The sequence below is a fragment of the Rhinatrema bivittatum genome, chromosome 7, assembly GCF_901001135.1.
Source record: "Rhinatrema bivittatum chromosome 7, aRhiBiv1.1, whole genome shotgun sequence".
Classification (NCBI taxonomy): domain Eukaryota; kingdom Metazoa; phylum Chordata; class Amphibia; order Gymnophiona; family Rhinatrematidae; genus Rhinatrema; species Rhinatrema bivittatum.
The window spans coordinates 311,257,968-311,402,146 of NC_042621.1; the positions used below are offsets into that span (position 1 = coordinate 311,257,968).

Sequence of the window (144,179 nt, forward strand, 5' to 3'; positions counted from 1 at the left end):
CTTTAGAAGTGGATCTTGGACGTACCCCAACATCGCTACTTCCGCTGACGCCTCAGTAACGTCCATAGCAGCTAAGTATTACTGCTGAATTCTACTTCATCTCTCATCCAGCAACTTTACTGGAGAGTCATCTTTAGAAGTGGGTCTTGGACGTACCCTAACATCAATACTTCCACTAAAACCTTCAGTGACGTCCACAGCAGCTGAACCCATTGCTGCTGATATCATCAATAACACTCAGCAAGATTCTTCCAAATCTCAAGATCCATCTGTCATCAGTACAGAAGATGAATTAGAAATTAAGATCAAAGAGATTCTGGATGTTCATAACAGAGGCAAGACTTTTGAATACCTTCTGATTTGGGAAGGTTTCGGCCCCGATTTAATCTCTTGGGAGCCTCAGACCAATATCTTGGACAAAGAGATGCTTCATCAGTTTCACCTTGCGCATCCTTCTAAACCTAAGCCTGGTACCCGAAGAGAAGATCGCCCTTTGAAGGGGGGTACTGTTGTGACCATCGCTGCTCGACGACCTCACTCCGCCCTCTTTACTTCTGTGGCGACTCCCTCCGGGTGTGATGGACAGCTGGCTGCCGTGGTGTCTTCATGCCGTCTCCCTCCAGTGTCCCCAGATCGGCTTGATGTTGCAGATCCACCATGTTGCCTGGAGACTTAGGGTGCGCACTCTGATTGAAGTACCAGCAAGAGCGCGAACCTCAGGGGTGTCCCCCTTAGATGACGTCATCCGCTTCCAATATTTAAAGGTCTCTGATATCGCTAAGAAACTGAGTTAGCAAGGACTCGCTTCAGCTGTCCAAGCTACTCTACTTCCTTGAACTTACCAGAGGTACCCGCTCCTTGGGGGCCTCGCTCTTTTTCTTTACTTTCAGATTACAGATAGGAACCGGTACTCGCTCCTTGAGGGCCCATGTTCCTGGACACTCTGAAGATTCTCTACTGCCTGGAAGCTATCACTGCTACAAACAATTGTAAGTTACTATCGCTCTCTCAGAGCTTTCCCTGGAAACAGGTACTCGCTCCTCGAGGGCCTAAACCTTTCCAGCTCCTGAGCTTCCTTGAGACCTTACGTGAGTTTTGTCATCTAGTTCTGTTCATGAACTCTGCCTACTCTGCCTACTCACTTTCTACAGTTTCTCAACAGCTCAGCCATCCTGGGATTGCTGTTCCAGTACCTGAGGGACTACAGCCCTGCCGGGCATATCAGCTCACTACTGCCACTTCTGGTGGTTTCAAAAACCTGTTTAATAAAAGAATGAATGTGAGTCTGTCTCCATTCTCAAGCCTAGCCTGTGGTCCCTCTCGGGATATCCTCCCGGGGGCATGATCATCTGCCAACAGCCCAGGGATCCACCCACAACTATATCAGATTGCTAACACCTAGCATCAGAGCTTTCCTAACATATTTCTAACTCCTCCCTCTTTTAGGAGCCAGCAATACAGATTGCTAACTCCCAGCTCTAACACAGAGCTTTTCTAACACAATGTAACCCCAATATATAAAAAGGGCTCCAGAAGTGAAGTGATCTGGGAAAGTATAGACCGGTGAGGCTGACTTCAGTGCTAGGAAAAATCGTGGAAACTATTATAAAAAATAAAATCACAGAACATATAGAAAGACATGGTTTAATGGCACTCAGTCAGCATGGATTTATTTTATTTATTTAATTTATTTAAAGGCTTTTATATACCGATGTTCATGTACTGGTACATATCACGTCGGTTTACATAAAACAAAGTTGGAAATTTACCCAAGGGTAGATTTACCCAAGGGAAATGTTGCCTCACAAATCTGCTACATTTTTTTGAAGGGGTTAATAAACATGTGGATAAAGGTGAACCTGTAGATGTAGTGTATTTGGATTTTCAGAAGGCATTTGACAAAGTTCCTCTTGAGAGGCTTCTAAGAAAGTCATGGGATAGGAGGCTAAAAGACAGGAAACAGAGAGTAGGATTAAATGGTCAGTTTTCACAGTGGAAAAGGGTAAACAATGGAGTGCCTCAAGGATCTGTACTTGGATTGGTGCTTTTTAACACAAGACCCACCGAGTGCATGTTTTTGTGCATTCAAAAACTATAAATGCTTGCACAATCGGTAAAAATTATCACAGCAAGTTGAAACTTCCTAACTTTTAATCATCTTTGCTGTCCTTCAATTTCTGATAATTTACACCCCCCCCCCCCCCCCCCGTGCCTTCAGTTTTCACTCTTTTTCTTGATTCTGTTAACTCCTTAGGCAGCACCTGGTGGGCACTTCTTACTCCTTATGTAAAACATCCCTCAATAGCAAATTCTTGTTACCTTTACATTGTATCTTCTTTGTTTCATCTGGTAGTGCACTTTACTGGGATCCTTTGCTTTAGATGGAATTTATATCACCTCAATATCTTTCTGGATGAAAGACTTCTCTCTTCCAAAAGTTTGGAATGCTGACTCCCAGGTACTATGGGTAATCAGCTCCAAGTGGATAAATATTAGTTGAACCCAAAAGGGGAAAAAAATCAAACAAGAAGCAGGAAGGGTGGGATAAACATTCTTGCCTCCAAAGAAGGTAATTCAAACAGACAGTTAATGCAAAAATATATTTCCTCTGCATTGGGTCACAAGGCAGCTTAAATCCTGTGGAGGAGAGGCAAAAGACTGCCAGAATCTTCCCTTACACATGATCTAACCTTACACAGCAAACATCCCAATCCACTGCAAAGGGGTACCAAGGCTCTCCTGGGGAATTCTCAAAAATGTGCTTATAAGAGTCCAAAACAAGCTTAAAAGCTGGATAGTCGAATCAGTGGAGGCTGGCTCCTGAATGGGAAAATGTTCTTACTTCAAATCCCATAAATGAGGAAAAATTTCACAGCAGGAAGCAGAAAGCTCCTGACTGCTTGACAGTCTAATTAAAAATCCACAACCTGTTAACTCAAGTTCCAAATTAAAAATCCACGAGGATAGCAGATGCGTTGGGATGATGAACAGCTAGGACAAACCATCTGCATGTTCCCACATGGGGAAGCAAAACACAAACCTCTCTCATTTATCTCCTCAGTGAATCTCCCCAGATTAATGGTACATAGAAATATAGAAACATAGAAATGATGGCAGAAGAAGACCAAACGGCCCATCCAGTCTGCCCAGCAAGTTTCGCACTTGCTGGGCAGTGTTGGAGCTGCATTTAAGTGAAATATCTAGCTTAATTAGTTAGGGGTAGTAACCACCACAATAAGCAAGCTACACCCATGCTTATTTGTTTACCCAGACTATGTAATTCAGACCTTGTTGGTTGTCTGTATATAGATCCACTTTTCTTCATTCCCCCTGCCGTTGAAGCAGAGAGTTATGCTGGATATGCTGGATATGCATTGAAAGTGAAGTATCAGTCTTTCTCCCCTGCCATTGAAGCAGAGAGCTATGCTGGATATGCATGAAGTATCAGACTTTCTCCCCTGCCGTTGAAGCAGAGAGCTATGCTGGATATGCGTGAAGTATCAGACTTTCTCCCCTGCTGTTGAAGCAGAGAGCTATGCTGGATATGCATGAAGTATCAGACTTTCTCCCCTGCTGTTGAAGCAGAGAGCTATGCTGGATATGCATGAAGTATCAGACTTTCTCCCCTGTTGTTGAAGCAGAGAGCTATGCTGGATATGCGTGAAGTATCAGACTTTCTCCCCTGTTGTTGAAGCAGACAGCTATGCTGGATATGCATGAAGTATCAGTCTTTGCATGAAGTATCAGTCTTCCTTTAGTAAGGAGAAACCAAAGGTCCCTTACACCAGTATGGCATTTTCCTATCTATTGTGATAATTAGAATATACTGATCCAGTTCATAGGAATCTCGCACAGAAGTATCAGAGAGAATTATAACCATAACATCTTTCACACAGTGAGTTTCAAATCTTTGTATTTTAAAGCCATCAAAAAATCCCCCACCCCCATTCCCACAACCACCTCCTCCAAAAGACTTCCATGTTAACTGGAAAACCATCCCTGATAACCATTATCAGCCTCAATATACAAGCGAACATTAATGCAAAAAATTCCCACCCTCTTTCAATAAGAGTATCAACATTTCTCAAGCTTCTCCTCTTTTCCCCAACCTTCCCCACCTCCCATTGTAGAAACCCAAGCAACAAATGCAATCAGGCTCAGAACTTGCACACTGATATAGAAAGAAGTTTAGTTTGTCAATGAGAAAGTGAAAAATCACTCAAGAAAAATAAAAAGTGCCTTGGCCTTCAAATACCATCATTGGGACTTTGTGTTTGAATGTATGGAAAATCTTACTAATGCGTGTCTTCCAGAAGTTCATATTATTCTCTGCCATTTTCTAGCAGGCCAGAGCAACGATGCACTTAAAAGTTTGCATCACCACCACGACGACAAGCAAATTCAGAGGGTCAGAATGTCTGCAGGTCACGTCCTCACAAATTGGTCCGTTGGACTCCAGTTAGGCTCCTGCAGCTCACTGAAGATCTCATGCAAATTAAAACAGTATCACTTCCATACAAAAACTGTCCATAGCAGTGCAGAGAAAAAGAAAAGAGAATTCCATGAGAGGGCCAGAGCATGCCAGCACGTCTTACTTCTTTCACTGGAATCCCCACGAAATATCCCACTTAGCTCAGGGCCCCACTGACTGCATGTAATCAAATAATAGAGCTGAATCTATACTGAGAAAAGGGTTTCTGCTTTCAGGATTCCTCCCTGCCCTTCTGCAAGAATTTAAGTTCTTTGTCTAGGGAGTTGAAGAAAATAGATTTCCCTTCCTGGCAGGCTAGAGGATGCTAAGTGGTATCCCTATCTCTCTCAGCAGGCATTTCCCTTCCGTAAATGTTGTGAGTCGCAGAGGTGCAGTCGCTTCTCTAGGGGAATTGTGAACCCTTGGGTCATGGCGCAGCTCAGAGAAGAACCCCAAGGCACACCATGAGAGGTGAGCGAGTAGAAGCACGGGCGGAGCAGGAACGAGGCTGGACTGAAGACAAGGCAAGGAATAACTCCAGACGAAGCAGTGGAACTTTGAAGCCAGGACATGATGAAGAATCAGGAGAGGCCTGAACCGGGGCGCGCCCTACACAGCCGCCTGTGGCTGGTCGCGAACCACGCTGAAGTGGAGCAGGTTCTGGCAGAGTCTTGGGCATGGACAGAAGCAGGCACAAGGAACTCCAAAGACCAGGACAGGATTCAAGACTCAGGATTCAGAAGCTGTCATTAAAAACAGGAGTCTTCTGGAGGCTTGCGCTGCTGACAAGAAGAAGGCCTTGTACCACGAGGCGTCCTACACAGCCCCCCATGGGCTGGTCACGGACCATGACGGTGGCACGCCAGGAAAGGTGAACCGAAGAGGGACCTGAGAACTGGAAGAAGAGCTGAAGATGAGACAGACTGAGTCAGGACAGGAACATCAGACATCAGGAACGTGGAACATGGTAGCTCTGGACATGGAACATCAGAACATCTGGAGAACTGGACATCTGGAACATCAGGAACATGAAACAAGCAACAAAGGAGCTCCAACAAGGGACGAGACCAGGAACATCAAGGTGAAGAAGTTCAGGAACACAAAGAACATGGAACAAAGATCCATCAAGGCACAGGAAGACCACGGAGGACCTGGATCGGAACAAAGATCACAGACACTGTGCAGACCAGGTCTGAAGGCCCCGAGGAACTAAAGCAGAGCCCTTTTATAGGCCTGATCCAGGCGAAAACTGATGACATCACTGGTCAGGGCTGTGGAGCTTTTCCCGCCGCTGGACCTTTAAATGGACAGAAGAGGCGTGTGCCCGTGCCTAGAAGTCCGGGGAGCAGGAGCCTGCAGAGGCATCCATGCCGCATGGGAGGCCAGGCAGAAGGCGGCTCCCATAGAAGCACCCCTGCCGCGGAGGAAACAGGCAGAGGCTGAGGCGGCTTCCCTGCCACTTGAGTAAGGACCCCGACAAACAGGAGTGGCAGCAGTCTGAGCAGTGGTGCTAGGGCCGTGGAAGATGAAAGGATGGCGTTGGCGTTGGCATCAGCTTCAGGACTGCGGAGGCACTGGTGGAAGGTGAGGGATTGCCTGCGGATCCTAACAGTAAAGCACTGTCTCTGTTTAATGACAGCCCTTGAGAAGTGTTGAAAAAGAAAGCTAAGACTGAAATTCTACCTGTAGCAAGCAGGGATAATCTTGGACCTTTTCCTAAATTTTTGGTAGAGGTCATGGAGATTGAGCCTGTTGAGTTGGTACAGGACCTGAGAGTACATTTTGATAAGTCCTTTACCTTACAAGTTCAGTTGTGGAGGGTGGTGAGAAATGGTTTTTTTAGAGTAGATAAATTGCATCATCTGAAATTCATTTTAGAAATTTAAGATTTTAAGACTCTAATTCATTCTTTTGTTTTATTGTTTGTGGACTATTGTAACATCCTTTATAATGGGATCCCTAAGGGCCATGTGCATTCCTTACAATTGCCGCAAAACATGGCTGCTCGTTTGGTAGCCGGTGGTGTTTTAAGATCACATTTCGCCAATTTTGAGAGACCTCCACTGGCAAAGAGTTAAATTTAAGATTTTAACCTTGGTGTATCAAAGTATCTATAGGATTAGTCCAGAGTACTTAAAGAGATTTCTACTTTTGAGTGAACCACAGCAGTTGTTGGCTATCTCCTGCAGGCTGCAGCATTCTTGGAGTCGTGTGTAGCTCCCAGCCTTTGGAATAGTCTTCCTTGGAGCTTGCAGCTGCAGGCAGATTACAAGGAAAGATTTAAAAGGTGAGGTGTTTTTGTTCTGATTTTATGAATGTTGATGTTTGTATGATTCTAATGCTGTTGGTTGTATTTTTTAAGATTGTTATCCATCTTGAACAGTATTTGGTAATAAGGGAGGCTATACATTTTTTGTAAATAGATATATAAATACCTTAGTGTTTCCATGTATGAGGGTACCTTTTTTCCTAACAGCTTCCAATATCTTCTTTTTGCCCCAAACTTATGTAGGCAGACAATAATGGCACGTGGTCTCTCACTTGGTCCTGGCATTGGTGCCAAAGCACAGGGCACACAGTCCACCTTGATGTGCCTGTTTTTTAACCACGAGGAGGGACGGAAGCCATGATGAAACAAACAATACTGCATCAGATCATTGGGCCTGCTCGGGGAGACCTACTATGCGTATGGTATTTCTGTGGCCATGATTTTCCAAACCCTATTGTTGGTCCCCCAACTGAGACAGCTTCTTTTCCAGAGTATCCACCCCTAGTTATGTAATACTCATAAAGAGCCAGATTTTCAAAGGGATATGCGCGTACCCCCCAAAAACCTGCCCGAAGTTCCCCCTGCCTGCGCCGAGCCTAGGTTAAGTAGGCTCGGCGGTGCGAGCAAGCCCCAGGACGCGCGTAAGTCCCGGGGCTTTCCTGGGGGGGGGCATTTCGCGGTGGCGAGTCATTTGGGGGCGGGGCCACGGGCGTGGTTCTGGCCCGGGGGCATTTCGAGGGCGTGGCCGAGGCCTCCGAAATGGCTCCCAGGCCTAGGAATCGTGCGCCAGCGGCCGGCCCGGCGTGCGCCAGTTACGCCTGCCTGAGGCAGGCGTAACTTCTGCAACAAAGGTAGGGGGGGTTTAGGTAGGGCTGGGGGTGTGAGTTAGGTAGGGGAAGGGAGGGGAAGGTGCGGGGGGGTGGGGGGTGGAAGGAAAGTTCCCTCCGAGGCTGCTCCGATTTCGGGGGCTAAAAACATACAATAAATAACATTCAATAACAAATAAATAAATTTAAAAAATATAAAAACATAATTCTAAAAAACATATAAAGTGAACACATATAATGGTGACATAAATGTATGTGGTGCGAACATGAAATGAATAACATGAAATGCAATAAATATATAAAAAATATATCAAAGACCACCATGAATGTTTAACAAAAGACATAAAATGTGATATTTCAGTGAAAAATATGTGCCTAAGTTGCATATAAATATACTGCCTATTCCTACAAAGAACATATATATTTGTATAAATATAACTGTGTGAACTAATGTACAAATAAAGATGAAAAGATGAAAATACATTTGACACAAGGAGCTCGCCACGCTGATGTGAGTGAAAATTAACGAAAGAAAGAAAAAGGGAATGTATAACAATAAAATAAATAAAAGAACAATGTATGTATTTTAATTTAAGAGCAAATATAACAACTATGGAGTGTAAAGATGTGACTGTGAATAATATGAAAAAATGCTGGCATGCACTAACCAATTTTGTGTCTTCGTCATCGTATTACATATTCAAAATATGAATGATACCTGAAAAATGATGAATATGGAAGTGAAAATGTGTAGGAGGACAGCTAAAAGTGAGAATATAATCAACAAAAAAAATGATGAACAAAAAAATAATAATAATACAAAGTGTATCAGTGAATGAAATTTCGGCTTACTAATTGTCAATTGAAGACAGTAATGCACACCCCCATACTCAATATGATAAAGTCTGTACAAAAAAATAATAAGAATAGCGCTTATAAATAAAAAACTGCTATAGTAAAATATCAAAAGACAATTAAATTTAGAAAGGGTAATATTATAAAAATTATAAATTTATTTGGCTATAACTACTAACTCGAAGGTGGCAATGTAGAAAACATAATACATAAAGAAACTGAGAACTAGTGAAAAATTAATAAAAAATGTATCGGTCAGTGAATGGAAGGAAGAGCTTTACTGCTGATAATGATAGCGGGCACCCCAAACATTATACAGTATTGTCTGTACAGAAAATTAATTTACTGTGGTATTTAAAAACCGCTACAATTAAATTTCAAACAAATCTTGAAAAAATAGTCACTTAATGAATTATATGCCTATGCCCACTCGCACGCAAAGTGGCAATATAAAAACGAAGGTGCAACAAACAATGAAGCTAAAAGAATCGGGTACCAACGTACCTCGATAAACGATTAACCTACCAATAACTTATGTGACAAAAATTACTCACCCAAAGTTACTCTGCAGAAACTGCTCTGTAAATGATAGCATAAGTCTCTGTCGATTGCAAAAGCGGAATAGCGCCGGTGCCGGCGTTCCTTATTTGAAGGAAGTGAAAATCGCGCCAAAATAGCTGTCAATCAACGGAAGGGGCATGGCAAAGCAACTAAATAAAGCTATTCAAACAAAAAAAGAAAGGGGAGCAAGAAATAGAAACCGTGTTCATTGCAACGATTGCTGCGGTATGCACTCGCTAGCCAATTGGGAATAATTGGGACTTTAGTCCCAATTATTCCCAAAAGTATTATTCCCAATTGGCTAGCACTCGCTAGCCAATTGGGAATAATACTTTTGTTTGCACCTGCTGGGATCAGGGCAGGCGGCAATCCGGAAGTGGATCCTTGGGCCGACCGACACAGAAGGACGGACGGGAGGCAGAACACCCACTGGTCAGACGAGACTTCACCTGGAAACCCGTGACCCCTCCAGAGGAGCTATGGGAGCCCGGGTTGCTAGGACTTAGGAGTCTTCACCCTGGAAGCCCGAGATCCCCCCAGGAGGAGCCCGTAGGGACCCGGACCGCTGGGACTTAGGCGAAGTTTTGAAGAAACCAAGGATAGAAGTACGAACCGGAGTCAGGACAGGCAGCAGGCTGGCAGAAGTCGGAGTCACGGACCGGGGTCAAGGCAGGCGGCAGGCAGGCAGAAGTTGGAGTCACGAACCGGAGTCAAGGCAGGCGGCAGGCAGGCGGAAGTCGGAGTCACGGACTGGGATCAGGGCAGGCGGCAATCAGGCAGAAGTCAGAATTGCAAGACAAGCGGAATCCCAGGAACCAGGCAAGCAGGCGAAATCAGGGTCAGGCAGGCAGAATCTGAAGACAGGCAAGCAGAAGTCAGGAACCAGGCGAGCAGGAAGGCAACTAGCACTCTGAAAGAGAGACTTCGTTGCAAGGCAAGTTGGAAACGCTGAAGCCTTGTTTAAATCCCCTACCCGGCGTCTGACATCATAGGGGGCGTGTCAGCACATCCGGGTGCTGACGGCTCAAAACGCTGGCCTTCGCGCGCGCGCGCGTTCCCCCGTCGAGGGGAGGAGTCTTCGGTGGCGTCTCCCTCATGGAGACGCCGCTGCCATGCGGCCCTGGAGGCCAGGAATCCGGCGTTTCACAGCACGGCAAGGAAAGGTAGGTGCCCGGTCACTAAACTAGTGACCGGGATCGTAACAGACCAAATGTATTCCATGCATTAAGAAAGGTGGAAAGAAGGCAAAACGATTACCTGCATGGTTAAAAGGGGAGGTGAAAGAAGCTATTTTAGCCAAAAGATCTTCATTCAAAAATTGGAAGAAGGATCCAACAGAAGAAAATAGGGTAATGCACCTCCTCTTCTCTCCTAGCCTATTGTTCACGTTGTCGTTAATGTTATTGCACCACTGTTTATTGTAAACCGATACGATATGATTGGTATCATGAGTGTCGGTATAAAAAAGCCCTAAATAAATAAATAAATAAATAAATAAATAAATGTTGGCTAGCTAAATGTAAGACATTGATAAGACAGGCTAAGAGAGAATTTGAAAAGTAGTTGGCCATAGAGGCAAAAACTCACAGTAAAAACTTTGTTAAATATATCCGAAGCAGAAAGCCTGTGAGGGAGTCAGTTGGACAGTTAGATGATCGAGGGGTTAAAGGGGCACTTAGAGAAGATAAGGCCATCGCGGAAAGATTAAATGATTTCTTTGCTTCGGTGTTTACTGAAGAGGATGTTGTGGAGGTACCCGTACTGGAGAAGGTTTTCATGGGTAATGATTCAGATGGACTGAACCAAATCACGGTGAACCTAGAAGATGTGGTAGGCCTGATTGACAAACTTAAGAGTTGTAAATCACCTGGACTGGATGGTATACACCCCAGAGTTCTGAAGGAACTAAAAAATGAAATTTCAGACCTATTAGTAAAAATTTGTAAACTATCATTAAAATCATCCATTCTACCTGAAGACTGGAGGATAGCAAATGTAACCCCAATATTTAAAAAGGGCTCCAGGGGCGATCCGGGAAACTACAGACCGGTTAGCTTGACTTCAGTGCCAGGAAAAATAGTGGAAAGTGTTCTAAACATCAAAATCACAGAACATATAGAAAGACATGGTTTAATGGAACAAAGTCAGCATGGCTTTACCCAGGGCAAGTCTTGCCTCACAAATCTGCTTCACTTTTTTGAAGGAGTTTATAAACATGTGGATAAAGGTGAACCTGTAGATGTAGCATACTTGGATTTTCAGAAGGCATTTGACAAAGTTCCTCATGAGAGGCTTCTAGGAAAAGTAAAAAGTCATGGGATAGGAGGCGATGTCCTTTCGTGGATTACAAACTGGCTAAAAGACAGGAAACAGATAGTATGACATAGTGAGTGCAAAGGTAGCGCCGGCGTCATTTTGAAGATTGGCAATACGGCCTGCGTGCAGGAAGTCGCTCCCGGACCCCCGCTGGACTTTTGGCAAGTCTTGTGGGGGTCAGGAGTCCCCCCCAAGCTGGCCAAAAGTCCCTGGGGGTCCAGCGGGGGTCCGGGGGCGATCTCCTGGACGCGTGACGTCGGGAACCAGGAACCAAAATGGCGCCGGCGCTACCTTTGCCCTGTCACATGATAAGGGCAAAGGGCCACCGGCGCCATTTCTCTCAATGCAGTCATGGCCAGAGAGAGGGAGATCGCGTCAGGACCCCCCCACTGGACCCCAGGTAATTTAAAACATTTTGGGGGGGTTCGGGAGGGTGGGGGATTTGTTTTAAAGGTTCGGGGTGGGTTTTAGGGTTTTTTGGTGTGCTGGTTTTCCCGCCCTCCCCCGATTTACGATTTTTAACGATTTTTTTTTTTTTTTTAAAAACACAACGATAAGATTTCCCTCCCCCCCCAGCCAAAATCGATCGTTAAGACGATCGATCACACGATTCACACCCCTAACAGAGAGTAGGATTAAATGGACAATTTTCTCAGTGGAAGGGAGTGGACAGTGGAGTGCCTCAGGGATCTGTATTGGTATCCTTACTTTTCAATATATTTATAAATGATCTGGAAAGAAATAAAAGTGAGGTAATCAAATTTGCAGATGATATAAAATTATTCAGAGTAGTAAAATCACAAGCAGATTGTGATAAATTGCAGGAGGATCTTGTGAGACTGAAAGATTGGGCATACAAATGACAGATGATATTTAATGGAGACAAGTGCAAGGTGATGCATATAGGGAAAAATAATCCTTGCTGTAGTTACACGATGTTAAGTTCCATATTAGGAGCTACCACCCAGGAAAAAGATCTAGGCATCATAGTGGATAATACTTTGAAATTGCCGGCTCAGTAAAAAGCAAACAGAATGTTAGGAATTATTAGGAAGGGAATGGTTAATAAAACAGAAAATGTCATAATGCCTCTGTATCGCTCCATGGTGAGGACGCACCTTGAATACTGTGTACAATTCTGGTCGCCACATCTCAAAAAAGATATAATTGCGATGGAGAAGGTACAGAGAAGGGCGACCAAAATGATAAAGGGGATGGAACAACTCCCCTATGAGGAAAGGCTGAAGAGGTTAGGACTTTTCAGCTTGGAGAAGAGACGGCTGAGGGGGGATATGATAGAGATCTTTAAAATCATGAGAGGTCTTGAATGAGTAGATGTAAATCGGTTATTTACACTTTTGGATAATAGAAGGACTAGGGGGCACTCCATGATGTTAGTAAATAGCACATTTAAGACTAGTTGGAGAAAATTCTTTTTCACTCAATGCATAATTAAGGTCTGGTATTTGTTGCCAGAGGATGTGGTGGAAGCTATTAGTATAACTGCGTTTAGAAAAAGGTTTGGACAAGTTCCTGGTGGAAAAGTCCATTAACCATTATGAAGGTGGATTTGGCGAAATCCACTCTTTATCCCTGGAATAAGCACCTTGGAATCTCTCTACCCCTTTCTGATCCTGCCAGATACCTGTGATCTGGTTTGGCCACTGTTGGAAACAGGATACTGGGTTTTATGGACCTTTGCTCTGATCCAGTATGGCAAGCCTTATGTTCTTAAATAATAACACAAATCAACTTTATTTGCAATTCACTTTGCTTTGCTTTATTTTATTATGTGTCTTCATCTTGGAATGTGAAAGTATTGCTGTACTGAATTGTTTACCAGTTTTATTGTTATATCTGTTATCAAAAGAGAAAAATAGCTTTTCCCTTTACTTGCAACAAAAACACTGCTAAGGAATAATAAAGATCAGTTCAGCTTGTTAAAAGATGTTTAGGGGAATTGCTGCCATAACAAGAGACTGAGTACAGCCCATAAATGCTGTTAAATCTCCATAGTCCTGATAATTAATCACAGGCCCCCTAATTTTAAATTATGTTGAGAAAACAAAGTGAAAAACATGTTTCAAATAAAATCCTTATGAAAATTCATCAAATGTCTGTCATAACAGGTGGTGTGTAAATGCACAGTGAACTTAGTGAACAAAACAATTTAAATTGTATAATGTTCAATATCTTCCATGTTGAACAAGACCATATTTGTCATGGACTATGTTTTAAGATTGTCCAAATCTCTGCTTCAGGGAAAACTTCCACGCAGCAGTATAAACAAAACTTCAGGCTCACAACAGCATTGACATCCGCGGCATCCTGTCCTGCACTCCTCGTGTATGAAGAGACGTGCTCTTGCAATGACATTCCATTGCATTCCACATGTACAGAAAGATGCACTCCACATATTTGGATAAATGTGTTCCTGAAGCAGCATCCCATCTTGTGCTTCGCGTGTATGGATGGATGTGCTACTCCAGCGGCATCCCATCTTGCACTCCTCATGTATGGATGGATGTGCTACTCCAGCGGCATCCTATCTTGCACTCCTCGTGTATGGATGGATGTGCTCTTGCATTGGTATCCCATCTTGCACTCCTCGTGTATGGATGGATGTGCTACTCCAGCGGCATCCCGTCTTGCACTGCTCGTGTATGGATGGATGTGCTCTTGCATTGGTATCCCATCTTGTACTCCTCGTGTATGGATGGATGTGCTACTCCAGCGGCATCCTGTCTTGCACTCCTCATGTATGGATGGATGTGCTACTCCAGTGGCATCCCATCTTGCACTTCTCGTGGATGGATGTGCTCTTGCATTGGTATCCTATCTTGCACTCTGCATGTATGGATGGATGTGCTACTCCAGTGGCATCCCATCTTGCACTTCTCGTGTATGGATGGATGTGCTCCTGCATTGGTATCCCATCTTGTTCTTCTCGTGTATGGATGGATGTGCTCTTGCATTGGTATCTCATCTTGCGCACCACATTTAGGGATAGACACACTCCTGCAGCGGCATCCCATCTTGCGTTCCACAGATATCCACTGTTTATTCTAGAGATAAGCAGCTTTGAATCTATCTGTTCCTTGGGATCCTGCCAGGTACCTTGAGACCTGGATTGGCCATTGTTGGAGACAGGATGCTGGGCTTGATGGACCCTTGGTCTGACCCAGTATGGCATGTTCTTATGTTATTTATGGAGGAGGATGTCGGGAACATTTCCATAAGAACATAAGAAATTGCCATGCTGGGTCCGACCAAGGGTCCATCAAGCCCAGCATCCTGTCTCCAACAGTGGTCAATCCAGGCCATAAGTACCTGGCAAGTACCCAAAAGCTAAGAAGATCCCATGCCACTGATGCAATTAATAGCAGTGGCTATTCCCTAAGTAAATTTGATTAATAGCCGTTAATGGACTTCTCCAAGAACGTATCCAAACCTTTTTTGAACCCAGCTACACTAACTGCACTAACCACATCCTCTGGCAACAAATTCCAGAGCTTTATTGTGCGTTGAGTGAAAAAGAATTTTCTCCAATTAGTCTTAAATGTGCTACTTGCTAACTTCATGGAATGCCCCCTAGTCCTATTATTCAAAAGTGTAAATAACCGAGTCACATCTACTCATTCAAGACCTCTCATGATGTTAAAGACCTCTATCATATCCGCCCTCAGCCGTCTCTTCTCCAAGCTGAACAGCTCTAACCTCTTCAGCCTTTCCTCATAGGGGAGCTGTTCCATCCCCTTTTATCATTTTGCTTGCCCTTCTCTGTACCTTCTCCATCACAACTACATCTTTTTTGAGATGCAGCGACCAGAATTTTACACAGTATTCCAGGTGCGGTCTCACCATGGAGCGATATAGAGGCATTATGACATTTTCCTTTGTATTAACCATTCTCTTCCTAATAATTCCTAACATTCTGTTTGCTTTTTTGACTGCTGCAGCACACTGAGCCGACGATTTCAATGAGTTATCCACTATGACACCTAGATCTTTTTCCTGGGTGGTAGCTCCTAATATGGAACCTAACATCGTGTAATTATAGCATGGGTTATTTTTTCCTATATGCATCACCTTGCACTTATCCACATTAAATTTCATCTGCATTTGGATGCCCAATCTTCCAGTCTAACAAGGTCCTCCTGTAATGTATCACAATCTGCTTGTGATTTAACCTGAAACATTCTTTAAAGGTGGAAATTATAAGCAATTACAACAAATATTTGTGACAATCAAGAACATAATAGATCAGACTGACAAACTAAAGAGTCACTAGGACTGGATGGTATTCACCCCAAAGTCCTAAAAGAAGTAAAACATGAAACTGCTAATCTGTGTGATGTGGGGCATAGTCTCAGGGTCTCTGTGTGGGGTGATTTCTACCATTTGAGTGGTCCAAAGAAACAAACCGGAAACCGATCCAATATTTATTTATTTATTTATTTATTTATTTAATGGCTTTTCTATACCGACATTAGAATGCACATCATATCGGTTTACATCTCAACAGTAGGTGGAAAATACAATGAACAGGGGTGGGAGAGGGACAACAGTAGAAACTCGAGAGCAGGAGGCTCTAGGAGGAGCCTGAAAATTGAACTAGAGAAGTAACAATAACTCGAGAGGTAACATATTTACATGATGCAAATTCCTTGGAGCGAGTCAAAGATAACAGAGAAGCAGGAGAAGAGGGTGAGAGAGGTGCGTTGAGTTAGTCTGGAAATGCCTGGTGGAAGAGCCAAGTCTTTAGCATTTTCCTGAATTTAGTATGGCAAAGCTCCAGGCGGAGGTTTGTGGGTAGGGCATTCCAGTGAGTTGGGCCAGCAATTGAGAGAGCACGGTCCCTTGTTGCTGTGAGACGGGCCTTCTTGAGGGGTGGGACTTGTAGGGTGCCTTTGAGATTTGCTCTAGTGGGGCGGGTGGATTGTGTGGATTGGAGCGGTTTGGAATTATTTATGTGGATGGATTTGTGTATGATAGTGAGAGTTTTGAATAGGATGCGTGATGGGATGGGGAGCCAGTGGAGGTCTTTGAGGATGGGGGTTATGTGATCTGATTTGTGTGTGTTCATGATTAGCCTTGCAGTGGCATTCTGTAGTATTTGGAGGGGTTTGATGGTGGAGTTGGGAAGGCCAAGGTACAAGGAATTGCAGTAATCCAGCTTGGATGATAGGGTGGATTGGATGACGGTTCTGAGATCGTGTGTGTGGAGGAGTGGTTTGAGCTTTTTTATAACATTGAACTTGTAAAAGCCTTCTTTTAGGACAGAGTTAATGTGTTTTTTTAGGTTTAGATGTGGATCAATTAGAACACCAAGGTTTTGTAAGGAGGCTGTGAAGTGAGGGAGGTGGCTGTAGGGTCATTGGGAGGAGAGAGCTTAAGGGTTTGGTGGTTGTGGATGAGGAGAAGCTCAGTTTTTGAGGAATTGAGGGCAAGTTGTATGGAGATGAGTAGTGAGTTTATGGATACAAGGCATTTTTCCCAGAAAATTAGTGTTGTAGATAATGATTCATGGATAGGGATGATGATTTGTACATCATCTGCATAGATGTAGAAATTGAGGCCAAGGTCAGATAGATGATGGCAGAGGGGCAGGAGGTAGATGTTGAAAAGGGTGGATGATAGGGAGGAGCCTTGGGGCACTCCTTGGGTGAGGGCAAAGTGTGTGGATTCTGAGTTGCCAAGTTTAACAGAGAAATGTCTGTTAGCCAGGTAGGATTTGAACCAGAGTAGGGCTATGCCAGAGATACCAATGTCAGCCAAGCAGGAAATGAGGAGGTTGTGGCTATTTATTTATTTATAGCTTTTCTATACCGACTTTCCAATAACAGAATTACTGATCAATTCGGTTTACATTTTAAACTTTAACAGTGACAAGTAATTGTCTTACAATGAACAGGAAGAAATAACTTGGAAATAAATATATGGGGATTATAACATAGATACAATATATAAAGCCTAATGTAGGCATTGGCATAAAACATAGGCGTGGAGTTGGGTATCGAATTTAGGACTGTCGGTAGGGTTGGGTATTGATTTTTTTTTTTTTTTTTTGGACTGCCAAGGATTTGAAATTGAATTGATGAGTTCTTTGGGGTATTATTTGTGTTATTCATTGGGGTATTCTTTGGGGTTCGAGGAATGTTTAGAGTTGAACTTGTCTCTTTCTTATATAGATCTCTTGTCGGTTGTTTGAAAACCTGAAGTTTTTAAGTAGTTCTCTTATAGATTGATTGAAAATGACCTAAAGGGGACCTTGGCAGAGATAAATTCAGCAAGCTGAAATTATGGAAAAGCTAATCGTATCAAAGGCTGCAGAGATGTCAAGGAAGACAATGAGAAAGCTATGACCGTGGTCAAGGCCAGTGAGGAGGGCATCGGTGAGGGATAGTAGAAGGGTTTCTGTGCTCAGGTTCTTACGGAAGCCAAATTGTGAAGAGTGAAGAATGTTGTTGTCTTCAAGATAGTCCATAAGCTGGGTGTTCACCACCTTTTCCATGATTTTGGTGATGAGGGGGAGACTTGAAATGGGACGGTAGTTGGCCGGGTCTTTAGGGTCAAGAGACGGTTTTTTGATCAGGGGTTTGATGACTGCGTGTTTTAGGGAATTGAAAACTGAGCCAGCAGATAGGGAGCTGTTAATGATGTCTGCTAGGGGTTTGGCAATGATGTTGGGGATGGATAGGAGGGTTTTGGTGGGGCTGGTATCGGATGGGTGGGATGCAGGCTTGATTTTTTTGAGAATGACTCAATTTCCTTGGAGGAGGTGAGGTCAATGGTGTGGAGTGAGTTGTTGGGGGAGGTGTGGTGGTTGCTGGGCATGGGAGTGGTTGTGGGAGAGGGAGAGAACCTGAGGAGTATGTTATTTTGTTATGAAAGAATTGAGTGAGTTCTTCACATTTTTTGCTGGCTTCTTCTTCAGTGATGAGAGGGGCGGGGGCTTTGGTGAGGGCGGTGACATATGAGAAGAGGGCTTTGGGGTTATAAATATATTGATGTATTTTGGCAGCGTAGTAGTCACGTTGGGTTTTTTTTAATGGCAAGGCAGTATGTGTGTAAGAATGATTTGTAGGCGGTGGAGTGTTGTTGGGTTGGGTCTTTACGCCAGGCTCTCTCTTTGTTTTTCATATGGTGCAGTTCTGTGGTGTACCATGGTTTGTTGTGTGGGGGTGTAGTGTGTTGCTTGTGGGTGATGAGAGGGCATAAGTTGTTGGCTATGTCGAGGGTGAGGTTATCCCAGGAGCTGAGTGCAGCTTTGGGTGAGGAGCAGTCTAATTTCCTTAGGGATTCGGAGAGTGTGGTGATAATTTCTTCGGACGAACAGGGGTTTACGGAAGGAGAAGGAGTTGTTTTGGGGAGGATTACAAGTGGTGGTGGCGCTTATGGTAAGGTGAGTCTCAATAAGTGAGTGGTCAGACAAAGGGACAGGGGTGCAGGAGGCGGGAGATGGTGTGTGGATGCAAGAGTTGCTACTTGCAATATTGCAAGTAGCAACCAAACAGAGAGAATCGGTAGACACTAAGTGAACTTTATTGAGAAGAAATGCCTGACTAAGGCCGAGTTTTGCTCAATTCTGAGCTGCTTCAGGGTCTAATATAAAAACAAACATAATAAATATAACCAAAAAACCATCTATAACTGATTAAACAAATATAAACACAAATAGACATATATACACCATACAGACATTAATAGTTAAATCATAATAAATGATAGCAGGAGTGATTTAAAGGAAAAGACACAAATACAGAGAAAGTATAGTTTTCCCATAGCTACTAACAGATACCACCGATTTTAACAGACATTTCTTTTAGTCATCGTTTTATTTACATATTTTTGTTTTTAAACATTTTTTATATATTTTTATTTTTTAATTGCCTTAGTTCTTACATTATAATTTATATAATATATATAAGTACCTATTATTTATTCCCATTTATGTTTTATATTTTTTAAGTTTTTACACTATAACCCATTTAATATCTTTATGGTAGCTTAAGGTTACTGATACTAACAATTATTCCTTGAACGGATCAACACTGTATTTTTTTTTATATGTATAGCTATGGGAAAACTATACTTTCTCTGTGTTTGTGTCTTTTCCTTTAAATCACTCCTGCTATCATTTATTATGATTTAACTATTAATGTCTGTATGGTGTATATTTGTCTATTTGTGTTTATATTTGTTTAATCAGTTATAGATGGTTTATTTGGTTATATTTATTATGTTTGTTTTTATATTAGCCCCTGAAGCAGCTCAGAATTGAGCGAAACTCGGCCTGAGTCGGGCATTTCTTCTCAATAAAGTTCACTTGGTATCTACCGATTCTCTCCGTTTGGTCGCTACAGTTAGAGTGGGCAATTTTAAGATATTGGTCATTAGGACTTTAAAGAGGTGGAGTGCCCTCTGTACATCGATGGGTTTTCTATTGCCAGAAGCTTCCCTGCTCATAGGTGGTAAAACCTCTCACAGCAGGGAAGAGGTTCTTATCCCTTGCATGTGGCTACTCCTTAGCGAGGTAAGTCTAACCCCAGTCTCAATCAATAAGTAAGGCTCTATGCAAAAGTCTGAATTCTAATCATTTCAGTTTAACTGTGTCTTTATTTATTTATTTATTTATTTATTTAACACTTTTCTATACCGACCTTCATGAAAAATTTCATATCAGATCGGTTTACATGTAACAAAGGGTATAACTTAAACAAGAACAATTCACTAGAAGCGGAAGTTACATATAACAAGGGTAGATAACTTGGAGGCTAGGCTAGCCAGAGGTAAAGGACAGTGTAACTGAAGAGAACTAGAAAAGGCAATGAAACAAAACAAACGGCAGCTTAATTATAATGTCTAAACATGGCGGGGCGTTAGCCAGTAAAGCAGAGTCCTGTCCGGTTGACAATTAATGGCTTAGAAAGTTAGGGGAAGGCCTGGAGGAAGAGCCAGGTCTTAAGTTTTTTTTCGGAAAGTTCGAAGGCAAGGTTCTAGTCTGAGGTCCGTGGGCATATTGTTCCAGATAGTTAGACCTGCCGTAGAGAATGCTCGTTCTTTGGTGGATGATAGTTGCGTGGCTTTTGTTGGGGGAACTTGCAGGGTACCTTTGTACGCTTCTCTTATAGGTCTTGAGGATGAATATAATTTGAGAGGAATCTGGAGGTCTAGTTGTTGCTGATTGTATATGGATTTATGAATTGTGGTGAGGGCCTTGTGCATTATTCTGTATTTTATTGGCAGCCAGTGAAGGTTCCGTAGTATGGGAGTGATGTGCGAACCTCTGTTGGTGTTGGTTAGGATTCTGGCTGCCGAATTCTGCAGCATCTGTAATGGTTTGATGGAGGAGAAAGGGAGTCCGAGAAGGTGCCCACCCCACCCACCCTTTTGAACCCAAGACAAAAAACCTGGAACTGGACTCCCATCTGTTCCTCCAAAAGCCTTTCACCATTCCAGTCTTTAGTAATGACTGCAAAGCGAGCCACAGTTCAATTCCCGGAATTATTTTTATTCATTGATAACATTCTACCATAGCAGTAACAGTTTGAAAAAGGTAATTAGCAAGGCTTAATACATCTCAAACTCTGAGTTTCCAACCAGTCTTACACATAAGGAGAAAAGTACAACTCCTAGTCCTAATGTTCCTGGGCAGGTTTAAAGATATTAAAAGGATTCCTCTCCAGAGTCTCCAAGTGATTGACAAAAGTAACCCTTACAATCTGAAGCTCCAGACAATTAATGACAGAGTACATTTCAAATGTTCAGGGTTTACTAAACACCACAGTTTTCCCAAAAGCATCCAAGGAAAGAGCTCATCAAGCATGGCTGCAAAGTACTGACCTTTCACTACATGATTTCAGCCTTCCAAACATGAGGGGTTTCCAACCACAAATTAATTAACACATAAACAAACTACCCCAGCACCAGTTAAAGTAACTTCAGCCAAATAATTCTGGGTGTGTATTCCTCAGCCTTCCTGTTGCCCCTAATACTGAGCTTGTCTCTTCCAAACTAAGTTCTAGCCCAGCAATTCCCAACCAGTGTGTCGCAGCTCCTGGTGTCCCCACCTGTGCTTCCCTTCTCCCCAGGAGTGGACTGGCTGATGCAATTGATAGGGAAGTGCCACCGCCGGAGGCTGAAGAGCAGAGGCCAGACTTATTGGACCAAACAATAAGACTCCACGTGAGCATATGGGTGTGTGCCTGTGGTAGAATGGATGCGTGAGTGGCAGCTTTGTGTGTGTGTGGTAGAATGGGTGCGTGAGTGGCAGCTTTGTGTGTGTGTGGTAGAATGGGTGCGTGAGTGGCAGCTTTGTGTGTGTGTGGTAGAATGGGTGCGTGAGTGGCAGCTTTGTGTGTGTGTGGTAGAATGGGTGCGTGAGTGGCAGCTTTGTGTGTGTGTGGTAGAATGGGTGCGTGAGTGGCAGCTTTGTGTGTGTGTGGTAGAATGGGTGAGTGAGTGGCAGCTTTGTGTGTGTGTGGTAGAATGGGTGCGTGAGTGGCAGCTTTGTGTGTGTGTGGTAGAATGGGTGCGTGAGTGGCAGCTTTGTGTGTGTGTGGTAGAATGGGTGCGTGAGTGGCAGCTTTGTGTGTGTGTGGTAGAATGGGTGAGTGAGTGGCAGCTTTGTGTGTGGTAGAATGGGTGCGTGAGTGGCAGCTTTGTGTGTGTGTGGTAGAATGGGTGCATGAGTGGCAGCTTTGTGTGTGTGTGGTAGAATTGGGTGCATGAGTGGCAGCTTTGTGTGTGTGTGTGGTAGAATTGGGTGCCTGGGTGCGTGAGTGGCAGCTTTGTGTGTGTGTGGTAGAATGGGTGCGTGATTGGCAGCTTTGTATGTGTGTGGTAGAATGGGTGAGTGAGTGGCAGCTTTGTGTGTGTGTGGTAGAATGGGTGCTTGGGTGCATGAGTGGCAGCTTTGTGTGTCTGTGGTAGAATGAGTGCCTGGGTGTGCGAGTGGCAGCTTTGTGTGTGTCTGTGGTAGAATGAGTGCCTGGGTGCATGAGTGGCAGCTTTGTGTGTGCCTGTGGTAGAATGAGTGCCTGGGTGTGTGAGTGGCAGCTTTGTGTGTGTCTGTGGTAGAATGGGTGCCTGGGTGCATGAGTGGCAGCTTTGTGTGTGTCTGTGGTAGAAATGGGTGCCTGGGTGCGTGAGTGGCAGCTTTGTGTGTGTGTGTGGTAGAATTGGGTGCCTGGGTGCGTGAGTGGCAGCTTTGTGTGTGTGGTAGAATGGGTGCCTGGGTGCATGAGCGGCAGCTTTGTGAGTGTGTGTGTGGTAGAATTGGGTGCATGAGTGGCAGCTTTGTGTGTGTGTGGTAGAATTGGGTGCATGAGTGGCAGCTTTGTGTGTGTGTGTGGTAGAATTGGGTGCCTGGGTGCATGAGTGGCAGCTTTGTGTGTGTGTGGTAGAATGGGTGCCTGGGTGCATGAGTGGCAGCTTTGTGTGTGTCTGTGGTAGAATGGGTGCCTGGGTGCATGAGTGGCAGCTTTGTGTGTGTCTGCGGTAGAATGAGTGCCTGGGTGTGTGAGTGGCAGCTTTGTTTGTGTCTGTGGTAGAATGGGTGCCTGGGTGCATGAGTGGCAGCTTTGTGTGTCTGTGGTAGAATGAGTGCCTGGGTGTGCGAGTGGCAGCTTTGTGTGTGTCTGTGGTAGAATGAGTGCCTGGGTGCATGAGTGGCAGCTTTGTGTGTGCCTGTGGTAGAATGAGTGCCTGGGTGTGTGAGTGGCAGCTTTGTGTGTGTCTGTGGTAGAATGGGTGCCTGGGTGCATGAGTGGCAGCTTTGTGTGTGTCTGTGGTAGAAATGGGTGCCTGGGTGCATGAGTGGCAGCTTTGTGTGTGTCTGTGGTAGAATGGGTGCCTGGGTGCATGAGTGGCAGCTTTGTGTGTGTCTGTGGTAGAATGGGTGCCTGGGTGCATGAGTTGCAGCTTTGTGTGTGTCTGTGGTAGAATTGGGTGCCTGGGTGCATAAGTGGCAGCTTTGTGTGTGCCTGTGGTAGAATGAGTGCCTGGGTGTGTGAGTGGCAGCTATGGGTGCCTGGGTGCGTGAGTGGCAGCTTTGTGTGTGTGTGGTAGAATGGGTGCCTGGGTGCATGAGTGGCAGCTTTGTGTGTGTGTGGTAGAATGGGTGCCTGGGTGCATGAGTGGCAGCTTTGTGTGTGTGTGGTAGAATGGGTGCCTGGGTGCGTGAGTGGCAGCTTTGTGTGTGTGTGGTAGAATGGGTGCCTGGGTGCATGAGTGGCAGCTTTGTGTGTGTGTGGTAGAATGGGTGCCTGGGTGCATGAGTGGCAGCTTTGTGTATGTCTGTGGTAGAATGGGTGCCTGGGTGCATGAGTGGCAGCTTTGTGTGTCTGTGGTAGAATGGGTGCATGAGTAGCAGCTTTGTGTGTGCCTGTGGTAGAATGGGTGCATGAGTGTGTGAGTGGCAGCTATGGGTGCCTGGGTGCGTGAGTGGCAGCTTTGTGTGTGTGTGGTAGAATTGGGTGCCTGGGTACGTGAGTGGCAGCTTTGTGCGTGTGTGGTAGAATGGGTGAGTGAGTGGCAGCTTTGTGTGTGTGGGTAGAATTGGGTGCCTGGGTGCGTGAGTGGCAGCTTTGTGTATGTCTGTGGTAGAATGGGTGCCTGGGTGCATGAGTGGCAGCTTTGTGTATGTCTGTGGTAGAATGGGTGCCTGGGTGCATGAGTGGCAGCTTTGTGTGTCTGTGGTAGAATGGGTGCCTGGGTGCATGAGTAGCAGCTTTGTGTGTGCCTGTGGTAGAATGGGTGCATGAGTGTGTGAGTGGCAGCTATGGGTGCCTGGGTGCGTGAGTGGCAGCTTTGTGTGTGTGTGGTAGAATTGGGTGCCTGGGTACGTGAGTGGCAGCTTTGTGCGTGTGTGGTAGAATGGGTGAGTGAGTGGCAGCTTTGTGTGTGTGGGTAGAATTGGGTGCCTGGGTGCGTGAGTGGCAGCTTTGTGTGTGTGAGAGACCATGGCTGAAGGTGATGTGTTTCTGTGAGAGAGAGACTGGTCAGGAAGGTGACTGGTGTGGGTGTGTGAGAGACAGACTGGTCAGGGAGATGATTGGGTCTGTGTGTGAGAGACAGAGTCTGGTCAGGGAGGTGACTGGTGAGTGTGTGTGTGTGTGTGAGAGACAGAGACTGATCATAAGAACATAAGAAAAAGCCATACTGGGTCAGACCAAGGGTCCATCAAGCCCAGCATCCTGTTTCCAACAGTGGCCAATCCAGGCCATAAGAACCTGGCAAGTACCCAAAAACTAAGTCTATTCCATGTAACCATTGCTAATGGCAGTGGCTATTCTCTCAGTGAACTTAATAGCAGGGAGGCGACTGGTGTGTGAGAGACTTGTCTGGGAGGTGACTGGTGTGTGTGTGTGTGTATGAGACAGAGACTGGTCAGGGACGTGACTGGTGTCTGTGAGTGAGAGACAGAGACTGGTCAGGGAGGTGACTGGTATGCGTAAGTCAGACTGGTCAGCGAGGTGATTGGTGTCTGTGTGTGTGTGAGACAGAGACTTGTCAGGGAGGTGACTGATGCGTGTATGTGTATGTGAGACAGACTGGTCAGTGAGGTGACTGGTGTCTGTGTGTGAGAGACAGAGATTATTCAAGGAGGTGACTGGTGTCTGTGTGAGAGACAGACTGGTCAGGGAGATGATTGGTTCTGTGTGTGAGAGACACAGACTGGTCAGCAAGGTGACTGGTGTCTGTATGTGAGAGACAGAGACTGGTCAGGGACGTGACTGGTGTGTGTGAGACAGAGACTGGTCAGGGACATGACTGATGTGTGTGAGTCAGACTGGTCAGCAAGGTGACTGGTGTCTGTATGTGAGAGACAGACTGGTTAGGGAGGTGACTGGTGTGTGTGAGACAGAGACTGGTCAGGGAGGTTACTGGTGTGTTTGTATGTGAGACAGAAACTGGGCAGGGAGATGACTGGTGTGTTTGTATGTGAGACAGAGACTGGGCAGGGAGATGACTGGTCTGTGTGAAAGAGACTGAGTATGAGTGACTGGTTGTGGGCTCTAAGGAAGAAGACCTTGAGGACAGAACGTCAGCAGCCACTACTGCTTCTGGTTAGTGCTATTGGCCTGCAAGGGAAAGGAGTAGGAGAGTTGCTGGAGAGGGTAAGTAAAGGTGGCTTTTTAAGTTTATTTTTCTGATTCACTGCCATTTTAATTATTGGGTATTATTTATTTATTTATTTATTTATTTTAGTTTTTTCTATACCGGCATTCGTGAGGATTTCACATCATGCCGGTTTACAATGAACAGTGGAGTGATAAAAGGAACAATGAACGAAATAAATAATAGGTGTTAAACATAAAATAGTTACAGTTACAATAAAACAGGGATAAGTGCAACTGGGAGCAAGAGGAAAAATGAAAGGAACTTTAAAGGAACTTTAACATAGTATATAACCGAGTTACATTGACCGGGGTACCTTACAAGAATTATGTGATGTGTCTGCAGTTTTAAAATATTTAATTGATATTTAGAAAATATTTAATACTTTTTATGATTTTTTAATTGTTGAATGTTTTTCTTTTCATCAGCTGTTTTGTAACATTTATTAGTATAGCTTTACAATTATTTCTGTGTGGGGCTCTGTAGCAGCTTGGCTTATTCTGTTTTCCTAATAGGAAGTGTTTAGGGCCTGGTTAAATATTTGTAGTGTTGCCTTTTCATAGATAGGGTTGTTACTGTTTGAGTGCATGCCATATTACAGGTGTAACTTTGTGCGGGTTAGTTTGTGTGCATTATTGCAGATCCTGGGACTATGTTAGGTGCTATATTTCTCTTTCTATTTATCCAGGTTTGCTCTGCATGCAGAGTGATTGTTTTGGTTTTCCATTCCAGTTTGTCTCCTTATTTATCATTTGTGGTGAAGGACCGGAAGGCTCATCTGCATACTGCTCCCAGGATCCCCTGGGAGAGGAGTCCAGAGGTCACCACAAGCGATCCAGGGACTGACTTCCACAGCCCCAGCTTCCAGAGGCCCCGCACCCTTTGCAGTAGAGGAGGACTGGAAAAGCGTGCCTAAGGGCATGCGAATCTCAAACCCTTCCATTAACTGAGTGAAGATTAATTTAACTGTGGTTAAGGAGGATTGGTAAGTATAGCTTTCAGAAATTTTTGGGCTTATAAAAGTTTGGTGAAAGGTGAAATTAAGGGATATGTTCTTTAGAGTTTGTGTGTGTCTGAGGTAATAAGCAAGCCAGAAATAGTTAATTCTAGTGTCTGTCTTTCCCACCCACTCAACCCTTAATTTTTAAGCACGAGACACTTTCTTATTAAAAATCAATCAGGGTCTTATCTAAATCATACTATTGTACCAGCCCGTTTTGAAAGTTTAATCATCCCCTTGTAGGACACTAGCTGATTAATTAGTAAATTCACCTGTAAATTTAAAGTACTCTCATTCCAAATCCCTTAGTATCCTAAACTTAACTAGGAACTCAATAAAACTAAGATGAAGGCAGCAGTCCAGCAGCAAGAGGAGGGCTTTCTAGTCTTTTGCATTTAGTGTCACATGTATGATTTTTTACCTGCCGGTGAGAGATTGTATGTGTACACTCGGCGCAAAGAGCTCCTGGCTCTCGGGGAACAAGTCCGATCTCTGGAGGCTAGAGTAGCAGACTTGGAGGAGCTGAGGGAGACAGAGAGGTACATTGATGGGACCTTCAGGGACATAGTAGCCAAGTCCCAAATCCAGTCTGGCAGCCCCAGTGCTGCCTTGGATCAGAAAGGTCTCCCAGTAGGAGAACATCACCCTGGTGTAGCAGGAAGTGATCCTGTAGCAAGGACCTCCTCTCCAGGTGATGTATTCTCCTCTTGCACTGAAGACAAGTCTCCCAGGGCTACTGCCCAGGAGGGAAGAGTTAGGCCGACCATCATAGTTGGTGATTCGATTATTAGAAATGTAGATAGCTGGGTGGCTGGTGGACATGAGGACCGCCTGGTAACTTGCCTGCCTGGTGCGAAGGTGGCAGACCTCACACGTCACCTAGATAGGATTATAGACAGTGCTGGAGAGGAGCCAGCTGTCATGGTACATGTGGGCACCAACGACATAGGAAAATGTGGGACAGAGGTTCTGGAAGCCAAATTTAGGATTTTAGGTAGGAAGCTGAAATCCAGTACCTCCAGGGTGGCATTCTCTGAAATGCTTCCTGTTCCACGTGCAGAGCTCCAGAGTCTCAATGCGTGGATGAGACGATGGTGCAGGGAAGAGGGATTCAGCTTTGTAAGGAACTGGAGAAACGTTTGGGGAAAGGGGAGACTTTTCCAAAAGGATGGGCTCCACCTTAACCAGAGTGGAACCAAGCTGCTGGCACTAACTTTCAAAAAGGTGATAGAGCAGCTTTTAAACTAGAACAAGGGGGAAAGCCGACAGTCACTCAGCAGTGCATGGTTCGGAGAAATGTATCCTTGAAGGATACTAATGAAACAGGAGAGTTAGGGCATCACAACAGAGAGGTTCCATTAAAAGCAAACATAGTTCACGTGCCTATATGTAAAATCACCGAAGTTAATGATTTCCGAATTATCCCAAACAACTGAAAAGCAGGTTGTTAATACAAACAAAAAACACACTTTGAAATGTCTGTATGCCAATACCAGAAGTCTAAGAAGTAAGATGGGAGAGTTAGAGTGTATAGTAGCAAATGATGAGATTGACATAATTGGCATCACAGAGACTTGGTGGAAGGAGGATAACCAATGGGACAGTGCTATTTCAGGGTACAAATTATATTGCAATGATAGGGAGGATCAACTTGGTGGGGGTGTGGCACTTTATGTCCAGGAGGGTATAGAGTCCAACAGGATAAAGATCATACAAGAGACTAAATGCTCAGTAGAATCTATATGGGTAGAAACCCCATGTGTGTTGGGTAAGAGTATAGTGATAGGAGTATACTACCATCCACCTGGACAAAATAGTCAGACAGATGATGAAATGCTAAGAGAAATCAGGGAAGCTAACCAATTTGGCAGTGCAATAATAATGGGAGATTTCAATTACCGCAGAATACAAAAAGTGCAGATTTGTAGTCAATCCTGACAAAGTATTCACAGAATGCTTTCAAAAGTCAAAGAGGTTTTTATTCATTCAATCAGGCAACTCCACTGATTTATAAAGCATGAAACTTTACGGCGTCCCCCGACACGGTCCCGTGTTTCGCCTTGGGCTGCATCGGGAGGGCACGCCACCAGGAATTCATATAAGAAGTACTGAAAAGAATAATTAAAAATCAGGAAACAGTACAGGACTTACAACCGAACATGAATACAAGCAAATCAAAAATTAATATTACCTGACAGTTGGTATGCTTAAATTTGACAGGGAGCGCACTTCCCCTTAACACTGACAGGTATTTAAACACTTGCAGAAGGCGCCAAAACTACAGGTGAACCAATCACGTGGATCAAAGGACCCCGTTCATTGGTTCACATTCCTGTAGCGCACCCAAACAGCATTGGACACAGCCAACCCTATTAGTGACAGCTCTAGGTGAACAAAAACCATTCAATCTCCCGATTGAGTCCCTTGGGAGAAACCGTATCTAGAGTAAAAATCCAGCGCTGTTCAATGCGACCAAGCTGTTCAGCATAATGACCACCGCGAACAGGCCGTGGAAACACCTCAATAACACAGTACATGAGATCTGAAAGAGTATGGGATTTTTTTAACCAATGGTCAACCAAAGGTTCATTTTCTCTTGAATGGCGAATTTTTGAACAGTGCTCTATAATGCGTGTTTTGACCATGCGGGAGGTTTTCCCTACATACACTAGGGGGCAAGGGCAAGTGACCACATAAATGACTCCTGATGTGGTACAGTCTGAATGTGAACGAAGCTGAAAAACGTTTTGAGTGACCGGGTGAATAAAAGAGGTAGTAAAAGTTGTGTGGGAGCACATAGTACAATGACCACATGGGTGATGTCCCAATGCACTGGCCGAGCCCCATGACTGGGGAAGGTCCGTATGGACAAGCTTGTCTCGCAAGTTTTTACCCCTACGGTAGGTGAACCGAAGGGGGCCAGGAAATACAGTGTCTAGAGATAAAGCCCGCCAGTGTCTACGGATCATGGTAGTAATCTGTCGACTAAGAGTGGAAAAAGGCAGAATACAGTTAGTAACTGAAGTATCAGAACGAGACGGTGGAAGAAACAGCAAATCCCGATCAGTAAATAACGCGCGTTTCATAGCGTGTCTCACCACCCGCCGGGGATACCCTCTAGATAAAAAACGAGATGACATTGTTTCAGCTTGGTGAATAAATTCACGCCTGGTGGAGCAAAGCCTACGTAATCTAAAAAATTGGCCAGTGGGGATGTTTTCTCTCAAGGTACTAGGATGGCAGCTTTGAAAAGATAACAAGGTGTTTCTATCTGTATTCTTTCGATGGATGGTGGTCAAAAATTGACCATCGTTCGACCATCGTTTTTTTATCTAGAGGGTATCCCCGGCGGGTGGTGAGACACGCTATGAAAGTTCTTTTTCACTCAACGCACAATTAAACTCTAGAATTTGTTGCCAAAGGATTTGGTTAATGCAGTTAGTGTAGCTGTGTTTAAAAAAGGATTGGATAAGTTCTTGGAGGAGAAGTCCATTACCTGCTATAAATTAAGTTGACTTACAGGCCGATTCAGTAAAAGTCGCACGTGATTCAGGGGGGAAGATGCAAATGAGGGCCCGTGCTAAAAAGAGGCGCTAGGGACGCCTTTTTGGCAGGAGTGGCAGCTGTCAGCGGGTTTGACAGCCGAGCCCGCTGACAGCCATGGGTTTGGAAACCGGACGCCGGCTAAATTGAGCGTCCGTCTTCCGACCTGCGGGAAGATTTTTAATATTTTTTTTTACTTTTGGGTCCTCTGCCTTAATATCGCTATGATATTAAGTTGGAGGGTGTACAGAAAAGCAGTTTTTACTGCTTTTCTGTACTTTCCCGGTGCTGTCTAAACTTACCGCCTGCCATTAGGCAGGCATTAATTTCTGAAAGTAAAATGTGCGGCTTGGCTGCACATTTTACTTTCTGTATCGCGCGGGAATAACTAAAAGGGCCATCAACATGCATTTGAAGCTAGCGCATCAAAAACGCGCATCCAAACTGTATCGGCCCGTTAGAAAATAACCACTGCTATTACTAGCAACAGTAGCATGAGATAGACTTAGTTTTTGGGTACTTGCCAGGTTCTTGTGGCCTGGATTGGCCACGGTTGGAAACAGGATGCTGGGCTTGATGGACCCTTGGTCTGACCCAGCATGGCAGGTTCTTATTCTTTTAATAAAATTTCACCGACCAATAAAGATGAGATTCCTAGCCTGGCGATTGGGCTGGATGCAGAAAAGGTCTTTGATAGGCTAAATTGGCCTTACTTGTTTGCCATACTTGAGAGATTTGGTCTGCCCTCACAGTTTTGTTGATGGATTAAAGGTTCGTATGCACAGCTCAAAGCCAGGATTCTTATAAATAGGTGTCTCTTGGTTTGTTTTTTTTTTCCATTCAAAAGGTATGCACGTTATCACCACTACTTTTTGATTTGGCACTAGAAATGCTGGCCCACCAGACAAGATCAGACCCTGCTTTCATGCTGGAGGAGAAGAAACATAATCTCTTTATATGCCAATGATGTATTATTCTTTTTATCTAATCCTAAACCATTAGGCTCCAGCTTTTGGCCATCATTAATGCTTTTGGGAAGGTCACTGGCTACAAATTAATTACCATAAATCGGAATTGTTCCTATTGGCATTTATACTCAAGCAGATATCCCTTCATGTTTTGCTCCTTTTTGGGGGGCTGAGATTGATATCAAAATGCTGGGCATCAGTGTTCCCCACTATATAGGCAATTTATACAACTGCAATTATGCTCCGGTGTTTATTTTATTTTACTTACCAAAATTTTCCAAAATCAAGAAGAGTGAATGTTATTAAAATGAATACTCTGCCTTGCTGGGGAAACAGACCATATGTCATTGGTATGATTGTTCTACAGATTGACTTTATATAAAAGCAATAAATAAATGTCACAGATGCCTTCTAATACCTTGTACTGTCCGTCTTTGGAAATGTATGTGCAAGGCTATGGGGGATATGAAGGGCTGCCCTTCAGCCCTCTCTCCTTTATGGTGGAACCCAGTGTTAATGGTGCATTTGTTCAGAGCTGAAGCCAAGTTGTGGTGAGATGTCAAGCTCAGGTGTTTGGGGCATCTGCATGAGGATGAGTGGGCCAAATCATTTTCTTAGATACAAGAGGAGTTTGGGGTGCCTCACCATATGCAGGCTTATTACGATGTATTGACGAAGCTCAATTCTGAGGGGTGGAGCTAGACTAAACCTAATCTGATTAGTCCTGGGGGAATTCTGTGCTACTGCTGAATGCAGAATTTGCGATTCCCCCCCCCCGTGCAGAATTGTCAAATTCATGTGAGGGTGCTAGCCTGTGTGAAAGGATTGTGTATGTGTGAGACAGAGCCTGTGTGAAGGGGTGCATGAGAGAGAGACATAGGTAGCCTGTGTGAGGATGTATGTGTGAGAGAGAAAGGGAGCTTGTGTGGGTGTGTATGCAAGAGAGAGGGCCTTGCATGAGGGGATGTGTGTGTGTGTGTGCGAGAGAGTGTGGGAGCCTGTATGAGCGTGTGTGTCTGTGTAATAGAGAGAGGGAGCCTGTGTGTGAGAAAGGGAGCTTGTGTGGGTGTGTATGCAAGGGAGAGGGCCCTGTATGAGGGGATGTGTGTGTGTGCGGGAGAATCAGGGACCTTGTATGAGGGTGTGTATATGTGTAATAGAGAGAGGGAGCATGTGTGTGAGAGAGGGAGCCTGTGTGAGGGGCAGTACTGAGTCCAGGGTTAAACTCTGGGACTGGCGATAGAGTGGAAGGAGTTGAGTCTAGAGGTGGAGGGGAGAGATACTGGCAGGTGGAGGAGTTGGGGCCTGAGAGGGCAAAGTGGCCAGGGGAGTAGGGAGAGCGAGAGGAAGGGACACTAGCAGTGAATTTCTAGGGAAATTCTGCTCAAAATAGTTAAAATTCTGCATCTCTAAGTAATAACTTTTTTCTGTATTAATTTAAAATGTAATCACTCATGTAATTATTTAAAGACTGTCATGTAAATTGTTATTTTGCTGAATTCCCCCAGAAGTAATCTGACTGAAGTGTCCCTTATGACAGGCCTCTCCCGGACCCAGCCGCGGCCTGCGGGCAGAGAGGGGGGCGGAGCACCCGCAGCCCGGGACCCAGGCCTCTCCCGGACCCAGCCGCGGCCTGCGGGCAGAGAGGGGGGCGGAGCACCCGCAGCCCGGGGCCCAGGCCTCTCCCGGACCCGGGGATAGAGAGGGGGGCGGAGCACCCGCAGCCCGGGGCCCAGCCGCGGCCTGCGGGCAGAGAGGGGGGCGGAGCACCCGCAGCCCGGGGCCCAGGCCTCTCCCGGACCCGAGGATAGAGAGGGGGGCGGAGCACCCGCAGCCCGGGGCCCAGCCGCGGCCTGCGGGCAGAGAGGGGGGCGGAGCACCCGCAGCCCGGGGCCCAGGCCTCTCCCGGACCCGGGGATAGAGAGGGGGGCGGAGCACCCGCATCCCGGGGCCCAGGCCTCTCCCGGACCCGGGGATAGAGAGGGGGGCGGAGCACCCGCAGCCCGGGGCCCGGACCCAGCCACGGCCTGCGGGCAGAGAGGGGGGCGGAGCACCCGCAGCCCGGGACCCAGCCTTCCTCGAGTGACTGTGACCGCTGCCTCTCAGGGAGTGATTCAGGGTCATAGAACTTTATTGGCAGGACAATCTCGCGCGCGCGGACACTGACGCCACTTCCGTCCGCTCAGTCTGAAGTTTGAATTCCGCACATCCCTGTCATCTCGCGGGACTTACTGACTTCGGGCAGTTCAAACTCGGCAGAGCCACGGATAAGACGCGCCGTTTTCCTGCGCACCGGAGGAGATTATCGTGCCGGGGAGGTGAGGGTGGAAGAGAGAGAGAGAGAGAGAGGTGGGAGGAGGTCCTGGAGCAGCAGCAGCAGCAGCCGCCGCAAGTATTGGGCCCGGCGCTGCTGATTTTCCGGTTTGCAAGCGGTGTGTGGGGCCCGCGCAGGGCCGGAGAGCGCATGCGTGCCAGCGCAGGGCGCGCGCCCCTGTTCTGTCTTTAACTGCCGGCGGGGAAGTAACGCCCGGTGGGAGTGGGGCGCGCGCGGACCGTATGGGCCTGGCCGAGCCCCTCCCCAAACCTATGCAGCGGGGAGGGGATGCACCACTCCCCCCCCCCCCCCTTCATGCTAAGGGGCGTTTTCCCCGGCCGCTAAATCCCGGAGGCGTTTTCCAAAGCCAGGAAACGTGGAGAGCAAAGGTTAACATGCAGGTCCCCCTTCGGGTTAATCAGGGCAGCCCGCCCGCCACATTCAAAGCGTCCCGGTAAAGTACTGCAGACGGCGGCTTAAAAAGCGCTGCTGCTTTCAGCCTGAAGCCTGCGGGCGTTGCGCAGTGCAGGGCCCGCTTTCTTTTATTCCTTGCAGTTTCCTGCAGTCGGGATTCGGGGAGCTTCAGGCGCCTGCCTTTGCTGTGTGAGATGCTGGTAACCGTGCCTGGTATTTAAAGTCTGAAAGTGTGTTACTTGGGAAAGCAGCAGAGGTGCCCGGTTCCCGGACTGCAGCGCTTGTCTTCACTTTATGTTGGGAAGAGCCGCGTTTATCTGCCGCTGCCCCGCAGTCCGGATTACAGGGCGGCAGCACCGGCTGAGAGCTGCTCGCAGGCTCTGCCGGTTCCAGGGCATAGGCCACACTAGGGGCTGCTGAATGTGCCGGGGGGGCTGGAGGGAGAGTAGGTAGAGGAGGATAGGATGTGGGAAAGAGAGGGGAACTTGATGCGAGGGGGGTTGAAAGAAAGGGAAGGTGGTGGTCAGAGCAGGGGTTGAGGAAGGGATGGTGATACTAGGGGAGAAGGTGATGATGCCTGGGGGTGGGGAGGGAAGAAAAAATGAGGGTGGTCTACCATGATTAAGTGAACCCTTTGCTGGATGTGCCACAAGACCAAAAAAGTTGGGAATTACTGATGTAATGAGCCCAAATGCTCCCATTTTGCACTGGTTTCAATAGTATCAGGATGGCCCAGGAATAATGGATTACAGTAGCCTACTAAGGATGTAAAAATAATTCTAAACTCCTCCTTAAGAGAGAAATTCACTGTTCCTCCTAAAAAGTCAGCAACAAAGAACACATGACTATATTTTACACCTGCCTTGTATAGATCTCTATAAAGCAGCGCTCAGACCTGTTAATGGGGCAGTCTGTTCACAAACCAGCATGCTAGATGCCCTATTACAAGTGCTTGCTTCTTACCTACAGTTCTCCAAATACTAACCTCTTTTTTTTTACCAGCTATATTTATTTTTATCTAGATGACTGGATCCAATGAATTTAAATTAAACCAGCCTCCAGAGGATGGAATCTCAGCAGTCAAGTTCAGCCCCAATACTTCTCAGTTTTTGCTGGTTTCCTCTTGGGACACCTCTGTTCGTCTGTATGATGTCCCCACTAACTCCATGCGGCTGAAGTACCAGCATGCAGGCCCAGTATTGGACTGTGCGTTTTATGTAAGTGCCATATAGTAATTAGACACATAGCTTAAGATTTTTCTTGCAGTGCTGCAGAATTATCAAACGGTTTTATTAGAAACATGACAGCTGAAAAACACCTTAGTCTGTCTAGTCTACTCATCAACACCAACTGTCCAGCTGTACAAGCATTACTGCTCCCTCAGAGGTCCCCTGTGCTTGTCACATGCTTTCTTGTCTTTAGTACTGTTCATATGAACTGTATGTTAAAGAGAGCATTGAGTCAAACAGGATAAAAGTTCTGCAGGAAACAATGCAATGTTGAATCTTTATGGGTACAAATTCCAGGTGAAAATGGGAATAAAATAATAGTGGGGGTGTATTACCATCCACTTGGCCAGAATGAACTGACAGACAAAAAATGCTAAAATTAGGGAAGCTAACAAAACCAGCAGTACAGTAATGGGTGGTTTCACTTACCCCAGTACTGACTGGGTGAATGTTACATCAGGACTTGCTAGAGAGGTAAAGTTCCTGGATGTAATAAATGACTGCTTCATAGAGTAGCTGGTACAACAACCAACAAGAGGGGAAACTATTTTAGACCTTGCTGTTAGAGGAACACAGGATTTGGGGCGAGAGGTAAGTGTCGTAGCCACTTGGCAATAGTGATCACAGCATTATCACATTTGATTTAATTGAGAGCACGAAAAAGAAATTACTGCAATAGCATTTAACTTTCCAAAAGATGACTCTGGTAAAATGAGGAAAATGGTTAGGAAAACACTGAAAAGAAGGAACTGCAAAGGTTAGGTGTTTAGCTCAGGCATGGATGTTTAAAAATAGCATCTTGGAAGCCCAGAGCAGATGTTTTCCATGCATTAGAAAAGGTGGAAAGAAGGCTAAATGACTACCAGCATGGTTAAAAGGTGAGGAGTGTGAGGCTATAAAATCTAAACATCTTTCAAGAAATGGAAAAAGGATATGAATGAAGGAAACAGCATAAGCACTGGCAGATCAGATGCAAAGCATTGATAAGGAAGGCAAAGAGTTTATAAAAAAAAAAAAAAAAAAAAAAAAAGCTTATGGAAGCAAAAACTCAGCATACAGATAGGTGAATCCAAAAGCAATGGATTATGCACCTCTACCAGCAGATGGAGATGGAGCAAAGCTGACATCACTATATATATATATATATATATATATATATATATATATATATATATATATATACAGCGCCTATACAGTAAAATGGATTGCGCTTCATGGATGCGCGTTGGACGCAGCTTGCATTTGCATGCCATTTAAATACAGTATCGAGCGGTAGGTGATCTGAACTGTGCGTGCGGCAAACGCGGGTGCGCCGGGCACTAACGCACCTCTTTCTACCGCACCTTACTGTATCGGCCCGTCAATGAGCTAGCAAACAAGCGCAGGCTAAATGCCTGGATGGCGTGATGTCACTCGAGGGGGACGTCCCCGAGGTTCCTACCATGACGTGGGTGACGCACGCGCGTGCACCCTAGGAGGCCCTTAGGAGAAACATGGCATGAGGCTTTGCCATAGCCGTTCCAGGGACGCCGGAGAGAGCGGCTTGCAGATGCAGCGGTAGCCATCTTCCCAAGGCTAGCGGGGAGAGCTGAGAAAAAGGTGAGGCACAAAGGTTGAAGCAATCTGAGACTGGACGCAACAGTGGCTCTCTCTTGACCACCTGTCGAGGGGCATGCCATTGGAGACTCCCCAGTGGATTGTCGTGACGATGGATGCCAGCCTCTCCAGCTGGGGAGCAGTTTGTCATTCTCAATCGACGCAGGGCTCTTGGTCTCCGATCCAATCCAAATGGCACATCAATCGTCTGGAGGCCCAGGCAGTTCGACCATCGCAAAGTGGTGAGTCCTCTCCGACAATGCCACTACGGTAGCTTACATCAATTGCCTGGTAGCCCTGGAGACCAGCCAATTCGCTTGGACGGAGCGCCATTTGGACCACCTGGCAGCTTCCCACATTGCAGGAAAAGAGAATGTTCAAGCAGACTTCCTCAGTCGTCAGCATCTCGACCCCAGAGAGTGGGAGTTGACAGACGAGGCGATGGATCTAGTCCGCAGGTGGGGGGTCCCCCACTTGGACTTGATGGCCACCCTGAAGAATGCGAAGGCTCCTCGATTCTTCAGCCGTAGGAGAGAACACTGCTCGGAGGGCGTGGATGCTCCTTTACGTATTCCCTCCTTGGCCTCTGCTGGGAAAAATTCTCAGAAGGATAGAACTTCACCACGGGCTGGTCATTCTCATAGCGCCGGAATGGCCTCTGAGACCGTGGTTTGCGGACCTTGTGAATCTTGCATCAGACGGTCCTCTTCGTCTCGCTCACCTCCACAACCTCCTACGACAAGGTCCGGTATTTTTAGATGAGGCAGATCGCTTTTGTCTTGTGGCCTGGTTTTTGAGCAGCAGCTGCTGAGGAAGAGGGGGCTACAAGGAGGAAGTGATTTTCATGCTGTTACGGGCCCGTAAAACTTTGACATCTTTCTTATGTTCGGGTTTGGAGCATTTTTGGGGTATTGATGTGCAGGGTCCCAGTCTCTCTGGTTCTTTCCTTCCTTCAGAACAGACTCTCTAAAGGGTTGTCTTTCAACTCCTTGCGGGTTCTGGAATTTGTTGCCAGAGGATGTGGTTAGTGCAGTTAGTATAGCTGTGTTTAAAAAAGGATTGGATAAGTTCTTGGAGGAGAAGTCCATTACCTGCTATTAATTAAGTTGACTTAGGTAATAACCACCGCTATTACTAGCAACGGTAACATGAAATAGACTTAGTTTTTGGGTACTTGCCAGGTTCTTATGGCCTGGATTGGCCACTGTTGGAAACAGGATGCTGGGCTTGATGGAAACTTGTTCTGACCCGATATGGCATGTTCTTATGTTCAGGTTTCGGCGCTCTGCTCCCTCTTGGGCAGGCTGGACGGTTAATCGGTGGCTGCCCATCCGGATGTCTGATTTCTTAAGGGGCTTAACATTTGAATCCGCCGGTCACAGCTACTTGCCAGTCTTGGAATCTTAACCTGGTCTTACGGGTTCTCTGTGTGGCACCTTTTGAATCTCTCCGTCGGGCCACGCTCAAGGACCTCACGCTTAAGACTGTGTTCCTCGTGGCTATTTGCTCAGCCAGGAGGGTTTCTGAGCTGCAGGCTTTTTTTCCTGCCGGGAGCCCTTCCTGCAATTCTCTGATTCGGGCGTTTCTCTAAAGACTGTCCCTTCTCTGCCAAAGGTATTTTTCTCCTTTCATGTCAATCAATCGGTGGAGCTCCCTGCCTTCTCTACGGAGGATATTGCTGGCACGTCGGGTGCTGATCTCAGACGCTTGGATGTTAAGCATGTTCTCTCGGTACTTGCAGGTTACTAATGATTTCAGAGTCTCCAATCTTTGTTTTATGGAGTGGTCCTCATAAAGGTCAGAAGGCCTCTAAAGCCACCGTGCTTGCTGGCTAAAGGAGGTGATCGCATCGGCATATCTTTGTCGGGGCCGGCCAGTTCTGGAGGGACTAAAAGCCCATTCTCTTCGTTCGCAGGCTACGTCTTGGGCAGAGAGCCAGTTGGTTTCTCCTCAGGAAATTTGCGGAGCAGCTACCTGGAAATCCATGCATACTTTTTGCTCTGCATTATTGTCTTGACGTTCAGGTGCCAGTTTTTGGTTCCTTTGGCAGACATGTGCTCCGAGTGGGACTGTGTCTCAGTCCCACCCTACTTAGAGAAGCTTTGGTACATCCCACTGTCTGGACTGATCTGGGAACATACAGGGAAAGGAAAATTGGTTCTTACCTGCTAATTTTCGTTCCTGTAGTACCACGGATCAGTCCAGACTCCCTCCCGTATTTCTTTGGTCAGTCTGCTCGTAGTTTTTTTCCTTTTCAGCTCTGGAGAATGCCTTCTTCCTTGCAGAATTTTGATGTAACATGATGATTTGGCATCGGATGTATCTAACACATAGACAAGAGCTGATTTTTCTTGTACTGTTCCATGTTCTCATATTTTATTTAAAAGTTTTATATACTGCACAATGGGTAGGAACTCTCCGTCTAGGCTGTTTACATAATCACACATACATAATTAAGCAATACATAAATACAAACAAATTAAAATTTTTGGGATAGACAATTATATTGACAAACATAATGATAAACTGTAGTATAAATTGTATGCACGGGTGAAAAGGTGAGTTTTTAATAGTTTCTTAAATTCTGTACGGTTAGCTGTCAGTCGGATATGTTCTGGGAGTGAGTTCCACAGTATTGGGCCGGCTACAGAGAATGCTCGCTTACGAGTCAAAGCTAAACTGACGGATTTTATTGATGGTACTTCTAAAATGCATTTGTCAAGGGAACGGAGTTGTCTAGTCGGTCTGTAGATTCTTAATAATGAACATAGCCAGATAGAGTTAGTATTGTAGAGTAGGTTGTGTATTGTAGACAAAATTTTATACATTATACGATATGAAATTGGAAGCCAGTGCAGGTGTTGTAAAATAGGGGTGATGTGGTCTCTCCGGGATACATTACATAACATTCCTGCAGTTGCGTTTTGTATTAACTGTAGAGGTTGTATAGTGGATTGAGGTAAGCCAAGGTACAGTGAATTACAATAGTCTCGTGAGGATAGGATTGGAGCCTGGGTGATTATTCGGAAGAAGTGGTTTCAGCTTTTTTAACATGTAAATTTTGTAGAAAGATGTTTTTACAATTTTGGATATGTGGTCAGTCAGAATCTATTACTATACCCAGGTTTTTTGCATGAGGTTTTATGTGAATGGTTTGATTCTGGAAAGTGAAAGTTGCTGGGTTGAGTCAGGTACAGTTGATAAGTAAATTAATTCTGGTTTGTTGTGTTTAATTTCAACCTGTTGTGGGAAAGCCATGTTTTTATTGTTGATAGATATAGATGTAATAGGGACAAGGTTTTAGTTCAGGAATCTGTAAAAGGTATGGTAAACTGTATATCATCTGCGTAAATTTTAAAGTTCAGGTCTAATCCAGCAAGGAGACGGCAAAGGGGTAGTAAATAGAGCTGGTTTTGTTACTTGCTTGATCTTATTCTGGTTGGATTTGCGTTTGTTTTTTCTGCTTTGATAACGCTTATACTGAGGGGTGCAGGGTGAGCACTGTCCTTATATGGGATGCCCTTTCAGTTTTTCTCTGGCTCCATCTGCTGGACAGGAGGCGCAACCCACTGTCTGGACTGATCCGTGGTACTACAGGAACAAAAATTAGCAGGTAAGAACCAATTTTCCTATGTGTTAGTGAATGTGGGAGTTGGGAAGATGCTTATGGGACAAATGTGGTTGGATTTTTTGCCTTTCCAATTTTAGCTTGAGGTGGTTTATAAAAATTTTCAGATACAAGTTCCTGCCTCAGAGCATATAGTCTAAATAGGTTTGAGGCAACTAGAATTCCCTTATGTACCTGGATCAGTCCAGACGCCTGGGTTCATTTCCCCCTGCCAGCAGGTGGAGATAGAGGAAAAAGCTTCGCTGACACCGTATATAAGCAACAGTGCCCCCTGCAGTTGCTCAGTATTTCTCTGCCTCCAGCAGGTGGCAGAGGGTGTGAATCCTGCAGTTTGATAATTTTTTCAGCTAATTTTTTTTCTTTTGAGCCTTCCGGGGGTTTACTTAAATTTTTTTTTTTTTTTTTTAGAATCTTTGAACTGCCCTGTCTGGCTGAGGCGGCCGAGCTGGGGTTTGGGGCCCTTCTATGTGCTTGGTCTGTGTGCCTGTGAGGTGTAAATCTGGTTGTCCAGAATCCCTCCCTTCACGAGGCCACTGAGGCAGCTGCAGGCTTCTTTACTCTGTTACATCTTTTGCCTATATTTCAGGGCAGATTATTTTTTTTGTTTCAGTAAAGCTAATTTAAAAAAAAAAAAGTGTTTTGCACCGGAGCACAGCTCTACAGGCGGGTGGCTTCTTCCCCTTAGGAGCTTTTTCGGGGGCTCTGGTAGTTTTTTGGGGGATCCTTGCGACTGTTTCACGGTGAGTATAATTTTTTAGTTTGGGGAAAGTGGTTAATTTCTCTTATGGCTCTTGGCAGGGCATGCGGCTCAGATATGGTCCATCTTAATAGGTCGGGGCTTTGTGCAGACTGTGCCGACGGTGGGGAAGGCTGTTCTATTACTCCTTCTGCCGCTAAGCAGTGACGGGTTTTGGTAGCATTATGGCCTGCTGCGACTGTTTCTTCTACATTTTTACCTCATATGGTCAGTGCGGGAGTGGCGGCCATCTTGGATTTTGCCACCGTAGTTTTCACATTGCCGGGGAGGAGGGTCCTCCATGTTTTGTCTCCAGTCCGTTCCGGGTTGGGGAATGGGCAGGGAGGACTAGAAGGGGAGGAAAATCGGCAGCTCAGAGTTTTTCAGCCAGATGATGCTGGTTTTGGTGCAGGGAGGCTGTTTTCCATAGACGTTTTGTTATTGCATGATGCCTATTTGGTCAGACAAAAGGTGGCTTGGGAACCTCCACAGCCGCAGACTTCGCCAGTCCAGCCCATTGAGGGACCCTCGGGGGGGGGGGGGGGGGGGGCAGGAGGTCTGCGATGCCCTGTAGTACGGTTTCCTCAGTGCAGGGTTTGATTTTTTGGCCCGCTGGGTGATGCGGATGGGGCTGTTGAAACAGAACGGTAACGTAGCTCCTGCAGGTTCTGGTTTGGGGTCTGGCCAAGGCCACTGATAGCTCCGGTTATTCCAGCTACCAAGGATGTGGGTCAAGGGGATGACCCTGTCTCTTCTGTTCAGAGGCGGAGGATTCTAAGGTGCTCCACCTTCTTTAAAAGGGAAGAGTTTGAAGTTTTGCTTCCCTTAGCTTTCCATGTCCTGGGGGTAAAGATGCTTCAGGAGGACCAGGATTTGGAGTTGAAGATCCAGTCCTAGATGGCATGTGGGGCTCTCAGACTTCCTTCCCATACCACAAGTTGGTTAGGAAATTAGTGGAAGCGGAGTGGGGGACTCCTGATTCCGGTTTGAAGGTTGGCAGAGCCATGGGAAAGCTTTGAAATTTTTTTCTCTCCCGAAGATAGACACAATTGTTTCAGCTGTGACTAAGCAAACCACGGTTCTGGTGATTTGTTCGGTTGCGTTAAAAGATGTAGAGGATCATAAGATGAAATTGCATCTTAAACAGATTTTTGAGGTGGCGTCCCTGGGGTTGCGTGCAGAGGTTTGTTCCAGTTTTTTTGCAGCGTGCTTGTCTTCGATGGGTACAGTAGCTTCAAAGTAACTTGTCACAGTCTAGTGCAGACATAGCTGAGCGGGTGGCTTATGGTGCAGATGCCCTTTATGATTTGGTGCGTACCTCTTCCAGGGTGATGGCATCGGCAGTGGCCGCCCAGAGGTTGCTCTGGCTCTGCAGTTGGGCAGCGGATGTTTCCTCTAACGTGCAGCTGGCATACTTGCCTTTTAAGGGTAAGTTCTTGTTTGGCGAGGACCTCGAGCAGTTGATGCAGTCTCTTGGAGAGGACAAAGTCCTCAGGTTACCCGAGGATAAGGCTAAGATTTTTTTCAGGCAAGGTCTCGTTTTCGGTCCGACAGAAGATTGTGCCCTACACGGGGTATGCCAGGGCCGCAGAGACAATATTTTTCACGTGGTCAGGCATGGGGACAATCTTTTCGTGGAGCCAGAAGATCCTTCAGGGGATCTGCTGGTGGCTCCTCGGCAGGAGTCAAGTCTGCCCAATGATGCCAGGCTGGTCCCACTCGGTTGTTCCTGCTGTAGGTCATCGCTTACAACAGTTTTACGACAGTGGGCCAAGATCACTCAGGGCCAGTGGGTTCTCAGCGTGGTGAGAAATGGCTACATTTTAGAATTTACTCATCCCGTGCGAGAGCTTTTTCTAATTTCCCCATGTGGCTATCCGGAGAAACGGTCAGCAGTTCGTGACTCTAGACCCGTTATGTCGTTTAGGAGTGGTGATATGGTTCCCCAGTTGGAGCTCCGTCAGGGGAGATACTCCATTTATTTTCTGGTCCCCAAAAAGGAGGGCTCATTTCGACCGATACTCGATTTAAAGAAAGTCAATGCAAAGCTCAAGGTGCCACACTTCAGGATGGAGACCCTCAGATCAGTCATAGCGGCTGTGCACAAAGAAAGTTCCTGGCTTCCTTGGATATCATGGAGGCTTATCTACATGTTCCCATCCATCAGGACTCTCCGTGTCTTCTCCGCTTCATGATATTGGGACATTTTCAGTTTCAGGTCCTTCCATTTGGTCTCTCCACAGCATCGTGGACTTTCACCAAGGTGATGGTGGTGGCGGCGGCAGCTTTCCTTCGAAAGTAGGGTATTCTGGTACACCCATATTTGGACGATTGGTTAATCAGAGCCAAGTCGGAGATTCTGTGCCGCAAATCTGTTCATCGTGTTCTCGAAGTTCTTCAGTCTCTAGGTTGGGTAGTAAATCACACCAAGAGTCAACTGTCACCAACACAAACTTTGGAATATTTAGGGGCTCGGTTCGACACTCTGATAGGCAGGGTTTTTCTCTCCCAAGATAGTCCTGAAACTTAATGCCCAGATCTGGTTTTTGCAGTTATAAGTGCCCAAGGTCTGGGACTACTTACAGTTTCTCGATTCGATGGCCTCTATGCTGGACTTGGTTCCATGGGTGTTTTCCCATACAAGACCCCTACAGACAGCATTGTTGTCCCGCTGGAAGCCAGTGTCTAAGGAATATCATATCTGATTTTCTCTCTCGGGTTTGGCGAGAGTCTGTCGTGGTGGCTTCAGACTTCCAATCTCATTCGGGGAGTGGATCTCATGGTTCCGAATTGGATAGTGATCACTACTGATGCTAGTCTCTCTGGATGGGGAGCAGTTTCAGCCTCATTCAGGCCAAGGATCCTGGTCCATGAGAGAATCTGCGTGGTCTATAGACCATCTGGAGGCCAGGGCGGTTCACTTGGCATTGAAGGAGGTTGTTCCGCTACTACGGAATTTTCCGGTTCGAGTTCTCTCGTACAACGCGACAATGGCGTGTATAAATCGACAGGGTGGAACCAAGAGCCAGGCTGTGGCTCTGGAGGCGCAGAGGTTGGTGCTCTGGGTGGAGTGACATCTGGAGCTATTAGTGGCATCTCCATAGCAGGAATAGAAAATGTTTAGGCGGACTTTTTGAGTTGGACGCACTTGGATCCAGGCGAATGGGAATTGTCAGCCATGCAGTTATTAGAGATCATTGGGGAGTGCTGCATGTGGACCTAATGGCGACATCTTAGAATGCCAAGACATTCTGGTTCTTCAGTCACCGAAGGCAGTATGGGCCCGAAGGGGTCAACACTCTGGTTCTACCATGGCCTCAGGGGGTTCTTTTGTATGTGTTTCCTCCTTGACCGCTGGTGGGCAAGGTTCTTCACATCGAAAAGCATTGCGGCGAAGTGATTCTGATGGCTCTGGAGTCGTGGTTTGTGGATCTAGTCAACCTGGTGGTGGATGCCCGCTTCGTTTCGGCCACCTAACACGCCTTCTTCAACAGGGTCCCATATTTTTCGACCAGGCTGCTCGCTTTTGTCTAGCAGCATGGCTTTTGAGAGGAGGCGTTTGAAAAGTAAAGGTTACCCGGACTCTTTTGTTACCACGTTGTTAGTCTAGAAGGAAATCTACTAACCTGTCTTATGTTCAGGTATGGAAGGTTTTTGAGTCCCGGTGTAACAGTCAGGGGAGTTCGCCCACTTAAGACCTTAATTCCTGAAATGTTATCTTTTTTTTTTTTGCAGGATGGCTTCGCCAAGGGATTATCTCTCAGTTCTCTTAAGGTGCAGGTAGCTGCTCTGGGCTCTCTGTGGCAAGATTGGCTCCTCCAGTTCCACTCATCTGGATGTGGTTCATTTTCTTAGGGGGACGTTGAATCTTCATTCTCCAGTTCGGAAATCTTGTCTGTCCTGGAATCTTAATCTCGTTCTTAGATCTGTGTGTAGCTCCTTTCGAGCCGCTCCGAAGGGCTACGCTGAAGAATTTGACGCTTAAGATAATTTTTCTGGTGGCCATTTGTTTGGCTAGGATTTCTGAGTTATAGACTTTATCTTGTCGAGATCCTTTCCTTCAAATTTCGGAATCCAGAGTTTCCTTACGGGACAGTATCTTCCTTTTTTTTTTTTTTTTTTTTTTTTACCAAAGGTGGTTTCAGCATTTCATGTCCATCAGTGTGTGGAGCTTCCGGCCTTTCCTGCCTTATTGCCGTCTGATCCTCAGGGGAGGGAGCTCAGACCTTTAGATGTATGGAGAGCCTTATTGCGTTACCTCGAGGTTATGAATGGCTTTAGGTCTGATCGCCTCTTTGTGTTGTGGAGTGGTTCGAGTAAAGGTTCCAAGGCTTCTAAAGCCTCTTTTGCACGATGGTTGAAGGAGGCTATTTCTTCCATGTATATCACAGGGGGTTGTCTAGTTCCGGAGGGGTTGCGTTCTCATTCCACATGTTCGCAAGTGGCCTCAAGGGCAGAATAACTTGTTTTCTCCACAAGAAATTTGCAGGGTGGCGACTTGGAAATCACTGCATACGCTCGCAAGGCACTATCGCTTAGATGTGGGGGCTCCGGCAACCCCTTCCTTTGGCGAGAGTGTTCTGTAAGCGGGACTCTCCAGGTTCCACCCTGACTAGGGAGCTTTGGTACATCCCAGGAGTCTGGACTGATCCGGGTACATACAGGGAAAGGAAAACTGGTTCTTACCTGCTTATTTTCATTCCTGTAATACCACGGATCAGTCTAGAGCCCGCCCAGTCAGAGAAGGGGGAGAGTTGTCCACTCAGCTGTAAGATTGTTCTCTGTTGCATTCCATGCTCTTGTTGACTATAGTTTAATGGCTCGATGTTTGTTTTTTTTTGTGGGGTGTGTGTGGTTTTTTTTGTTTTTTGCTGTTATTTGCTTTGATATAAATATATTGAGGAACTGCAGTTTGGCACTGTTGCTTAGATATGGTGTCAAAGAAGCTTTTTCTCTGTCTCCATCTGCTGGTAGGGGGAAATGAACCCAGAAGTCTGGACTGATCTGTAGTACTATAGGAATGAAAATTAACAGGTAAGAACCAATTTTCCTATGCTTTCCTAGTGATTTTGGTCAAATCATTTTAAGTGGGACAAGCAAGATTTGAATCTGCTGGGAAAATGGAATTTTAGATGTGTAACTTCCTGGTTTGGAGATCTTATGCACATGAATGGTCTGCACGTGTAAATGAAATAGGACGCAGATGCTGGTATATAAAATGTTCTGCAGTACCTTATTGTAAAGAATGCCTAAGAAGGAAATTTAAAAACAAGATGGAGAAAGAGAGAGAAAAAAAATTAGCAGTTTTAAAATGAAAATGTTTGACTGAAAGGTTTGCACTTAGTGTTGAGGGATGGAAAATTATATGCAAATAGGCACAACTTTCTTTAGAATGTCAGATGACTGTCAGGAGCCTTGTGTATGTAAATAACGTTTGCCTGACCTCTACCATACACACAGCTGTACCAAATCATCTCATTCTTTATCAGTACTGAGACCCTCATGCCCTTCTGCTATTTTCATTCCTGTTTCTAAACATGTAATGCAGAACTGTTGGTCTCAATTTACAGGACCCAACCCATGCATGGAGTGGGGGATTAGATCTTCAATTGAAGATGCATGATCTGAACACAGATGCAGGTAATTTTGCTGGAACTAATTGTTTTGCTTTATACATGCACACCTGTTTCCCAATACTGGCAAAGTGGTAGGGTGGGTGGCCAACTCAGTCCTTGAGAGCCACAAACAGGGCAGGTTTTCAGGATATCCACAATGAATATGCATGAGATACATTTGCATGCAATGTTATCTCATTCCAATCCCCATATTAGTGGGGATTGGAATGTTTGTCCGGACCATCTGTGGACAGGCTTCACTCTCTAGGTCTGGTACTGGCTCATCTGTTTTCACTGTGGCATGGCATGAAAAGTAGATTGGACTATTTCATGTGTACGCCAGATTTGGTGTCTCAGGTTCATAATTATGAAATCCTTGTCAAGTACTATTTCTGACCACCACCCCATTAGACTTCTGCTCTCTTGTTACTAGGCCAAGGACTTTTTCATGGAGGCTTTATAGCTCATTTTCAGGGCATAAGGAATTCTTCAAATTAAGGAGGCGGTCATAGACTGTGCCTGTAACCCAGAAGGTGACTAGACACCAGTGTTACGCTGGGAGGGCTTTTGAGGGGGAAGATAATTAGCTATACTACTTCTCTTCAGAGAGTGTAAGAGAGGCTGATACCTTTATGATTAAAACTGGAACTTTGAAATTGTTGGAGGCAGCTAGGAGAGAGCTTCAGTTACTGGAAGTGGGCAAAATAGGAAAGGTCTTAAAGTATACTAGATTGAAGTTTTACCAGCACGGCAATAAGGCAGGGGCCTTTCTTGCTAGGGCAGTGAGGAAGAGGGTGGGCAGGTCTCGTATTTCCGTATCAGGAATCAGTCTAGGGCATGCACATATGACATTGAGGAGATTTGAAAGTTCCTTTATCCACTTCTTAACTGATCTCTGTATAGACTTTCACTGTCACCAAAGCAGATTGAGGAATTCCTAGGGAGGTTAAACTTGCCTCAGCTCCAATTGGATCAGGCTACTCAGTTATTGGCTCCTATTTCCTTGATGGAAATTCAAGCTGCTGTCAAGGTGCTACCAGGTGGTAAATACCCAGGCCCAGGTGGGTACTGTATTAACTTTTTCAAAAAATACCTGTCTGCAGTAGTGCAGTTTGGGTGTCCTATCTTCAACTCTGGACTCCTGGGGTCTTCCCTAAGAGATGGCAGATGTCGTCAACATTTCTCTTATTCACAAAGCACGGATAGGCCCCCTTGGAGTGTGGATTCTACCACCCCCATATCTCTCCTTAAACCCTGATAGAAAAATACTAGCTAAGGTTTTACAGATGAGATTTGAGCTTATCTTGCCCAGCCTGGTCCATTATGACAAGTCTGGATTTGTCAAGGGGAGGTTGGCTATTGTAAATGCAAGGAAACTGTTCAATGTATTCCACTTCACCAAGCAAAATATAGTAACATAGCAATGATGGTAAAAAATGACCAAATGGCCTATCCAGCTTGCCCAGAAAGTTTCCCATGGTAGTAATTACTTCTCTGTGCAGGTTACCCCCAGGCTTTATGTTAAGGGTAGTAATATTTACTGTCCAATTCATAACAATTTGTAGTAACATTTTTACAATTCAGACAATGCTGCTTGAATGTGCTTTGTTTTTGGAGTTTGCTGTAGAAGTGACCTTTGCTTTATTTTAGTATCCTGGACCATAAAAATCAGGGCCCAGTATAAAAAAATTGGTTTGTACCTGCTAATTTTTGTTCCTGTAGCACCACGGGTTAGTCCAGACTCCTGGGTTTTGCCTCCCTTCCAGCAGATGGAGACAGAGAAAGTTTCGCAGGCACTACCTCTTAAGCCACCTGCATCTGTTTTAATCTGTACCCAAGCAGAAAATATTTAACAAATCAAATGTTTAACCAATTAACTACACTATATCCCCTGGAATGATCAGGGACAAGGAAAAATGTACTACTCAAATTAAATCCTTTTGAAAGACCCAGTGGGAAACCTGTGCCATTCTTCAGAAATAAGCAAGAAACAGTAAAGACAGATTGAGTGGAATCTCTAGAATCTCTTCACCACTGGGCGGGTCTCGACTGATCTGTTGTACTACAGGAACGAACATTAGCAGTTAAGAGCCACTTATCCTTTCCCTGAATCTGGATCAGTCCCGACTCCTGGGATGTACCAAAGCTTCCCTAAGAGGGGTGGGATAGAGTCCTGCTCGGAGAACCCTCTCTCCAAAATTTGTCATCCAGGACCTGGACGTCCAACCAGTAATGTCTGGCGAAGGTATGTAAAGATTTCCAAGTAGCCGCCCTGCAAATCTCTTCTGGCGACACGAGTTGACATTTAGCCGAGGAGGCAGCGTGGAACGAGTAGAATGAGCTCTTAACCCCCCTGGAACAGGACGACCGAGACAGATATGTGGTAGCAATAGTTCCTTTCCTAGTGTATAGCAGATGGACTCAGGACCAATGGGTATAGTGTACTCCTGATAGCAGTTGGAGACGGATCAGATTTCAGTCTGTCAGCCCTAGCACATATATCCCTGCAGGAAGTGCAGCTCTTCAGTATTTTCTGTCTTGATGGCAGTTAGGGACTATGCACGCTCTCACAGCGTTAGAGAAAAAATTTAACGGAGAAAACCCAAAATAAGAAAACCTACCTAAACAGCGAGCCCCGCTCTCGTGCGGTGACACACTTGGGTCCCTCCCCCAGTTGAGAATTCCTGAGGTGATTCCGTGGTTCCTCGGAGGTAAGCCTCTGTCCGGCTGCCGATCCTCGGCAGGGACCTAGCCCCCGATCTCGGGCACGGCTGAGAGGCAGCGGGTGCAATGGTACTACAGGAACGAAAATTATCAGGTAAGAACTAATTTTCCTTTCCCTGTACGTACCAGGATCAGTCCAAGCTGCCCTAAATGGGGTGGGATCCGGGGAGTCCCGCCCTCAGCACACTACTTCCGAAAGAGTCTACGTCTGGAGCGCGAACGTTCAAACGATAATGTTTGGCAAAAGTGTGCAAAGATTTCCAAGTTGCTGCTCTACAAACTTCCTGAGGTGAAACACAATGACTCTCTGCCCAAGAAGCCGCCTGAGAGCGTATGAAATACGCCTTTAGACCATCCGGAACTGGGCGTCTGTTACAAATATATGCCGAAGCAATGGCTTCCTTCAACCACCGTGCAATGGTTGCTTTTGAAGCCTGGCAGCCCTTCTTAGGTCCACTCCATAGAACAAAAAGGTGGTCCGAAAGACGAAAAACATTAGTGATTTCTAAGTAACGTAAGAGCACTCGGCGGACATCTAGCCTTTTTAAGTCTCGTGATTGAGGGGAAGATTTACCCAAATCTGGAAAGGCTGGTAATTCAACATAGAAACATAGAAATGACGGCAGAAGAAGACCAAATGGCCCATCTAGTCTGCCCAGCAAGCTTCACACATATTTTCTCTCATACTTATCTGTTTCTCTTAGCTCTTGGTTCTATTTCCCTTCCATCCCCACCTTTAATGTAGAGAGCAGTGATGGAGCTGCATCCAAGTGAAATATCTAGCTTGATTAGTTTGGGGTAGTAGCCGCCGCAATAAGCAAGCTGCACCCATGCTTATTTGTTTTACCCAGACTATGTTATTAGCCCTTATTGGTTGTTTTTCTTCTCCCCTGCCTTTTCATCTCAATCAACAGATTGAGATGAAAAGAGGAAACCACTTTGGGTAAAAAGGACGGTACTGTGCATATTGATATACCTGTATCTGAAATTCTCAAGAAAGGCTCACGGCAAGACAACACCTGAATCTCTGAAATGCGTCTAGCAGAACAGATTGATACGAGAAAACACTGCCTTGAGCGTTAAATCTTTCAAAGTGATTCGCTTAAGAGGTTCAAAAGGAGGAGCACAAAGACTACGAAGATTCAGATTCCACGATGGACAGAGAGCCCGAAATGGTGGTTTTAAATGTTTGGCTCCTTTGAGAAAACGGACAACATCTGGATGCCTAGCGACAGACATACCATTTTCCTTACCTCGTAAACTGCCTATTGCAGCAACTTGGACGCGGAGCGAATTATAAGCCAGACCCTTTTTTAAACAGTCTTGTAAGAAAGCCAAAATGTCCACTTCTGTAGCTTTGCGCAGAGACAAACCGGACTTATTACACCAAGTATTAAATACCTTCCATACTCTAACATAGGTAAGAGAAGTAGATTTTCTCGAACTAAGCATGGTGGTGATGACTGAGTCTGGATAGCCTCTCTTTAATTGCCTCCTTTTATAAGCCAGACCGCTAGACAAAAGTGAACTGCCTGGTCGAAATATACTGGACCCTGTCGAAGGAGGTTGCGAATGTGACCTAAGCGGACAGGACCGTCGACTGCTAAATTGATGAGATCCGCATACCATGGTCTGCGAGGCCATTCCGGAGCTATGAGAATCACCGGACCTTCGTGAGATTCTAAGCATCTGACTACTTTCCCTATTAGTGGCCATGGTGGAAATACATAGAGAAGGATGTCGTTTGGCCAAGGGAGAACCAGGGCATCCACCCCTTCCGCTCCTTGCTCTCTCCTTCAACTGTAGAATCGAGCCGCTTTCGCATTGACTCGGGTAGCCATCAGATCTAGCCTGGGTGTCCCCCCCCACCTTCGGGTGAGTATGCTCATTGCCTCCCAGGAAAGTTCCCATTCTCCGGGATCTAGATACTGGCGACTTAGAAAGTCCGCCTAAACATTGTCTACGCCTGCTATGTGTGATGCCGCTAAATGGTGTAGATGAGATTCTTCCCAGGCCATTAGCATGTCTGCTTCTATGGCTACGGAGTGACTTTTCGTGCCGCCTTGTCTGTTGATGTATGCTACCGTCGTGGCATTGTCAGAGAGAACCCTCACCGACTGATGTTGAATTAGTGGTAGAAATCTGCGGAGTGCTAGTCGTACTGCTCTGGTTTCCAAACGATTGATGGACCACTTGGCTTGCAAAGCCGTCCACTGACCTTGTCGATTGCGACTGGCATACAGCTCCCCAACCGAAAAGGCTGGCATCCATTGTCACTAATATCCACTGAGGAGGCTCCAGGTCCATCCCCTCCTGCAGATGACGTGGTACTAACCACCAATTTAGACTGGACCGAGCTGGCTCCAGAAGTGGTAGAGGAAGATGAAAATCCTCTGACTTGGGGTCCCACCTGGAAAGCAACGCCCTTTGCAAAGGTCTTAGATGTGCAAAAGCCCAGGGGACCATATCCAGAGTAGATGCCATAGAACCAAGAACCTGTAAATAATCCCATACCGTGGGTAAATTTAGATCCAATAGGCGATGAACTTGTGACATCAATTTGAGCATCCGGTCCTGTGGAAGAAAAACCGTTCCCACAGCTGTATCGAATCAATCCCCCAGAAACTAAGACTTGTGTCGGGATTAGATGACTTTTCTTGAAGTTGACTACCCAACCAAGGATATGAAGAAGATGCAGAACCTTCTGGATTGCTAGTCTGCAAAGAGTTTGACTTCGCTCTGATGAGCCAATCGTCGAGATAGGGATGAACTAAAATCCCTTCCCGTCTGAGTGATGCTGCAACTACCACCATCACCTTGGTAAATACTCGAGGCGCAGTTGCTAGACCGAAAGGGAGGGCTCGAAACTGATAGTGTTCACCCAACACCATGAAACGGAGATATCTCTGGTGAGACTCCTGAATAGGGATATGAAGATAAGCTTCGGACAGGTCTAAAGAGGCCAAAAATTCGTTCTTGTGGACGGCCTTCAAGTCCAAGATTGGACGATATGTTCCTTCCTTTTTGGGAGCAATGAAATAAATGGAATAACGACCGGTCTGATATTGGGACTGAGGGACCGGAACAATAGCTTCTAGATCCAGCAAACGTTGTAAGGTTTGACGTACAAGTTGCTGTTTTAGAAGAGAACCGCTTGGAGATCCTAGGAAAAGATCCTGTAACGGGCGAGCAAAATCCAAAGCGTAACCTTGTTTTACAATATTGAGGACCCAATGGACTGAGGTAATTTTGACCCATTCCTTGTGAAAACGAGATGTCCTCCTATCTCTGGCAGCAAGGAATGGGCCAACGCACCTTCATTGCAGAGATTTGGAGGATAGAAAAGGTTGGGAGCTGCTAGTACAGAGAGGCCATCTCCCATGAAAGGAATGGGCCCCATACCTGTGCCCTGGAAGGCTGTTGTTCTGTAGAAAAAAATGGAGTCCTACCAGTTCGGAATCGTCTCTGGCCTCGAAAACGTCCTCTAAAGGTACTGAATGAACGATAGGAACGAGGTTTATCCTCTGGTAATTTATATACTTTATTTTCTCCCAAATCCTTAATGAGCTGCTCCAACTCTTTCCCAAAGAGCAAGGATCCTTTAAAAGGAAAAGAACCCAAGCGAGATTTGGAAGTTGCATCAGCTGCCCAATGGCGGAGCCAAAGAAGTCTTCTCGCCGAAACTGCAGAAGCCATTGTACGAGAAGTACGTAATAGGTCATATAACGCATCAGCCGTATATGCCACCGCCGATTCCAAACGATTGGCTTGCTCAAGTTCTGCCGATGGTAAGTCCTGAGAAGTAACTAACTGTTGGACCCACCGAAGGGTGGCCCTCTGCATTAGACTACTGCACACCGCCGCCCGTACCCCTAAGGGCGGATACCTCAAAGATACGTTTAAGAAGAACCTCAAGTTTTCTATCCTGAAAGTCCTTTAGAGCCGTGCCTCCAGTGACTGGAATTGTGGTGTGTTTAGCAATGGCAGAAACTGCAGAGTCAACTTGAGGGACCTTCAGCAAGTCCAAAAATTCTTGTGGGAGTGGATAGAGTTTATCCATAGCTCTAGTAACCTTAAGACCAGCTTCTGGAACATCCCATTCTCGAGTAAGTAATTGAAAAAGCTTTGGATGAAAAGGGAAAGATTTAGGCGGGGCTCTAAGCCCTGCAAGAACAGGATTCCCCCCGGGAGTGGAATCCGTCACTGGTTGTGGCGCTGGAATTGCCAGCTCCTCTAGGACAAAAGGAATACGAGGATCTAACTCCTCTTTGTGAAACAATCTCAGAACTTGGGGATCATCCCCCTCCACCAGAGCTGATTCCATAACTCCCTCATCCACAGCTGATTCCATAACTCCCTCATCCACAGCGTCACCAGAGGCCACGAGCGAGGCTGTGAAGGTATTTGCCCTCTTCCCCTCGCAGCTGGAGGGAAGCGCCTAGACAAGGTAAGGTAGAAATCGTTTAAAGTCTCCGGTCTCCGAAGCTCGAGGAGTCGCACAGTTTGCCGACCGGGACCAGTGCCACCAGGTTGATCCGCCCTAGCAGGGCTCGGCCCCGGTTAGAACCAAGGGCTCTCCCATGTGGGGACCCGCCGAGGTGGTCGCCATATTGCCCACATGGTCACGGTCGCCATTTTGGCCCTGTTCGCCGCCCTGGCCCGCCGTCGCGAGTCGTGCGCACAACTTTCATTGTGTGCACAAGTTACACGTGCAACTCGCGCGTACTCAGCCAGGCGCATAACTATGACATTTGCGCACACCAGTGCGCACATCCGTCCACACGCACATATTCGCACAAGATATTTCCGTGTCTGTACCTATGGCACCACCAGAAAAGGAGCTCAAGGTTCAGGGCCTCAGCATGTCACATCAGAGCCGCACAACACGAAGAGGCAGATGCCCTGTGTATCCAGTGCAAGGAGGCCCTGGGGGATCAAGTCAAGGGCCAGCCCCATATGGGCCTGAGTTCTAGTTCCTCAATAAGCACCCTGGACCTAGCAAATCCCAGTGGGACCCCCTCAAACGGGGCCCCCCAAGGACACAGTGCCTCTTAGCTTGGACCCAGGAGATCAAAACTGAGGAACCAGTTACAAATCCAGCTGAGCAAACCTAGTCCCACAGCATGGGATTACCTGCAAGTCCTCTGTCTGATGGCATCCACACTGGAGGTAGTGCCATGGGCGTGAGCTCACATAAGACCCCTTCAGCGGTCACTTCTATCGCGATGGAACCCACTGTCTCAGAACTACGCCATACGTCTACCACTCCTGGGCAGAGTTCGGACCCAGCTACGATGGTGGCTGCAGGCCAGCCACCTGAGCCAGGGAACAAGACTATCTTCACCATCCTGGACCCTGCTCACCACAGACGCCAGCCTACGAGGATGGGGAGCACACTGCGAGGAGCTAACCGGCCAAGGGCAGTGGAACGCAGAAGAGTTGGGATAGAACATCAACTGCCTAGAAGCGCAGGCGGTCAGACTAGCCTGCCTATGGTTCGTTCACAGACTCCGAGACAAAGCGGTCAGAGTAATGTCAGACAACGCCACAACAGTGGCCAACATCAACCGTCAGGGGGGAACCAGAAGCCAACAGGTGTCTCTGGAAATAGATCCCCTAATGTCGTGGGCAGAAGTAAATCTTCAGGAGATCTCAGCCGTCCACATCGCCGGGAATGACAACATCACGGTGGACTACCTCAGCAGACAAAGTCTAGACCCAGGAGAATGGAAGCTGTCGACCGCAACATTCCAAATGATAGTGAACTGGTGGGGAACACCAGACATGGACCTTCTGGCAAACCGGTCCAACGCCCAAGTACCCAGGTACTTCAGCCACAGGCGGGAACCTCAGTCCCAGGGGATCGATGCCCTGGTACAGACCTGGCCACGGGATTCTATTATGTCTTGCCGCCGTGGTGGGAAGGCATATAATAGATACAGCTACACAGGGGCTAGTACTTCTGATGGCCCCGGACTGGCCAAGACCCTGGTACACAGACATGAGAAGACTACTGGCAGGGACCCCCCTGCCGCTGCCTCCACACAGAGACCTGCTCCAACAAGGGCCGATCCTCCATAAGGATCCAGCTCGATTCTCTCTTACGGCCTGGCCATTGAGAGGGCTCGCCTGAGAGAGCGGATACTCGGGGGGGCTGTAATCGACACCCTACTCCGAGCACGCAAGTTCTCCACATCTTTAACATACATAAGGATTTGGAGAGTATTCGAAACCTGGTGCGAAGACCACGACATCATACCACGCTCAGTCAAAGTTCCCGCGATCTTGGAATTCCTACAGAATGGGCTACAAAAGGGATTGTCCCTCAACTCCAAGGTACAGGTGGCCGGATTGTAATGCTAAGGCACCAAGAGCGACAGCATAGCCTCTCATCCGGATGTTTCACGCTTCCTGAAAGGAGTCAAACACATCCGCCCATCCCTAAAGTGGCCGGTACTGTTACCGTCAGAAAAGAGGCCCCCCCCGCATCCTCCACCAAGTTGTCTGGGGCCTCTTTTCTGATGGTAGCTACCTCTTTGGAACCTCAACCTGGTCCTAGATTTTCTAGCAGGAGCCTCCTTCAGGCCTCTCCGCAGACTGTCCGACTATTGACTTTGAAGACAGCATTCCTGCTGGCAGTTTGTTCAGCCCGCCGCATTTCAGAACTACAAGCACTGTCCTGCCGCGAGCCGTTCCTCAGGCTCACCCCGGGAACCATCCAGCTACGCACTGTCCCTTCGTTCCTTCCCAAAGTGGTATCACGCTTCCAACTCAACCAAACCATCTCGCTACCATCGCCGGATGAGTTTAAGAATTTGGAAGAAGCTCGAAGTCTACGCCACCTATCCAGATACCTGGAAATGTCGGAACCTGTACGAAAAACGGACCACCTATTCGTCCTTCACAGTGGGAAGAGACAAAGGGAAGCGGCCTCGCGGGCAACCATAGCCCGCTGGATCAAAGAAGTTATCAAGGCAGCCTGCGTAGAAGCAGGCGAGCCGCCGCCTCTACAAGTCAAGGTCCATTCCACTAGAGCCCAGGCAGTGTCCTGGGCAGAAACCAGAATGTCATCCATCGAGATTTGCAGGACGGCGACATTGTCCTCCATCCACACCTTCTCCAGGTTCTACTGCCTGGATGTACAGGCTCAGGAGGACACTGCATTTGCAAGGGCAGTACTAAGTGGGTCACGGGCAGCCTCCCACCCGGTTCGGGAGTAGCTTTTATACATTCCATTGGGCCTGAGTCCATCTGCTACATGCTAGGAAATGGAGAAATTACTTATCTGATAATTTTGTTTTCCTTAGTGTAGACAGATGGTCTCAGCATCCCACCCTTGGCTGCTGTCATGGAATTTCGAATGATTCAAGGGTAATCCATGCTTCCTTCGCTTAGGACACCCATCCTGCCGGGTGTCCGCTTTCCGGTTGAGGGCACTGGCGGTCTCCAGCTATAGCCAATTCAACCAGATCAAGTTATAAAGTTTAACCAAGTTATGAAGTTATTGTTAATCAAATTAGTCAGTCACACATATATCCACAATGCTTTTTGAGGAGAATACTGAAGAGTTGCACTTCCTGCAGGGGTATATGTACTAGGGCTGACGTCAGATTGAAATCTGATCAGTCTCCAACTGCTATCAGGAGTACACTATACCCATTGGTCCTGAGTCCATCTGTCTACACTAAGGAAAACAATTATCAGGTAAGTAATTTCTCCATTAAGCCAACGTGCAATCATGGCGTCTGACGCCTTCTGGCCCTTTTGTACCTCTCCACAGCACAAATAATCTGACAGCCTGAAACTATTGATGACCTCCAGATACCTGAGCAACACCCTCCTGACATCTAAGCATCTCAATTCTTTGGCATGTCTCGGTTCAGATTGTAAATCTGGAAAGGCCAGAAGCTCCACTGCCAGCTCAAGTGAAAGGCTGAAACCAGCTTCGGCAAAAAAAACAGAACAGTCTGCAGGGAAATTCCAAAATCCACAAAAAAGACTCCCGACAGGACAAGGCTTGAAGTTCCAAAACCCTTGTAGCGGAACAAATGGCGACTAAGAATACCACCTTCAGAGTAAAGTCCTTCACTGTGGCTCTCTTGAGAGGCTGAAATGGAGCTGTAAACATGCTCTTAAGAACCAAGTTGAGACTCCAGGAAGGACACAGTTTGCGGATAGGAGGGCACAAATGTTTCACGCTACGCTGCCAAGGTCGCACCACTTACCTTGCCCCTCAAACAACCGAGGGCCTATACCTGCACTCTGAGAGAGCTGAAAGACAAACCTTTCGCTAGGCGCTCCTGCAAGAAAGACAGAATCTGCGCCACAGAGGCTTGTTGAGGATGGAACCCTCGCTCCACACATAGTCTCAAATACTTTCTAGACTTGGATGTGTGCCAAGGAGGTAGAGGTCTTTTTGACTCGCAGCAGAGTAGAAATAACATCCTCTGGATAACCCTTCTTCCTCAACTGCTGCCTTTCAAAAGCCAAGCCGCTGGACAGAAGCGATCTGCTTGATTAGAAAATATAGGGCCTTGACGTAGAAAGTTCTGCAATTGTCCCAGCCTCAGGCCTGTCCACTGGTAGATTGAGATCCGCAAACCACGACTGCTGTGGCCATTCAGGAGCTATGAAAATCACTGTTACTTGGTAGACCTCTATCCTTCTTAGGACCTTGCCTACCAACTGCCATGGAGGGAATACATACAGAAGAACATCTCTAAGGCATCACTAGTGCATAAACTCCCTTCTGTGCCGTACTCCTGTGGCTGAAGAAACATGGCGCTTTTGCATTTCTTGGTGTCACCATGAGGTCTACATGAGGTATGCCCCACCATCGAGAGATGAGGGTCATCCTTTCATCCTAAAGCTCCCATTTTCCCGGCTCTAACTGCTGACGGCCAAGAAAATCTTTTCCGCCCAGGATATCAGCAGCTCCGCTTCTAGAGCAACAGCTCGACTCTTGGTGCCACTCTGGCGGTTGATGTAAGCCACCATTGTCACATTGTCTGAGAGAATGTGGACTGCCTGGTTCTGCAGAAGGGGTAGGAAGGCCTCAAGAGCCAGTCTGACTACCCTGGTCCAGGCGATTGGTGGACCAGATCACTGCTTCTGTTGGCCGTTGAGACTGACACGGTGAGGCCGGCGTTGGTAGTAACTATCACCCATGGCGGCATATCTAGATTCACCCCACGGCATAAGTTGTCTCGGGTAATTGACTAAATGGAATTGATACTCCCTGATAACCTCTGGAAAAGGAGCAGACTGATATGGTTGATTTGGTGATTCTTTCCTTTATTCCTCAAAGCTCTCCCCAAAGCCATAGGTTATGTAGGAATAGTCATATTTTGGCCCATACCCTTCAAATTTGGAGGCAAGTTGACCAGTTCAGGAAAACTATCACCTATTGCTCTGTTGTATGAAAACTGTTATGTGGCTATATTTTCTCTCTAGTATTGAGGGGCTGGTGAAGTAAAGGCCTGACTTTTTATTACCCAGTTCTGGGGCAGTGAAAGATATTTAGACTGTAATGGCCTCATACAGGAATATGATTTAAACCTTAGGTCGTAAGCCCAGTACTTTTAGCTGCGAGAGGCACTGATCGGACATTTTGCACTTCCAGAATCCTTGAGGCCCTTAAATGCCATGGAGACCTTTTTAAGTGACCTAAATATGTCCGCTAAGGGCAGAGCAATAACTTACTGGGAAATATGGCAAGGATTACCTAGGCATACTTGTTAACTGCTTGGAATGAGGACTTGTCTAGATTTATGTTAAAGCATTGAAGGACATTTGGACTTGGTGCACTGTCTTAAAATATGAGCTGGGCAGCTAGAACTCATAGTTAACTGTTGCACAAAATGTATTGTGCCTCTCTGCACTATTCCAGGTTCTTCCTTGATGCAAGTCCTCTATGTTGATGGGGATGTGGTTAGAATGGTACCTATATACACACATGGTGGTACTGCCCAAAGGTTTGTCAATTGTGCTCGCAGGTTATGCAAAAAAATGTGACATTCTTGGAATCCCTGTGCACATTATGCCTGTGCTAAATCTTTTGGGGAGATGTGAGGGTTCCTTTTATCTAGGAAACTTCAAAAACTAGTGGGTCAGTTGTTAGTTGCAGCTAGGCTTACTATTGTAACTTACTATTGGAAACTTAACCCCAGAGTGAACCATTGGAGAGTACAAGTATAAGATGTGGCAGATATCGAAAAACTTACTTAAACCATTCTTCATATTATATTTATGACAGATTTTGGGAAATATACCATCCTCCACCACTTTCTGAATGACTGGTGTTAGATCTGATGTAATTGGCAATGGCCCCTCTCTGCCCCTCTCTTCCTTGGCTCCTAAGCCTTTCCTCTTGTGTGCCATTGTGGTGTTTACTATTTGTGAGTGGAATTTTCTTTCATTTGCTATCTACTGTGAAGTGGAGGAGTAGCCTAGTGGTGGGAGCAGCAGCTACAAATCAGGGAAACTAAGGTTAAAATCCAACTTGTGATCTTGGACAAGTCACTTAACCCTCCATTGCCACAGGTACAAACGTTTAGGTTGAAAGCCTCCTGGGGATAGGGAAATACCAATGTTACCTGAAGGCAGTCTGCTTTGAAATGCTGAAAAGCTGAGTATAAAAATGTAAAATCTAAAAAAAAAAATACTGCTGCATGCCAAACACTTACATAAAGTTATTAAAAAAAAAAATTATCCAAAAGATGTCATTACTCACGTAAGAACATAAGAAATTGCCATTCTGGGTCAGACCAAGGGTCCATCAAGCCCAGCATCCTGTTTCCAACAGAGGCCAATCCAGGCCACAAGAACCTGGCAATTACCCAAACACTAAGAAGATCCCATGCTACTGATGCAATTAATAGCAGTGGCTATTCCCTAAGTAAACTTAATTAATAGATAATGGACTTCTCCAAGAACTTATCCAATCCTTTTTATAAATCCAGCTGCACTAACCACATCCTCTGGCAACAAAATCCAGAGTTTAATTGTGCATTTGAGTGAAAGAATTTTCTCCGATTTAGTTTAAATGTGCCCCATGCTAACTTCATGGAGTGCCCCCTAGTCCTTCTATTATCCAAAAGTGTAAATAACTGATTCATATCTGCTTGTTCAAGACCTCTCATGATTTTAAAGACCTCTATCATATCCCCCCTCAGCCGTCTCTTCTCCAAGCTGAACAGCCCTAACCTCTTCTGCCTTTCCGCATGGGGGAGCTGTTCAATCCCCTTTATTATTTTGGTTGCCCTTCTCTGTACCTTCTCCATCGCAACTATATCTTTTTTGAGATGCGGCGACCAAAATTGAACACAGTATTCAAGGTGCGGTCTCACCATGGTGCGATACAGAGACATTGACATTTTCCTTTTTAAGTTTCCTTCTTAATTCCTAACATTCTATTTGCTTTTTTGACTGCTGCAGCACACTGAGCCGATGATTTCAATGTATTACCCACTAAGATGCCTAGATCTTTTTCCTGGGTGGTAGCTCCTAATATGGAACCTAACATTGTGTAACTACAGCAAGGGTTATTTTTCCCTATTTGCAACACCTTGCACTTGTCCATTAAATTTCATCTGCCATTTGGATGCCCGATCTTCCAGTATTGCAAAATCCTCCTGTAATGTATCACAGTCTGCTTGTGATTTAACTACTCTGAATAATTTTGTATCATCTGCAAATTTGATAACCTCACTCGTCGTATTCCTTTCCAGATCATTTATATATATATTGAAAAGCACCGGTTCAAGTACAGATCCCTGAGGCACTCCACTGTTTACCCTTTTCCACTGAGAAAATTGTCCATTTAATCCTACTCTCTGTTTCCTGTCTTTTAACCAGTTTGTAATCCACGAAAGGACATCGGCGCCTATCCCATGACTTTTTAGTTTTCTTAAAAGCCTCTCATGAGGGTCTTTGTCAAACGCCTTCTGAAAATCCAAATTCACTACATCTATCGGTTCACCTTTATCCACGTGTGTGTTAACCCCTTCAAAAAAAAAAAAAGAAGCAGATTTGTGAGGCAAGACTTCCCTGTGTTCCATTAACCCATGTCTTTCTATATGCTCGATTTTGATCTTTATAATTTCCACTATTTATTTTTTCCAGCACTGAAGACAGGATCACTGGTCTATATTTTCCAGGATTGCCCCTGGAGCCCTTTTTAAAAATTGGGGTTACATTGACCACCCTGCAGTGTTCAGGTACAATCGATTTTAATGATAGGTTACAAATTTTAACTAATAGATCAGTAATTTCATTTTTGAGTTCTTTCAGAACCCTAGGATGCATACCATCCGGTCCAGGTGATTTGCTACTCTTTAGTTTGTCAATCTGGCCTACTACATCTTCCAGGTTCATAGTGATTTCGTTCAGTTCATCTGACTCATCACCCCTGAAAACCATCTCCGGAACCAGTATCTCCCCAACATCCTCATTAGTAAACATGGAAGCAAAGAATTCATTTAGTCTTTCTTCAATGGCCTTATCTTCCCTAAGAGCCCCTTTAACCCCTCTGTCATCTAACAGACTCCCTCACAGCTTTCTTACTTCGGATATATTTTAAAAAGATTTTGAGTTTTTGCCTCTACAGCCAACTTAATTTCAAATTCTCTCTTCGCTTGTCTTATCAGTGTTTTACACTTTTTCCTATTTTCTTCAGATGGATCCTTCTTCCAATTTTTGAAGGATGATTTTTGGCTAAAATAACCTTTCACTTCACCTTTTAACCATGCCAGTAACTGTTTTTACCTTCCTTCCACCTTTCTTAATGCGTGGAACACATATGGACTGTGCCTCTAGGATTGTATTTTTAAACAATGTCCAAGCCTGTTGAACACTTTTAACCTTTGCAGCTGCACCTTTCAGTTTTTTTCTAACTCTTTTTCTCATTTTATCAAAGTTTCCCTTTTGAAAATTTAGTGTTAGAGCTGCAGATTTACTTATTGTCCCCCTTCCAGTTATTAGTTTAAATTGGATCATGTTATGATCACTGTTGCCAAGTGGCCCCACCACCATTACTTCTCTCACCAAATCTTGTGTTCCACTAAGAATTAAATCTAAAATAGCTCCCTCTCTTGTTGGTTCCTGAACCAATTGCTCCATGAAGCAATGATTTATTACATCCAGGAACTTTATGTCTCTAGCAAGTCCTGATGTTACATTTACCCAGTCAATATTGGGGTAATTGAAATCTAAAATATAAACGTTAGGGATGTGCAGACAAAAAGTTTATGTTCATAAGTCCATAAGTCGAAAAGGGGGGTCAATTTCGGTCAATATGGACATATGGAGAATTCCATAAGTTGCGTCTGTCCTTACGTGCACCGGTTCCCTAAATAAAAATTTAAACCCCTCACCCTCCTTAATCCCCCCCCCCAAGACTTACCAAAATTCCCTGGTGGTCCAGCGGGGAGTCAGGAAGCCATTATTCTATTCCTTTGCGAGGAGCACGTGACCTCCGCGTCACGTCGGAGGTCAGGAGGCCCCCCCAAGCTGGCCAAAAGTTCCGTTTGTGTCCAACGAGGGGTCCGGGAGCGGAACCGCGGTGGACCACGTGACGGCCGTGTCACGTGGTCCTCGCAAAGGAATAGAATAATGGCTTCCTGACTCCCCACTGGACCACCAGGGAGTTTTGGTAAGTCTTGGGGGGGATTAAGGAGGGTGAGGGGTTTAAATTTTTATTTAGGATCAACGATCGCGATTTCCAACGTATTCAACATAGCTATGTTGAATAAGTTGGAAATCCGATCGTTTTCGCCTCATCACTTTTTTAAGTTAAAAAAAAAAAAAGTAGCGTTTTACATATAAGTTCAAAACGAATGCACACCCCTAATAAACGTATTAATTTGTCCAATGACCAACAACCAAATGTAACTTATAACAATCACGTTGTGTCAAAAACCTTTTATCTTATATTGTTATATAAAGCACATGTGATACTATTTTTTTAGATGAATTTAAGGACCTTCATACCACCCACCGATAACAAGCATGAACTTGTATTGCTACCGTTACGAGTCTGTCTTAATCATCGGTCCAATCACCATATTTTTATAATTGAATTTTTCCAAATTTTCTTATTGTTTTGAAAACTTTTTCATAACATTTCAAAGAACTGTACTTCCCTTTTACCTGAGCCGATAAAATTCTAGAGTCCAGCTCCGACGTGCACATGTTTTGCTGAGCCACTGCCTCAGGGACTTCTCAAGACGACTTGAGCACTGCTCTGTGAATTCTCTGAATGCTCGTGTTATGGAAGACTTCAGTATTTATATTATTCAGTCTAGGTCCATTTCATTTCAGACCTGCCACCATCTCCTTGCTAGAACGCTGAAAGCAAGGAGACGGTGGCAGGTCTGAAATGAAAAAGTGTGTGTGTGAAATAGACTAGTCATGGGTCCTAAGGAAGAGTGTGAGGACAGAGCTTCAGCAGCCACTGCTGCTTCTGGTGAGTGCTATTGGCCTGCAATGGAAAGGAGTAGGAGAGTTACTGGAGAGGGTAAGTAAAGGTGGCTGCTTAAGGTTTTCTTTCTTGATTGACTGCCATTTTAATTATTAGGTATTATGTAATGTGGCTGCTGTTGGAAATATTTTATTGGTGTTTGGAGAATTTTTAATTTTGAAAAATTTTAATGATTGGATGTTCCATTTCAGTTTTCAAACATTTATTATATTCTAGTTTTAGAATTATTTTATATTTCTCAAGGAATGTATAAATAGAAATGTGGAGACAAAAACTGAACTGGAAACAGCAAGAAGCCAAATTCTGTAGGCAGTAAAACAACGTAAAAACAAAACAATAGATTTAGGGTCACTTTATTCTGTTTTTGGTGAGGGTCTGTGTGTTCTGCATGTGTGACCCAGCTAAGGGTGTTCTGCAAGCTTGTAGTTTCTTGGTAGGGCTCTATAGCAGCCTGGCTTGTTCTGTTTTCCTAATTGGAGGTGTATTGGTGTTTAGGGCCTGGTGTAATTTTTGCAGTGCTGCCTTTTCATAGTTAGGGTTATTACTGTTTGAGTGCCATAATGCAGGTGTAACTTTGTGCACATTAGTTTATGTACATTTTTGCAAATCCTGGAAGTCTGTTAGGTGCTATATTTCTGTTTTGCACAGAATGCAGAGTGGCTTTTTTGGGTTTCCATTCCAGTTTGTTTCCATATTTGTAATTTGTGGTCTTTCTGTACTTGGTGAAGGTCAGTTCTGGGTGTGTGACTGAGGTGAAGTATTTTACTAGCATGGAGGCATTTGTATCAATATTTGTTGTGTTTTCTCAATAGAACATGCATTGGTGGTAAATTACTGTTTTTTCATAAGGAGGGCTATTGCACTTGGTAGGAGAGAGTGTTTATGTTGCTGTTACTGAGATGACACCAGGAATCTCTCTTGTATGGTAAATTGAACGAGGAATGTCCTAGTTCTGTTATGTAGTCATTGTTAGGGGGGTCAGGGTGGATCCTGTAGATAGAGTATATGGTTACGTTTAGCCCCATGACGATCATGTGTTTAGTGTCATGCATGTGATCATTTTTCAGGTGCGTCCCAACAGAAAAAAGGTTGAGAACCACTGCTCCAAACCATGCACTACTGAGTGACTGTCTTCCCCCTTGTTCTAGTTTAAAAGCTGCTCTTTCTTCTTTTTAAAAGTTAGGGCCAGCAGTCTGGTTCCACTCTGGTTAAGGTGGAGCCCATCCTTTCGGAAAAGTCTTCCCCTTCCCCAAAGGTTTCCCCAGTTCCTTACAAAACAGAATCCATCTTCCCTGCACCATCGTCTCATCCACGCATTGAGACTCCGCAGCTCTTCCTGCCTCTGGGGACCTGCACATGGAACAGGGAGCATTTCAGAGAATGCCACCCTGGAGGTTCTGGATTTGTTTTCTACCTAAAATCCTAAATTTGGCTTCCAGAACCTCTTCCACATTTTCCTACATCGTGGTGCCCACATGTACCACGACAGCCGGCTCCTCCCCAGCACTGTCTATATATTGCTATCTAGGTGACGCGTGAGGATTGCCACCTTAGCACCAGGCTGTCCTTACATCCACCCGCCACCCAGCTATCTAAATTTCTTATAATTGAATCAACTATGATGGCCGGCCTAACCCATCCCTCCTGGGCAGTAGCCTTGGGAGACTTGTCCTCCGAGTGAGAGGACAATACTTCACCTGGAGAGCAGGTCCTTGCTACAGGATCACTTTCCTAGCATGTATAAGATGGACTTGGGACCAATGGGTATAGTGTACTCCTGATAGCCGTTGGAGACTGAGTCAGATTTCAATCTGTTGTCAGCACTACATATACCTGGCAGAAAGCTCTGCTCTTCAGTATTTCTCTGTCTCCTTAGCAGTTTGGACTCTACACACGCTTGCACAACGTTAGATGAAATCCAAACCAAAGAAGAGAGAAAATCTTACCTCTACAAGACTAGCCCGCTCTCCTGTGGTGATACCTCAGTCCGGTAGCCAGTTCCCAGCATGGACTTAGCCCCCAGGAATGGGAGTGACTGAGAGGCAGCGGGTGCAATACCGAGAGTGGCGGTGAAGGTATTCCTCTCTCCCCTTGCAGCCGGAGACCACCCGGCAAGAGACTGGGAAGTGCCAAGACAAGGTAAGGTAGAAAACTTTATTTAAGTCTCAGAGGCTCGGTGATCCACACAGATTGCCATCTAGCGTCTGTCCCTGGGGGCTAAGTCTATGCCAGGAACCGGCTACCGGACTGAGGCTTACTTCTGAGGGATCTGGGAAGTCACCTCAGGAATTCTTGACTGGGGGAGGGACCCTTAGGTATCACCGCAGGAGAGCGGGGCTAGTCTTGTAGAGGTAAGATTTTATTTCTTTGGTTTGGATTTCGTTGTGCAAGCGAGTGTAGAGTCCCAAACTGCTAAGGAGACAGAGGGTTGAGCAGCCCTGTTCAGTCTAGGCCCCGATCAGGCACGAGGGTCCTTCCACGTGGAGACCCTCCGGGGGGGGGGGGGGTGCCAACTTGTCTGTGTGATAGTCTGTGCCATTTCCCCCTCCCTTGATCGCAGTCTTGTCTGTACAACTGAGACGTGCACACGGGGGCGCATAATTCAATTTCAATTCAATTTCAAAATTTATTAATCGCCTAACACAAAAAGGCCTAGGCGATATACAAAATAAACATACATAATAAATTCTGAACATACATAATAATAAAAACAGAACATAAAAATGACACTCATAAATATAGGTTTCATAGAAACCATCATTGATTATTTCAAACTGACATCAACAACAATTAGTCTGTGTGCACAACTGCGCGCATGTATCTTGCATGCACAGCTTCGGCGCACCCGGAATGGACAAATAAGCCTCCCAGCGCGCGCACATATGCACATAGACGAGTTTGAATCACTCCATGGGCACAAATCATGCCACCACCGGCCAAGAAAGCCAAGGGACAAGCCCTCTGCCCAGCCTGCCACCTGAGAGCTGCACAACACAAAGTGGCCTCTGCCCTGTGCCTACAGTGTGAAGAGGCTCTGAGGGAACAGAGACAAGGCCCCTCTCAGCCAGTAGAGGAATCCGGCTCCACCAATGACAGTACACAGGACCTCTCTATTATGGGCTCCACTGGGAACACCGCTGGATTCAATATGGATCCCGGGATCTTTTCCTGGGTGGAATTCTTCAAAGGGCTGCAAACCTTCGTCCAGGCACAATTGGTGCCACCTGTGAGACAGCCTCAGTTTCCACCAGAAGAACAAAACCTTCCAGGCCTCTCTCGTCCAACCCGCGAAGTGCCTCCTCCAGGTAAAAGCTTCCCCTTAGGGGACACAGACACCTATGAGGAAGGGGAAATCCCTCCAGGGACAGAACCATACAGAACCATGATGCGTTTCTTCTCCAGAGACTATCAGACCTCGTGTCTCTGAGCCTGAAGACACTGGCCATCCCAGGCATAAGCTCTACAGCGGAGCTAAAGACTAACCCGGTTTTGGTCGGGCTTCGTCAGGCCTCATGCCATTTCCCAGTGCTGCAGGCTGTACAACAACTGATTGACCTGGTATGGAATGCCCCGGAGGCCAGCTTCAAAGGAGGACAGACCCTAGAAGCCATATCTTCTGGAACCCTCAGCCAAAGAACTCCTGAGGTTACCCAAAGTGGACGCCATGATCTGCGCAGTCTCAAAGCGCACCACCATTCCAGTCGAAGGGGGAGCTACACTCAAGGATGTCCAGAACAGATGTCAGGAATCCATCCTTAAACAATCATTTGATGTCGCAGCTATGTCCCTGCAGATCGCTGCCTGCTGCTCCATGGTGACTCGTGCCTGCTTGTCACTGTCCAGGGAAGCAACCACGTCCGTCGAAACATTAGAACCATGATATCGTTTCTCACAGATGCGACCTCTGACCTGGTGCGCACCTCAGCCAGGGCCGTCTCATCCATAGTGGCAGCCAGAAGGCAACTCTGGCTCCGAAGTTGGTTAGTCGATGCGACTTCCAAGACAAAACTCACGAGGATACCTTTTAAAGGTGCCCTCCTGTTCGGAAGCGAACTGGAGAAATTAGCAGACCAAATGGGGTGAATCCCCAGTACCTTGGTTACCAGAGGACAGGAACAAAAACCAATGCCCCTCTCCACGAAGATCCAAGGGCAGAGGATACCAGCATTTCAGACCGTACAAAAACACATACCAAACACCTCACCCCACAGTCAGGGGCTAGTCCTTTTGGAACAGACACAACAAGAGAGGAGCTGGCTCAGATCAGGCCCCAGCCGCACCCCACAATGACAATCAACAGACCCATCCACAGGAAGAAGCCATAGGGGGCAGGCTTGCCCTATTCTACCAAAGATGGGTCGAGATAATGTTTGACAAGTGGGTCCTAACCATCATTCGAGAGGGATACTACCTGGATTTCCACAGTATCCCTCCAAAGAAATTTGTGAAATCACCGTGCCACGCCCCTCCAAGAGGACTGCGGTGGAAACCACACAGACAGAACTGCTCACCCTAAGGGCGATAACACCGGTGCCCACGCACCAACTGGCCATCTATTTTATCGTCTTCAAGAAAGAGAACGTTCTGGCCCATCCTGGACCTCAAGTCTGTCAATCACTACCTGAGGGTTCCTCACTTCCGTATGGAAACCCTAAGCTCTGTCATAAGGGCAGTACAGCCAGGAGAATGCCTGACATCTCTGGATCTGATAGAAGCCTATCTCCATATCACAGTCCATCACGACAATCAGCTCTTTCTCTGCTTCGCGATACTGAACCATCACTACCAGTTCCGGGTGCTAACCTTCGGACTAGCTACTGCCCCTCGGACGTTCACCAAAATCATGGTTGTAGTGGCAGCAACACTGGGAAAGGAAGGAATCCTCGTACATCCATATCTGGACGATTGGCTGATCAGGGCAAAATCTCCAGAGGAAAGTCACCAGGCGACCACCAGAGTCAAGAATCTACTGCAGAATCTCGGGTGGGTCGTCAACACAACCTGCAGCCCTCCCAATCACTAGAATACCTGGGAGTCCAATTCGACACCAAACAAGACAAGGTCGTTCTTCCCCCTACAAGGAGAAGGAAACTGATGGACCATAAGAACATAAGAAAATGCCATACTGGGTCAGACCAAGGGTCCATCAAACCCAGCATCCTGTTTCCAACAGTGGCCAATCCAGGCCATAAGAACCTGGCAAGTACCCAAAAACTAAGTCTATTCCATGTAACCATTGCTAATGGCAGTGGCTATTCTCTAAGTGAACTTAATAGCAGGTAATGGACTTCTCCTCCAAGAACTTATCCAATCCTTTTTTAAACACAGCTATACTAACTGCACGAACCACATTCTCTGGCGGCAAATTCCAGAGTTTAATTGTGCGTTGAGTAAAAAAGAACTTTCTCCGATTAGTTTTAAATGTGCCCCATGCTAACTTCATGGAGTGTCCCCTAGTCTTTATACTATCCGAAAGAGTAAATAACCGATTCACATCTACCCGTTCTAGACCTCTCATGATTTTAAACACCTCTATCATATCCCCCCTCAGCCGTCTCTTCTCCAAGCTGAAAAGTCCTAACCTCTTTAGTCTTTTCTCATAGGGGAGTTGTTCCATTCCCCTTATCATTTTGGTAGCCCTTCTCTGTACCTTCTCCATCGCAATTATATCTTTTTTGAGATGTGGCGACCAGAATTGTACAGTATTCAAGGTGCGGTCTCACCATGGAGCGATACAGAGGCATTATGACATTTTCCATTTTATTCATCATTCCTTTTCTAATAATTCCCAACATTCTGTTTGCTTTTTTGACTGCCGCAGCACACTGAACCGACGATTTCAATGTGTTATCCACTATGACACCTAGATCTCTTTCTTGGGTTGTAGCACCTAATATGGAACCCAACATCGTGTAATTATAGCATGGGTTATTTTTCCCTATATGCATCACCTTGCACTTATCCACATTAAATTTCATCTGCCATTTGAATGCCCAATTTTCCAGTCTCACAAGGTCTTCCTGCAATTTATCACAATCTGCTTGTGATTTAACTACTCTGAACAATTTTGTGTCATCTGCAAATTTGATTATCTCACTCGTATTTCTTTCCAGATCATTTATAAATATATTGAACAGTAAGGGTCCCAATACAGATCCCTGAGGTACTCCACTGTCCACTCCCTTCCACTGAGAAAATTGCCCATTTAATCCTACTGTCTGTTTCCTGTCTTTTAGCCAGTTTGCAATCCACGAAAGGACATCGCCACCTATCCCATGACTTTTTACTTTTCCTAGAAGCCTCTCATGAGGAACTTTGTCAAACGCCTTCTGAAAATCCAAGTATACTATATCTACCGGTTCACCTTTATCCACATGTTTATTAACTCCTTCAAAAAAGTGAAGCAGATTTGTGAGGCCAGACTTGCCCTGGGTAAAGCCATGCTGACTTTGTTCCATTAAACCATGTCTTTCTATATGTTCTGTGATTTTGATGTTTAGAACACTTTCCATTATTTTTCCTGGCACTGAAGTCAGGCTAACCGGTCTGTAGTTTCCCGGATCGCCCCTGGAGCCCTTTTTAAATATTGGGGTTACATTTGCTATCCTCCAGTCTTCAGGTACAATGGATGATTTTAATGATAAGTTACAAATTTTTACTAATAGGTCTGAAATTTCATTTTTTAGTTCCTTCAGAACTCTGGGGTGTATACCATCCGGTCCCGGTGATTTACTACTCTTCAGTTTGTCAATCAGGCCTACCACATCTTCTAGGTTCACCGTGATTTGATTCAGTCCATCTGAATCATTACCCATGAAAACCTTCTCCATTACGGGTACCTCCCCAACATCCTCTTCAGTAAACACCGAAGCAAAGAAATCATTTAATCTTTCCGCGATGGCCTTATCTTCTCTAAGTGCCCCTTTAACCCCTTGATCATCTAACGGTCCTACTGACTCCCTCACAGGCTTTCTGCTTCGGATATATTTAAAAAAGTTTTTACTGTGAGTTTTTGCCTCTACAGCCTACTGATGCGATGGACCAGTTGAGAAACCTGTTGACCTGTTTCCACCCCAAGGTATGGGACTACCTCCAGGTCCTCAACCTCATGACATCAACACTAGAAGTCGTCCCATGGGCAAGGGCCCACATGCAACCACTACAATGTTTCCTACTGATGCGATGGAACCAGATGTCCCAGAATTACTTCGTTCGCCTCCAGCTACCGGCAGAGGTGCGGACCCAGCTCCAATGGTGGCTACAAGAAGACCATCTGAGCAAGGGAGTAAGGCTATCCCCACCGACCTGGGTTTGCTCACCAAGGATGCGAGCCTACGAGGATGGGGAGCCCACTGCCAGGAACTGATGACCTAGGGGCAATGGGAGAAGGAAGAGTCTGGATAGAACATCAACCGACTGGAAGCCCGGGCAGTCAGACTAGCCTGCCTTCAATTCAGTCAGACTTCGGGGCAAATCAGTCAGTCATGTCTGACAACACCACAACAGTTGCCTACATCAACCGCCAGGGAAGAACCAGAAGCCAACAGGGGTCCCTGGAAATAGACCCCCTAAAGGCATGGGCTGAGGCAAACCTACAAGGGATCTCAGCTGCCCACATCGCGGGAAAAGACTGTCACTGCGGTTTAGCTCAGCAGAAAGTCTAGACCCAGGGGAATGGAGGCTGTCGACCACACCCTTCCAGTTGTTAAACCGCTGGGGAACACCTGCCATGGATCTTCTGGCAACCCGCTCCAACGTCCAAGTTCCCAAGTTCTTCAGCCGCAGACGAGAACCACACTCCCAGGGAATCGACACCCTCGTCCAGACTTGACCACAGGAAGACCTGCTGTATGCATTTCCCCTATGGCCACTACTGGGCAGGATCATCCACAAGATAGAACACCACAGGGGGCTAGTACTTCTAGTGGCCCCAGACTGGCCAAGAAGACGGTAATATACTGAATGACGATATAGAAAAGATTTTAAATAAATAAATGATACGTAGACATGCGAAGACTTCTGGCAGGGAACCCTCTGTCTACCACCACCCAGGGACCTGTTCCAGCAAGGACCGATTCTCCACGAAGACCCAACTCGATTCTCTTACGGTCTGGCCATTGAGAGGACTCCCCTGAAGAAGAGCGGATACTTGGGGGCAGTGATTGACACCTTACTCCGAGCACGAAAGTTTTCCACATCTCTAACCTACATACAAATATGGAGAATATTCGAAGCCTGGTGTGAGGACCGCGACATCCTCCCGCGGACAGGCAAAATCCCCATGATCCTGGAATTTCTGCAGGACGACTTGTCTCTCAACTCCAAGGTTCAGGTGGCCGTGCTGGCCTGCTTCAGAGCCAAAGTGGATGGCATCACTCTATCATCCCATCCAGACGTATTCCATTTCTTGAGAGGGGGCAAACAAATCAGACCACCACTAAAGTGTTTGCCCCTATGGAATCTCAATCTGGTACTAGACTTCCTGGTGGGAGCTTCCTTCAGACCTACTCGCGGATTGTATCTACGGCTCCTGACCTTGAAGACTGTATTCCTAGTGGCAATATGTTCAACCCGTCGCATCTCCGAACTTCGAGCACTATCCTGTCAGGAACCGTTCCTTAGATTCACACTGGGATCCATACAGCTCTGCACTGTCCCCTCATTCCTTCCACAGGTGGTTTCTCATTTCCATCTAAACCAAACCATCTTGCTGCCATCTCCAGACGAGCATAAGGACTCTGAAGTCTCACACTGCCTTCGCCATCTGAACGTCTGCAGACTCCTAGTCCGATAGCTGGAAAGGTCGGAATCCGCACGAAAGCCTAACCACCTATTTGTACTTCACAGCGGGAAGAAACAAGGGGAAGCGGCCTCGCGGGCAACCATAGCCCATTGGATAAAAGTAATCAAGGCGGCCTATGTAGAGGCAGAAAAGCCTCCACCTCTACAAGTCAAGGCCCATTCCACAAGGGCCCAGGCAGTGTCCTGGGCAGAAACCAAGATGCTGTCACCTGCCGAGATCTGTCGGGCGGCGACATGGTCCTCCATTCACACCTTCTCGAGGTTCTACCTCCTGGATGTGGAGGTCTGGGAGGACACAGCATTCGCAAGGGCAGTACTAAGTGGGCCACGGGCAGCTTGCCACCCAGTTCGGGAGTAGCTTTTGTACATCCCATTGGTCCTGAGTCCATCTGCTACACACTAGGAAATGGAGAAATTACTTACCTGATAATTTGGCTTTCCTTAGTGTAGACAGATGGACTTAGCATCCCACCCCACGGCTGCCCTAAAATACGGAAATCTCTGGGGACAATCACAATCCCTGAGGGCAAGACAAGCATGGGTAAGCCAGACTTTACCCCTAGTTAAGACATCCATAGTTACCGGGTGTCTGTGTTTCTCGGTTGAGTGCACTGGCGGTCTCCAGCTAGAAATCATGTCAACCAGTTTGTTAATCAAGTACACATATATCCACAATTGCTTTTCGAGGAGAATACTGAAGAGCAGAGCTCCTGCAGGGGTATATGTAGTGCTGATGTCAGATTGAAATCTGACTCAGTCTCCCAACAGCTATCAGGAGTACACTATACCCTTGGTCCTGAGTCCATTTGTCTACACTAAGGAAAACGAAATTATCAGGTATGTAATTTCTCCATTCCTGACACACCAAGCTGATGTTCTCCAACTGGGAGACCTTTCTGATCCAAGGCAGCACTGGGGCTGCCAAACTGGATTTGGGATTTGGCTACTATGTCTCTGAAGGTCTCATCAATGTACCTCTGTCTGCCTCAGCTCCTCCAGGTCTGCCACTCTTGCCTCCAGAGATCGGACTCGTTCCCTGAGAGCCAGGAGCTCTTTGCATCGCATGCACACATATAATCTCTCACCAGCCGATAAAATCATACATGTGACACTCAATGCAAAAGTCTGGAAAGCCCCTCTTGCTGCTGGACTGCTGAGTTGGAATTAGAACACTTTAAATTTACAGGTGTATTTGCTAATTAATCAGCTAGTGTCCTACAAGGGGATGATTAAACTTTCAATAAGGGTGGTACAATAGTATGATTTAGCCTGATTTTTAATGTCTGCTGCCTAAAAATCAAGGGTTAAGTGGGTGGGAAAGACATACTAGAATTAACTATCTCTGGCTTGCTTATCTCAGACACAAACTCTAAAGAATATATCCTACTATTTCACCTTTTTCCAAAGTCTAAAGATTTCTGAAAGCTATACTTACCAGTCCTCTTTAACTACCATTAAATTGATCTTCATTCAAAGAATTGAAGGGTTTAAGATTTGCACGCCTAACTGTGCGCACTTCTGGTGCTCTTCTACTGCAAAGGTGTGGGGCTTCGGGAAGCTGGGGCTATGGAGTTCAATCCCTGGATCGCTTGCTGTGGCCTCACCATGGTTCACTGAACTGAAGCAATGAAAGACTTGAGTGAAGCTTTAGAAAGCTACAGGGACAATCTATTTAAGGCAAGGAGATTTCTGCAAACAGTGCTTCAGGAAACAATGCAACTCAACTGTTTCAGGCTGTTAGTTTACTTCTTGCTCCACTACTAATGTGATACAAACTCAGATTGGTAAGTAATTTAGTCCTGATGAATTTGCAAAAGCGTTTCAGAAAAATATCAAACTTCACATTGTGAAATACAGCACTCCTATTTTTATATTTCTTTGTTTTATATTGCTGTCTTACAACTTCTTAAATGTTTTTATACTCGTTTTTACTGGATTATGAGTATGAAGTTTTGATGTAACAGGATATAAAATGTAAATAAGTGTGGCTAGAGGTCATATTCCCAGTACTCTCTAATCCTTGAGGCAGCGTAGGGGTTTGAAGCCTATCCTGGATTTATGAAAGATTGAGTGGCTCACGATGAACTCCCTCAGGCAGTTCTACAGGAGGACCTTGTGAGACTGGAAGAACCGCTGTATAGATGGCAGATGAAATTTAACATGGACATGTGCTTGGTGATGCATATAGAGAAAAATAACCCTTGCTATAGTTACATAATGTTAGGCTCCATGTTGGGAATTACCACCCAGGAATGAGAACTAGGTAACATAGTGGATAATACATTGAAATAGCTCAGTGTGCTGTGGCAGTCAAAAAAGCAAACAGGAATTATTAGGAAGGGAATGGTGAATAAAAAGGAAAATGTCATAATGCCTCTGTATCTCTTCATGGTGAGACTGCACCTTGAATACTGAGTGCAGTTCTGGTCACTGCATCTCAAATATAGTTGCACTGGAGAAAGTACAAAGAAGGGTGACCAAAATGATAAAGGGGATGGAACAGTTTCCCTGTGAGGAAAGGGTAAAGAGGTTAGGGCTGTTCAGTTTGGAGAAGATGGCTGAGGGGATATGAGGTCTACAAATTATGAAAGTACTTGAACAGGTAAATGTAAATTGGTTATTTACTCTCTGACAATAAAAGGACTAAGGGGAACTGCATGAAGTTAGAAAGTAACTCATTTAAAACAAATGGAGAAAATGTTTTCACTCAATGCATAATTAAGCTATGGAATTCATTGCCAGAGGATCCAGTTATACCAATTGCCATAACTGGATTTAAAAAAGGTTTGGAGAAGTCCATAAACTATTAATCAATAAAGAATAGCTTGTGATATATTTAATGTTTGCGTACTTGCCAAGTACTTGTGACTTGGATTGGCCATTGTTGGCAACAATGCTGGGCTTGATAGACCCCTGGTCTGACCCAGTATGGCATGTCTTATGTTCTGACTTTTATTCATCAAAGGGGTTGAATGTGCACTCTGGATCTGAAAGGTGCTTTGGTGCACATTGCCTTTCATCCTGCCTTTCAAAAGATCCTCAGGCTCATGGTAAGGGACATATACTACCAGTACAGGATGCTTCCATTTGGCTTCTCAGCAGCTCCATGAGTGTTCACGAAATGACTCGGTTGTAGCTGCACAGCTTAATCATCAGGGAGCATGCATATTCCATTCTTGGATGATTGGTTAGTGATTGGCTCATCTCTGGTGAGAGTGCTAGTCTCTGACCATCTGGCTTCTGTAGGCCTGGGGTTTCTGGTCAGTTAAAGTCCAGCTTGATGCCATCACAGAGAATACAGTTCATTGGAACTTGGATAGGCTTGCTTCAGGAGAAGGCATTTCTTCCTATTGAAAGAGCAAGACTTGGGACCTTGTGAGGTCTCATCTACAGCAGGGCAAACAGCAAGGCCGATCCTTGTTCTTAAAGATTAAATGACCTGAGCAGTGCTCATGACTCCTCTGCACATGCACTGTCTTTACTGGGCCCTTAGAGGCCAGTGGGATTAATTAATCCATTCATTATTTATTTATTTATTTATTTTTAGATTTTTATATACCGGTGTTCCTATATGAAATAAAGATCACATCGGTTTACATTGAAACAGAACATGAAAATTGCCAAAAGGCATTACATAGAACAAGGTTATGAAACTTGGAACAGTGTACATAAGTTCAAAATTTAACAATAACGTTGTAACATTGATGACCAAAAGATAAAGGAGAAAAAAAAAAAAAAAAGACTTAAACAATTAAGTTGACAGGTCTTATTATCCCATTAGATCTCTAACTCTCAAGATGCGAACATCCCTGTAATGATGGATGAATCTAGAGGTTCTGTGGGTATCATTTTACATCCTGTTCACCAACAAATCTATTACAGGGTGAGAAGTGTACACTAGTGAAGCTCAGATCCAAGGGACATGGTACCTAGAGGAGAATTACCTGCAACTGAATCTTCTGGATCTGTAAACCATCCATTATATATACGAAGACAGGGATGGCCAACTCTGGTCCTCAAGAGCCACAAACGGGCCTGGCTTTCAGGATATCCATAATGAATATGCATGAGATTTACACAAAAATCTCTCTCCTGCATATTAAGGATACCAACCCATTTATAGATGAATGAATGGAACTAGAAAATGAGTGGACAATACATTAGGCTTGGATGACTTATATCCCTGATACTAGAAGAGATAAGAGATGCTGATGGATCCCTTGAAGGACCTGTTAATTAGATCCTTGGAAACTGGCTTGGTGCTGCAAGATTGGAGAAGGGTGGTTGTAGTCTCGCTTCATAAAAGTGGTAGTAGAGGATTTTGGAAACTACAGACCGTGCCCCCAGAGGCAGCTGGCCTATCAGCAGGCAGCTAGAGCCCTTTAAACCTCCGCACTTCCTGGTGGCATCGCGCGCACGGAAGAGCGCAACCTAAGGGGCCTGCCCCTTAGTGCGCCCCTTCGTGAGCCCCAGGACAGGGGCCCCCTCCGCCCTCACCTTTCTACCTACTATACAACACCGAGATTATTCACAGTACTCATCTTCCAAGTGCCTACAACATCTACCACATCACCAGCTATTAGGACTACATTACTACAACTACCAGCACTCTACTCTCTTCATCATCGTTCCATTGATCCACCGACAGCTCACCAGTTGACGGTTCCCTTTCCAGCTTTCTCCTGCCACCAGCACCCTACCCCTGACTGCTTTCCTCCTTGCCCAGCATTCACTCTCCACCAGCAGACACTCATTACCAGCATTCCTCCTCCTCCAACATTCAACTTCGCCAGCATTGATCTTCCACCAGTTCACCAGTTAATGGACTCCCTTCTCTGCACCTACCCACCTCCAACTCTCAGCCTTCCTACAACATCCATCTTCTCCCTGTCTTCACAACAAGAACATGACAGCAGGTCTCCCAATCCCCATCCTACATCACAGTCTCATTACTGGAAAAGCACCCACGCAACCCAGGTCATGCTCTGCCAGGACGCTCATCCCAATCATGATCTCCCCATCACGCAATTTCTAGGCCTTGCATTATTCTCCTTGTCACTCTTTATGCTCAGTCTCTTACTAAGAAAACACACATCCTCAACGATTATCTCCTAGACACAAAACAGACATCTGCGCCATAACAAACTTGGCTTACACCAACAGATGTAGCACTAATTAACCAACTCCCCACACATCTCTACGATATCCTGTCACTTCCCAAACAAAAGAAAAGAGGCAGAGGCTGCCTTGTAGTGGCCAAGAAAGAATTGAGACTAACTCAAATCCCAATCGTCAGCCTCTAAACTGGAACTAGGCTTTTTCAAAACTGACCAACTCCAAATACTCCTCATATACGCACTGCCAGGACTTCTCGACATGGAGGCCTCACCCTCTGTAGATTTCATCGCAAAATATATAAACCTGGACTCCCCAGCTCTAATCTTAGGGGACTTCAACCTTCATGTTGACAGTACCCCCCTAACAACCAATTGTGAGGCTTTTCTCTCTGCCTTAACGGCCATGGGCTACAAACAGATTGGGGCGGATTTTAAAAGCCCTGCTCGCGTAAATCCGCCCGGATTTACGCGAGCAGGGCCTTGCGCTCCGGCACGCCTATTTTCCATAGGCCTGCCGGCGCGTGCAGAGCCCCGGGACTCGCGTAAGTCCCGGGGTTTTTTGTCGGGGGCGGGACGTGGCGTTTCGGGGGCGGGCCTGGGGGCGTGGTTTCGGCCCGGGGCGGTCCAGGGGCGTGGCCGCGCCCTCTGGAACCGCCCCGTGTTGCGTCTCGGCGCGCCAGCGGCCCGCTGGCGCGCATGGATTTACTTCTCCCTCCAGGAGGCGTAAATCCGTGGACAAAGGTAGGGGGGGGTTTAGATAGGGCCTGGGGGGTGGGTTAGGGAGGGGAAGGTGAGGGGAGGGCGAAAGAGAGTTCCCTCTGAGGCCGCTCAGCTCGGCGCGCACCGGCTGCCCAAAATCGGCAGCCTTGCGCGCGCTGATCCTGGATTTTAGAAGATACGCGCGTATCTACTAAAATCCAGCGTACTTTTGTTTGCGACTGGTGCGCCAACAAAAGTACGCGAACGCACATTTTTTAAAAATCTACCCCATTATGAACAAGCCCACTCACAAAGCTGGCCACACCCTGGACCTTATTTTCATAAACTCCGGCCTCACACATCCCCCCCCCCCCCCCCCAAATGCACTCCATCCCCTGGTCTGACCACTCCTTAATCTCGACCACCTTCACAGTGAATGAAAGCCTCACCGCGCACCCCCTGCAAACCACATTTCATTACAGAAGAGCATGCGCTTCTGATACCCTCAGCAATCATCTGGCCGAAAAACTACCTCACCTAGATCTCTCAACCCCCCAACTCAGCACTACTTTCCTGGCACATCATCACTGAGACAATAGCTAATAAATTATGTCCATTAGTAACAAAAAAAAATCAACCCTACCTCGCACAGAAGACAACCTTGGTTCTCCAATGAGCTCCAAAAACTCAAACAAAATCTCAGACAGAAAACAAATGGCACAAGACCCTTTGCCCCAGCACACTATCCGCCTACAAATCCGCGTTCCACCCTACGGACAAAAAGATTTCTATGCTCAAAGAATTCATAACCTTGTATTCTACATCAAAGCACTATTCACCTACGTATCGGAACTCACACAAGCCAGCACCCCACCCATTCCTAACGACCAGGCACAAACTAAAGCTAACGAACTTGCTACCTTCTTCCAAAGCAAGATCTCCAACCTCTTGACCCTACTGCTCCCCCCAGCTCCTACTATGCCTCAAACAAAGGGTTCTCACTTGAATCGTTTGAACCCACTACCGCCTTGGAGATTGAATCCATAATAAAGAAAATGAAACCCTCCTCCCACCCATACGACCAAATACCAACAAAATTGCTTCTAATGGTACCAGACACTATCTCCAAACCTTTGGCCAATATCATAAATTGCTCACTATCTCAAGGAATCTTCCCGGACGACCTAAAACTTGCTTCTCTCAAACCTCTCCTCAAGAAACCTAACCTAGACACTAGAGAACCCAACAACTTCCGCCCCATTTCTGATCTGCCATTTATAGCCAAGATCATGGAAAAGATAGTCAACAAACAACTTTCAGATTATCTCGAAGACAAAATACTGCACCCTTCCCAATACGGATTTCACAAAGCTCTAAGCACCGAAACCCACCTCATCGTGGGTTTGGACAAGGGACAATCCTTCCTACTGATACTTCTCGACCTTTCTGCAGCCTTCGACACAGTAAACCATTCCATCCTCATCAACCGACTATCCGACATTGGGATAACAGGAACCACCTTTTAGATGGTTTGTTTCATTCCTCAGCAACAGAGGCTTCAAGGTCAGAATCAATAATAAAGAATCCCCTCTCATCAATTCATCACTAAGTGTTCCCCAAGGCTCCTCCTTGTCCCCTACTCTCTTCAACATATACCTCCTTCCCCTATGCCAGCTAATAACAAACCTAAACTTAAAACACTATCTTTACACTGGTGACCTCCAAATCCTGATCCCCATAACAGAGTCCATTACAAAAACACTCAAGTTCTGGGACATCTGCCTCCAAGAAATCAACTCCCTCCTCACTAAATTAAACTTAATACTCAATTCAGCCAAGACCGAACTCATTTCCCCGGACAGCGATACCCCACAAATACCAATAACCAATTCCCTTGTCACCCACGCAAGAGACCTTGGGAGTATTACTCGACAACCGCCTAAATCTAAAAAAAATTTATTAATCAATCATACTACCAAGGACTGCTTCTTTAAACTGCAGGTACTAAAAAGAATAAAACCGTTACTGCACTTTGAAGACTTCAGATCTGTCCTCCAAGCCGTTTCATTCTTCAAAATAGACTACTGCAACTCCCATCTTGCTAGGTCTCCCCGCCTCCTCTACCAAACTGCTGCAGATGCTTCAAAACGCGGCAGCCAGAATCCTAACAAAATACTTGCAGAAGAGCATATCACGCCCATCCTCAGAAATTTGCACTGGCTACCAATCAGCTTCAGAATTTTACACAAGTCCCTCACCATCATCCACAAAACCATTCACAACCAAGCCCCCATGGATCTTTAATTCCCACTCAGACTTCACACGTCCTCCAGACCAATCAGAGAAGCCTACAGAGGATCCCTGCATGCCCCCCCAACAAAATCCACCCACCATCTAACCACTAGAGAACGGGCCTTTTCCACAGCGGGACCAACCATATGGAACGCCATTCGCCCAGAGCTCAGAAAAGAACCTTGCCTGTTGACATTCAGAAAAAGGCTTAAGACTTGGTTATTTAAACAGGCCTTTCCATAAACCCAGGGCCTCCCCAGCTATCATGACCGAACACTCGACACTTTGTAAATAATTGTTACGGTCTGCTATATCTTCATCTTCCCAGTTCCTTCACCCCTGTTCATTGTAACTTTTTGACTTCTCTACACCATGTTAATAGGCTACAACCCCGGTTACTTGTAAACCGACATGATATGATCTGTATCATGAATGCCGGTATAAAAAAAGCACTAAATAAAATAAATAGTATTACCTCAATTGAAAAATTAGTGGATACTCTTCTGAAGAAAAAGACAGTGACTGCAGTCAGTGGATTGTTGGATCTGAGGCAATATGGTTTTGCCAAAAAGTATCAAATCTGGGGGGGGGTTGGTTTTTTTTGTTTGAGTAACGAGAATTAAATCAAGGTTGAGCACTTGATCTGATTGTACCTGAATTTCAGTAAAACTTTTGATCTGCCCTACATGGGGGCTCAAACAAAATGAAAAGCTTGAAAGTGGGTCTAAAAGGTGGTGGAATGGATTCAGATTGGATTACTGACAGCAAGTAGTGGTAAATGGAACCTATTCTGACGAGAGAAGCATAACTGGAATGCCTCAAGAACTTGTTGTGGGAGCATATTCTCTTTGCAGATGACACAAAGCTCTGCGATTGAGTTGACATGCTTGAAGGAGTAGAGAATGAAAAGCCTTCTAAGAAAACCCAAAGTGTGGTTGAAGGTTTGGCAGCTAGGATTCACTCATGCACTTAGGGTGTAGCTATCCAAAGGATCTGTACATAATCTGGGGTGAAGAACTGATGTGCACAGTTCAAGGGAGATACCTCAGGCGTCATAGTGTCTAGTAATCTGAAAGTGGCAAAGCAATGTGTAAAGGCAGCGAATAAGACCAGAGGGATGCTGGGCTACATAGAGGCGTAATTGGCAGGAAAAAGGAGATAATGTTCTTTTACAGGTCAATGTTAAGGTTTCACCTGGAGTACTGTTTAGTTCTGGAGACCATCTTTCAAAAAGGATAGAGAGGCAACTAAAATGGTGTGGGGTCTGCAGTGAAAACCATAGGAGATCTGCCAGGGCCAGTCTGGCCTGGTGGATGACGCGGAACAATCTGGAGAAGGGGATGCCTCTCGAGGTCCCGTAGTGGGTGGTGGTCACCATGGATGTAAGTCTTTGGGGCTGGGGGAGAGTTTGTCTGGGCAGGTCTGCTCAGGGCCTTTAGTAGACGTCAGAACAGACATGGTCCATCAATCGCCTGGAGACTAGAGCTGTGCGATGAGCTCTGGAGCAGTTTCTACCCTTGGTCCACGATCGGATGTGCGAGTTTTCTCTGACAATTCGACCACGGTGGCTTACATCAACCGCCAGGAGGGAACCAAGAGTCCCACGGTAGCGCAGGAGGCTCAGCTGCTGTTTGAGTGGGCAGAGCTTCATCTCAAAGGAATCGCTGCCTTCCATGTCGCAGGAGTCGACAAAGTCAAGGCTGATTACCTCAGCCGGCAGCAGTTGGATCTGTGTTTAGAAAAGGATTGGATAAGTTCTTGGAGGAGAAGTCCATTACCTGCTATTAATTTGACTTAAAAAATAGCCCCTGCTATTACTAGCAACGGTAACATGGAATAGACTTAGTTTTTGGGTACTTGCCAGGTTCTTATGGCCTGGATTGGCCACTGTTGGAAACAGGATGCTGGGCTTGATGGACCCTTGGTGGGGGTGAGTGAGTGAGTGTGAGCCAGCATGTGTGTAGGTATGTATGATAGAATGTGTATGTAAGAGAGAGAAAAAGTGTGAGAGCAGGATACTACTCAGGAAAGTCACTGGTGTGTGAGACAGAGATTGGTCAAGGAGGTGGTGTGTGTGGGAGAGAAAGATATTGGTGGGGAACCCCACAGTTGATCTCATGGCAACAAGTCTCAATAACAAGACACAAAGGTTCTTCAACCGCCAGAGGGAGTCCGGGGCGGTGGGGCTCGATGCCCTTGTATGTCCGTGGCAGACCGGAGTCCTCCTGTACGTCTTTCCTCCGTGGCCGCTGATAACAAAGGTCTTTATTTTTAAAGAAACTGCAGCAGAGATAAGTAACTTGATACTTTTATTAAAGAGACAGAAACAAAGGGGATAGGGACAGCGACCAGAACAAAGCACGAGGAAATAGTTTGTTCCGGGGAGTGACAGGTCCATACAAATGTATAATCACCCAGTCACTCAAAGTTCCAGTAATGTGCATAACCTTTTATACCTTTCATACTGACCAATCAGAGCATATTCAAAGTGTTTCTAGAAAGGTGCAGTCCATTTCATTTGAGGATATATTAGACCAATCAGCTAATGGGTCTGGGGTGTTGGCTGGCTGCATTCCAGCACATAGTCCTCTGTATTCTTTGTCTAATACAGGAATACAGCACAAAGGGGTGTCAGAAAGACAGTGCATACCTACAAAGGTACTCAGGTGTGTAGAGGGCCACGCGGGGTCAGTGATTCTGGTGGTTCCGGAATGGCCTTGCCATCCGTGGTTTGTGGATCTGGTGCGGCTGGCAGTGGACGGACCGCTATGCCTCACCCATTTACTGGATCTCCTGCGTCAGGGTCCTATATTTTCACGATCGGGAGGATTGCTTTTGAGAAGAGGCGATTGCGCGTGAGGGTGTATTCGGAACCAGTAATTACCACGCTGCTCCAAGCGAGACACCCTGCTACCTCTTTAGCCTATTCCAGGATATGGAAGGTGTTTGAGACCTGGTGTGGATAACAGGGATTGGACCCTCTTCAGGTGTCTGCGTCCCATATTGTCTTTTTTTGCAGGTGGGTTTATCCAAAGGATTAGCCCATAGTTCCCTTGGGTTGTCTCATAGGGAGAGTCCAGGGGAAGGCCTTGGCATCCCATCCAGACTGGAAAATTGGGCATCCAAATGGCAGATGAAATTTAATGTGGATAAGTGCAAGGTGATGCATATAGGGAAAAATAACCCATGCTATAATTACACAATGTTGGGTTCCATATTAGGTGCTACAAACCAAGAAAGAGATCTAGGTGTCATGGTGGATAACACATTGAAATCGTCGGTACAGTGTGCTGCGGCAGTCAAAAAAGCAAACAGAATGTTGGGAATTATTAGAAAGGGAATGGTGAATACAATGGAAAATGTCATAATGCCTCTATCGCTCCATGGTGAGACCGTACCTTGAATACTGTGTACAATTCTGGTCGCTGCATCTCAAAGATATAATTGCGATGGAGAAGGTACAGAGAAGGGCTACCAAAATGATAAGGGGAATGGAACAACTCCCCTATGAGGAAAGACTAAAGAGGTTAGGAGTTTTCAGCTTGGAGAAGAGACGACTGAGGGGGAGATATGATAGAGGTGTTTAAAATCATGAGAGGTCTAGAACGGGTAGATGTGAATCTGTTATTTACTCTTTCGGATAGTAGAAAGACTAGGGGACACTCCATGAAGTTAGCATGGGTCACATTTAAAACTAATCGGATAAAGTTCTTTTTTACTCAACGCACAATTAAACTCTGGAATTTGTTGCCAGAGGATGTGGTTAGTGCAGTTAGTATAGCTGTGTTTAAAAAAGGATTGGATAAGTTCTTGGAGGAGAAGTCCATTACCTGCTATTAGGTTCACTTAGAGAATAGCCACTGCCATTAGCAATGGTTACATGGAATAGACTTAGTATTTGGGTACTTGCCAGGTTCTTATGGCCTGGATTGGCCACTGTTGGAAACAGGATGCTGGGCTTGATGGACCCTTGGTCTGACCCAGTATGGCATGTTCTTATTTTCTACGAGGAGTCAAACATCTCCATCTACCTCTGTCGCATTTGTCTGGAATGGAATCTTAATCTCGTGCTATGGGTCCTTTGCAAGGAGCCATTCGAGCCTTTAAAGATCCTGACTCTGAAGATCTTTTTGGTAGTTCTGTTCGGCTAGAAGGATTTCGGAATTGCAGGCGCTTTCGTGCCGTGATCAGTTTCTCCGGATATCGTCCGATACGGTGTCCTTGTGTACGGGACCTTCGTTTCTTCCTAAGGTGGTGTCTGTTTTTCATGTAAACCAATCAGTGGAGTTGCCCAGGTTTCTGGATTGGACTTGGGATCCCTCGATGGGACAAGAACTTTACCTTTTGGATGTGTGACGGGTGGTATTATGTTACTTGGAAGTCACTTACGCTCGTCGTTCTGTTCAGGGAGCAAAAAAGGGTGAAAAGGTATCTTAAGTCTTCTTTGTCTCGTTGGTTGAAAGACTATCTCTGCAGCTTATCAAAACAAAGAGCAGTTCCAGTGGGTCTTAGAGCACATTCAACTCTAGCTCAGGCGCCATCCTGGGCTGAGTGTCAGCTGGTGTCTCCCCAAGAGATCTGTAGAGCCGTGGTGTGGTCTTCATTGCACACTTACCAAGCATTAGCGTTTTGGATGTGCAGACCCCGGAGGTGGCCCCCTTTTGGGGAGAGTGTTTTTCGAGCGGGTCTTTCGGGTTTCCGCCCGCCCAGTGTAAGAGAGCTTTGGTACATCCCGCTTGTCTGGACTGATCTGGGTATGTTCAGGAAAGTAAAATTGCTTCTTACCTGCTAATTTTCGTTCCTGTAATACCACAGATCAGTCCAGAGGCGCCCGCCCGGAGGATCTCTGCCGAAAGACTGCTTGGTCTACCGCTGTATTTGCAAAGCAGATTTGCCATTTTTTTGGCTTCAATTTGTAGGTTTAGTGTTTTCTGCATGGTTATCAAGTTGTTCAGGGGTATCCATGTTGGGAGCCGCGTTGGCTCTTTATTTTTCTTATCTTGGCTTGGGTATCTATTAATACTGAGGGACTGCAGGTGGCGCACTCGTATATGTGGCAGTGCCCAACGTTTTGTTCTCTACCTCCATCTGCTGGTAGGGATGAATAAAACCTGTTTGTCTGGACTGATCTGGGGTATGACAGGAACAAAAAATTAGCAAGTAAATAATTCATTTGTTCTTTCTATTTTGTATGTTAACTGTTTTTTATCTGTATTATGTTTACCTGCTTAGCAAACAATTTCACTAAGCGAGCTATAAATGTTTAAAGTAGACTTTTTGGGCTTTTATTTTTAAGTACTTTTGGAATGTTTCTATAATTGTGCTTTCATGGTGAAGGTGCAGAATGTGTTCTTTTAATGCAGTCTGTATTTTTTTAGATTTTCTTTTTGCTGAGCCTGGGGGTGTTCTGACCTGTGCTGTTTTTCGCAGAATCTGTGGTTGGGAGTCATGAGGCTCCCATCAGGTGTGTGGAGTTCTGCCCCGAGGTGAATGTGATGGTGACTGGAAGCTGGGACCAGATGGTTAAGCTATGGGATCCCAGAAGCCCATGCAACGCGGGGACTTTCTCTCAGCCAGATAAGGTGTTTGCTTTGCTTCCTTCTCTTATTGTAAAGGAGGGTTGAGCCGCCTGCTTGTGGGTGGATTTGCCCTGTGCTTCAGGACGGGTATTGACTGACTGGAGAGTGGGCAGCTCAGGAGAAATGATATTGCTCAGAAGTTTGCATGCTTCTGGTTTTCAGGGTCATGGAGCAGGGGCTCACCCTTTCATGCAGTGCAGGAAAGCTACTTGAAAAATGTTAACTGGATATGAAATGTCTTCCATTTTGTTCAAAATCTATGTAAGGAAGATGGTGTTTGCCAGGTCTGACTTTACATCATTCTTTCTAGGTGTTGCTTTATCAAAGAACTTTAAAAAGTCTCTCTAATGTATTTAGCACAGATTTCTATCCCTGTGCTTTATGGCAGCATTGTCATGTCTTGCACTGCATCATTTTCCTCCATCACAGCTGAATCTACTTCTAGCAAGTCCTATGTGCAGAATGAAAGAATTGCATTCTTTGGCGCTGTGATTTATGGCAGTGTGCTGCTGATAAATGGCTGACAGAGTATCAGCCGCTGGGATGCAGGTAGCTGATTGGCTGAGCAGTCCTTCTGGCTCAGTTTTTAATGCTCTCTCTGATAAATGTGTGTGTGACATGGTGCTTGCAGGTGACTGATGGTGCATGTGGGAGAAGGAATACTTACAATACAGGTGTGACACCAGTTTGTGGAGATGATTTAGGATTTTTTCCCAAAGGTGGGTGGCTTTCTAGCATTAGATATTTGTGCAGTACACATGGTCTGTGTACACAGCATGCATCAATAGTGTCGCCCCCGGTAAAGTGACAGGTTTTAAAGGTGCACTTGCTTCCTTTGTCTCCAGCCTTGGCACCTTGCAGCATTAATCTGGAGCTGTTCATGTTATGCATGTTTGCTGCCTTTCAGATGTTTGTGTACTGTAAGGAGAGAACTAAGGTTCTACTGGCATGCTGCTAGCTCTTCAGAGTGGGACAGTGAGTTCTGAATTAAAAATGTATACTGCTGCATAGATTGGCTAAAGCAGTCTACCTGTTGTGTTCACTTTATAGATTAGCAGTGAATTATTTTCTGATATGGCTTACAAATACGGACTCTTGCATTCTAATCGGTTTTATAACAGAGATTGATGAATGCTGCCTGAGTCATGTCCGTCCTGGGTTAATATGCCGATGTGTTGTCTCTCTTTTCTGGAAAGGTGTACACACTCTCTGTATCTGGAGACCGGCTGATTGTGGGAACAGCTGGCCGCAGAGTTCTGGTATGGGACTTGCGGAACATGGGCTACGTTCAACAGAGAAGAGAGTCCAGCCTGAAATATCAGACCCGTTGTATCCGGGCATTTCCCAATAAGCAGGTAACCCCGCCTCTTTAGCCTGCACACAAGCAGCTGCTCTTTACTTCTCAGCACATGAAGAGGGAATGATGGCTCTTGTCAGCCTACATGTCAGGATGGGCCCCGATCAGGTTTTCAGGATATGTACAATGAAAATACTTGAGAAACATGCATACATTGACTCAGTTAATGCACATTTTTCATGCATGTTCATTGTTTTAATACATTTATTATTTTTATGTATGTAAAGTTTTTATCCACACTGAACAAGATTCTTTGGAAATTGCTGAATACAATAAATCCAGATTGGTTATGGGGTCACCAGGACCGATTGGAAAACCCTGTTAGTACCTTACGGCTTTGTGTGTTTGTAGGGTTATGTGCTGAGCTCCATAGAGGGTCGTGTTGCTGTGGAGTACTTGGATCCAAGTCCTGAGATTCAGAAGAAGAAATATGCCTTCAAATGCCACCGTCTTAAGGAGAATAATATCGAGCAAATCTATCCAGTCAACGCTGTATCCTTCCACAACCTCCACAACACGTTTGCCACAGGTTGGTGTCCACCTCTCCCCAGTCTGTCCTAATTTTAGTGAGAGGATTAATAAGCACAAGGGAACAGCATTAGGTAATGACACCTAGAAGTGTCCACTTCCTGCTTGTGACAAAGCTGATTCTTACTGCACCACTATTCTGATGTCTTCCTAAAGGGTTCCTGGCTTAGAGCTGAATTTAATACCTTAGTCTTGTGGTGGCTTCTTTCTGGGCATGAAACTGAATTTTCAGAAGTACAAATCTGGAATATTTGGAGGGGTAGGGGCTAGAAGCTAATACATCTGTGAAAGATTTATACTGCTTTGTAAGGATGATACTCCACAACTTTACAAGGCGGCCATAGAACCAGCAAAGAATCAGCCCTCTCCCCTTACAGGGGCTGGGGAAATGCAAAAGAGATCCTGAGCGTTTCTCCAAGGACAGGCAGGATGGTAATCCTCACACATAGGTGATGACAGATGGAACCCAGCACGGAAAACTCCTGGTCCATGCGGAGTCCATTTCCAGTATGGTTTTTTTCCACAGAACTTTCACATCATAGTGTGAGTGAGCTCTTCAGTTTTTTCCTTAACTGTGGAAAAATCTTTTCCCCGACTTTTTTTTTTTCTTTGTTTTCTGTTCCATCAAGGCCGGGTCCCTCCCGTAGCCTCCTTAGTTTTCTTGACATTTTCAGGTAAATTTTCTTCATCTCGACCTTCCCTGTGGTGATTGTACCTTGGTGCTCGCTGGTCATCGTTGCCATTTTTGCGTCCCTCCTTTTTTTTTTTTTTTTGCTTCAGTCATGGCCACTTTGGGTTTTTGTCGGTGCCAGAGGAGGCCGGGTCTATCACAGACCCCTATGATGTGTCCTCTGCCTGGGGGCATCGCATGATGTCCAGGGTTGTCGCAAGTGCACCCAAATGACCCCGAAGGGACATCATACCCGACTCAACAAGATAAAGAAATTCTTCGGGTCGGGTAAGTCCGAGCCATAGACATCTGCATTGGTGGCATGGATGCCATTGACATCGGTGCAGCCAACTGTTCTGCTGATGCCGCTGGTGGAACCAGCCATGCTCTGTCTCCTCCAGGTCAAGGAAGTCTGGTTCATCATCTTCGAACTCTGCACTGGGGAAATATAGGTTCGAGCACAGAAGGAAGCCGAGGAAGCATTGGCACCGGTTGCCTTCAATGCATGGGAATGTCTGCTTATGCTGTGATACCCCCGAAGCAACCCTACAGTGAGGAGCTCCCATCCTCCATCAATGCCAGTCACCGATCCACCTCAGAGATTTGAGGAAGATCTGTCCACCCCTCCTTCCTCCCAGTCAGTGTTTGCTTTGGGAAATTTAGAGGAGGACCTGGAGAGGTGCGTCCAGTGGACACTGCAGGGCATCAGTCCCATGACACCGGCACAGAACGCAGCTCCTGTCTGCTTTGGAACTGTTGCTGGAACGGCTGTGTGCTCATCAGTGTTACCAGCCTGGATGGTGCTGGTTCCTGGGAGGCAATAGATGCCTGGTGGGGAGCACCGATGCTTCCCTCAACCGATGCAGTGGTCGTTCTGGTTCCTCCTCTGAGGAAGCTCTGCCTAGGCCAGTAGAGATGACATGGCCTGCTGCCCCTCTATCCAGCTTTGGGGCCTGCACTGGATCACCAGTGCCTGTGCCTTTTAGATGAAGGCAGAGCATCCAATGCCCCATCCCCTATTGATTACAGTGAGGATGAAGGTCCCTAGGGGGTTGATACTAGAGCCCTCATAAGGGCTCGGAGGGTCTCCCCTCAGGACAACCTCCTCCAGAAGAGTGAAGGCGGCCCCTGCCGGAGGAATTATCCTTCCCAGGGCTTGTGCGGGTAATGGCGGAAGCCATTCCTTTTCAGTTGTTGACAGAGGAAGATGCCAGGCACAAGATGCTAGCAATTCTCAGCAGTCCCAGTGCATGATATCTTTAAGGAGCTGCTGTTGAGGATATGGGAACATCCCCTCGCAGTACCTCCTGTTCACAGGAAGGCAAATGGGATCTACCTCGTCCAGAAAGCTACCAGATTTGATAAGCGTCAGCTCCCCCAAAATCAGTGGTTGTCTAATCTGCCCTCGAGGGTCAAGTGTTCTCTGACCCATTCCTTGGCATCCCCGGGGAAGGACCACAGGGCATTAGACGCTCTTGGGAGGATAGTGCTCCAGGTGGCCATGATCGTTGCCCGCATCACCTACTACAAACTCTACATTAACCAGTACTCGTGGGACCTCTGGAAGCAGGTGGAGCAGATAGCCGAGCAGCTGCCTCGGCAGCAGGACTTCCTCCTTTAGCTGGTGCAGAAGGGCCTGGAGTGTGGAAAACATGAGGTCCAGGCGACCTAACTTTTTGAAATGATAGTGAGGGCCTCTGCAGCGGGAATCGGTGCCCGCAAAAATAGCAATGCTTTGGGCTACGGATCTCCGTCCAGAGGTTCAGAACTGCTCGCTGACGTACCATGCACTGGGGTGAATCTCTTTGGAGATAAAGTGAGGGAAGTGGTGGGACCACCATGAGACTCTCCAACAGCTCTCCACTGGCACTCCGGCCCCATCCTCATCTAGGAGGTCAGAAGGTCTAGGAGGTAGAAGTCTTTCTATAGCCAGAGGAGGTACTGTACTCTGCCCCCTCGCTCTCAGCAGCATGTGAGCTCCGACAGTTGCCTCAGGCAGCAGAGAGCTCCTTAGCCCCAGCCGGTGCCTCAGTCAACTCCAGGGAAGGGGTTTTGATTGGATTGGACAGAGCATAAGCCAGTTGCCTGTACCATAGATGATGTATCCCATGGGGGGGGGGGGGTGTCGTCAAGCCTGTTCTACCAAGGTAAAAAGGGCAGGGATTCTACTCCGGGTACTTCTGATTTCAAAGAGAACAGGAGGACTCTGTCCCATTCTACACCTATGGGCCTTGAACAAATTTCTAAAAAAAAGAAAAGTTCAGCATGATTTTCCTGGGCACCTTGATCCTCTTCTACTTGATCCTCTTCCTCAATCTAAAGGACAAGTAGACCCATATTAAGAGATTTCCCGGTCACAGGAAGTATCTCTGATTTTGTGGTGGGTAAACGGCACTTCCAGTACAGTGTGTTGCCATTTGGGCTAGCATCCGCACCACGTGTCTTCACGAAATGCCTAGCTGTGGTGGTGGCACACCTTCGCAGGCTGGGATTGTGACTCCCACTATCTGGATGATTGGCTGGTCAGGAACACATCTCGGACAGAGGCTATTTGGTCTGAGCTTAACCATCTGGGTGTTGGAGTCACTAGGATTAGTCATCAACTACCCAAAGTCCCATCTCAGTTCGTCACCTCAACTGGACTTTATAGGAGCCCTGCTAGACCACAGCACAGGCAAGATCTTTCCTGCCTTGTTCATGGGCCAACACTGGTGTCCATTGCGGCAGAGATCCAGGGGAGCTAGCAGGTGTGAGCATGGTACATGTTGAGGCTGTTGGGCCACATGGCCACAACCATCCATGTCACTTGGCATGTTTACATATGCACAGAGCCCAATGGACTCTGAGGTCGCAGTGGCACCAGGCCACATAGAGCCTCCAGTCTTGTATCAGTCATCTCATCTCTCCAGGACTCTGCCCTGGTGGTGGGTACTCTCCAATTTGGAACAGGGGATCTCTTTCTGGAGTCATCCTACACAAATTCCTAACCACAGATGCATCCATCCTGGGCTGTGGAGCTCATGTCGAGGGGCTTCGTACCCAGGGCCCCTGGTCCGCTCAGGAAACTGTTGCCAGATCAACTTCTTGGAGCTCTGGGTGATCAGGTGCGTGCTATGGGCTTGGACAGTTGTCCTGATCCAGACAGACACCCAAGTAGTGATGTGGTAAGTCAACATGCAGGGAGGTATGGGATTATACCTCCTGTGTCGAGAAGCAATCTAGATTTGGTCATAGGTCCTTTCCCATGGGATGCTCAGGGCAACGTATCTGGCAGGTACGGAGAACATGGCAGACTGAGTTGTGCCTTCCGACCCCACGAATGGTTTCTGAAACAGGAGGTGGCGAATCGGATCTTCCGCCTGTGGGGGGAGTCCAGACATAGATCTGTTCATGTCCCCCTGGAACAAGAAGGCAGCTTGGTTCTGCTCCCTATACGGGATGGATGGCAAACCAGCTTCGGACGCCCATGTCCTTCATTGGGGCAAGGGTCTTCTGTACGCATATCCCCCAATTCCTTTGCTGACGAAGACTCTCTTAAAGCTTTGTGAGGATAAAGGGACTATGATCCTCATAGCCCCTCATTGGCTGAGACAGGTCTGGTTTCCACTTCGACGTGAGTTATCCATCCGGAAACCGATCAGTCTGGGGACTTCTCCAGATCTCATCTCGCAGGATCAGGGGAGGTTGTAGCATCCCAGCCTCCAGGCCCTGTTGCTCACAGCCTGGATGTTGAGAGGTTAATCCTGTAACCACTCAATCTCTCTGAGGATGTCTCAGGTCCTGGTGACTTCTAGAAAGCCATCCACTAGAAAGTCCTGTGGACTGAAGTAGAGGTTTTCTGTGTGGTGTGAGCAGAAGGCCCTAGATCTGTTCTCCTGCCCCACACAAATATTGCTTGATCATCTTCTACATGTTTCAGAGGCTGGCTTGAAAACAATCTCAGGGTCCATCTGAGTGCAATTGGTTCATTCCACCAAGGTGTAGATGGCATGGTCATCTCTGCATGGCCTATACTTGTATGTTTAATGCAAGGTCTTCTTCATTTGAAGCCTTCCCTAAGACCTTGTCTTGGGACCCTCAACATGGTACTGACTCAGCTGATAAAAGCTCCTTTTGAGCTGCTGAGCTGAGCTGTGACCTGAAATACCTGATCTGGAAGGTCACTTTTGGTGGCAGTCACCTCAGCATTCAGGGTGAGTGAGCTCCAGGCCTTAGTGACTTATCCACCTTATACTAAATTTTATCATGACTGTGGTCTTGTGCATGCACCCAAAGATCCTGCCTAAGGTGGTGAGACTTTCATCGTAACCAGTCTATTGTCCTGTAAACTTTCTTTCCCAGGCCCCATTTGCCCCAAGATGAACAAGCACTGCATAGTTTGGACTGCAAGCAAGCCTTAGCCTTCTGTCTGGAGTGGACAGAAACCCATACGGTCCACCAAACTTTTTTTCTCTCTTGATTAGACTAGGTTGGGAGTTGCCATTGTATACACACTATCCAGTTGGCTAGCAGATTGCATTTCCTTCTGTTATGCCCAGGCAGGATTGCATCTTGATGGTCATGACAGGCTCATTCTGTCAGAGCCAGGGCAGCGTTGGTGGCTCACTTGTGAGGAGTTCCTGTGGAGGAGATATGGAAAGCTGCGACATGGCGTTCTCTCCACACATTCACATCTCACTATTGTCTGGATAGGCATGGCCGCTGTGATGATAGGTTCAGCCAGTCTGGCCTCAGGAGTCTCTTCAAAGTGCAGAACTCAACTCTCCCTTCCTAGGGCCCATTGTTTGGGTTCAGGCTGTCTCCCTCTCTTACAAACAGCACTGTTGTGCTTATTGGCACCTTGTTGGTGTCTGTTGGCCCCTCTTTGTTTTGGTGGCATAGCCTGTAGCTAGGGTTTCACCCATGTGTGAGAACTACTATCCTAATTGTCCTTAGAGAAAGCAGAGTTGCTTACCTGTAACAGGTGTTCTCCAAGGACAGCAGGAATTAGTCCTCATGAAATGTCCCCCCCCCTCCCCTTGCAGAGTTGGGTTTCTCCTATTTTTTATTTTAATTATTCTAGTTGTATGTTACAAAACTGGAGAGGGACCCCACATGGATGTGTGGTTTAGGGCATGCTGGGTATGCTCAGCAGTTTTCCATATTGGGACTCCACCTGATGAGGTCACCCATGTGTGAGGACTGACATCCTGCTGTCCTTGCAGAGAACATCTGTTACAGGTAAGCAACTCTGCTTTCTTCTCCTCCTGCATTGAGGGCACAGAGAAGCAAGGAATTTTCTCAATATGAAGTCAGGACAGTGAGCTTTCTCCCATGGGGGTGTTGCAGACACGTTTGATTAATGAAGAAACCTGAATATTTAGCTTGCAGCCGCTGGAGAGTGCTCTCATATCTCCTACTTGGAATGACCATTGCAGGTGGCTCGGATGGATTTGTGAACATTTGGGATCCCTTCAATAAGAAGCGACTCTGCCAATTCCACCGCTACCCGACCAGCATTGCATCGCTGGCCTTCAGCAATGATGGGAGCACCCTCGCCATTGCTGCCTCCTACATGTTTGAGATGGATGACATTGAGCACCCAGACGATGCCATCTACATTCGCCAAGTGACAGATGCAGAGACCAAGCCTAAGTGAGCGCCAGAAGGACATTGCTGCAGCTAATGTGGGACTCCAGTAGATCTTATCTTTTTTTAAGTTTCAGTATCCAGTTGCTGGATAAAGTTGTACCTGGTTGTTTTCTGGAGAAGAATGTCAGATCACCAGCTTACCTGTTGGCCTCATTTCATTCTCTTTGTTTCAGGACTTGCTACCTTTGGTTTTTAAATACCTGGTGCCTTCCAAGCTTGCTTGGTTTTATTCCTCCTGTCCTTTGCTCTTCTTCAGTAATTCCTGTGCCATGCGCTGTCGTGTGAGGGGGTTGCGAGTGTGTGACTGCACTATCTGCATGTTGCGTAGAGGGTGGTGGGAGGGATACCTCTGTGTTAGCTTGGGGCATGGCTACTGCTGGTCTCTGTGCTTCTGCTTTCTTTGGTGCTGAAAGGTGTGTTTGGGGTTTTTTTTGTATATTTTAAAAACGATCTACCTGAGCCAGTTTGGTTTTAGTGCTTCAGCGTAGGTACAGCTGCCCTCTCCTTTCTCTGCTGTATCCTCTGGATACAGTTAGGGGCTGCTGTTACCAGGGTAAGGGTAAAGGTTCCTGTAAGATGGGAAGGGGGGGTTGTCCGTTCTTAGAACCATGGCCCTGCCCAACCCCACCCTGATGTTGCCAGAAGCTGCCTCTTGCTGGTGTGGCCCCTGGTTCCCTACCTGCAGCTTGTAGCAGGAGGATGGTGGAGGAGCAGAGGCAGCGTGCTACGGACCCAGGCAGGTGAGCGCAGAAAATGGAGAGCCAGCCACTCTGCAAGTGATGGGACTGGACTGCAGCGGAAGAGACAGCTCAGCCTCTACCCTATCTATCCTACAGAGAGTTATGAGCCCCTGCTCTGTCCCGCAATCACGAAGGAGAGAAACTGTTGCAGCCTGCAATTCTCTTTTGAAACCAAGCAAAATAGATTATATGATAGCTCTAATTATACAACCAAATGTTTATGGTGGATTAAGTGGTCTGATCATAAAACCACGGATTGCTGTGCCCACCCAGTGATCCTCTTCTTGAGCCTATTTGTGTGGGAAAGGCAGAATCTACATTTATGGGATGTGAAGAATATAAGTTTGTTTTTTTTTTCTGTGGAGAAAGGGGGGTCAGGTGCCTTTATCTGAAGAGTGGGACTTGAAACAGTTTTCAAAACCCACTTGGGCTGATTTAGCCAGGGGAGGAAGTTTCAGGGGGCAGCAGACTAAGTGAAAGTCCTGTGTGGGGAGCATAATCTACAATTAAACCATTTCCTCCTGCTCTGGCCTTGCAGCTGGTCCATCATTTCCTGGGCTGGTATACAGAGAGGGTAAGCATGGGCCTTTGGGAATTGGTGCAGGTTCTGCAGCTTATTTAGGTAGCAGAAGGAAACCTAATCAGAAAGACTCCTAACATGATTTTAGCCTATAAAGAAATCTTTATTAGTGAAGGACTGATGCCAGCAGCGCAGTCTGAGAAAAGGCAGAGGCGGATCTGTGCTAAGTTGCAGGTAATAGCAGCACATTTACACAGGCATCTCTTTGGACCTCTTTCTAGCCATAAATTAATTTCTACAAACACTAATAACATTTTCTGCCTGCCAGGCCATTTCCTCCCTTCTCTGTTGCCGTCAGGTTTTGATGGTTCTGGCTGAGCCTGAGCTGAAAGGTGGGACCAGTTGAGGGCCTTGGTGCAGAGCTGTATCCTATTCAGAAGGCAGCCGGAAAGATTGCTTTTTAATGTATTTTATCACTTTAGCTGGATTCTGTTCCATGATTATAGCTTAACTTGAAAGAAAATACTTGAGGAATAAACAGTTCAAAACCTAAGTTGTAAAGTGCTGAACATTTTGGGAGGATTGACTGCTCCAGATATATTACTAATCCATTTGGAAGTAGGACTTGGTTGAAAAGCAGTAAAGAATACAAAAATAGAGGGTTAATCGGTGCCACAGCACCTAGAACCAACCATGCCAAAATGGCAGTATTTCTCATTATGAAGCCTTCATTGGGACACCATACACATCAGACAAAACCCTTTCTTCATACTTGCTATAGTTGTGGAAAGAACGAGTCTGCTATGTCCTTGCCTTAGTTTTATTGGCTTGATGGGCCATCCGTAGCATAATGTAAAGACAACATGATTTTGGTAAATACATGCAAAGGAAACTCAGAACAACCTAACACATGTGTGCTATTGTAAGGCCCTAGCACTTGTTTCTGGAATCTCGTACGCTGGAACATGCCATGACTGTGGACCCTTTGCCATGTTGAGAGAACGAGTCATAGGATATAGCGAGGGCTTTGGAATAAGGAAAAAAAAAACAAACAAACTTCGGCTGTGTAAGTCTGTAGAAGCCCTGAGCTCAGGGCTGCTCGGTGTGAACGTGTGACTTTTGTGCTTTGCTTATTTGGTAGTTTTTGTGTGACTACCACTGCATGTTTTAGATAGCCATAACTATGAGCTTGCTCCAAACAGAGCTAAGAAATAGCATTCTGGGTCAGTCTAAGGTCTTTCACCTCCAGCATCCTGTCTCTGATAAGAGCCAGTCCAAATTGCAAGTATGCAGCAGATCCCATAATGTAGATCTAATTTCTGTGACTAGCAATAGCCAGGCTAATAAGGTGTTAGGGACCTTTCTTCCAGGGATTTGTCCAAACCTCTTACAAACCCTGCTATGCTAGTTTCCTTGACCACAATTGGTGGCAACAGATTCCACAACTCAGTTGGGCTGAGTGAAAAAGTACTTCCTCTGCATTCAGGCAGGCCAATCCCCCTGTGCTGTAGAAACATAGAAATGACTGCACAAAAGGACCAAATGATCCACACAGTCTGCCCTGTAATCTTATGCCAGCATCTGCTGCACTGTACAGGTTACCCCCCAAGCTTATCAGTTTCCCAGACCATAAAAGTCAGGGAAATCCAATTCCCTCTATGTACCAGGATCAGACTGGGTTATGCCTCCCTTCCAGCAGATGGAGTCAGAGAAAACAAAAAAGGCACCCCCCTTACATACCGGGGTGCCACCTGCGTCCCCTTCAGTATCTCTCTAACTCCAACAGATGCAGAGGCACTACCTGCGGTCCTGATCCCTGTCAAAATTTCAGATTATATATATTTGACATGACCAGGTTTGATTATTGGTATTTTGTCTATTAATGTTTGACTAGATCAATTAAAAAAAGAGAGAGATTTTCTATCTTAAGGCAGGCAAGGCAGGGCATTGCCCTTAAGCCTTTATACCCGGAGACTTTGGCTGCTAGCCTGGTGAGTGGGGAGAGTATTTACCAGTGGGTCGGTCACTTTCTCCCCTCTTCTACCTTGCACCAGAGAAGGGTCATTCCTCTGGCCAGTGGGGTCACTGCCTATTTCATAGACCAGAGATGCTTATTCCTCTGGTGGTTGTGACAAAAAAAAAAAACATAAAGGGGGGACAATAAAATACAGAGCAAGGTATTCTTTCAATAAGCATTTTTATTCAGTGTCAGCACTTAGGCCTGCCACATTTCCCGGGCCTCCGGAGGGAGTGGAATTCATTCACCCAGCTGAAAACAGTTCTTTCGTGCCTTTTTTATGCCGCGTGGACACGCTTGTGGGGAGTCGGGGAGCCAGCTCTCCCGCGAGGGTCTCTGTTCCCGCTGTCTTCCCGGGGGCGAGGGACCCTCATGGAGGCAGATATCGCAGAGGAGCTCCTGTTCGCGCAGTGTTTCGGAGGCGCCAGCAGCCAAGAGATTCAGGCCGGGCACACTCGGGGAAGAAGCGGTGGCCATTTTGTCTGCATCGGGTGCCAATGCAGAGCAGCCCTGGGAGGAGGAGGAGATTCCTCCTCTCTCCCCGCGGGCATTAAGCCCCCAGAGGCAGCGCAATTCGCTCCCTGTTGTGGCCCCTCCCTCGCTTTTAACTTCAAGGGGGGGGGGCCTTAAAGAAACAACCCCCCTTTTCCTCGCAGTTTATTCTTTTAATGCATAAAGCCTACTTAGAGGCTGAAGCAGACTTAAATAATACAGGAGCTACCCCAACCAGACTTTTGAGTCCTGTTCCGGACCTGGGGGTTTCTGGGCCGAGGCTCTGTATGCCAGCTGCGGTTCCCGAGATTCCCGGGCCCTCGGCACCTGCGGATCCTTCCCTTACGGACTTGGCCAATCTGGATGTGAATGTTGCTGTAGATACCGCTGCCCCAGTGGAGGGAGATGATCCGCAGGTGCTGCATTTGTTCAGTAAGGAGTTGGATCCCCTGATCCCGCATGTACTCCGAGAGCTGGAAGCTCCCCTCCCCTCAACGACCCTGGACCCCTCTCCTGGGAATTCAGTTTTGTCAGGGCTTCGACCTCCACCCCAAACTTTTCCATTTCATCCGAAACTTTTTCAGATTGTTTCTAGGGAATGGGATTTGCCTGAAGCATCCTTAAGGGTCAGCAGAGCTATGGAAAAGCTATACCCTTTACATCTGGAATCTTTAGATCTCCTTAAGATCCCTCAGGTGGACTCTGCTGTTATGGCTATCGTCAAACACACCACAATTCCCGTGACTGGAGGAACAGCACTCGAAAGATCTTCAGGATAGGAAATTGGAGATTTTACTTAAGTGTATTTTTGAGGTATCAGCTTTGGGGGTAAGGGCAGCTGTCTGTAGCAGTCTTATGCAGAGGGCTACCCTCCACTGGATTCAAAAATTGCTCACATCTCAGGAACTTTCTACGGCTGAGACTGAGCAGGCAAACCACATGGAGTTGGAGGTCGCCTATACAGCTGATGCCTTATACGATCTCTGGACTTCTCCGTGCACAATGTCCTTGGCAGTCTCAGCCAGGCGGCTATTGTGGCTCCGTCATTGGGCGGTAGACTCCATGTCGAAGTCTCAGCTTGACTCCTTTCCTTTCCAAGGGTAAGCTGCTGTTTGGCGAACAGCTGGAGCAACTTATTAAATTGTATATTTATATTTAAATTTAAATTGTATATTTATATTTAAATTGTAATTGTATATTTGTTTAATTGTTCAATCTGTTTGATGTAATTTTCTGTTCCTTGTTCCGTGTAAACCGAAGTGGTATGCACTAGTGCATGAACTCCGGTATATAAAAGCCTTTAAATAAATAAATAAATAAAGACCTGGGAGACAAGGTTTACAAGCTCCTGGAGGACAAATCCAGAGCTTCACGTTTTTCGGGCACCTTCCGGGGACATTTTTGGGGCCAACGCCGTTTTCGTGCCGGGAGGGGGGCTTCCTTTACTTCCCGGCAGACTCCTACCAGGTCTCGGCCATGGGCGAATTCCTTTCGTGGCAGGCGACCTCAGCATGGTGGCGCCTCCCATAGTTTCGCCTCTACTAAGCCTTCCCAATGAAGGGGTGCCGGCCCATTCCGATGATTGGGGAACATCTATCCCGATTTTACGAGGAATGGGTCAAGATAACCTCAGACTAGTGGGTTCTAGATACTATAAATCACGGTTACGCTTTGGATTTTGCTTGCCCACTTCGGGATTGTTTTCTGGTATCTCCATGTGGACCTTGGGAGAAGCAACAGGTTATTCGCCAGACGCTTTCTCGACTGAAGGCGCTGGGAGCGATTTGTCCAGGTTCCATCAGCCGAGCGTCGGACCAGTCGTTACTCCATTTACTTTGTGGTTCCCAAGAAGGAAGGGTCGTTCCGGCCGATATTGGATTTGAAGAAGGTCAATCTACAGTTGCGAATCCCACGGTTCCGAATGGAGACATTGAGGTCAGTCGTTGCGGCTGTCCACAAGGGAGAATTTTTGGTTTCTTTGGACTTTAACAGAAGCTTATCTTCACATAGGTATACAGGAGCACCATCAAAGGTTTCTGCGGTTCATGGTGCTAGGAGAGCATTACCAGTTCCACGCACTTCCCTTTGGCCTGGCGACGGCCCCTCGCGTGTTCACCAAGAATGATGGTGGTTGTGGCGGTGAGTCTTTGGAGGGAAGGGATATTGGTGCATCCCTATCTGGATGACTGCCTCATTCGAGCAAAATCAGAGGATCTTTGCAAGGCAGCGGTACAGTCTGTCTTGAATTGCCTACATTCTCTAGGCTGGGTCGTCAACTTTGCCAAAAGTCACCTGATTCTGTCACAAGTACTGGAATTTCTGGGAGCATGCTTCGATACAGCGGTGGGGAAAGTTTTCCTGCCACTCGTGTAAATAGAGAAGTTGATGACCCAGGTACAACACCTGTTGGATCTACCTTTGCCAACGGTGTGGGATTATTTACAGGTTCTTGGTTCTATGGTGTCTACGCTGGAGTTGGTACCGTGGGCTTTTGCTTATTTGCGACCGTTACAGAGGGCACTTCTTTCTAGTTGGGGCCTCAAGTCGGAGGAGTTTCATCTGATCTTGCCATTACTGGAGCCAGCGAGGTCCAGCCTGGAATGGTGGTTGGTTCCACATCACTTACTACAGGATGTGGACCTGGAAAGTCCCCAATGGATCATAGTCACTCCATAGTCACTCCATGAAGTTAGCATGGGGCACATTTAAAACCAATCAGAGGAAGTTCTTTTTACTCAACGCACAATTAAACTCTGGAATTTGTTGCCAGAGGATGTGGTTAGTGCAGTTAGTATAATCATCCATTGTACCTGAAGACTGGAGGATAGCAAATGTAACCCCAATATTTAAAAAGGGCTCCAGGGGCGATCCGGGAAACTACAGACCGGTTAGCCTGACTTCAGTGCCAGGAAAAATAGTGGAAAGTGTTCTAAACATCAAAATCACAGAACATATAGAAAGACATGGTTTAATGGAACAAAGTCAGCATGGCTTTACCCAGGGCAAGTCTTGCCTCACAAATCTGCTTCACTTTTTTGAAGGAGTTAATAAACATGTGGATAAAGGTGAACCGGTAGATATAGTATACTTGGATTTTCAGAAGGTGTTTGACAAAGTTCCTCATGAGAGGCTTCTAGGAAAAGTAAAAAGTCATGGGATAGGTGGCAATGTCCTTTCATGGATTGCAAACTGGCTAAAAGACAGGAAACAGAGAGTAGGATTAAATGGGCAATTTTCTCAGTGGAAGGGAGTGGGCAGTGGAGTGCCTCAGGGATCTGTATTGGGACCCTTACTTTTCAATATATTTATAAATGATCTGGAAAGAAATACGACGAGTGAGGTAATCAAATTTGCAAATGACACAAAATTGTTCAGAGTAGTTAAATCACAAGCAGATTGTGATAAATTGCAGGAAGACCTTGTGAGACTGGAAAATTGGGCATCCAAATGGCAGATGAAATTTAATGTGGATAAGTGCAAGGTGATGCATATAGGGAAAAATAACCCATGCTATAATTACACAATGTTGGGTTCCATATTAGGTGCTACAACCCAAGAAAGAGATCTAGGTGTCATAGTGGATAACACATTGAAATCGTCGGTTCAGTGTGCTGCAGCAGTCAAAAAAGCAAACAATGCTGGGAATTATTAGAAAAGGAATGATGAATAAAACAGAAAATGTCATAATGCCTCTGTATCGCTCCATGGTGAGACCGCACCTTGAATACTGTGTACAATTCTGGTCGCCGCATCTCAAAAAAGATATAATTGCGATGGAGAAGGTACAGAGAAGGGCTACCAAAATGATAAGGGGAATGGAAGAACTCCCCTATGAGGAAAGACTAAAGAGGTTAGGACTTTTCAGCTTGGAGAAGAGACGACTGAGGGGGGATATGATAGAGGTGTTTAAAATCATGAGAGGTCTAGAACGGGTAGATGTGAATCGGTTATTTACTCTTTCAGATAGTAGAAAGACTAGGGGGCACTCCATGAAGTTAGCATGGGGCACATTTAAAACTAATCGGAGAAAGTTCTTTTTTACTCAACGCACAATTAAACTCTGGAATTTGCCGCCAGAGAATGTGGTTCGTGCAGTTAGTATAGCTGTGTTTAAAAAAGGATTGGATAAGTTCTTGGAGGAGAAGTCCATTACCTGCTATTAAGTTCACTTAGAGAATAGCCACTGCCATTAGCAATGGTTACATGGAATAGACTTAGTTTTTGGGTACTTGCCAGGTTCTTATGGCCTGGATTGGCCACTGTTGGAAACAGGATGCTGGGCTTGATGGACCCTTGGTCTGACCCAGTATGGCATTTTCTTATGTTCTTATGTCACAACAGATGCCAGCCTAACAGGTTGGGGAGCGGTCTGTCAGTCCCGATCGACTCAGGAACAATGGTCCCCAGTCCAAGCCCAGTGGTCCATAAATTGTCTAGAAACCAGGGCAGTCAGGTTAGCGCTGCGCCAATTTCTGTCCCTTGTTCAACACCGAGCGGTTCGGATACTCTCTGACAATGCAACCACCGTCGCTTACATCAACCGTCAGGGAGGTACCAGGAGTCACCCGGTAGCCTCCAAAGTGGACCAGTTGATGGCTTGGGTGGAACGCCACCTGTCCTGCATCGCGGTGTCGCATATAGCCGGTGTGGACAACATTCAGACGGATTTCCTCAGCAGGCAGTGGCTAGATCCCGGAGAATGGGAACTGTCCGAAGCGATGTGGCTAGTCACATGCTGGTGAGGAATCCCTCGATTGGACCTGATGGCGACTCGCTTGAACACCAAAGCGGCGAGTTTTTTCAGCCGCAGAAGAGAGCACGGGGCAGAAGGCGTGGATGCTCTGGTCCTACCGTGGCCTCTAAACATTCTCCTATACGTGTTTCCCCCGTGGCCCTTGGTGGGCAAGATTCTTCGGTGCATAGAATATCACCGGGGTCTGGTCATTCTGGTGGCCCCAGCGTGGCCAAGCGACCGTGGTTTGCGGACCTGATCAACCTAAAGGTGGACGGGCCTCTATGGCTGGGTCATCTACTGCATCTGCTGCACTTAAGGTCCAGTATCTTTCGATCAGGGGCATCGCTTTTGTCTAGCGGCTTGGCTTATGAGAGGCGGCAATTATGGAAGAAAGGATATCCCGAGGCGGTCATTACTACTCTTTTGAGAGCTCGGAAGACATCTACGTCTCTTACCTATGTTAGAGTGTGGAAAGTGTTTGATTCCTGGTGCAGTGGGTTGAAGGTGTCCCCACGAAAGGCCACCATAGTTCACATTCTCGCTTTCCTTCAGGACGGTTTGAAGAAAGTTTAACCTCTAGTTTGCTTAGAGTGCAGGTGGCGGCGTTAGGCTGCTTACGAGGTAAGATTGAAGGGTCCTCCATTGCATGTCATCTGGATGTTTGTTTTTTTCAAGGAGCTAAACATTTGCACCTGCCGATACGGGCTGTTTGCCCTTCATGGAGTTTGAATTTGGTACTCCGCGGGCTTTGTACTGCTCCATTTGAGCTTATTAAATAGGCCACGTTGAAGGATTTGACTCTTAAGACTATTTTTCTTGTAGCTATTTGTTCGGCTAGGCGTATATCCGAACGCCAGGCTTTGTCGTGTAGAGAGCTGTTCTTACGCATTTCGGACTCTGGCATCTCTCTTTAGACAGTACCTTCCTTTCTCCCGAAGCTAGTCTCAAATTTCCATGTCAATTAGTCTGTGGAGTTACCAGCTTTCCCAGAGGTGGATAAGAATTCACCTCAGGGTCGGGAGATGCGGAAGCTGGAGGTCAGATGGGTTCTACTTCGTTACTTGGAAATTACTAGTCCTTTTCGACTGTCTGTTCATCTCTTTGTTTTATGGATCGATCCGAAGAAAGGGAGTAAGGCTTCAAAAGGCAGCATTGCCCGCTGGCTAAAGGATGCTATTGCTTCCACGTACACATGTCTCAGACATCCAGTGCCGGATGGACTTAAAGCTCATTCTTTCCGATCCCAAGCGACGTCGTGGGCTGAGAGCCAATGCGTTTCTCCTCAAGAAATTTGCAGGGCAGCGACTTGGAAATCATTGCACACTTTTGCTAGACATTATCGCTTAGATGTCCAAGCTCCGAAGGTTGATTCCTTTGGCAGCAGTGTGCTTCGAGCGGGACTCTTTGGGTCCCACGCCATTTAGGGCAGCTTGGGTACATCCCAGCAGTCTGGATTGATCCTGGTCCGTACAGGGAAAGGAAAATTGGTTCTTACCTACTAATATTTGTTCCTGTAGTACCAGACGCCCGCCCAACAAGATTTCATTTCATCCAGTAGAGTCTGCTTGTCGGTATTTCTCTCTTTTCCACTCGCAGCTATTGAAGTTTCTACAGAAAACACTTCTACAGTTTATTCATTCATAGTTTCTTCTGTTCTTATTAAAAAAAATAATAAAAATGTTAATCTCAATCTATTTTCATAAGACAGGTTGCTTTACTTGATCTAGTCATTGGTTATTGACATCTTTCTGCTTTTATATTGATTATACTGAAGTGGACGCAGGTGCCACAACGGTATGTATAGGGGTGCCTTTTCAGTTTTCTCTGACTCCAGCTGCTGCAAGGGAGGCATAACCCAGCAGTCTGGACTGATCCTTGGTACTACAGGAACAAAAATTAGCAGGTAAGAACTAATTTTCCTTTTGCCCTTGCCCTGGAAGCAGAGAGCAATGATGTAGCCTCATCAAAGTATCATGCTTAATGATTAAGGGTAGTAAAAGCTGCGTTAGCAATTTACCTCCATCTTTGTTCCCTAAACTGTAAATCTTGTGGCCTTTACCCACTGCTGTTGAAGCAGAGAGCAATGATGGAGTTGCATTAAGCCTTGATACTGTTAAGGGTTGCAACTGCCACACTAGCAAGTTACTCCCATGCACGCCTTTAATGCCATTCCCCAAGCTTTTAGGGATCCACAGTGTTTCTCATGCCCTTTGAATTCCTTCAGTTTTCGACCATCTCTGGAAGGGCATTCCAGGCATTCACCACCCTCTCCATGAAGACAATTTTTCCTGACATTAGTTCTGAAGAGTCCTCCCTGGAGTTTCATTTCATGACCTCTTGTTCTAGTGTTTTCTTTCCAATGGCAAAGGTTTGATTGTGCATCATTAAAACCTTTCGGGTATCTGAAAGTCTGCATCATATCTCCCCTGCACTTTCTCTCTTCCAGGGTATACATAATCATATCCTTCACCCTTTTCCAATGCTGACCCCCTCACCCGTTGGGTTGCTCCTCTTTGGACTGCCTCTATCCTGCCTATCCTTTTTGAGATACAGGCACCAGTACTGAGCACAGTACTCTTAGGTACCAAGGACCTGTTCAAGGGCCTTATCACTTCTTTTTTTTTTCCCTGGTTAATCCTCTCTATGCATCCCAGCATTCTTTTGGCCTCTGCTATCGCCTTGTTCACATTGCTTTGCCGCCATCAGATCACCAGACACTATCGCACCAAAGTCCCTCCACTCTGTTGCAGATCTTAGATTCATCCGCAAATAGACAAACTTTACCTCCTATTCCTTCCACCAGTTTACTCGCAAAGATATTGAACAGATCTGGTCCTAAAACTGCGCCTTGTGGCACTCTACTTACCACCGTTCTTTCTTCAAAGTAGGTTCCATTTACTATTCCATGCTGTCTCCTGTCAACCAGTTTGCAATCAATGCTACCACCTTGGACCCTCTCCCAAGCTTCTCATTTTGTGTATGAGTCTCCGATGTGGGACAGTATCAAAAAAGCTTTACTAAAATCCAAGTAAATCACATCAGTGTTCTTCTGTGATCCAATTCTCTAGTCACCCAAACAAAAATCGGTTTTGTCCGAAAGGACCTTCCCCTGCTGAATCTGTTGCCTCAGGTTGAGCAACCTCCTGCATTGTAGATAGTTAACTATCCTTTCCTTCAGCAGAGTCTCCAGTGGGAGCACAGAGGAGATGATTACCTTGCTGGTGACTGAAAGGAATCAGTTACTTTTGCTTGGGAAATTGCCTGCACACGCAAGCTATAAAATTGGGTATATATGTGTGCACACTGGGTAGTGCATGCACCCTTTTAAAATCACCCCATAGTAAATACACTAATACATTTAAAGGACCTAATTAGATTCCTTCTTACATAGCAACCTAAAACTTAACTAGGAACTGAACACATTTGAGATGAAGGCAGCAGTCCAGCAGCAAGAGGGGGGGGGGCCTTCCACTCTTTTGCTATGGGTGTCATATGTATGATTTTTTTTTTTTTTTTTACGGGCCGGTGAGAGATATGTGTACATCGGATGCAAAGAGCTCCTGTCAGAGAATGAGTCTGCTCGCTGGAGGCTGGGGAGCAGACCTGGAGGAGCTGAGGCAGACAGAAGTATATAGATCAGACCTTCAGGGACATAGCAGCCAAGTCCCAACTTCAGAATGGCAGCCCTGGTGCTACCTTGGAGGAAGAGCTCCTGATCAGAAAGCATCAACCTGGTGTAGCAGGAAAGGATCTGGGAGCAAGAACCTGCTCTCCAGGTGGTGCATTGTCCTCTCATACAGAGGATGTCTCCAAGGCCTACTGCCCAGGAGGGAAGGGTTAGGTTGGCCATCATAGTTGGTAATTCAATTATTAAGAATATAGACAGTGGGGTAGCTGGTGGGTGTGATTGCCTGCTCACATGCCTCTGTGGTGCAATGGTGGCGGACCTCAGGTGTCACCTAGATAGGATTTTAGACAGCGCTGGGGAGGAGCTGGCTGTTGTACATGTGTGCACCAATGACATAGGAAAATGTGGGAGGGAGGTTCTGGAAGCCAAATTTAGGCTCTTAGGTAGAAAGATTAAATCCAGAACCTCCAGGGTAGCATTCTCTGAAATGCTCCCTGTTCCATGCGCAGGTCACCAGAGGCAGGCAGAGCTCCGGAGTCTCGATGCGTGGATGAGACGATGGTGCAAGGAAGAGGGATTCAGTTTTGTAAAGAACTTGGGAACCTTTTTGGGAAGGGGGAGTCTCTTCCGAAGGGATGGGCTCCACCTTAAGCAGGGTGGAACCAAGTTGCTGGTGCTAACCTTTAAAAAGGAGTTCCCTGTACATACCCTTATCAGTCCAGACAGTGGGTTGAGCCTCCTGTCCAGCAGAGGGAGACAGAGAAAAACTATCCTATATCAGGACCGTGCTCACCCTGCATCCCTTCAGTATTTCTCTGTCTCCCAGCAGAGTGAGGCAGTTGAACTTGCGGTTCCCTAGCTTTCTCTGTTTTTTACACTGTGGTGATCTATTTATTTCTCCTTCTGATTGTTTCCAGGATCAAGCAAGATTTGATTAATTTCTATATGTAAAAAAATAAAAATTTGAAGGAAATCAAATTTCTTGTTTATGTGGGACAGCTCTGTCTTACAGGGTCCCAGGGGGGATTTTCCCCTTGAGTACTCAGCCTGGGACCCCTCTTCCCGGTGACCACTTGCCTGGCTTAAAGGGGTGATACTGATGGCCCAGTCACTCCCCCTTTTCGTGCCTGCCTCAGGTCTTTTAGCAGAGAGGCTCCCATTCCTCTGCTTGTTTCTTTTTTTTTTTTCAAAGACCATCGGAGGCACAGCTTACCCACGCTTTTCATTGCAGGCTCCAGCAAGGTAAGCAGGCGGGGAAGTGATTACTGGTGGTCCAGTTCCTCTCTTCACCCGTGTGTATCTAAGCACTGTGTAAAAAAAAAAATATATATATTTTCCTAGCGTGTAGCAGATGGACTCAGGACCAATGGGTATAGTGTACTACTGTTAGCAGTTGGAGACGGATCAGATTTCAATCTGACGTCAGCCCCTAGTACATATACCCCTGCAGGAAGTGCAGCTCTTCAGTATTTTCCGTCTCCATAGCAGTTAGGGACTATGCACGTTCTCAGAGCATTAGACCAAAATTAAAGAACAAAACCCGAAATTTAAAGAAGAAACCTAACTGAAGACTAGACCCGCACTCCTGCGGTGATACCCTTGGGGTCCCTCCCCCAGTTGAGTTTCCCGAGGTGATTTCCGTGGTCCCTCGGAGGTGAGCCTTTGTCCGGTGGCCGATTCGCAGCAGGGACCTAGCCCCTGAATCCTCGGGCACAGCGTAGAGGCAACCTCAGTCCGGCGGCTGAATCGTGGTGAGGACTTAGCCCCTGATCCCGGGCGCAGCAGAGAGGCAGCGGGTGCACCCCTCGAGCACGGCGGTGAAGGTATTTGCCCTCTCCCCCCGCAGCCGGAGACCGCCCGGAGCGAAACCGGGCGGCGCCAAAGACTAAGGTGGAAATCTACTTTAAGCCGGTCTCCGAAGATCGAGGAGGAGCACAAGTCGGAACCTGTACCACTGGGTTGATCCGCCCTAGCAGGGCTAGGCACCAGCTGTTCCAGGGTCTGCCCACGTGGAGACCCTCCGAAGAGGTCGCCATATTGCCCGCATGCTCGCCGTCGCCATCTTGGCCCTGTTCGCCGTCCGATCCGAGCGCACAAATTAAGCTAAGCACACAAAATTACTTGTGCGCATAATCTTAGGCGCACATAAAACCTTACGCACATAAGTTACGCGCACAGAACAAGGCGCACATCTACAGCTAGGCGCACATCTGCGTGCACATATCAGACGCAATGGAGCGCATAAGAGCTTACGCGTCCACAGAAATGGCACCTCCAGAAACAGGAATAAAAGCTCAAGGCCTCTGCCCAGCATGCCACATCAGAGCCGCACAGAGCGAGGAAGCCGACGCGCTATGTGCATACTGTGAGGAGGCCCTGGGAGATCCAGGTCAGGGCCAGCCCCATCCAGGGCCCAGTGCTAGCTCCTCAGGGGGCACCCCGGACCTAGCAGGCCCCAGTGAATCTACCCCACAGACGGGGACCCCCAGGGAACCGGCCCCCCTCAACTTAGACCCAGAGTCGATCTCTTGGATGGAGTTGTTTAAGGGGATTCACGCCTTGGTCAAATGCAAACTGAACCCCAGGCGGTCCTGCCATATGCGTCACCGGAAGACCCCCAGGAACCTCGCGGCCTAGGCACAGGCTCCCACCAGCCAGAAGCCCCACCTACGGGGACACGGATTTCTCCGAAGAGGAAGTCGAGCCCCTTGAGGAGGGGGAACTCCCCTCAGGGACGGAGCCACATCGAACCATGAGACGCTTCACAAAGGATGAGCTTCCGGACCTTGTATCCCAATGCCTATCGGAGCTCGCTATCCAGGGCCAAGGCACCTCGGGGGAACCTAGAATGAACCCCCTGCTGGAGGGCCTTTGACAGACGTCTCGCCATTTTCCTCTCTTACAAGCGGCACAACAGCTAATTGACGTGGAATGGAATGCTCCGGAGTCCTCATTCAAAGGAGGTCGAGCCTTGTCGGCCATGTACCCTCTGGACCCAGCGACCAAAGAACTTCTGGCGTGCCCTAGAGTGGATGCCATAATCTGCGTGGTTGCTAAGCACACTGCCATCCCAGTGGAGGGAGGAGCAGCGCTCAAGGATGCACACGACCAGCGCCTGGAAGCCATACTAAAACAATCATTTGAGGTGGCAGCCATGTCCCTGCAGATTGCGGCCTGCTGCACCATGGCGACACGTTCCTGTTTATCTCAAGCCAGGAACAACACCCCGGGAGAAGACATGGAATCAGCACTATCATTCCTCACTGACACGGCTTCCGATCTAGTGCGCACAGCAGCCAGAGGAGTGTCGTCCACAGTGGCAGCCAGGAGACAACTCTGGCTTCGAAATTGGTCGGCTGACGCCTCCTCCAAGACACGCCTCACGAGACTGCCCTTCAAAGGATCCCTCCTCTTTGGCAGCGAACTAGAAAAATTGGCCAACAAATGGGGCGACTCCCCATTACCTCGCCTGCCGGAAGACAAGACGAAGAGAAACCAGCGTCCCTTCCCCAGGTCCTCCAGAGGCAGAAGCTCACAGCGCTTCAACCCTTACAAGAGCAACTATCAAGCGCCCCGCCCTATGAGCAGGAACCAGTCCTTTCGGAACAAGCACAGCAAGTGAGGAACCAGCTTGGGTCCAGGCCCCAGCCGCACCCCACAATGACATTCAGCCGACCCATCGAAGGGAAGAAGCCAAAGGGGGCAGGCTAACCCTATTCTACCGCAGATGGGTCGAGATAACTTCGGACAAGTGGGTCCTAGCCATCATCCGAGAGGGGTACTACCTGGACTTCTTTCGAACCCCTCCGGACAAGTTCGTGGAATCTCCCTGCCACGACCCCCGCAAGAGGGCGGCAGTGGAAGCTACACTGACCAGACTTCTGGCTCTCGAGGCCATAACCCCGGTACCTACACGGGAAATAAATACTGGACATTACTCCATCTACTTTATCGTACCCAAGAAAGAGGGTACATTCAGACCCATCCTGGACCTCAAGTCGGTCAACCAACACCTAAGGATCCCACGCTTTCGCATGGAAACACTACGATCAGTCATACGTGCAATACAACCAGGAGAGTTCCTCACATCCCTGGACCTGTCGGAGGCCTACCTACACATCCCAATTCATCAGGAACACCAGCGCTACCTACGCTTCAAGGTCCTGAATCATTACTACCAGTTCCGGGCACTACCCTTCGGGTTAGCCTCTGCACCCCGGACGTTCACCAAGGTAATAGTAGTGCTGGCGGCAACACTCAGGAAGGAAGGAAGGAATCCTCGTTCATCCCTTCCTGGACGATTGACTGATCAGAGCAAAATCACCGGAGGAAAGCCACCAAGCAACCAGCAGAGTCATAACTCTACTGGAAAGCCTAGGTTGGGTAATCAACACAAACAAGAGCTCCCTACAGCCCTCGCAGTTGCTGGAATACCTAGGAGTCCGATTCGACACCAAGGAAGACAAGGTCAGCCTGACCCCTACGAGGAGATCAAAGCTATGGAACCGGCTCCAGACCTTGCTGAGCACCTCCCGTCCCACAGCATGGGATTACCTGCAAGTCCTCATGAGGCCCCTGCAACGCTCACTTCTATCACGGTGGAGTCCACAATCCCAGAACCACACCATATGTCTACCACTACCGGCCAGAGTCCGGACCCAGCTACGGTGGTGGCTACAGATCAGCCACATGAGCCGGGGATCAAGACTATCCTCCCCAACCTGGACCCTGCTCACCACAGATGCCAGTCTACACGGGTGGGGAGCACACTGCGAAGAGCTAACTGCCCAAGGGCGGTGGAACGAAGAAGAGGCGGGGTGGAACATCAACCGCCTAGAAGCATGGGCGGTCAGATTAGCCTGCCTGCGGTTCGCCCACAGACTTCGAGACAAAGCAGTCAGTGATGTCGGACAACGCCACGATGGTGGCCTACATCAACCGGCAGGGCGGAACCAGAAGCCAACAGGTGTCCTTAGAAATAGACCCTCTGATGGCTTGGGCGGAAGCAAATCTCCAGGACATCTCCGCCGTCCACATCGCCGGGAAGGACAACACCATGGCAGACTTCCTCAGCAGGGAAAGTCTAAACCCAGGAGAATGGAAGCTGTCACCCACAGCCTTCAAGATGATAGTGGATCGGTGGGGGACTCCAGACATGGACCTTCTAGCAAGCAGATCCAATGCTCAAGTACCCAGATACTTCAGCCGCAGGCGGGATCCACAGTCCCAGGGGATCGATGCCCTGGTACAGGCCTGGCCACCAGGGACCCTGCTATACGCCTTCCCTCCGTGGCCCTTGCTGGGCGCAGTTATTTACAAGATTCAGTGGCACAGGGGGCTAGTTCTTCTGTTGGCTCCGAACTGGCCAAGAAGACCCTGGTACGCAGACATGAGAAGACTACTGGCAGGGAATCCACTACCCCTGCCTCCACACAGAGACCTGCTACAACAAGGTCCCATCCTCCACGAGGATCCAGCTCAATTCTCTCTTACGTTCTGGCCATTGAGAGGGCCCGCCTGAGAAAGAGGGGATACTCGGGGGCAGTAATAGATACTCTCCTCCAAGCACGCAAGTTTTCCACATCTCTAACATACCTAAGGATCTGGAGAGTCTTTGAGGCCTGGTGCAAAGACCACAACGTCAAACCACGCTCCTCTAAAGTTCCCGTGATTCTGGAATTCTTACAGAATGAACTACGGAAGGGTCTATCCCTCAACTCCATCAAGGTACAGGTAGCCACATTGTCATGCTACAGCTCCAGGATCGAGGACATAAGAACATAAGAAATTGCCATGCTGGGTCAGACCAAGGGTCCATCAAGCCCAGCATCCTGTTTCCAACAGAGGCCAAACCAGGCCACTAGAACCTGGCAATTAACCAAACACCTAGAAGATCCCATGCTACTGATGCAATTAATAGCAGTGCCTATTCCCTAAGTAAACTTGATTAATAGCAGTTAATGGACTTCTCTTCCAAGAACTTATCCAAGCCTTTTTTGAACCCAGCTACACTAACTGCACTAACCACACCCTCTGGCAACAAATTCCAGAGCTTTATTGTGCGTTGAGTGAAAAAGAATTTTCTCCCATTATTCTTAAAAGTGCTACTTGCTAACTTCATGGAATGCCCCCTAGTCCTCCTATTATTCGAAAGTGTAAATAACAGAGTCACATCTACTCGTTCAAGACCTCTCATGATCTTAAAGACCTCTATCATATCCCCCCTCAGCCGTCTCTTCTCCAAGCTTGAAAAGCCCTAACCTCTTCAGCCTTTCCTCATAGGGGAGCTGTTCCATCCCCTTTATCATTTTGGTTACCCTTCTCTGTACCTTCTCCATTGCAACTATATCTTTTTTGAGATACGGCGACCAGAATTGTACACAGTATTCAAGGTGTGGTCTCACCATGGAGCGATACAGAGGCATTATGACATTTTCTGTTTTATTAACCATTCCCTTCCTAATGATTCCTAACATTCTGTTTGCTTTTTTGACTGCTGCAGCACACTGAGCCGACGATTTCAAAGTATTATCTACTATGACGCCTAGATCTCTTTCTTGGGTGGTAGCTCCTAATATGGAACCTAACATCATGTAACTACAGCAAGGGTTATTTTTCCCTATATACAACACCTTGCACTTGTCCACATTAAATTTAATCTGCCATTTGGATGCCCAATCTTCCAGTCTTGCAAGGTCCTCCTGTAATATATCACAGTCTGCTTGTGATTTAACTACTCTGAATAATTTTGTATCATCCGCAAATTTGATAACGTCACCTGTCGTATTCCTTTCCAGATCATTGATATATATATATTGAAAAGCACCGGTCCAAGTACAGATCCCTGAGGCACTCCACTGTTTTCCCTTTTCCACTGAGAAAATTGACCATTTAATCCTACTCTCTGTTTCCTGTCTTTTAACCAGTTTGTAATCCACGAAAGGACATCGCCTCCTATCCCATGACTTTTTAGTTTTCGTAGAAGCCTCTCATGAGGGACTTTGTCAAACGCCTTCTGAAAATCCAAATACACTACATCTACCGGTTCACCTTTATCCACATGTTTATTAACCCCTTCAAAAAAATGAAGCAGGTTTGTTAGGCAAGACTTCCCTTGGGTAAATCCATGTTGACTGTGTTCCATTAAATCATGTCTTTCTATATGCTCTACAATTTTGATCTTGATGATAGTTTCCACTATTTTTCCCGGCACTGAAGTTAGGCTCACTGGTCTATAGTTACCCGGATCACTCCTGGAGCCTTTTTTAAGGCATAGCCTCGCACCCAGATGTATCACGCTTCCTGAAAGGAGTCAAACACATTCGCCCACCACTAAAGTGGCCAGTGCCCCTGTGGAACATCAACCTCGTCTTGAAGTTCCTAGCAGGATCTGCCTTCAGACCCCTCCGAGGCCTGTCCCTCCATCTGTTAACCTTAAAGATGGTGTTCTTGCTGGCCGTGTGTTCGGCCCGCCACATCTCAGAGCTACAGGCACTGTCCTGCTGTGAGCAGTTCCTCAGACTCACCCTGGGGACCATTCAGCTACGCACGGTTCCCTCCTTCCTCCCCAAAGTGATCTCACACTTCCACCTTAACCAAACCATCTCACTACCTACGATGGACGGCTTGAAGAAGTCAGAAGAAGCCCGTAGTCTACGCCATCTCGACATCGGCAGACTCCTATCCAGATACCTGGAAATGTCGGAACCAGTACGAAAGACGGACCACCTTTTCGTCCTTCACAGCGGGAAGAGGCAAGGGGAAGCGGTCTCATGGGCAACCATTGCCCGCTGGATCAAGGAAGTCATCAAGGCGGCCTACGTAGAAGCGGGAAAACCACCACCTCTACAGGTCAAGGCCCATTCTACCAGAGCCCAGGCTGTTTCCTGGGCAGAAACTAGAATGCTGTCACCTGCCGAGATCTGCAGGGCGGCAAAATGGTCCTCCATCCATACCTTCTCCAGATTCTACCGTCTGGATGTTCAGGCTCGGGAGGACGCAGCATTTGCAAGGGCAATCCTAAGTGGGCCACGGGCAGCCTCCCACCCAGTTCGGGAGTAGCTTTTATACATCCCATTGGTCCTGACTCCATCTGCTACATGCTAGGAAATGGAGAAATTACTTACCTGATAATTTCGTTTTCCTTAGTGTAGACAGATGGACTCAGCATCCCACCCTTGGCTGCCGTTATACATGGTTTTTCAACGAATCAAGGGTAAGCCATGTTTTCATTTACCTAGGACATCCACCCTGCCACGTGTCGACGCTTTCCGGTTGAGTACACTGGCGGTCTCCAACTATAGTCAATCAACCAGTTCAAGTAAATCAAGTAAATCAAGTTTTTAACGTTCTAACAAAGTAACTTAATATGGTTAACTTAAATAAATAAATAAATCAATCAGTCAGTCACACATATATCCACAATGCTTTGCAAGGAAGAATACTGAGGAGCTGCACTTCCTGCAGGGGGTATATGTACTAGTGGCTGACGTCAGATTGAAATCTGATCCGTCTCCAACTGCTAACAGGAGTACACTATACTCATTGGTCCTGAGTCCATTTGTCTACACTAAGGAAAATGAAATTATCAGGTAAGTAATTTCTCCAATATTTTTCTTTTTTGGGTCAGCTGCAATCCAGGACCCCTGCCCACCTGAATCGCTGTGTTTTTGGCCAATTTTGTGTTTTGTGAGCCGTTTTTCCCCCCCACCATGCCGCGGCCATCCTGGTGTAAAGCATGTGAGGAATCAGCCGCACAGCTTTCTAGGACTGGAATTTGCTCGAGGTGCCTTCCAGGGGGGTGGGCAGCTCTTTTTCAGGGTCTGCAGCAACAGCCAAGCCTCATGGGGCTCAAAAACGTCAGGCTCCGCAGGAGCTCAGAGCTGATCCTCTCTCCCTCAGTGCAGGGATGCAGCCATCTTAAGCACATGTGCTGCAGCTCACGCAAGGGCTGTGGGGGAGGGGGAGCTTCCTCCAACATTGTATCCAGTCCCTGCAACTCCTGATGAGAATGCAGATCAGGATTAGGTTTTTTTTTACAGGAGGACCCTGCTTTTCCAGGAGCTCAGGATGTTGATTCTGATTCCTTTTCTTTAGATTTGGCCCTCCTTATGCATAAAGCCTTTTTGGCTTCCAGGTCTCTGCAAGGTGGTTCCTTGCCAGTCAGACCTGTGTAAGGACTGCCCCCCCCCCCCCCCCCCCAGGTAGCCAAGCATGCCGATGTTCCCACGTCTCTAAGGGTCGCAACGTTAAAAGGCGTGGTGGTTTCAGGAGGGTCTGCCGCTCCATTCGTGCTGGGCAGTGCAGGTGCATGAGCCTCTCCTCCCCTTCTCGCAGGGGGGGCATGGATGAGGAGCAAGGGAAACAGGCTTCTTTGGAGGGTGATGATCCTCAGGTGGTACGTCTGTTCCAGTGGGAGGAGTTGGAACCCCTCATTCCTGCAGTCCTGGCGGAGCTTGGGGTTCGATCTCCAGAGTCTGTAGCAGTCTCATGCAGCTGGCAAGCCTCAGGTTGGTTCAACAATAATTCAGCACCCAGGACATCCCGTCTGCAGAGGCGGAAGAGGCAGAAAGGCTGGAAGGCGCGATTGTGTATTGGGCTGATGCTCTCTATGATCTCCTCTGTGCAAGCCAGAGCTATGGTCGCAGTGGTGTCAGCCAGGCGATTGGGCTGCAGACTCCTCTTCTAAATCACAGTTGGGCACTCTACCCTTCAAGGGTAAGTTACTTTTTGGCAAAGACCTGGACCAGCTTATCAAATCCTTGGGTGACAAAGTTCATGAGCTACCAAAGGACCGCCCCAAGCAGTCCAGATCCTTTTTTTCCATCGTGCTCTCATTTCCGGGGGCAGCGCAGGTACAACAAACCGCATGAAGCTTTTCAACGAAACACCTCCACTAGTTCTCCAGCATGGTCCCTTATTCCCTGTTATTATGTAATTTCTCTACTATTGTTCTAATGTGAACCGGCATGATGTTCCTCTACGAATACCGGTCTAAAAAAGTTTATAAATAAATGGTCTCACTCCTTTCGGGGCAGATGGCCCTTCCCAGATGGTACCCATCAAGGCACCGCCGCAAAGTCCTCAATGAGACACGGCCAGCCCATTTCTCCGTTCCAGACTTAGGTGGTCGGCTGTTCCCATTTTTTGAGGAATGAGCCAAAATTACTTCAGATCAGTGGGTCCTTGAAGTAATCGAAAGAGGCTACGCGTTAGAGTTTGCTTGGGATCTCCTGGACCTCTACTTGATCTCTCCCTGTGGAACTCTGAAGTGCTCAGTGGTGTGCCAGGCTCTCGACAGGCTTCAAGTGCTTGGTGCCGTAGTCCCGGTTCCCCTCCAGGAACAGGGATCTGGCCAGTATTCCATCTACTTAGTCATCCCCAAAAAGGATGGCTCCTTTCGACCGATCCTGGACCTCAAGAGAGTCAACAAGGCCCTCAAAAAAGGTTCCCATTTTTGGATGGAGACCCCCAGGGCGGTCATAGCGACGATTCGTACAGAGGAGTTCCTTGCCTCTCTTGACCTGATGGAGGCTTACCTTCACATCCTGATCTGCCAGGAACACCAGCGATTTTAGTCTCAACATCCTGGGATGACATTTTCAGTTTCGAGCACTCCCATTCAGTCTCGAAACCACGCTACACACATTTACCAAGATCATGGTGATAGTGGCGGCCTTCCTCCGGTGGGAGGGAGTCCTAGTCCACCCGTACCTGGACGACTGGCTCATTTGGGCAAAGTCGGAGGACCTGTGTGTGATAGCGGTCAACCGGGTCTTGTCAGTTCTCATCTCCCTCGGATGGATAGTCAATTTCTTAAAGAGCAACCTCAAGCCCTCTCAGGTCCTTGAATTCTTAGGAGCACGCTTTGACACTCGTGTGGGCAAAGTTCTGTTACCCGAGGCCTGTGCACTCAAGCTCATGGGTCAAGTCCAACATCTATTATCTCTCACAGTCCCCACGGCCTGGGATTATCTCCAGATTCTGGGCACTATGGCTTCAACTATAGATTTGGTTCCCTGGGCCTTTGGGCATATGTGTCCTTTGCAGAAAGCTTTGCTATCCCGCTGGAAGCCGGTCTCGGAGGAGTTTCAGACACCCTTAGCACTATCCGATGTTATCATCGACAGCATGCAGTGGTGGCTCTCTCTCGCCCACCTGTTGAAGGGGATGCCCTTGCAGACACCTCAGTGGATTGTTGTGACAACGGATGCCAGCCTTTCCAGCTGGGGAGTGGTGTGTCAGAATCAGTCTACCCAGGGATGATGGACCCCAATCCAATCTTAGTGGCACATCAATTGTCTGGAGACCCGAGCGGTCCATCTGGCTCTCAAGACTTTTCTGACCTTGATCCATTGCAAAGCTGTGCGAGTCCTCTCTGACAATTACATCACGGTAGCAACCGGACAACCAGGAGTTGTCCGGTTGCCCTGGAATCCAGCAAGTTGCTAGTCTGGGTGGAGCGCCATCTGGTACGGCTAGCGGCCTCCCACATTGTGGGGAAGGAGAACACTTAAGCTGACTTCCTGAGTCGTCGGCATCTAGATGCCAGAGAGTGGGAGTGGTCCGGAGAGGCGATGGATTTGATCGTGCACAAGTGGGGGGTCCCTCACTTAGACCTGATGACTGCTCTGAGAAATGCAAAGGCCCCCAGATTCTTCAGCCGCAGAAGGGAGCACTGCTTAGAAGGAGTGGATGCACTGGTCCTACCCTGGCCTCACGATGTCCTCCTTTACGTGTTCCCACCTTGGCCTCTGGTGGGAAAGGTACTCAGAAGAATAGAACTCCACAGGGGGCCGGTCTTCCTTGTGGCGCCTCAGTGGCCTTGGAGACCGTGGTTCGCGGATCTGGTGAACTTCGCTACGGATGGTCCTCTCCGCCTCGGCCATCTGCCAAACCTGCTCCGACAGGGTCCAGTATTGTTCGATCAGGCAGCTCGCTTTTGTCTAGTGGCCTGGCTTTTGAGCGGCAGTGACTAAGGAAGAAAGATTATAAGGAGGAGGTTATCTCCACTCTATTGCGGGCCCATAAGACTTCTACCTCTCTGGCTTATAATTCAGGTATGGAGAGTGTTTGAGACTATGCCCTGAGTCCGGAGCTTTGGCGCGTAAGTCTTCGGTGTCCCAGGTTCTCTCCTTCCTGCAGAATGGGCTCTCGAAAGGTTTGTCTTTCAGTTCCTTGCGGGTACAGGTTTCGGTGCTCTGTTCCCTCCTTGGGCGGGTCGATTGATTACGCGTTGGTGACCCATCCGGATGTCATTCGGTTCCTCAGGGGGGCTAAGCACTTGATCCCGCCTGTTAGGGCTAGTTGTCCGTCGTGTAGCCTAAACTTGGTTCTCCGCGTTCTTTGCAAGGCGCCCTTCGAATCCCTTCGGCGAGCCACACTTAAGGTTCTGACCCTTAAGACTGTCTTTCTGGTCTCTATTTCCTCAGTCAGGAGATTGTCTGAGCTCCAAGCCCTGTCTTGTAGGGAGCCTTTCCTTCACTTTTCTGATTCTGGTGTTTCCCTCCAAACAGTCCCATCCTTCCTGCCAAAGCTTGTGTTCTCCTTTCATGTAAATCAGTCAGTGGAGCTCCCTGCTTTTTCTCCAGAGGACATTGCGAGCATGCCTGGCGCGGATCTACAGCGCCTTGATGTGAAGAGGGTACTACTGCAATATTTGCAGGTGATGAATGATTTTTGAGTCTTTGATCATCTCTTTGTCTTATGGAGCGAGCTGAGTAAGGGGAATAAGGTTTCTAAAGCTACTATCGCTCGCTGGCTAAAAGAGGCGATTGCGTCGGTGTATATTTGTCGGGGCCGGTCAGTTCCGGAGGGCTTAAAAGCTCACTCTTTACGTTCTCAGGCTACCTCTTGGGCAGAGAGTCGGTCAGTCTCTGCCCAAGAAATCTGCAGAGCAGCTACTTGGAAATCCCTACATACCTTTTGCGCGTCATTATCGCCTCGATGTTCAGGCGCCAGTCGTTGGCTCTTTTGGCACACAGGTACTTTGAACGGGACTGTCTCGCTCCCACCCTGTTTAGGGAACCTTTGGTACATCCCACTGTCTGGACTGATCCGGGTACGTACAGGGAAAGGAAAATTGGTTCTTACCTACTAATTTTCATTCCTGTAGTACCACGGAGCAGTCCAGACTCCCACCCTGACTACATCTACATTGCTACGTTCACTCAGAGTTTTTCTTTCACAGGTTCTTTTTGGGATTTTCTACTTCCTATTTGAGCTTTGACACTGGAAGTTCATCCAAATTGTAAGGCACCGGAGGTATTTGCTATATATATATTCATTCTTGTAGTACCACGGATCAGTCCAGACAGTGGGTTGAACCTCCTGTCCAGCAGAGGGAGATAGAGACAAACTGAAAAGGTACCCTATATCAGGGCAGTGCTCACCTTGCGTCCCTTCAGTATAATCGATATCAAAGAAGCCAAAATAGCATAGAGAACCAGGATAAGATCAAGCAAGTAAACAACTGTAACTCAAAATGAAACAAATTCAAATGTATGAAAAATGCTCTTACACAGCTATATATAGAGAGAGAGAGAGAGAGAGAGAAGGAGAAGGATCTGGGAGGTGGGGTGATGCTTTATGTCCTGGTTGGCATAGAGTCCAAAAGGATAAAGAACCTGCATGAGACTAAATGTATAGAAATCCCTTGTGTGTTGGGGAAGAGTATAGTGATAGGAGTATACTACCATCCACCTGGCCAAGATGGTGAGACAGACAGTGAAATGCTAAGAGAAATTAGGAAAGCTAACCTAATTGGTAGTGCAGTAATAATGGGAGATTTCAATTACTACAAAATTAATATTAAAGAGAGTCAATATGGTAACCCAAATAGTAAGGGACCAAAAATATACATATAAGAAAAAGCATAAATGACGATGTCAGCAAGCCTGTCGTTGTAGTTTATAGCTAAGAAAACCCAACCGGTCTTTTCAATCATTCACCATCATTGTCGAAAATTTTACTTACTTCAAAAAAATGTATTTTTTTTTTGTATATTTTTATCTTTTCATTAAAACTGTAATCAACTCTTGTCCATAAGAGGAATATAGCCAGCAGTCTCTTTGTAAAAATAATAAAAACAGCCCTAGACAGCTGGTGTTTCGCGGTAACTGCTTCCTCAGGGGCATTTGAATATGTTTTCACAAGAGTCTTTGCCTGCAGATATTAGAAACAATGCACTTAAGATGTTATAAATAAAAAATTAAAAAAATACTTAACACCGGAGGCTACAGTTTCAAAATGGACCCGAAGTCTCTACTGTCTTCTTCATGGAGTAGAGGAAGCGAGGCTGACGTGAAATGACTTGTTATATACTCACGGTGTGATGTCACACAATGATGTTGCTGGAATGCAAATTATGTGTCAATCATTTGCTGTCAAGATCTTGAAGAAAACCATTTTCTATTAGAAACTGCATCATAGAAACACATGTAAATCAAGATCTGTTTTAAGACCCTTAGGACTGACAGTGCAAAGTCTATAAATCCATCTTTGTTCAGATCACAAAAGCTGTAATTCACGATCGCCACCACGCCAGTGCTCTGGTATGTGATCAATAGCGCAGAAAGATAGATCCTCAAAACGGTGTTCGCGTGAAATACAATGTGCTACCAAAGGTTCATCGACACATGAATTCTTTATGTTGGATCGATGTTCAGTCATTCAGGTCATCAATACCCACTTAGTCTTTCCACGGTACAACAAATCACAAGGACAACGAATGAGGTAGATGACCATTGTAGACAAGCACGATGTTATGTATTTCAGGAAAATTGTGTAACCTGTTTTTAGAACAATTTTATTAGTTACTGTCATTGAAGATGTAATCACAGAACAATTGTTGCAGGGATGAGATCCCATTAAAACATTGTCCTCAGTTGAAAAGCTGGAAAAATCAGAATGAACCAATAGGTTTTTTAAATTAGGAGCTCTGGATTAAGAATGGATTGACGAATCACATGGGCTTCCGAGGGAAATGGAAGAATACATGTATAGGCAGAAGAATCTTCGGTGGGATGAGAATGAAAAAGCCATTCCGATGAGCAAATTTTGCTCGTAAATAAGCTTGAGAGTGCTCATCCATGGACTTTTAAATCTAATCTCCCTGTTAGTCAGTTTATTCGTCTAAGACGTCTTTGTACTACTCTTGCTGACTTTGAAATACAAGTGAAGAATTTGCACGTTTTTTACAACGAGGATACCCACGCTCTTATTATTATTTATTTATTAAAGGCTTTTATATACCGAATTTCTTGATACAAATCAAATCAGCTTGGTTTACATCGAACAAGTAGAAACTATAACCAACCAGAGACGATTTGAAGGAGTATAAAGTTACATTATAACAGGGATGTGTAAACTTGGAGTAGGAAATAAGAAGGGGGACGAAAGATTATAATATACATTGGAGAATGCGAGGGAGGCAAGGAGCAGTCCTCATGATAATTTGTAAAAGTTTTCTTAATAATTTATATACATGGTTTAGTGCTTGTTTGTCTACATAGTTGCTAGAACAGTTATAAGTCAGGCTGTTGGGCTGGTGTCAGTGAAGGCTCGGCAGAACAGCCATGTCTTTAATTTCTTTTTAAAAGTTAGAAGGCATGATTCCTGCCTGAGGTCCGGAGGCATGGTGTTCCAGATGGAGGGATCTGTGATGGAGAATGTCCGGTCTCTGATATTTGAGTGTTGTATAGCTTTGATAGAAGGTACATGTAGGGATCCCTTGTAGGCATCCCTTAAAGGTCTAGATGTTGAGTGCAGTTTGAGGGGGTATCGCAGATCAAGAGGGGTCTGATGGTGAATATGTTTGTGGATTAATGTAAGAGATTTATGAAGAATCCTGAATTGTACTGGGAGCCAATGGAGATCTTTTAGAATGGGAGAGATATGCGCTCTTCGATTGGTATTTGTCAAAATTCTCGCCGTTGCGTTTTGGAGTAACTGGAGGGGTTTTACAGTGGAGGCCGGGAGTCCTTGCAATATGGAATTACAATAGTCAATTTTGGTAAATAGAATGGCTTGGAGGACAGATCTAAAATCATAATGGAATAGGAGCGGTTTGAGTTTTTTGAGTACTTGTAACTTGTAGAAGCACTCCTTTGTAGTGTGTTTTATGAATTGCTTTAGGTTCAGGTGATTGTCAATGATGACTCCTAGATCTCTAGCGTGGGATGTTTGTATGATTGTCTGCATCTGATGTTGAAAAGGACTGCTTTCTGGGGTGATTAGTAATAGTTCAGGTTTTTGGAAGTGTTGAGCACCAGATTGAGGCTTGAGAGGTGATGATTGATCATTTGCAGATGAGTCCCATAACTTGATTGTTGATTCGAGTGAATTGGATATTGGGATTAAAATTTGAACGTCATCTGCATAAATATAGAACTTGAGTTTCAGTTTTGTGAGTAAATGGCAGAGAGGTAGAATGTAAATATTGAACAGTGTAGGCGATAAAGAAGAGCCCTGGGGGACTCCGAATGGTGCGTTGGTGTGAGAGGATTCCTTGTTCTTGATTTTAACCTTATAGCCTCTATTGCTAAGGAAGGAGTCGAACCAACTAAGGGCTGATCCTGTAATACCTATGTCTGATAGACGGTTTAGAAGGGTATTATGATTTACCGTATCGAAAGCTGCAGAGATGTCAAGAAGAGCTAAGAGGAATGATTGTCCTTTATCAAAGCCAATGTAGACTTGATCGAGGAGTGAAATGAGGAGTGTTTCGGTATTGTGTTCTTTTCTAAAGCCATATTGTGATGGGTGAAGAATATTATGATCTTCTAGATAATTTGAAAGTTGTTTATTTACAATTTTCTCCATGATCTTAGCTACGAACGGGAGATTTGATATAGGGCGATAGTTGTTAAGGTCGTCCGGATCCAGGTTAGGTTTTTTGAGTATGGGTTTGAGTGTGGCCATTTTGAGAGCATCTGGGTATATTCCTTGTGAGAGGGAACAATTGATAATATCGGCTAGATGTTTGGAGATGTATTCTGGTATGAGAATCAGAGATTTGGAAGGTATTTGGTCTAGAGGGTGGGTCGAAGGCTTCAGTCTTTTTTTTTTTTTTTTTTTATTTATTCTTTATTAATTTTTTCAATGATTAGATCATGAAAACATTTACAAATATGTATCCCAATATCTAAGGCAATTATACATAAACCAAACCATAATATTACTATTGTTGTACATATGCCATAATTGGGGAAGATTATCATAATGATTTTAAAGGAAACAATATCTATTATTATCCCAAAATCTTCTTGGGACTAATTTTAGGTACTGAACATAATAGAGACAGGAGTTATTACTATTTTTATTAAGGACCCTTTACCTCTAAAGTTCCAATTTCAGATAAAGATTGAGTTTTATCTAACAGGAATGTCTCTAGGTGTACTGGATCCACAAACCCAAATTTCTTCCCTTTATAGGTTACATAACATAAACATGGAAATTTTAAAAAGAAACTAGCCCCAATAGCCACCACTCGATGTTTCAATGCAAGGAAGGTTTTCCTCCTTGCTTGTGTGGATCTAGCTACATCAGGGAAGATTTGGATTTTGGATCCACAGAAAGAGACATCCCTGTTAAGAAAACATTTTCTGAACAGCTTGTCCTTGTCCTGCTCTGAAACAAAAGCTATAAAAAGGGTTGCCCTATTCTGGATTATGTCCAGGGATTCCTCCAAGAAGGTTGATATACCTAAACTTGGATGTTCCCCTGTTCCATCCTCCAGAATATTCTTCTCCCCTTTCTTCCTGAAATAATATATTTTGGATAAGATAGGAAATTCTTCCTCTCTATACATTAAAACCTCTCTCATAAATTTCTTAAACATTTCTAATGGGGATAAGAGTCGAGTTATTGGAAAATTCATAATTCTCAGATTGTTTAACCTTGACAAATTTTCCATACGTTCTAGTTCTCTGTGGATATTTAAACTATCTCTTATAAACGTACTCTCTGTTACTTGTACCACTTGAATTTTTTCTTTCATATCACTTATATCTTTTTCACATTTTAATACTTTCAACCCTTGTTCCTTAATTTCTTCAGTGTTCGCATTGATCACAGCAGACAATGACCTATTCATAGCAACAACATTGTTATCTAATTTGGAAACTATTCTCCATATATCCAATAGGGTAACATTGTCTGGAGGAATATCCAAGACAGTGCTACCTATAGGAACTGGTAAAGGTTCAACATTTAATACTTTAAGTAAAGGCTTCTCTACCCCTTGGTTTCCTGCTTGGGTTACCAAGCTTACTTCCAAGGGATTTAATCCTACCAGTTCACTCGCCAATTCAAGTTGTGGACTCTTTCTTAGCTGAGGTGGTAAAGCGGGTCCTTCTCCAGGACTGAGGGAAACCAAGGATGAGTTTCCCGAAAGGTCCTCGATTTGATCAGCCCTCTGTCGAATGACATGCTGATCCATTGGGCCGGTGCGCTGTTGTAGCACTGGAGATGATGTTAAAATCTTGGCCTTTCTTTTCTTCCCCATCCACAAGGAGAAAAAAACGACTAAGGTCAAGTTCCTGGCCAAACTCCCAAACTCTCCCGGACGAAGCCGGACTAAGCCGCGCGCCCCTTCAGCGCGCGCGGCTTAGGCGACGCGCCGGCGGCGGTGATGTGCCGCGGCACGTAGAGTTTTAAATTCCGTAGCCACGCCCCCTCCTGACGTCAGCGAGCGCGTCCGTCTAGGCCCAGCTGTTGATGATACCGGGACTCTCCCTGGACGGCGAATCTCTCAAGTTCCGCCGCAGCTGAAATCAGGTACAAAGTCTCTGGCAGCGGGTAGCTCGGGGAGAGATGGCTCGCAGCCCACTCCTTCTCCTCTCACTCCCCGAGTCTGAAGCGCGCCACGGAGAGTTTTAAATTCCGTAGCCACGCCCCCTCCTGACGTCAGCGAGCGCGTCCGTCTAGGCCCAGCTGTTGATGATACCGGGACTCTCCCTGGACGGCGAATCTCTCAAGTTCCGCCGCAGCTGAAATCAGGTACAAAGTCTCTGGCAGCGGGTAGCTCGGGGAGAGATGGCTCGCAGCCCACTCCTTCTCCTCTCACTCCCCCGGCTTCAGTCTTTTTATTAGGTTTTCCACCTCTAAAGTGTGAGTAAGGTCAAAGGAGTCCAAACTTGTATCTGTGTTCCGTGGGTGGGGAGGGTATTCTGAGGCAGTGAGTTTAGGTTGGTTGGTAATCTAGCCAGGGTGTTAGAAATTTTGTTCTGAAAGAATACAGCTAGATCGTTGGCTTTCTCTTGGGCTGTGTCGTCTGGAGTAGTAGGGGGCGCAGTTTTGGTAAGTTCCAATACATACGAAAAAAGTACTTTCGCATCAAACATCATATCGTGGATACGGTGGGCATAAAATTCTCTTTTTGTTCGAAGCGTTATTGATCTGTAATGGTGAAGAGCCGCTTTGTATATTGATAGAGAATGTGGATTGGGATTCTTCCTCCATTCTTTTTCTTTTCGTCTTAGATTTTGCTTCAGGGTATGGAGCTCGTTAGAGAACCATGGCTGCTTGTTTTTTTGAGAGGGGTTTATGTTTTTTTTTATCAGTGGGCATAAGTTATTGGCTATCGTTTCTGTGATGTTTTGCCAAGAGGTAATAGCAGAGTTGGGGTTGGATAAATCCAGGTTAGGAAGTTCTTAATCAGCGAATTGCCAAGGTCTTCTGAAGGGCATGGTTTCCTGTAGTACAAGGTGGTCGACTGAGGGGGTGCCGGAGATCTTGTCGATGACCTGATGTTGGCAGTGATCATGAAATGGTCTGACCAAGGAACTGGGAGGCATTGTGAAGGTGAAAGAGGAGTGAGGTTGGAGTTTGTAAAAATAAGGTCCAAAGTGTGACCTGCTTTATGTGTGGGCTGGTTAATGTATTGCTTGAAGCCCATGTCCGATAGAGCTGACAAGAAAGCTTCACAGTTAGAAGATCTGGGGTTGGCATCGATGTGAAGGTAAAAATCTCCCAGGATTATGGCAGGGGAGTCCAATTTTAGGTATTTAGCTATGATTTCCACCATAGGTGAAGCATCTTGATCCAGAAGTCCAGGGGGAGCGTAGGTGAGAAGGATTTGGAGCGACTTAGATTTGAATAAGCCTACCTCCAATTTTGGTATTGTATTGATAGGTTGTAGCGAGAGATTGAGAGATTTTTTGGCAGCTATGAGGAGACCTCCCTCTTTTTTCTTTTTTCTAGGTATGGAAAAGATGTCGTAAAGCTGTGTAGGAAGTTGATTTATTAAAGCTGTATCTGCAGGTTTCAACCAGGTCTCAGTAATAGCACAGATGTCTGGCCTGGCATCAAGCAGGTAGTCGTGAAGGATGTGTGTTTTTTTTGTAATTGACTGGGCGTTGAATAGTGTAAAAGTAAATAGAGCTAGCCCGAGTAGTTGAGTGATGGGGGAGATCATCACCGGAGTTAAATTTCTGCAGGTTATAGGTTGGTATCGTAGCGACGGCTTCATCTTGAAGCAAGTATTGTAATGTAGAATATGTATTGGGTATCTTAGGATCATGATGGGGATAATGAGAGCTCTTTGATGGGATTTGCCTGCAATTGCTGTCTGATGGCGTAGTGGATGTGGAGGGTTGTGGGAGTATGCTTTGATGTGAAGTAATTAAAGTGTGATGGCGGTTCTGAACAAGGCTGGATGAATGATGAGGTGGCCGGATGGAACTTGGGGTGGTTTGATGAATGCTGAGGTGACTGGGAGGATATTGAGGTGGCTGGATAGAATGTTGAGGAGCCTGTGTGTGTGTTGAAGATCCGGGACGACTGTTGAGGTGGTTGGATGATTGTGGGTGAGCGTTAGGAGTGCAAGTGGCTTAGTGTGTGGATGTGGATTGTTGAAGGTTGTCTAGCAGGCACCAGCTTGAAGTGTGGCAAACATACAGGTTGAAGAGTTGCAGATGGTGGTGTGGCTTGGCTTTTCTCCGGGGCTGCAAATTCTGGATGAGCTGGAGAATTCTGAATGAGTGATTGTAGAGCCTAGAGTCTGATAGAGTCTGGATGAGTGTTGGTTGAGTTCTGTGAGAGTGCTAGAGTTGTCAGAGTGAGAGCTGAAGTCGTCTGAGTGAGCACTTGATTCGTCTGAGTGAGTGCTGGAAAACTTCTTGAAGCTTACTTGATGTTTTTGGGGGTATTCGTCTAGAAGGATGTAAGGGGCGTTTAGCTGTACAGTGTGCTGCTGCAGTCAAAAAAGCAAACAGAATGTTGGGAATTATTAGAAAAGGCATGGTGAATAAAACGGAAAATGTCATAATGCCTCTTTATCGCTCCATGGTGAGACCGCACCTTGAATACTGTGTACAATTCTGGTCGCCGCATCTCAAAAAAGATATAATTGCGATGGAGAAGGTACAGAGAAGGGCTACCAAAATGATAAGGGGAATGGAACAACTCCCCTATGAGGAAAGACTAAAGAGGTTAGGACTTTTCAGCCTGGAGAAGAGACGACTGAGGGGGGATATGATAGAGGTGTTTAAAATCATGAGAGGTCTAGAACGGGTAGATGTGAATCGGTTATTTACTCTTTCGGATAGTAGAAAGACTAGGGGGCACTCCATGAAGTTAGCATGGGGCACATTTAAAACTAATCTGAGAGAGTTCTTTTTTACTCAACGCACAATTAGACTCTGGAATTTGTTGCCGGAGGATGTGGTTAGTGCAGTTTATATAGCTGTGTTTAAAAAAGGATTGGATAAGTTCTTGGAGGAGAAGTCCATTACCTGCTATTAAGTTCACTTAGAGAATAGCCACTGCCATTAGCAATGGTTACATGGAATAGACTTAGTTTTTGGGTAATTGCCAGGTTCTTGTGACTTGGATTGGCCACTGTTGGAAACAGGATGCTGGGCTTGATGGACCCTTGGTCTGACCCAGTATGGCATTTTCTTATGTTCTTATGGAGTAAGTTGCAGCTTGCTGTGACCGATGGAGCCGGTGCTAGAGCCTATGTTTTTTTTTTTTATATGAGGTACTGCACTTCGGGACGCAACGAAGGGGCGAACAAAGGGGCCTGAGAGGGGGGGAAAGGACGACTCCGATCGTGTCTGTGCGCGGGTCTGTGACCGATGGAGCCGGTGCTAGAGCCTATGTTTTTTTTTTTTATATGAGGTACTGCACTTCGGGACGCAACGAAGGGGCGAACAAAGGGGCCTGAGAGGGGGGGGAAAGGACGACTCCGATCGTGTCTGTGCGCGGGTCTTAGCGAAGCAGAAACAGACGGGCTGCAGGAAGACACGCGGTCGGTGTGGGGGCCCTCGGAGGTAGGTGCGAGAAACAAGGAGGGCGTTCCATGCATTCACCTCCCTTTCTGGGGTCCAGTGGGGGGGGGTCCCGTTGTGATCTTCCACTCTCGAGCCTCTTGCGTGCGAAAAGCTTATTTATGAACAAAATTTGCTCATTGGGAATGGCTTTTTCATTCTCGTCCCACCGAATATTCTTCTGCCTGTACAAGGATTACTACTTGCATGTTCAGGCTCCGGCGGATGCTGCATTCATGTGGGCAGTGTTGATTGGACCGTGGGCAGCCTCATACCTTTGGCACATCCCACTGCTGGAGATTGGCCTGCTGAATGCAGAGGAAGGAGAAATTACTACTTATCTGATGATTTACTTTCCTCTGAGAGCAGGCCAGTCTCCAACCTGCCCTCAGCTGCTGCATTTTTACCTTTGGTTCGCATTTTGGGGTGACATTGCAGAGTGTTTTCCTGTCATTCCTCAAAGATTAGTAAAGGGCTTAAGCCGCCCCTCACTTTAGTAAAGTTTTATTCTTTTGACTGAGCTCAGTGTTTCCTGTTGGTTGGAAGCATGAGTGGTTGATTTGTTAATATTCATTTTCAAGTTTAATCAGTTTGCCTACAGACTGGGGGGGCTGATTTCAGGGCAGGACTATATATGCGTGATGTCAGCTTCTTCCTCTGTCTTCATCTGCTGGCAGAGGTGCAAGACCCACTGGTGGGGATTGGCCTGCTCTCATTAGAGGAAATTATCAGGTACATAGTAATTTCGTCTTTCCTTATCCATCCCAGATCAGTCTAGACAAGTAGGTTGTCATCCCTTCCACTAAACAGAGAAAAATGCCCATAGGAGACTTCACTCTCCCTCTAGGGAGCCTAGTGCTGCCTTCAGCTCTCCAGCAAATGGTGGAGAGGTGTGGACAGGTATCACAGGTAGGGCTAGACGACTCCAGGGGAAGGTTTTAGGAACAGGTTTCTGGTGGAGTATAGTGAGTCTTGGGTGCTCTGGGTAATGGACCTAATGCGACTGATTCTGCCGCCATGGGCCCTGAGTCAAGAATCTGAGTTCCTGCATCAGTTATTCCCCTAGTGACTTTGTTCTCTGTAGGTCTGGCAGGCACTCTGAGCACACACTCCCTCTATTTTGGGAGAGCAACAGGCAGGCAATAAAGTTAATTAAAAAAAAAAAAAAGTTTGCAGCACAGCCCTTTCACCGGTCTGCCTCCCCATCTCTTTTGGTGCTGTGCTGGATTTAGATTTGGTCAACGGACTAAGGCAATTCCTCTTGCTCCTGCTTGCTTTCACCTTGGGTTATAATAATTAAAAAAAAAAAAAAAAGGGAGGGGGGGAGGATTGGTGTTGCAGGTAAATCAGCCTCCCAGTTGGTGCATTCTGTCTGCCTTGTGAGGTAGGCAGCAGCTCAGCATCCAGCCATGGCCCCTGTAGTGCACATGGAGCAGGGCTTGGTTAGTACTCCCATTTTGGCTGGAGCAGTAGACCTTTTACCGATGCTTCACAATATCAAGGAAGCCATAGCTTCTTTCAATTTTTTTAACTCGTTAGAGCAGCATTTCTAGTTCAGTAACATCCTGTTGGGGCTTGCCACAGTACCAAGGACCTTTTTTTCAGGGTCATGCTAGGGGCCATAGCTGTCTTATGCAGAGAGAGAATTCTGGGTCATCCTTATCTGGATGATGGTTTGGCTTGGCCACAGTGATTTAGGTCCTGGAAGCTTTGGGCTGGGTTGTGAATTGTTTAAACTGATTCCTACTCAGGGCTAGCACGATGGCAGTCCTCACCCATGGGTAACATCAGTTGGTGCTTGGCACTGAACTTTTAACATTTTTAGAAAGTTTGAGCCTTCTCTACTGCCACCTAGCCATGGGCAAAGCCCTTTAATCTCATCTTTTCTGCAGAACCCATAGTGTGTGGCTTTCCTGTCTCCTGCAATGTGGGAATCTGGATTTCTGTGATGCCAGGATTCATTCATCGCATAGCCCTGTGGCCTCTTATCTGTTACCTTCAGTCACCTAGGTATGTTTATTTGGTTAGTGGCTGTGCGATGCACTGGCATTGGTTACAGTTGTGACATCAAGTTGTTTGATTTTGCTGTTTGTTTTTCACTCAGTCCCTGAAAGGATGATAATACTGGCTTCAAGAGGTGCCCCTATGATATGTCCTCTGCCTGGGGGCCAGTCATGACAGCCAGAGTTGTCCCCTTTTTGTAACCATGACCCTTGGGGTGTATCTGTCCGAGCTCAAACTCATGGAAAAGCAATTTGGGATCTGTAAGTCCAGCCTATCGATGTTGCACATCAGTGGACCCAGAACCTACATTGACTAATGGAGGTGCATCTGCATCAAACACCTTTGACAGTGAGCATCAGCAAGGACCAGGGGGAGAGACTGTAATCTCTCTTCCCACCTAAAGAAGGCAAAGGTTCAGCCTGTTCTGTTCTGGCAGTGAGGAGTGCTGATGATGTGTATTGGGCAAAAACTAAGAAGCATTGATGTCTCTGTTGATGGCCTTGTTCCAGATGTCAACAGCCAGATACAAGTGCGTTTTTAGCTTTTGCCCAATACACATCAGCACTCCTCGTTCCTGATACTGGGCAGTCTGGTGGCTGTCATGGTGAGGATCTCAACCATCTCTAAAGGTCCAGGTGTCAGCCACCACTACACTTTTGGTATCTCAGTAATACCTGCCTCTCCTACTGCCTCCCAAGCTGTGATGGCTTCAGTAGTCTGAGAAGAGCTGGACAGGATAATCCAGCAGGCTTTGGACAGAGCAATACACAGTATCTTAGTGCTCTGGCATCGAAGTCATCTGTGTCCATGCAGACTGACATCCAGCCAAACCTGGAGTCTATTGGGCTGTCTGGAGGATCAGGATCGATGCCAGCCGCACAGGTGGTGATTTCTAGCCCATTGGTGGGGGACGTCTAAGATGCGGAAGTTCGTCTGCATCTGGGTACCAACGGACACTTGCTCTTCTCACTGAGACCTTGTCTACTAGCCAAGTGAGATGGATCCACAGGGCTAGCCTACCAGTCAGGCTTGGACGTGGAGCTGGTGATTTCTCTGGTCAGGAGGAATCAAAAGGTCTCCCCTGCAATCCCCTCTGCTTCACAGGAAAGGAGAACATTTTCACCTGTTGGCCTCTCCTTTGCTAGCTTTATCCAGGAAATGGCTAAGGCCATTTAATTTGCTTTGCTGGACATCCTACAGCTCATAGAGCATCCTATGGAGACTGTGGCAGACACTTTAGGGAGCACAGAGAAGAATGTGGGAGACCACTTCACTGGCTGCAGAGTTTGTCACCTTTTGCTCAGGGGCCTGTCCTCTTCATCCACAAAGGGCACTGTTGGTGAGGATCTCTCTGACTCTTGCATGCTCCTTAAATCCTTTTCAGCTATTTAAGCTCACTAGTCCCTTAGGCTGTTTGTTTTTGTTCAGCAGAATTCACAAGGAATCGGCATTATCTAGTTAAACCTAGAAAACTACTTCAGGGCAGGACTATATATGCGTGATGTCAGCTTCTTCCTCTGTCTTCATCTGCTGGCAGAGGTGCAAGACCCACTGGTGGGGATTGGCCTGCTCTCATTAGAGGAAATTATCAGGTACATAGTAATTTCGTCTTTCCTTATCCATCCCAGATCAGTCTAGACAAGTAGGTTGTCATCCCTTCCAAACTTTCTGCAGTATACCAACTACTTGGTATACTGCAGAAAGTTTGGAGGCTCTGGTGGTACTTTGTGTTCACTATATGAGATTTCAGTCTTCGGCTGGCCAGGGGCATTTGTACAATGACTGCTTAGTCTTTCTTACATTAGTGTCTGATTTAGATGGCTATGCCAAGAGAGATGCAGTCCTTAGCACCAGCACTGTTGTGCAACCCTGTCTTACAATCCACATTAAGATGGGTTTGGGCACTTCCTGCATCTCTGAACTAATCTAGCAGGATAAGGAAGGAGAAATTGTAGTCTTACCTCACAACTTCCTTTCACTGAATTCTGCCAGACAGTCCAGGACCTTCCTAGAAAGTCAGTGGCTCTGTTTTTGCTTGTCCTTAGATAAGCCTCCCTCCCATATTCCTTTGTATATAGTAATTTATTGTATACAGTAATTATCTTCGTTCTCCCCCTCTTTTTTCCTCCTCCCAGTTAAGGCAACCTTGTTATAATGTAACTTTTATGCTCCTTCAAATTGTCACTTGTTGAATGGTTGGTTATAGTTCTGCTTAGTTCAATGTAAACCGAGTTGGTTTGATCTGTATCAAGAAAGTCGGTATATAAAAGCCTTAAATAAATAAATAAATAAATGCCTCCGGAACAGCCCCCGGGTCGAGTCTCGGCGCGCCAGCACCCTGCTGGCGCGCGTGGATTTACGTCTCCCTCCGGGAGGCGTAAATCCGTGGATAAAGGTAGGGGGAGGGTTTTAGATAGGGCCGGAGGGGTGGGTTAGGTAGGGGAAGGGAGGGGAAGGTGAGGGGAGGGCGAAAGAAAGTTCCCTCCGAGGCCGCTTCGATTTCAGAGCGGCCTCGGAGGGAATGGAGACAGGCTGCACGGCTCGGCGTGCGCCGGCTGCCCAAAATCGGCAGCCTTGCGCGCGCTGATCCAGGATTTTATAAGATACGCGCGGCTACGCGCGTATCTTCTAAAATCCAGCTTACTTTTGTTTGTGCCTGCTGCGCAAACAAAAGTATGCGAACGCGCTTTTTAAAAAAATCTACCCCTTAGGGAATAGGCACTGCTATTAATTGCATCAGTAGCATGGGATCTTCTTGGTGTTTGGGTAATTGCCAGGTTCTTGTGGCCTGGTTTTTGGCCTCTGTTGGAAACAGGATGCTGGGCTTGATGGACCCTTGGTCTGTCCCAGCATGGCAAGTTCTTATGTTCTTATGTCAGAGTCTGGGGTGGCATCTAAGATGTCGCCAAAGTGTGGAGAGAATAAATAGGCAAAGTGGCTGTCATTCTGCTGTCACTGTACTTCCCAAGCAGGCAAAGATAGCGTCCTTGGATCTGGGGGCGGTCCTGCATTGTGAGAAGCCAGCCTCAGGTTGGTCTCCACTAATGCGATTTCTAAACCCGAGTATAGGCTTGGTCCATACATTCTGTACTCTTTATCCATCTAAACAGATTGTGAGCCAGGGGCTCATGTTTTATTTAGAGTGAGAAACTGGAGAAATCATCATTCCCTTTTTATTTCTTGCAGCCTCTTCACCTCTACCTTTTGGCTGCTGTTGCTGCTCTCTGGTTCAATCCTTTCCTACCTTGTTCCAGCAATTCCTACACTCAACAGCAGAAGCATTAACATGCAGAATAACGGCAAATGTTTCTTCATAGAGAGGGTAGGGGATGCATGAACAGCCTTCTAAGGAAAGTGGTGCAGGTAATTCAACTCTGCTTTGCCCTTACTTGTAATGGATGTTCTCTGTGGACAGTGCGACAAACCAGCCCCACAGTCCCACCCTCCTCCCGTGAGAGTATTAAACTGCTGCCCCACCTAGGGCTCTGCTTGTGGGACTGTCTCTTTCTATTATCTATGGAGAATACCTGTTACAGGTAAGCAACTCTCTCCATCTATAAGCAGGACAAATCCAGCCACACAAGTGGGTGCTCCCATAGCTAAGGATTGTACCCATTAATGTATTTCTGGACAGTTAAAAATGATTGCAACCAGAAAAAGGATAGAGGGAGAGTTTAAGGTTAATTAAGTGTTTAATATAGTCACTGTCTCTTGGAGATTCTACCTTGAGGCAGTAATGGTTAGTGAATGCATGCATGAAAGACCAATTTGCTGCTTTGCAGGTATCCATTATTGATGCTGAACTGTGATGAACTAGCTGTTAAGAGTAACTTAATCTGAAATGCTTTTTTCTTGCTGGTAGTTTGATTCTCTGTAAGTTTGTAACAATGTGAAATACAATTTGAAAGCCATGTTAGTAAGGTTTGCTTCTTCACTGGGCAACCAAGTGACACTACCATAAGAGAAAGAATTGGGGTGATTTTCTAAATGTTTTGTTCTTTCTAAATTAAAAAAATAAAATAAAATCAATGCGCTTCTAAGGTGCAAGGTAGTGCTTCTCAGCCTGGTTGTTTGGGCATGCCTAGCCAGTCAGGTTGGATATCCACACTGAATGTGCATGAAATTTGCATGCAGTGGAAGCAATGCATACAAATCTATCTCATGCATGTTCATTGTGCATATCCTTAAAACCCGACTGGTTAGGTGTTCCTTGAGGCAAGAACTGAGACGCACTGGTACAAGGCATGGAGAGTTTTCTTTTTCTTCCATCCATGTGTGTTTTTAACAAGAATACTGGCAAAACAATCGACTGGTTTAAGTGAAACGGGAGACATTTTTGCAAGAAATTTAGGGTGTGTTTTTAGAATTACTCTGTTCTTGAAGATCTGCCTGAATGGAGAATGAGCCACTAAAGCTTGGAATTCACTCACTGAGAGATGAGGTAATTTCCATTAGAAATGACACTTTTCAAGAAAGGAATTTTAAATCTTCTGTTGCCATAGGCTCAAAAGGGGAGTTCATTAAGGTATTTAGTACTATATAAAGATCCCATTGAGTCAGAGGATGGGGAGGCTTCTAATTGGATGTAACTGTAAGAGATCTCTCATAAATCATAACCACCGTGAGCTGTTGTGAAATAGTCTGGCCTTAGTAATATAGTAAGTGTCAGCCTACAAAGGCCCAAGTCGTCCATCTAGTATACCCCCGTGGAGTTTCAGATTCTAAATCTACAGCTTTCTTTCCATTGGAAAAGGTTTGATTTATGTGCAGTATTTAAAAGTCTATCATATCTCCCCTATTTCTCCTCCAGGGTACACACATTCAGGACCTTTAGACTCCTATGGTTTTCCCTACACACCCCACACCATTTTGGTTGCCTTTCTCTAGCCTATTTCCATCCTGCCCTTTTTGAGATGTGGTCTCCAGAACTGAACACTACTCCAGGTGAAGCCTCACCAAGGACCTGTAGAAGAGCATTATCAGCATTTTCCTGTTCCTGCTAGTAATGCGCCTCTGTGCAGCCCAGCATCCTTCTGGCTTTCACCCCTTTGTCACATTGCTTGCTGCTTTTAGATCATCAGATACTATCATACTAAGGTCTCTTTCCCTGTCCATGCATATCATCCCATACACTCATGTGGATTTCTGCACCCCAAATATGACTCCATTTCTTGGCATTAAATCCCAACTAAACTAGAAAAGGCCAAAGGGTATTTCAATAAAGAACAATGAGAAAAAATGCCCCCAAAATATCTAAAAAAGGTTTTTTTGTGTTTTTTTAATTTGGATGAAGGCTTCAGATGCCAAACTAAAAGCTTTAGTCTCGTTGTTTGGACTACAACTGTATAATCGGCCAAAAACCTTAGTTTTTAAAAATTTATGTTGGACAGTGACAGTGACAAAGTCTACCCATTGAAAATACTTTTTCAATATAAAAATACTTAGCTTCTTAGCATAGGGAAGCAGATTCAAACAGGAAACAATTTAATTTTCTTTTGCTGAACTCTGATGCTGGCCAGTGTTTTGCCAAATTAAGGCTTCATCAGGGAGAGATTTTCCTTCTGGCAAACCAAGGGCAATATGTTTTTCATTAAAAACCCATCTGTTAGTGATGTGAAATCTATGATTTTACAACAAAGATGGCTGACATGTTTGAAAAAAAATCATATGGTGTGACTTTTACAAAGAAAGACCCATTGGTAGAACAGCACATCCAACAGTGGATAGTTCTGTTAGGGAGCGAGCCCTTCGGGCCCTGTTAGGAGCGCGGAGGTGCGGTCCCATCTCAAGGGAGGATGTGAGCCCTTAGATCATGGTGCGGCTCAGGGAGGAGCCCCAAAACACACAGCGAGAGGTGAGCAGGTACGAGCATGGGTGGAGCAGGAGCAAGGCTGGACTGAAGAAGAGGCGAGGGAATATCCAGAACAGGAACAAGGCTCGCTCAGCCTCCACTGGACCTTCATGCACCAATGAGACCCAGCAACACAATGCTGGTCCCGAGGGTAGCCCTCTGGCCACTCGATAGCACTTCTGGACCCACCGCTTGGGAACGACAAGTGCGTGAGGGCAGAAACACGAAGACTCAGGATACTCGGAGGATTCAGACATAGACTAAGATACTCAGATGAAGGAGATTCAGAGGTATCTGACAAGGATTCAGGAGTCAGTAAAACGAGTAAGTACCGTTGTGTTGAGCATCTTATGTTTAATAATGTTTGAAAGGAATTTCATTGAAATGGAAACAGTAAAGTTGTTGAAGATAGGGGGAGGTTTACAAATAAGGAAGTGGTGGTGAATGTATATTGAGCGCATGTGCGCTGTAAGTTTTGTGCTAAAAAAACTGGCAATGGATAGTAAAGGGATGTGCGTTCTATGTTTAATAGTACAATGTTTGCAAAAAATATCAGTAAATGTGAATAGTGTACTAATGAAAATGATATTTCATATTCTCTTATCAGGAGGAATCCCCTGAAGCAGGCGAGCTGTGCCGCCGAAACATTGCAATGTCGGGAGAGTAGAATTTTAGCAATCACACACACATATTGGTTGATAGCACTGCCTGTTAGGCAGTTGATTTGGATATTCACGGGACAAGTTCACACAACGGTGCGGAGAGGTTGTCATGAATTTGGCAAGATAAGTAAAAAATTTTTAAAACGATTAAAAAGTTAAAAAATTGGCATATATAATAAAAAGAGTACATTAGTGAAATTGGTAAATGAAGTTACTATTCTAGCGCCATTGCCATCATGAAAGAGGTTGTAGCCCTGTATAGGGCAAGAACCTAAGCGATTGAGCACGCAGTCTGATACCAATTTCTGAAGATGAAAAACAAACGGATGAAATGTTTAGATATAATTAATCCTTACATATTGTGTATGTTTGATTGTATTGAGTGAGGACAGTAGCCCTTCAATTTTGTTATTTGGGTTATTTAATATCGTAAAATCTTTAACCTCTCCAAAAACTACAACTCACAATGACATCTACAATAATATTGCTCAATACTTTCAAGACAAAACTACCAAAATATCTGCTGAATTTTCTCATCTTCCAATTCCCACAACTAATTTACCTTTATTGAGTTGTTCTTGGTCTGGTTTCTCTGAAAGAGATGTCATAACGATTGTTCGTTTACTTATTAAATTAAGTCTCAAATTCCCCTTACAATCCATGCACTGTTAACTAATCAAAGATTATCTAATATCTCTCTTCCATCATTATACAATTAGTCAATGTATCTCTCAAAAATAGTACTTTTCTCAAAATCTTAAAACAAACATCCATCCTTCCAGTTCCAAAGAAAGAAATACTTATGACTTCACTGATTTCTATAATTTTCGACAAATAGAATCATTAACAACCCTAGCTAAAATCATAGAATCCATAGTGCTCTATGCTGTGTGACCTGTTCAATAGTGATTGGAGTGATTGGAGAAGAGCGGTGGTGGTCCCGCTTCACAAGAGTGGGAACAGGGAAGAGGCAGGCAACTACAGACCGGTTAGCCTCACTTCGGTGGTGGGAAAAGTAATGGAGTCACTGCTGAAAGAGAGAATAGTGAACTATCTACAGTCTGGAGAATTGATGGACCAGAGGCAGCATGGATTCACCAGGGGAAGATCCTGTCAGACAAATTTGATTGACTTTTTTGACTGGGTAACCAAGGAATTGGATCAAGGAAGAGCACTAGATGTCATCTACTTGGATTTCAGCAAAGCTTTTGATACGGTTCCGCACAGGAGACTGGTGAATAAAACGAGAAGCTTGGGAGTGAGTGCCGAGGTGGTGACCTGGATTGCAAATTGGTTGACGGACAGAAGACAATGTGTGATGGTAAATGGAGCCTTCTCTGAAGAGAGAGCGGTTTTAAGTGGTGTACCGCAAGGATCGGTGTTGGGACCGGTCCTGTTCAATATCTTTGTGAGCGACATTGCGGACGGGATAGAAGGTAAGGTTTGTCTTTTTGCGGATGACACTAAGATCTGCAACAGAGTGGACACGCCGGAAGGAGTGGAGAGAATGAGACGGGATCTAAGGAAACTGGAAGAGTGGTCGAAGATATGGCAGCTGAGATTCAATGCCAAGAAGTGCAAAGTCATGCATATGGGGAGTGGAAATCCGAATGAACTGTACTCGATGGGGGGGGAAAGGCTGATGTGCACGGAGCAGGAGAGGGACCTTGGGGTGATAGTGTCTAATGATGTGAAGACAGCGAAACAATGCGACAAGGCGATAGCAAAAGCCAGAAGAATGCTGGGCTGCATAGAGAGAGGAATATCGAGTAAGAAAAGGGAAGTGATTATTCCCTTGTACAGGTCCTTGGTGAGGCCTCACCTGGAGTACTGTGTTCAGTTCTGGAGACCGTATCTACAAAAAGACAAAGACAAGATGGAAGCGGTACAGAGAAGGGCGACCAGGAAGGTGGAGGATCTTCATCGGATGACGTAAGAGGAGAGATTGAAGAATCTAAATATGTACACCCTGGAGGAAAGGAGGAGCAGAGGTGATATGATACAGACTTTCAGATACTTGAAAGGTTTTAATGATCCAAAAACAACGACAAACCTCTTCCGTAGGAAAATAATCAGCAGAACCAGGGGTCACGATTTGAGGCTCCAGGGAGGAAGATTCAGAACCAATGTCAGGAAGTATTTCTTCACGGAGAGGGTGGTGGATGCCTGGAATGCCCTTCCGGAGGAAGTGTTGAAGACCAGAACTGTGAAAGACTTCAAAGGGGCATGGGATAAACACTGCGGATCCATAAAGTCAAGAGGCCGCCAATGAAGAGTGGGTGACTCGCCAGAATGATGGCTATTGACACAATACCCTTATTAAATAAACATACACATGCTTACTGTGACTCCTACATCGCTCTAAGCTTCAACAGCAAGAGGTAATGGAAAAAAGGATTTGCACTCACAAAGAGGGGAGTAGCTGGCTTGTTACGGCGGTTACTACCCCAAACCAAATATGCCTGATACTTCACTTTCAATGCATATACAGCATAGCTCTCTGCTTCAATGACAGGGGAGAAGAATAACTGATACTTCACACATCCAGCAGAGCTCTCTGCTACAACGGCAAGGGAGAAGAAAAAGGGTTCACACTCAAAAAGCGGAGAGTAGCTGGCTTGTTACGGCGGTTACTACCCCAAACCAAATGTGCCTGATACTTCACTTTCCATGCATATCCAGCATGGTTCTCTGCTTCATCGGCATGGGAGAAAGACTGATACATCACGCATTTCCAGCATAGCTCTCTGCTTCAACGGCAGGGGAAAAAAAAAAAACAACCAAAAACAAAAAACTGATGCTTCACGCATATCCTGCATAGCTTCAACGACAGGGGTGAAGGAAAAAAAAAAAAAAAGGATTCGCAATCACAAAGCGAGGAGTAGCTGGCTTGTTACGGCGGTTACTACCCCAAACCAAATGTGCCTGATACTTCACTTTCAATGCATATCCAGCATGGCGCTCTGCTTCAACGGCAGGGGAGAAAAAAAAAAAAAATCCAACAAGGGCTGTACAACATAGTCTAGGTAAAACAAATAAGCATGGGTGTAGCTTGCTTATCGCGGCCATTACTGCCCCTACTACCCCTAACTAATCAAGCTAGATATTTCACTTGGATGCAGCTCCATCACCGCTCTCTACATTAATGGTGGGGGTGGAAGGGGAATAGAACAAGGAGCTAAGAGAAACAGATAAGAATGAGAGAAAAAATGTGTGAGGCTTGCTGGGCAGACTGGATGGGCCATTCGGTCTTCTTCTGCCGTCATTTCTATGTTTCTATGTTTCTATAACTTACGGAATACATTAACAATAATAGTATCTTAACACAAATCGACATGGTTTTCGAAAAGGACACAGCACTGAAACCTTGCTCCTGTCATCATTTGATTCCATCATCTGAAGTTTTGACGCAAATGTAGACTACATCATTGTGTTACTTGATATATCAACAGCTTTTGATACTTTAAATCATGATTTTTCAATGGTTTGCCTCTTTTATTTCTGATTGTCTGCAACAGATATATTTTGGCTCACATTTCTCAGACTGGTACACCACAACCTCTGGAGTCCCACAAAGTTCCTCCTTGTCCGGAATGCTATCTAATATTTATTTACTTCCCCTTTGTCACATATTATCTGGATTAGGTATAGACTTCAAAATCTACGCAGCTGATATACAACTCCTTATACCATACACTATGGGGTAGATTTTAAAAGGTGTGGGTGCGTGGTTCCCGGCGCATGCACATGGATGCACGGATTTTATAACATGTGTGTGCCGGCGCGTGCACATTATAAAATCCATGGGCTGTATGCACATGTGCACCAGATTTTATAATCTGCACATGCATTTGCGGGCGACGCACGCAGGGGAGGAATTTTACTAAATTATGCATAGCAACGCAATCGGGCCTTCACCGTTCCCTCCCAGTCTGCTCCAATTAAAGAGAGAACTTCCATAGCCCCCTACCGAAACCCCCTCCCTCTTCCCCCTCTCCTAATGGCCGCTGTCCCGGCCGACCTCCATCCCACACGCAGAGCCCGGCCACACAGGTCACAGTCTGTGTGGTATTTACTTCTGCTGTTGTTCAGGCATAGGTCAGAATAAAACCCTTTATAGTCTATTTGCCACGTTGTTTAATACTTTGTTACTGCCTTTGTGTAACTTGTTGGATGAGAGGAACATGGATTTTCATCTTTATGCTGATGATCTTCAGTTGTTATACCCAGTGATTAATAATGTACAGGAGACAATCTCTCATGTAAATCAGAATAGACGAGATAAAAACATGGATGAAATGGAATGGTATATTGGTGAAAGTTAAGAAAACTGAGATATTATCTATTACTTGAAAAACTGAGTTAGTTTCCCCAAACCTTGGTCAGGTTGGTGGTGTTGCCATTCTGATAGTGGAGATTGTTCGAGACCTTGAGGTTTGTTGAATATGGGCTTTACAACACTACAGCCATAGTTACAAGCTGTTGTAAGAAGAGGTTTCTATAAGTTATAACAATTGAGTAGATTGAAATATATTCTGGATCATGATTTTAGGACGGTTATGCAAGCATTTGTTCTAACTTGCTTAGATTATTGCAATGTCCTGTATATAGGGTTTCCTAAATGCAAATATTAATGAATGCTGCAGTTTGAGTGGTCTCAAGTTGTCCTCTTTCTGCCAATCTTGCAGGATTTACATTGCTTTCCAGTTGAGTTTTGGGTACTTTCAAGATCTTATCTTTAGTTCATTGAGTGATTTATGGTAACAGTTCTGTTTTTTTTTTAAACTTTTTAAATTAATTTGAACATAAGGCAGAGATTCATAATAACAACAGACACGGAGCCATCCAGATATAACTTGATAACAAGCATAGTTAACATGATCACATCACGCATCAATTATGAAAAGCACAGACAGGCTACCCAGAGTAGAACATTACATCCCTTGCATCCTGGCATTAAACATTTACTAGGCCCTTCTTAGTCTTATCCCAAAATTCTCCTACACCCAGCAGCCAAATATTTACAAAAAGGATCCCAGATTCGACCGTAGAAAAACAACTTCTTATGAAGAGAAAAAGTCAGCTTTTCAATGATTGCTATGTCATGAAGCTGCTTATGTCATTGAGAAACCAGTTGTAGAGATTTCCAATGTGTAGCGATAGTAAATCTGGCTGCATGAATTAAATGATTACATAGCTTACGTTGCTGCCTTGCCAAAGATAAATTAACCCAAAGCTCAAGAAGGCAAATTTTATAGGTGTGAGAGTCATCTGATGCCCCAGAATTTCAGCAATAGTCATCTCCATCCTCTGTCAGAACCCTGCACTATCCCACACTCCCACCAGACATGTAGATATGTCCTCACCCCTCCACACCCTCGCCAGCACAAGTGGGATGCAGTGGGGGATCACCTAGCAAAGTAAACCGGTGTTCTGTAAGTCCTCCTCACCAGCTTGTACATCAATTCAACCCTGTGACTACAAATGGAAACCCGGTGTATCTTCTTCGATATTGTCCCCCAGTCCCTCTCGGTTAGATTCAGCCTGAGATCTGTATTCCATTCTGCTATCGAGGCTAGCATGGGTTCCCTCTCTTCTTCATACATCATGGTGATGGCTCTGTTTAGCAACGATATGTTTTTCTTATCCGGTCCAATTAACATCAAAACCCTTTCTACCCATGAGGGTGTAGTCCTAATCCATAACATCCCCTCAGACTTTAGCAACTGCATCTTGATACTGTCATATATGTCTCTCGATTTTGTCCTGAAGTTCAAAGTCTTCTAACAAAGTCTCATAGGGGACCCAACCATCCTCATCTCAGAACTGGCCCATAAACTGCAAACCACTAACCCCAGCCCAGCCAGTCCTCTCCCCAATAATAATCCCTACGCCAACTTTGGATCCATCGATTTAACCTCCGCCAAGGAAATCAAATCCATTTTAAATAAAATAAAACCTGCTACCCACCCCTCTGACACCATCCCCACTAAAGCACTCCTGTCCATTCCCTCTACCATCGCGAAACCCCTTGCCGATGTAATCAACTGTTCCCTCTCCCATGGCAAAGTCCAGACCCCCTCAAACTTGCAGTTGTCAAGCCGCTACTCAAAAAATCTACCCTTGACCCCACCAACCCCTCAAACTACCGCCCCATATCTAACCTTCCCTTCATATCCAAACTTATGGAAAAGGTAGTCAACTCCCAGCTTTCCGAATATTTGGAAGACCATAACATCCTCCACTCTTCTCAATTTGGCTTCTGTAAGTCTCGAAACACGGAAAGCCTCTTACTCTCACTCACTGACACCCTCCTCAAGGGCATGGACCATGGACAATCGTTTATCCTTGCATTCCTTGACATATCGTCAGCCTTTGACACTATCAGTCATAAAATCCTCCTTACCCGCCTAACTGAGATTGGCATCTCAGGCACCGCCATCCACTGGTTCTCCTCTTACCTCAACAATAGAGGCTACATTGTAAGAATTGCAAAATCCGAATCATCGCACATCCCCCTTGCACAAGGCATCCCTCAGGGCTCCTCCCTATCCTCCACTCTCTTTAATATATACCTGTTACCTCTCTGCCATCTCCTCTCCGACCTCGGTCTTAAGTTTCTCCTATATGCTGACAACGTCCAAATCCTCATCCCCATTCAAGAATCTCTCACCAAATCCCTCAAGTTTTGGGAAACATGCCTCACCTCCATTAACAACCTCCTCTCCAACCTCCACCTTGCTTTAAATTCCTCTAAAACCAAACTCCCCATCATATAAAATCACCTGGAACACATGCCCCCCCTCCACTTGCGACCTCACCCTCCCCTCATATGCTCCCCCCTACTTTGTGCGAGATCTTGGTGTCTCCCTAGACCAACAACTAAACTTCAAAAACCACATCAACACAATTATA

The 144,179-nt window shown here is 46.1% G+C and overlaps 1 protein-coding gene across 6 annotated transcripts; it reads left to right on the top strand.

Moving 5' to 3' along the window:
• The first annotated feature begins 33,095 nt into the window (after positions 1-33,095).
• BUB3 (BUB3 mitotic checkpoint protein) lies at positions 33,096-96,157 on the top strand. 6 transcript variants are annotated; one of them, XM_029610600.1, is made up of 7 exons: positions 33,096-33,252; positions 34,665-34,879; positions 46,422-46,491; positions 86,010-86,161; positions 87,355-87,513; positions 87,867-88,044; positions 94,131-96,157. In XM_029610600.1, the coding sequence occupies exons 2-7, from the start codon at positions 34,685-34,687 to the stop codon at positions 94,349-94,351; spliced, it is 975 nt and encodes a 324-aa protein (XP_029466460.1). In that variant the 5' UTR covers positions 33,096-33,252; positions 34,665-34,684; the 3' UTR covers positions 94,352-96,157. The 6 variants fall into 6 exon arrangements, with proteins under 6 accessions (XP_029466460.1, XP_029466461.1, XP_029466456.1 ...); XM_029610601.1 differs by having other exon boundaries at positions 33,097-33,283; positions 34,685-34,879; XM_029610596.1 differs by having other exon boundaries at positions 33,099-33,252; positions 34,685-34,879.
• The last annotated feature ends 48,022 nt before the right edge of the window (positions 96,158-144,179 follow it).

Coding starts and splice junctions, on each gene's coding strand:
- BUB3 (XM_029610594.1), top strand. CDS start 33,491: ATGGGCCTGGCCGAGCCCCTCCCCAAACCTATGCAGCGGGGAGGGGAT. Junction 46,492..86,009: donor TGATCTGAACACAGATGCAG/GTAATTTTGCTG, acceptor TGTTTTTCGCAG/AATCTGTGGTTGGGAGTCAT. Junction 86,162..87,354: donor CTTTCTCTCAGCCAGATAAG/GTGTTTGCTTTG, acceptor TTTTCTGGAAAG/GTGTACACACTCTCTGTATC.